Source organism: Pinus tabuliformis, chromosome 9 (genome assembly GCF_031772625.1).
Source record: "Pinus tabuliformis cultivar Carrire ecotype Pingquan chromosome 9, CPIR1, whole genome shotgun sequence".
Lineage (NCBI taxonomy): Eukaryota > Viridiplantae > Streptophyta > Pinopsida > Pinales > Pinaceae > Pinus > Pinus tabuliformis.
In genome coordinates this window covers 275,494,800-275,638,978 of record NC_142307.1, presented here as the reverse complement: position 1 = coordinate 275,638,978, position 144,179 = coordinate 275,494,800, and the positions used below count along the sequence as shown (strand labels likewise).

General features: G+C 38.3%; 1 protein-coding gene across 1 annotated transcript; it reads left to right on the top strand.

Annotated features, from left to right (window-relative positions):
* Positions 1-47,389: 47,389 nt before the first annotated feature.
* Positions 47,390-111,458, top strand: LOC149148242 (uncharacterized). Its single transcript, XM_089438859.1, has 3 exons — positions 47,390-47,581; positions 47,791-47,868; positions 111,097-111,458. Exons 1-3 carry the CDS (start codon positions 47,429-47,431, stop codon positions 111,265-111,267), a joined length of 402 nt encoding a protein of 133 aa, XP_089294985.1. The 5' UTR covers positions 47,390-47,428; the 3' UTR covers positions 111,268-111,458.
* Positions 111,459-144,179: the final 32,721 nt, after the last annotated feature.

Below are 144,179 nucleotides of genomic sequence, written 5' to 3'. Positions count from 1 at the left end.
CAGGGTTAGAAGGGGAGAAATCTCAAGAAATATGTGTGTAGCCTATGCTGAGAAGTTGGTGGAAGCCAGATTCAAAGTTTGTGCAGCATATACTACCTCGAGGGAGACACAAACCGAAAATTGGGAAGCTGTTACACCAGAACCTGTCGAGGACATTTCTGATACACAAGAACCAACAACTAAGACAACATAATCCATAGAGAGTAATCAAGCAATGGATACATAAGAACCCTTTGCTAATACTGTTGTTTCACCAGGAATAGCAGTGGAGGAGGAAAATAGCCAAGTGGAGGAAGAGAAAGATAATATCCATGAACTAATGGTCATTGCTGCTTTACACAAGAACCAACAGCAGAGATTGAAGCTGGTCTGAAGGAAAATGATGAGAAAAAACCTTTGGACATTACTATTGCCCCACAAGAGCCAACAATAAGAGTGGAGGCTAACCAAGAAAATAAAGAAACTGTGGTACAACCCACTGATGAAGCTGCTATTACACAAGAACCAGCAACTGAGGTGGGACAATTTCGCCCTCAAGAGGATGCTACACTTTTAGTTGATGATGCATGTGGGAGAATGCGAGGTCCTATTGAAGGATGGAATTCTGATAAATTGTTGTTATTCGCAGAGCTGCAAAAGTGGAAGCAGTTGGCACTCTCTCTACATGAGGGAGTGATTCTACTCAATGTGCATAAGTATTTGATGGATTCCTTGTGGGAGAAATGGTTGAAGGAAGAATGGGAAAGAAAAGAGGAGGCACAAAGGCATACAGAAATGACGAAGAAAAAGGATGAACAGTTGTATAAGCTACATCGGGAGGTCTCTGACCTAAGGTTTGATAAGACCAAACTCTGTGACCTCGCTCTGAACCTACTAGAATGAAAGCGGCCATCCTCATCATACCCAGAATTCCTATGGGAACATTACTATTTATTTCAGTTGAGGGCAGTGTATGAGAACAGGTCCTATTTGGGTTCTTTTACCCGCACTGTTTTGGAAATTTTTCAGTCCTATGATTTTGATGATTAGAACTTGTTGTGCAAGTTGTTCTTGCACAACATGATGTGTGAATACATGAGCACAAATATGGTGGTGACTATCCTTTCATTCATGGGAGATTTGCAATTGCGGACATTCCTATCATTTATGAGGAATCAGATTGAGTGGCAACTAGATAAGAAGACAATAGAGGCCAATGAGGAAAGGAGAGCACTATTGATCCAGGCTGAACCGGGAATGGCCTATGAACTCCGACAAGATTTTAGGTAGTTCCTGAGCACTCCAGAAAGGAGAGATCAATTGGCTATCTACAGAAGAAAGATCGTGAGGGTCTGCCTCAACGTTTTTTCAAACATGAGAAGCTAAGCGCTAGTTGGATGTATTAAGCGTGCTGAGGCTTGCAGTGCAGAATTGCAAGAAGGGGACCCGTTTGAGTATAAGAACTTTGTGGCTATTGTTTCACAGGTGCTGGAATACTGCCAGATTGTGCTGACAATGGGGGCATTCTAGATTGGCCTCAGGTTCAGATTCCCTTTGATCTGGTTGCCATTAGAGGAGTATCAACCTGATTATTAGTTATGTGATTATGAAGAGGAATCCTGGCCATGTGAGTTAATGACCGACCAAGGATTCAGACCTCCAGGCGATGATACTATTGTTTCATACAATTTTACAAATTTCCATCAGGGGCACAGTAGAAGGGTCTGAGATTCTACATGGGGACATGCAGTGGCTTCAGTCAGGGGGAGATGTTGAGTGTGGTTTCTCACCCATTTTCTGCACCTTCTTTCCCTTGTTTTGACCTTTCTGTCCTTCATACCTATGCCCTTATATGACCAAACTCCCTGTTTTCTTACATTTTTAATTTATTTTATTGTCATGTTACTTTGTTTTATTTTACCGAATAAATATGAGGCTTTATTTCTTTTTGTGCCTAACTGGACGAGCATTGAAGGAGCATGTTGGGAAGTTTATCTTCTTTAGGCATCGGCTAGTGGAAGCAGACAGACAGCAGGAGTTAACTGTAGGAAAGTGTAGAACAGTTCATTGTTACACCCTGAGTGTCATTACATATCGCTGCTACATACTAGGTGTTGTTACAGATCGTTTATGTTATAGGTGGCTGTTGTTACAGATTGCTGCTACACGTCAGTGCTATTATAGGTTGCTATTACACATCAGGTGCTGTTACACCTCACATGGATCCACTATTACACCAACAGTGCTGTCATCAATTATGTCACGTCATCCCAAACCATCATTTTCTCAATACCATTGCATCGAAGCTGGAAATGTGGGTACTGTTGTTGGGAAAAGTATCCAATACGGAATGACCCTATCCCACTCTAAGGGTGATAGTACCTCAGCAAAAACCGAATGCAAAGCTATTCAAGATTACTTCTTTATGAGATGTAAGAGAGAGGAGAAAGAGATCCACTAACCGTTATCTTCCGCTAATGATTGATCCAATCTTCCCTCTTTGCTACTTGCTCCCAGCTCCTTGCTCTTTCACTGGCCCAGCTACACAAAGATCCTGTAAAAGCACAAGAAAAGGAAACTACAAGAAGCATACATCCATAATTGATTCAAGGATTGGAATAAATCAAATATACAAGAATCAATACGCCACAGAGAAACATGCATATAGAAGAACCTCAAATGCTTTATTAATGGAAGAAGTAAAGTTATGAGAGTGTTACAACCATGAGAGGCCCAATCCAGCAATACCTCCCAACAGAAAGAAATCTCCTCTTCACCTCCTTCAAAGCAATCACCCAATAGTTCTATACTCAAACCAACAGCACTTCCTTACATTCCCAAGATTCCAGCCTCCTTAGACCTCATGAGAGAGCTCTATATATAGGAGTTTTAGAGAAAGGATGAGTCAGCTTGAGGCTGGAATGAAGCTGACTAGTGTCCTCTCCCACTTTAGTTATACTTCAGTTCTTGAGTCCACTTGGAGTTTCTTGCTTCCACTTGGAGATCTAGATCCTCTTACTCATCACAAGGCGAATTCCCTGATCCAAGTGTCATTTTGGAAGCTTCCTGGGCATTTGACACCTTGCAGAATGACTGTGCCACTTGGCCAATCTTGTCCAGCGCAGGTAGCCTTCATTAGCGTTGACATTCAGCACAGGTACAGAGTGGAGCAGTTGACATTCAGCGCAGATGCTCAGTGGAGCAATTGACATGATCCAGAAATAGCTTGTTTTTGAGTGTTTTCAGGTGGAGAACTGATTTTTAGTGCTGTGGTTTGCTAACCTTGTTCCTCTAGGGGTAGGAACAACATGTTTAGGTACTTTGGATCCCTTAGATTATTGACATTTCATGCTTCATGCTGTAAGGCACAAAAATGTCTATAACAGTTGCCCCCTAAAGTATGAGGTCGTTTACCGGGTGAAATGCTTTATCAGGAGGATCCGAAGTTCATTCAATCGCTGAGAGGTGCCCTGTAATAAAATACAATACAATACATTATTTTTCATTCTGCTTTCATGATCTAGCTGAGGCGGGCATTCCCATGCTCAGCTTTATAAATTCATTTTGGTACATAGAACAGATGATCGTCTGGTGGTAGACTGATAATTCTCTGCTGAAATTATCATCCTTTGAGTAGGATGATCATCTGCTGCAATGATGTACATATCAAATGCCTTTATATTTCCTGAATATATATCGCAGCCCGGATGGATGAAACTAGATCCGGGGTCTTCAAACTCGTTCGATCTTCACTCTAAGTACAAGTCGATCCATGTGAGAATTGCGCTGAAGTCGAACATGGAAAGACATCGCTTGATTACCGGTCAATAATGTAAACCGTTAACAAGCGCGAGAGGAATCACCAATAATGACAATGACCCTCAAGGTACTGCAGTACAATTCACGTGGTGTGAATAAAGGACTTGGCGTCGAACACCACGCAAAATCTTCTGGTCGAAGGTCATTGAGTATACCTGTCGCCGGAAGTGAGAAACTGGCCATTGAGGCATGCAAGCTTCAAAGTACTGAGGGGGTTGTTCCTAGATCAACTTCTTGGATAATGAGTTGAAGTCGACAAGAAGCGATCCGTCAAAGGAGGGCCTTAATGAATCCCACATCAGTGACACTGAACGGAGCTAATGATTTTAGTGGAGGTGAAAACAATCTGTGAAATATGATTCAGGGTGGCGATCATGGGTGGATGAAGGATAATGTATGGTAGTGGATGGGACATGGTTGACTCTTTCTGAACAACATCTCTTGAACATATAACGACACTGATGTGATGGATTGGTAGCATTACCCCAAATGTGGATGGTTTGGCGAGGATGGTGATGAGACCGGTGAATGAAAACAACCCAACCCAATGTGATACGGAGGACAAAGTGTCATTTTCAAGAGCGACTTGCTACCATTAAAGCTTTGAGGTTCTCCCAATTTTTCCCCAGTCATTTCTGACCAGTACCTCTTTATTTTTGTCAAGCTTGAGGAGGATAACATATGCTTGTTCTATAACATGCCCTTCGAGCAAGCCCATCGCTATGTTTTAACGAGCCTAGCGATAGGGAAACTCTTTCTCGTCTAAAGACAAGTTTGTCGCTATTTAATCATTTTAACGAGTCTAACGACAAGGAAAACTCGGTCCTTTTCATTTTTAGAGAGTCTGAAAAGGTACAGAAAGTCAACTCCAAAAATCCTTTTTCGTCATCTAATCCCTTAAGTCCGAAAAAGTTTAAAACAATACAGAAGGGATGAGTTTTCGATTACTTTAACGAGCCGAATAAAACAAGCGCTCGACCTTTTTGTGTAATAATCCCTCGGGTCCAAAAATATTAAAATCTAGAGGAGGGATAGCTCTTCCGGTCACTTTAACGAGCTGGAAGGCCAAAACTCGGCAAGCTTTTCATATTTTACGAGTCAGATGAAAAGAGCTCAAAGAAGACTCGTCTTTTGAGGAACGAGTGATAAACAGGGATAGCAGCAGATTCCAGGTACAGGTTGGAATTTTCCAATCACGGCAGTGTCACAAGGATGGCTAGGTGAAATCACTCTTCGCAGTTGTTCCTCAAAATAGGTAAACAATCATATGGAGGTGAACGATTGGCCAAATGGAATGGAGGTGGCAGGTGCAAACACGACCAAGGATTTTTATGGCTAATAAATTTACGATCACAATGGTTATTTACCAGAATAGGTTCATTTTTTAATGAGCTTAAACTCTGGGGGAAACTCTTGATCACGCTTTTCTATTTTTTAACGAGCATAAATTCCACGGTAAAACTGCTCGATCTTATGTTTATTTTTTAACGAGCATGAACTATGTGCTAAAACTGCTCGGATCTTCGCTTTTCTATTTTTTAACGAGCATAAATTCCGCGGTAAAACTGCTCGATATACCAGTCATAAGATAAGAATGTCTCCTGCAAGATTCCAATTTTTATAGAGCTTGCACCTCACATAAGCTATGCTCCCTCTCATCCTTTCTTTATGCAAGTTCGGAAATGGCTAATCCCAAAAACAGATAAATAACCGCTCTTAGCTTGCACTCCAAAAGGTTTGCATGCCCCCAGGTATAAAGTACAATTTCAAGGCTGCCCCTACTTATCCGATAAAACATTTGTTTTAAAGGGTGAGGCTTGCCTCTTTCTTCTTACCCAAAGACGGTTCTATTTGCTGCCGCAAATCAATCTTTTCTTCGGCGATGTCTACTAATCTTTTCAGATAGGACAAAGGTGAATGACTTTTGTCAAACACGTAACTTTTACAAAAGAATCTTGTTCTAGAACAACCCCTCTTCCAACCACGGACGGGGTACGGACTAGTCATATTCTCCAGCGGAAATTCTACCTTATACCCAAGGTTTCTTCTGCCCAAAGCAGACCAGGATGCATGCCCCCTGGGTTCCAGTCCCATCTTTCCGAATCACTCGCACTCATCAGGAAGGAGGACTGGGGGTGGAGACATTTCTTGATTGAATAGACCATTCAGGGTTGGTATTTGACTATTTGCGATGCGTGATCCCGGAAATGAAAGTTGGTCTACGAGCTTGACCACTCTTCCTTCGTGTGGAAAACACATTACTCTAACGAGTGAGGAGACTACAGCTCCCATGCAATATATATAGTCTCATCCAAGGAGTAGGTTATAATCCAAGGGTCCTTGAACGACCATCACGTTCATTTGAACGGTCTTCCCTTTCAATGTAACAGGCACATTGGGGAGGATCCCTAATGGTCGACTGGTTCCTTTATCAAAACCCGAGAGATTTCTTATCTCAGGCAAAAGCTCTGGGGAACCCAGTGCTTTCCAAGCAATAGAGGAAAGGATACTCACAGATGCCCCTTCATCAATGATAGTTCTAGCCATTACCATTCTGTAGATTTGGACTATGATTCTGAATGGTATACTGGCTGGTAACCGGGGTCTGCCTAGTTGGTTCCAATCAAAGGACACAACCAGGTTGCTTGGTGGTGGGACCGAATACACGGCCGGATATGACCCTGACGATGTTCCTTCTTGCGATAAAGGAATGGGCGCATTGCCCTGATGCTCATCAGAGTCTGTGTTGATGAAAAGAATCTGGATGGTGTCATCCTTATTCTCTTCAGTGAGGGTGTCATTTGAAGATGAATCTTTAGTGACGGTGTCATTTGAGGATGAAACTTCTGAAGGAAGAACCGGGTCAACTGACGTATCGACCTTTAGACTTTCGTCTGGTCTGGATTCAGTAGGTTCATTTTCAATGACTGACGCTTCAGCTGACCACTTGAGCGGGCCAGCTGTATTTTCAACCAACGAAGGACTTGGCACGAGTTTTTTGTATCCAGGAGGAAGCATTACCGGTGGAACCGGACGATCTTCCAAAACTCTCTTCGCTTCATCTAAGAAGGGACAACGGTGGATGGCGTGATCGCCTTTACACAGTTTGCAGGGGGATCTTGCTCCCCCTCTTTGTCTTGAACCTTCACTTTCGCTGGTTGACGGTAAGGATTCAACATGGCTATCAGAGGTTGATGCTCCCGAATTGTGCAAATGAGGGGACCAGTCCCTTAGTATCCGGGGAATACAGGGACAATCTCTATGGAAGTGGTCTCCTTTACATATGACACATGGCAATTTAGGCCCGGTCTGTGTTGTGTGTGGATTTTTGTCAGATGTCTTTTGCTTGCCCCCAGTCGCCTTAGGCTCCTTCTTCTTCTTCTCTCTCTCCTTCTTCTCCTTCTTCTTCATGGGAGCTTGGCTTTTGCCGGCTCTACCTTGTGAAGATGAAGGACTGGAGGAAGATTTATAGGCAGTAGAAGGCTGGTGGGCAGCTCTAGACTCATCTAACTGTTGACTCGACTGTTCAGGAACCATGTTGTTCTGAACTACATTGGTTGAGAATAGCCAAATTGGTAGGCCAATTGTCAGTCCTGGAAGAGACAATGTGGCCATGTGGGGCGCACCAACTTCTCCCCAAGAGGAGAAAGGACTAGGATTTCCATCATGTGGAATTCCTTGGTTGGGGCATTCCATGTTCTCAACCTAAAGATCAACGCAGAAATAGGAGGTGATTATGTTCCGTTTAAAATAAATTTTATAACGACGCTTTAGACACAACTTGCTTTTTCACTTTTTAAGAGTCGAGAAAAAGCTAAAGATGACTCTAGTCTCCTTCTATGTTTTAATGAGCCCGAAGTGACAAATGCTCGGATGGACTTTTTCAGTTATAGAGTTTGAAAAAGGCCAAAAGAAACTGCTCTGGAGTTCTAGGCAGAGGGTGTGCCAAACTTTTCGCAAAACCACAGAATACGTTTTACGGTACGAGTGGTCAATCTTCGTGAATGTTGTGTTCACTGCATTGCGATCAGTAGGGCGGTCGACACGGCTTCCTATGGATAAAGGCTTTGTTCCTATAGGGGTCTCCCAATATATACGCGACGGTACGTGGGAGCACAAGTCCGTATTGATACTTATCGCTTCACCGTGGAGGAATCACCCAACCAATCAACGCTAAGATATCACGTTTAACGACGCCGGAACACGTCTCTAGCTTAGACCTCTATGTGTTTGTGTTATGTTTCAATGCGTTGTTATGTAAATTCAATTTATTTTAAGGTTGATCTTGTTTAGCAGTTTTCCTTTATGGATCACCACGAGATGTATGATAACACTCCTAAATGCAGTCTAAGATGATAAGCAAGCTTTTCAATCTTTCAACTTTGAAAATCTTAACTACTGAGGGAAAAGAAAGATAACATCTTTTCACACAGATCATAGAGCACACACTAATGCACTTTTTCATAAATCAACATGCAAGCTGTCATAATGCACATGCACAATGCAAGTATTTCTTTTCTCTTTCTTAATGTTTGTGCGACACAAAAAGAAAGCTGTTGTATAACTTTGAATTCAATTTCAAGTGAAAGAAAACAAGCTTGTCCAAAATCAAAAGACACCTTAAGATTTACTTGTTTCGACACTAGAAATATATAAATTCAAACCATATGACGAAAGCAAAAGCTCAATCAGCTATGAATAGCAAACAAACTAACTCTTAAGATCAAAACGACGCTTAATCACAGGTCTAGATCTAAGAGGCCACAGCAAGACTAGTTCACTTTTGTTATGGGAAACTGTAAATGATACAAGAAATACACAAAGAACAAACACAGTTTCTTTATACAACCGAGGCGGAATAGTGGCAAGGAAAGTTGGTTTCAGATAGGTACATTTACTGGTAACAGACAACAAAAACAAGAGTGAAAACAGGGCAAGAAACAGCAGGAAACCCCAGTAGCACAAGGCAAGAATGGTCCAGCGCAGGTGGTACATAGGCAGTTTGACCTTCAGCGCAGGTGGGACACTGTCTGTTTGACCTTCAGTGCAGGTAGCCCCTTCGGGAACTGCGCTGAAATGCAGACAGCCTTCACAGTAGCTGCACTGAAGAACGAAACTTTCGTTTCTCTTGGTTTCCGGGTCACAGATTGCTCAAAAATTCACAGTTTTTGGTCAAATCAGAAGCTATCAGTCAAGGACACACTAAGGGATGACAAGGAGGATGAAAAGCTATCACTAAGAGCTTATTAGAGTCCTTGTGGATCAGCTCTTCAAATCATAAAACTTGCCCAGAAACTGAGCTAGAGTAGCTGCCCTCTACTTTGCATTTGAAATATCCAAATGTAGTTCGATTCGGTACTCCCTTTGTTTATGAAATGAATAGAAAAACACAAACAACCAACAAGATACATTCCCCAGCGGAGTCGCCAATTTGTTGTTGGAAAAGTATCCAATACGGAATGACCCTATCCCACTCTAAGGGTGATAGTACCTCAGCAACAACCGAATGCAAAGCTATTCGAGATTACTTCTTTATGAGATGTAAGAGAGAGGAGAAAGAGATCCACTAACCATTATCTTCCGCTAATGATTGATCCAATATTCCCTCTTTGCTACTTGCTCCCAGCTCCTTGCTCTTTCACTGGCCCAGCTACACAAAGATCCTGTAAAATCACAAGAAAAGGAAACTACAAGAAGCATACATCCATAATTGATTCAAGGATTAGAATAAATCAAATATACAAGCATCAATACGCCACAGAGAAACATGCATATAGAAGAACCTCAAATGCTTTATTAATGGAAGAAGTAAAGTTCTGAGAGTGTTACAACCATGAGAGGCCCAATCCAACAACACCTCCCAGCAGAAAGAAATCTCCTCTTCACCTCCTTCAAAGCAATCACCCAATAGTTCTATACTCAAACCAACAACACTTCCTTACATTCCCAAGATTCCAGCCTCCTTAGACCTCATGAGAGAGCTCTATATATAGGAGTTTTGGAGAAAGGATGAGTCAGCTTGAGGCTGGCATGAAGCTGACTAGTGTTCTCTCCCACTTTAGTTATACTTCAGTTCTTGAGTCCACTTGGAGTTTCTTGCTTCCACTTGGAGATCTAGATCCTCTTACTCATCACAAGGCGAATTCCCTGATCCAAGTGTCATTTTGGAAGCTTCGTGGGCATTTGACACCTTGCAGAATGACTGTGCCACTTGGCCAATCTCGCCCAGCGCAGGTAGCCTTCATTAGAGTTGACATTCAGCACAGGTACAGAGTGGAGCAGTTGACATTCAGCGCAGATGCTTAGTGGAGCAGTTGACATGATCCAGAATTAGCTTGTTTTTGAGTGTTTTCAGGTGGAGAACTGATTTTTAGTGCTGTGGTTTGCTGACCTTGTTCCTCTAGGGGTAGGAACAACATGTTTAGGGACTTTGGATCCCTTAGATTATTGACATTTCATGCTTCATGCTGTAAGGCACAAAAATGTCTATAACATATACTATTCCACATAACAACTGTCAATAATAGGATTGTTTATTTTTGAGGTAACAAGACTCAAGAAGTTGTAACTAATGTATATTTATTTAGCAGTAGGTTGTGTTAGTGTCAACGTTTTCACATTGCTATCAGTGATAAAAATCTGCTCTTTTTGCATTTTCATGTTAGGAGTTCCATACTGATGAGTTTTCATTCCATTAGGTCATGGATCCGCTGATGGTTGTAATCACTTCAGTTTTCCCTCATGATCTATACTTGCTAATCCTCTTCCATATAGTTTAATAATGGTTCATATTTACTCTACTCATTTCTAAATCTTAGGGTTTGGTCTCATCGGGTTTTAGGGTCCCACCATGGTCAAAACTTGATGATTATGTGCCAATAATGATCAACAAAGGCATTAGGATGCCAATAATGATCAGCAAAGTCATAAGTTATTATTTCGAAAGCCTAATGTAGTTCTCACCTCAAAACTTGTTTTCAGGTGAAAATACAATATTTTGTTTTTTTCTTCATTTCTTATGTAATTTTATGTTTCCGTATGTAATATTGGTTCCTAGCTGCTCCTAAGCATCTAGTGATGTTTCCGAGCACCTGCCACTGCAAAAATCAAGTCATCATGAGCACCAATTCACCTACAAAAGAAAAAGAGAAATAAGCACTAAAACCCTAAATTCCTCTACCACTGAGCTAGGGTTGCCTATGGGAGCAGAGGTATCTGATTAGAGGAGGCATGAGAGATATCAAAAGGTATGAGGCCATTTCATATCATCAAACATCAGGTCTCCATCATTTTTCAAGAAGTCATTCCAAGGAACAAGCCATTCACCTCACATAAGGGATGATTTTTATTCAAACTGTGTTTTTGAGAAAGAAAAGATGAATTTAACAACTTGAGAGAGGTTTTTTTCCATCATAGACCCAAGAAGAAAAACCTCCTTCAGTTTGTACACAGGTGTCATGGTTTTAGAGAAATGTCAAAAATACAGTTGCTACAAGAGAGTTAATGCACTTCTAGAGTGACCTTGGAAAAATCAATATTTCTCCTATCCAGGTTGACCAAATGACTTTCTTGATGAGTAAAATGATAAATAGACATAAATATATTTTCAATGAGCTATCATGAGCTCAATTTGGAGTTCAGTAAGACCTCCAAAACTTGACTGGAACAATACTCTGCATTTTGGAAGCCTCATTCTACACATTTTGATCGGTCTTGGGAGATTGGACTTTGGATAGGGAAAATGAACTCCAAATTGAAAAAGTAAAGATGTTATGGAAAGTAGACTTGACAATATTTCCAAAGAGCTATCCCAAACTAAATTTTGTTTAGGGTAAGGCCTTCAAAATCAGGTGGAAAGTGGCACTGCGCTTAGGGCCATTTTGCTCAAGAAGCCAAAATTCGCCTGTTTTGACTATGAATTTGATTTCTCTCTCCTCATTGATGATTTCACTAATGCAATTGATGACATGGCATGTAAATGTAATGGTAAAGTATTGTTAGAGGGTAGATTCATTAGTTAGAGGTGGTTTTGAGGCAAACAAATCAGTTTCCCCTCTTTTAGTGGCAAGTTGTTTGACTGCCTATATTCCAGTTCTTTGTTGGGAAATGGTCGAAACAACCCCTCTTCTCATGGATTCGACCCCTAAAGGTCAATATGAGTAATTTATATTTCTATAATATGTTTTTTCTTGGTTATTTGGTGAGATTGGACTCACTTGGATGCTCTAAGATTGATTGTACACCATTGTAAGCAGTTTGACAAGGAAATCAATAGGAATTGTAGTTATTTTTATGGGATCCCTGTGGTATGTTGTTTTAGCATAGTTCCTTCTTTTTATATCACTTGTTTACATATTTTAGGTATGCCATCATCTATTTCACTGCTTCTAATTGAATGATATCAAGATAGATAGGTAGAATCCATTGTTTGCAGTGCTCTACCTTGGGAAATCATTTAGTATTCTATGTTTTTTGTTGTTTGAGAAGGATCCATGATTTCCACATGCCCTCCTCAGATGGACCTCACTGGTCTTAGAAACCTCAATTCAGTTAATTTGAAGTGATAAAGCCTATACCTACCTTACCCCATAGAACACCCTGCGTTCTGACCTAATTTCCCAAACCTAAACTCCCCGGCTCCATTTGATCTAGCAAACACCAACAAATTCAATCAAAACCTTTTCGAGCTATTATACCTAGCCTAAAATCTCTATCTAATCCAATCACCTTGACTGAGATCCTAAAGGAGAGAGCCCTCTCCCAACCTTGTAGGGCTAGCTACGAGGTTAAGTGGTTTGTGGTTACCCTGGAAGCTTGCCTTCTTCAACCTGAGTGTTGTGGGGAAAAATGCCTATGCAGGACGATCCTATCCACCTAAGGTGTGACAGTACCTTAGCAACAAACAAATACAGCTACTTCGGTTTCTTCCTTTATGAAATGTGAAAGAGGGGAGATTGGTAGACTTACCGTTGTCTTCCGGTTGTCCCTCGATCTAGATCCTCTTCTCTTTGGGTGTCCACAACTACTTGCCTCCTCGCTTGCTCAAGAGAACAGCTACTTGATTCCCACGAGATCACAAGAGAACAGCTACCTGTGACAAGAGAATAGCTACTTGCGACAAGAGAAGAACACAACACAAAGGCAAATATACATATTCATAAATGATTCAGGATTAGAAGTAAATCAAATATACTAATGCAAATCATACAAAATACACCAGCATATAGGAAAGAACCAAGATAGCTTTATTGATTGATAACAAGGTTCAGGAAGAGATACAACCCATAGGCTTCCAATCCAGCATCTCCTTCCCAGCAGAATGGAATTCCTTCTTCAGCTCCCTTCAAAGCATTAAGCACCCAATGTTTCGAGTCCCAAACCAACAACAATTCTTTGCAATCACAAAATTCCAGCCTTTAGATCTCATGGAGGAGAGATCCATATATAGATGTTTTGGAGAGAGGATGAGTCAGCTTGAGATCTGACTAGTGTCCTCTCCCTCTCTCAGTTCTTGAGTCCACTTGGAGGTTCTTGCTTCCACTTGGAGATTTGGAACCTCTTACTCATCACCAGTCAAATTCCCTGATGCAAGTGTCACTTTGGAAGCTTCCTGGGCATTGACACATTGAGAAATGAGCCTGCCATTTGTCCCGTTACGCTCAGCGCAGGTAGCCTTTGTTACAGTTGACATTCAACGCAGGTAGACAGTGGAGCAGTTGACATTCAGCGCAGATGCTCAGTGGAGCAGTTGACATGATCCAGAATTGGCTTGTTTTTGAGTGTTTTCAGGTGGAGAACTTATGTGAATTGCTGTGGTTTGTTGGCCTTGTTCCTCTAGGGGTAGGAACAACATGTTTAGGGACTTTGGACCCCTTAGATTATTGACATTTCATGCTCAGTGATGCAAGGCACAAAAATGTCTATAACAGTTGCCCCCTAAAGTATGAGGCCGCCTATCGGGTGAAATGCTTTATCCAGGAGGGTCCGAAGTTCATCCATTTGCTGAGAGGAGACCTGTAATAAAATACAATATAATACATTATGATTCATACTGCTTTCATGATCTAGCTGAGGCGGGCATCTCCATGATCAGCTTTATAAATTCATTTTTGTACATAAAACAGACGATCGTCTGATGGTAGACTGATAATTTTGGCGAAATTATCATCATTTGAGTAGGATGATCATCTGCTGCAATGATGTACATGCCAAATGTCTTTATTTTTCCTGAATATATATCGCAGCCCGGATGGATGAAACTAGATCTGGGGTCTTGAAACTCGTTCGATCTTCACTCTAAGTACAAGTCGATCCATGTGAGAATTGCGCTGAAGTCGAACATGGAAAGACATCGCTTGATTACCGGTCAATGATGTAAACCGTTAACAAGCGCGAGAGGAATCACCGATAATGATAATGACCCTCAAGGTACTGCAGTACAATTCACATGGTGTGAATAAAGGACTTGGCGTCGAACACCACACAAAATCTTCTGGTCGAAGGTCATTGATGTATACCTGTCGCCGGAAGTGAGAAACTTGCCATTGAGGCATGCAAGCTTCAAAGTACTGAAGGGGTTGTTCCTAGATCAACTTCTTGGATAATGAGTTGATGTCGACAAGAAGTGATCCGTCAAAGGAGGGCCTTAATGAATCCCACATCAGTGACACGGAATGGAGCTAATGATTTTAATGGAGGTGAAAACAATCTGTGACATATGATTCAGGGTGGCAGTCATGAATGGATGAAGGATAATGTATGGCAGTGGATGGGACCCAGTTGAATCTTTCTGAACGACTTCTCTTGAACATATGGCGACACTGATGCAATGGATTGGTAGCATTACCCCAAGTATGGATGGTATGGTGATACCATGGTGATGTGACCGGTGAATGAAACAACCCAACCTGATTGGTTACGGAGGAAAAGTGTCATGTTCAAGAGCGACCTGCTACCATCAAAGTTTTCTTGATTTTTCCCAATTTTTCCCCAGTCATTGCTGACCAGTACCTCTTTATTTTTTTCAAGCTTGAGGAGGATAACATATGCTTGTTCTATAACCTGCCCTTCGAGAAAGCCCATCGCTATGTTTTAACGAGCCTAGCGATAGTGAAACTCATTCTCGTCTAAAGACAAGTTTGTCGCTATTCAGTGATTTTAACGAGTCTAACGACAAGGATAACTCGGTCCTTTTCATTTTTAGAGAGTCTGAAAAGGTACATAAAGTTAACTCCAAAATTCCGTTTTCGTCATCTAATCCCTTAAGTCCGAAAAAGTATAAAACAATACAGAAGGGATGAGTTTTCGATAGTTTTAACGAGCCGAACCAAACAAGCGCTCGATCTTTTTGTTGAATAATCCCTCAAGTCCAAAAAAGATTAAAATTTAGAGGAGGGATAGCACTTCCGGTCGTTTAACGAGCTGGAAGGCTAAAACTCGGCAATCTTTTCATGTTTTACGAGTCAATTGAAAAGAGCTTAAAGAAGACTCGTCTTTTGAGGAACGAGTGATGAACAGGGTTAGCAGCTGATTCCAGGTACAGGTTGGAATTTTCCAATCACGGCAGTGTCACAAGGATGGCTAGGTGAAATCACTCTTCGCAGCTGTTCCTCAAAATGGGTAAACAATCATATGGAGGTAAACGATCGGCCAAATAAAAAGTGGAGGTTACGGTGCAAACACGAACAAAGCTTTTATGGCAGATAAAGTTACATACTCAATGTTTATTTAACGGGATAGGTTCATTTTTTAACGAGCTTGAATGTGCCAAAACACTGCTCGGTATCGCTTTTCTATTTTTTAACGAGCATAAATTCCGTGTTAAAACTGCTCGATATCGCATTTCCATTTTTTAACGAGCATAAATTCCGCGTTAAAACTGCTCGATAATACCAGTCATATGGTAAGAGTGTCTCATTGGAGATCGCTATTTTTTATGGAGCTTCATCTCACCACGCTTTGCTCCACATCCTTTCGTTATGCAAGTTCGGAAATGGCTAATCCTACGAGCTTAAAGGGTTAGACCTACAGGTTTAAAGGGAGGACCTAAAAATTTAAAAATAAATAGCCGCCCCTTGCTTACACTCCAAAAGTTTTGCATGCCCCCAGGCATAAGACAGAGTTTCAAGGTTACCTCTACTTCTTTTCCACTAAAACTTTCGTTTTACCGAGAGAGGCTTACCTCTTTTAGGTTACCCAAAGATTGTCTCGTTAGTAGATTAAACAAAACACTTCCTTGGCAGTGCCTATCAAAATAGACAAAGGTGAGTGAAAAGCAGATTATTTCACTCACATAACTTTGACAAAAGAATCTTATTCCAGAACAACCCCTCTTCCTCTACGGACAGGGTACGGACTAGTCATATTCTCCCGCGGAAACCTACCCTATACCCAAAGTTCTCTGCCGAAGCAGACCAGGACGCATGCCCCCTGGGTTCCAGTCATATCCTCCTGGATTACTCGCGCTCATCAGGAGGACGGACCGTGGGTTGAGACACTTCTTGCATGAATTGACCATTTAGGGATGGTATATGACTATTTGCGATGCGTGATTCGGGGAATGAAAGTTGGTCCACGAGCTTGACCATTCTTCCTTCATGCAAAAAACACATTACTCTAAAGAGTGATGAGACGATGGCTCCCATGCAATATATATAGTCTCGTCTAAGGAGTAGGTTATAATCCAAGGGTCCTTGAACGACCATCACGTTCATTTGAACGGTCTTCCCTTTCAATGTTATTGGCACATTGGGGAGGATCCCTAAAGGGCGACTCGTTCCCTTATCAAAGCCTGATAGATTTCTCATTTCAGGCAGAAGCGCTGGCGAACCAAGCGCTTTCCAAGCAATAGAGGAAAGGATACTCACAGATGCCCCTTCATCAATAACTGTACCAGCCATTACCATTCTGTATATTTGGACAATAATTCTGAATGGTATGCTAGCTGGCAAGCGGGGTTTGCCTAGTGGGTTCCAGTCAAAGGACACAACCAGGTTGCTTGGTGGTGGGACCAAGTAAACGGCCAGATAGCGCTCTGATGAACTTCCTTCCTATGATAAAGGAATGGTGGCATTTCCCCCTTGATCATCAGAGTCAGTGCTGATGAAGAGAACTTGGACGGTGTCGTCTTTATTCTCCTCTGTGATGGTGTCATTCGAAGATAGAGCCTCTGAAGGCAAAATTGGGTCAACTGCCGTTTCAACCTTCTGACTTTCGTCAGGTATGGATTCAGACGGTTCATCTTCAATGACAGGTGCTTCGACTGACCACCTGGGCGGGTCAACCGGATTCTCAACTAGCGAGGGACTTGGCAGGAGTCTTTGATATCCAGGAGGAAGATGCGCTCGTAAAATCGGGCGATCTTCCAGAACTCTTTTTGCCTCGTCTAATAAGGGACAACGGTGGATGGCATGATCACCTTCACACAGTCTGCAGGGAAATTTAGCTTTCCCTCTCTGTCCTGGGGCTTCACTCCCACTAGTTGACGGTGAGCAGTCGACATGGCTATCAGAGGTCGATGCTACCGAATTGTGCAAACGGGGGGACCAGTCTCTTAGTATCCGGGGGATACAGGGACAATCTCTATGGAAGTGGTCTCCCTTGCATATGACGCATGGCGATTTAGGCCTTACGAGTGCTGTGTGTGGATTTTTGTTAGATGACACTTGTTTGCCCCCAGTCACCTTAGGCTCCTTCTGCTTCTTTTCTTTCTTCTTCTTCTCCTTCTTCTCCTTAGGAACCCGGTTCTTTGTTCGACCAGTTCCGTCAAGCGAAGAGGAAGGAGGAGAGGAAGATGAAGTGGAAGGCTGGTGGGCAACTCTTGTCTGATCTAACTGTTGACTCGACTGTTTAGGAATTGTGGTATTCTGAACGACATTGGTTGAAAAGAGCCAGACTGGTAGGCCAATTATCAGTCCTGGAAGCGACAATGTGGCCATGTGGGGCGCACCAACATCTCCCCAAGAGGAGAAGGGACTAGGATTTCCACCAAGGGGAACTCCTTGGTTGGTGTGCTCCATCTTTTCAACCTAAAGACCAACGTGGGAATAATGGGTGATTGTTCCGTTTAAAATAAATTGTTAACGACGCTTTAGAAACAACTTGCTTTTTCACTTTTAAAGAGTCGAGAAAAAGCTAAAGATGACTCTAGTCTCCTTCGATGTTTTAACGAGCCCGAAGTGACAAATGCTCGGATGGACTTTTTCTGTTATAGAGTCTGAAAAAGGCCAAAAGAAACTGCTCTGGAGATCTAGGCAGAGGGTGTGCCAAACGTTTCGCAAAACCGCAGAATACTTTTTACGGTACGGGCGGTCGATCTTCGTGAATGTTGTGTTCACTGCATTGCGATCAGTAGGGCGGCCGACACGGCTTCCTAAGGATAAAGGATATATGCCTATAGGGGTCTCCCAATATATACGCGATGGTACGTGGGAGCACAATCCGTACTAGCGCTATCGTCCCTCAGGAGGAATCACCCACCTTCTATGAGATCGACAGTCACTAGGCTTAACGACGCCGGAGCACGTCTCTAGCCTAGACCTCTATGTTGTGCGTTATGTTGCAAAGCGTTGTTAGGTTCATTATGTTTATTTTAAGTTGATCTTTTTAAAGTTTGTTTTTCAGGATCACCACGAGATGTATGGTACAATTCCTAAATGCAGTCTAAGATGATCAGAAAGCTTTATAATCTTTTCAACTTTTAAAATCCTAGCTACTAAGGGAAAAGAGAGCGACTATCTTTTCTCAAAGAGAAATCAGCACACTCTAATGCACTCTTCCTAAATCAAGCATGAAAACTTATCAAAATGAAAATGCACAATGCAGGTGTTTGTTTTCCGCTTTCTTAGTATAAATGCCTACAAAGAAAGCTTTTTGTACAATTTTGAATTTGCTTTTAAATGACTGAAATAAACAAGTTTACTTTTTCCAAAATCAACAAGGGTAGAAGAGATTACAATCACTTTGCGATTTTCGAAATGAATACTTGTTTCGACACTTAAAAGTGACAAATTCAAACCAATAATCAAAAGCAAATGTATAATCAAACTGCAAACAGCCAATGAACTCTCTCCTAAGATCACAATCAATCAATCAATCAGATCTGAATCGAGGGCTACAGGATGATTACTTAACTCATGCAAAGGAAAACTGTAAATGATGCCACAAACACATAAAAACACTTACAGCCTTTTTGTACAAAAATGAGGCGGAATTCAAGCAAAGAAAAGGGGTTATCAGACTGGTACCTATGCTGGTTAAAGGCTGCAAAAACAGAGATCAAAACAGGGCAAAAGACAGCAGAGAACCCCAGCTGCACAAGGCCAAACTGATTCAGCGCAAGTCTAACACTGTCAGTTTGACATTCAGCGCAGGTAGCCTTCACGGGACCTGCGTTGAAATGCAGACTGCCTTCACAATGTCTGCGCTGAAGGAGAAACTCTCGTTTCTCTTGGGTTCCAGGTCATAAAATGCTCAAAAATCAACTGTTTTAAGCCAAATCAGAAACACAAGCAAGGTATAAACAGAGGGATGCTTTGAGAGGGTACTAAAGACTATCACAAAGGATCTTCAAGTCATTTGTGAGTCCATTGTTCAGATCATAGACAAAAACCCAGTGAAGGATCAAAGCAACAACAGTCTACTTTGCGAAGTAGTTCGATTGTTGCTGTTGAGTCTATGAGGCAAACAATGATGTAAACACAAACAAAATGACTAAAATAAATGTCCCCAGTGGAGTCGCAAATTTGTTGTGGGGAAAAATGCCTATGCAGGACGATCCTATCCACCTAAGGTGTGACAGTACCTTAGCAACAAACAGATACAGCTACTTCGGTTTCTTCCTTTATGAAATGTGAAAGAGGGGAGATTGGTAGACTTACCATTGTCTTCCGGTTGTCCCTCGATCTAGATCCTCTTCTCTTTGGGTGTCCATAGCTACTTGCCTCCTCGCTTGCTCAAGAGAACAACTACTTGATTCCCACGAGATCACAAGAGAACAGCTACCTGTGACAAGAGAACAGCTACTTGCGACAAGAGAAGAACACAACACAAAGGCAAATATACATATTCATAAATGATTCAGGATTAGAAGTAAATCAAATATACTAATGCAAATCATACAAAATACACCAGCATATAGGAAAGAACCAAGATAGCTTTATTGATTGATAACAAGGTTCACGAAGAGATACAACCCATAGGGCTCCAATCCAGCATCTCCTTCCCAGCAGAATGGAATTCCTTCTTCAACTCCCTTCAAAGCATTAAGCACCCAATGTTTCGAGTCCCAAACCAACAACAATTCTTTGCAATCACAAAATTCCAGCCTTTAGATCTCATGGAGGAGAGATCCATATATAGATGTTTTGGAGAGACGATGAGTCAGCTTGAGATCTGACTAGTGTCCTCTCCCTCTCTCAGTTCTTGAGTCCACTTGGAGGTTCTTGCTTCCACTTGGAGATTTGGAACCTCTTACTCATCACCAGTCAAATTCCCTGATGCAAGTGTCACTTTGGAAGCTTCCTGGGCATTGACACATTGAGAAATGAGCCTGCCACTTGTCCAGTTACGCTCAACGCAGGTAGCCTTTGTTGCAGTTGACATTCAACGCAGGTAGACAGTGGAGCAGTTGACATTCAGCGCAGATGCTCAGTGGAGCAGTTGACATGATCCAGAATTGGCTTGTTTTTTAGTGTTTTCAGGTGGAGAACTTCTGTGAATTGTTGTGGTTTGTTGGCCTTGTTCCTCTAGGGGTAGGAACAACATGTTTAGGGACTTTGGACCCCTTAGATTATTGACATTTCATGCTCAATGATGCAAGGCACAAAAATGTCTATAACACTGAGGCAAAGCTAGGTGATAACAGGTTGCAACTTCTTTATTTTTGGATCAACATGAGAATCAAAGATTCTCATGGTTGATCTTTTTTCTAATTTTCAGGATGTAATAGTTATAAGAGACTAGGATTTTTATGTATCAAAGGTGACATATAGAGGAGTACCGTTACTCTGTTTCTGTAATTTCTAAACTTATTTTAATATCAATTGGCACGATGATGCCGTTATTTCTATCCAATTGATTCGTTAATCACTTTTTGTGTTCTTCCTGCGCCCTGATGAGGAGGTAGGGCCCTCCTCTTTGGCAGGGAGTGCAGCGATTTAGGTAGTGTACATTCCAACTTAATTCATTGATTTATGTTTTCTTGTTGTTTTTGTACAAATCGTGGATTGCATTCGCTTTTGTTTCTACTTATTTTATGTTGCTACATAGAGTTAATCAAAAGAGGAACAGTAGCCAGCTAGAATAGATGTGAGTTCTGGTGTGGTGCATGTTTACTTCAATAACTGTGAGTTGTGATTTAATTCTGTGAAGTGTTTTTATAACTGCATGCATGCTTGGTTCAACAATTTAGATCAGTGACATCTTTTATATATTTTCTACACTTTCTTATGCTTGGCTGGAGTGTATCAGCACAGATAGTGCGAACTCCATTGAAATAGCAAGACCTACCCTTGGTTGACAATTAATGTTGCAGTCTGAGTCAATTAAGGTTGATTAAAACAACACTACATTTGATACCAAAAATGTTCACAAAGAAATTATAAACATTTTTTCCTATCATTTAAATATTTTTGTTCAAATAAGTATTTAGACCATTATGCTTTATTCCTAACTCAAATTTTCTCTACATCAAATCACATTTTCACATCTTTAATACGTGCTCTATGGAAGCAAGCTCTAAATATTACATGGAATAATTCTTCTCATTGTGGATAGACCTTTTGGATTCATAACAAACCACATGCCCATTGTCAGTAATAATTCCATCAATTGTTTCCTTGCAATAATCTATACATGCCACAAAATATTCATTTGGATCAACAATCTTGAGAATGGGTGCACTAGTGATAAATTTCTTTAATTGTTGGATGCTTTCGTCAAACTCTAGTGTCCATTCAATTTTAATTCCTTTCTTCTATAAATATGTGATTAGATGAGCAATCTTGGAAAAGTATTCAATAAAATTTTGGTAATATCTAGGAAGCCCCATAAATGGCCTCAGATCTAAAATATGGTGTAGGCCAATCCATTATTGCTTCAACTTTCTTTGGCTCCATTATTGTTCCTTCCTTAGAAATAATATGTGCTAACCTCCTATAAAGGTAACAATTTCTTAATTTAGCACAGAGAAGTGTGCTCTTTGGACTTGTGCTAAATTCAAGTGCCGTGAATGCTTTTTCTTTGACCTCGAGTAAATAGGAATATCATCAATAAATATAATGACAAAAGTTTCAAAATACTATCTAAGAGTCCCATTTATTAGACACATAAAAGTAGTCGATGTATTTGTTAGACAAAATAACACCACTACAAACTCATAGTTCCCATTCCTAGTTTTGAAAGTTTCTTTTCTAACATATTCATCCTTTATCCTTGATGGTAGCACAAACTCAAGTCTATCTTTTAAAATATTTTTTCTTCTCTTCGTTAATAAAATAAGTCATCAATTCTAGGTAGAGGATATGTATTCTTCATAATGACTTTCAATCTAATGTTTAAGATCAATGTACAGCCTCAATGTTCTATCTTTCTTTTTAACAAAGAGATCTACTGCCACACAAGGATAGTCACTTGGGTGTATATATCCCTTCTTTAATACTTCTTCCAATTCAATTTGTATATCCAATTTTTTATATGCTCTTGACACGAAATATATGTCTTTTTTGGGTAGAAAACTATGTATCCATTCAAAAAAATATGCTAACCCCTCTAGTCATATCAATTCCTCAAGATTTGGTATTTTCCACTTTATTTTTTATTTCACATGAGATAGATATAGTTGACACCATTTCCTAAAGGATATCTTCAATGTAAAATTGTAGTCTTCCTTATAGAAATAGGCCTTTGAATGCCTTTCACTATCTTATGTTGCATTTCTTTATCAAGAGAAGTAAAAGTATTTTTATGGTAGTACAAAACATTATGAAGTGCATCCAACCAATCCATTCAAATAACAACATCATATGGAACAATTGGTAATATGTGAACAAATATGTAGAAGTAGGGACTCAAATCATGTCTAATGGATAACATTTTACTATTTCATTGATTTATTCTTTATCCATATAACTAATTAAACCAAACATGACTTACGTGTTCAATTTTATTTATATGAAATCTTTCAACCAAATTAAGAGGAATATAACTATCAGCTTCTCGTAAATTAATTAAAATTGCAATAGATTGCTTGGAAATATTACCTTCAAGATCAAGGATTTTTTATTAATGATTCATTTGATGATGATCCAAAAATACCTATATTTTACCAAGGTTATCAACCATTTTAGGATCTTCTTGAATGTCATGCATAATCCTAATTTTTTCTTCCCATTGTGGGAAGTATCTTATACATATGACATTCTCCACATCCTCACCCTTTAATTGGTTACATTTCCAATTTTCCTAAAAAAATTTCCATTTGGGATCCACTCAAAGCTTGTTGACATCACTGGTATGTGTTAGGACTATGCCAGGACTATTTCTAAAGAAATGAGGTTTAAATATCTTATTCATTTGATCCTACTTTTCTTTCTTATTATTTCTCCTTGAATTTTTAGAATTTTCTTTGCATTTGTTTTTTTTATACAAGTTTTTTCCTTCTTCATTGTTTTTATAACAGTTTTAGGATCATTAAATAAGATATTCCCTGCATAGAATGTAGAAAATACACTTAATAAATAATGTATCTTAACATTATCCTCGTGTATATAACCAACTTACCTTAGTGGCTGCAAAATATTTCCTCATATATTTCCAACGCCATATTTCCCAATTTAAGTTCAAAAAACTCTTGCATATTCTTTTCATAGTAGTGTTTTCAAATATATTTCGATTGGAAATACTTCATAAGGTATCTCCAAGAAATCCTCTTTTCATTGATACGTTTAACTTATTTTCATCCATCCCATGTAATGGAGGATTTTCCTTCCATATTGTGTAACAATTCTATCTTATGTAGCTAAAAATACTTCATTATGCCTAGTAACAAAGATCCAATCTCCACTCTCATTTGCTTTCACCATCAAAAGCTGGTGGCTTAATATTCCATACTCACCTTGTAAATAATTTATTCATGTATTCTTCTTTGATGTTTAACTGGGGATAGTTCAAGACTACTATTCTAATCCTCAATTGTATAAAACTACTCAAATGAATGATACTTTTAACGTTGAGTAGCCCTAATACATGTTTGTGAGGTTTTATCACTCCTAAAGTAACTAAACCACAATCATTAATTGTTGACCAAGGTAGGTTTTTTTATTTCAAAGGCATATACACTATTTGTGCCGATATACGTAACAACCAGGTAAAACAGGAAAGATGTCATTGAACACACTTGTAGAAATTAAATCACTCTTGTAGAATGGAAATACATGCTTGCAGGAATTAAAAGTCATAATGTAGGAATGAAACACACTTGACAAGGAAAGAATCTACATTTCATAAGTACTTTAGAATAAAGATAGGCATGCCATGTAATATCAGCTAAAGATGTAACAACAATTAAGTAGCATGGAATTGATTAACGTTTGTAACAACACACAATAAATATGAAAGAAAAGTGTATCTATGCCACAATGAAATGTGTGCAACAGTGATAAGAAATCCACACTAACACATAAAAAATTAATATCCCATCAACACTGCGATCCCTGCTAAAGAGGAGGGTCCTTCCTCCCTAGCAAGGTGTAGGAATAAAATGAAAAATGTTTAAGAATTCAACACGAAATTTGCAGTAACATCACCAGATATATGCTTGTATTAAAATAGTGGAATAGTACAAGATCATAATGTTGGTATTATCTATGTTTCATTTTCATCCCCTTTTCATGAGAATAAGATCTTTTATAAAGTCTTTACAACACCCAAAGTTAGGGAAACAAATCTTTCATGAGAATCTTTGTGATTCTCATGCTGATTAAGCTAAGATAAATAATAAAAAGATAGAAATTTTTACAAATTTATTTTAATAAGTATTTGGTATGGTTACACCACTCTTGTTTAGGCGTAATTTTAAATACTCATATCTTCTTAAATGTCTACATGGAATTACTTCATGCATCATTGAAAATATCAGCTACAATCTTGACAACTTGCAGTGTAACAACAACTTCATGGTGTAAAATTAGGGAATGGAAAACCAAGGGTGTAACAACAAGTAGCAGTGACTCACACTATGTAATAGCAAGTAACAACAACAGTTTTTCACCCATGGCTATCAGTAGTTATGACAACACTTGAAAGAAAAACATTCAAAAGAACTCTTCCACAGATACCCTGGTTAGCATCCCAAATAAAACATTGTTTAATTCAATACTTAGTAGAAAATAAAATAATAATACGTCAAAGAAAAAGGTTGCTTCTTAATAAGAGGGAGCGACATTGTACTGGGGAAATTTTAGGTTAAATGAGGGAAAATGGCCAAAAATGGGGAAATGGATGCTTGAAATATCCTCAAATATTACACCCAACATCTCCCCCCAAATGAAGCCACTGCATGTCCTCATGCAAATTCTTCAGAATGTTCAAGGTCCTCATCTATTATGACACTGGCATGTTGCTGATGTAGTTTTGTAAAAAATCATAGGTGCCATCAGTGTCTTCATCTTCTTTTCTATATCCCTAGGTAGACACGAGCTGCTATGTCGAGGAACATTCATCATGCTTTCTTAGGTGGAAGTGAGGATGGTATTTCTAAACTGGGATCCAAATCATAAGAAGCTTGAATTTGAGCCCTATCCAGAAAGCTCCCAAAATATTGACAATTCATGCATATTCAGGGACTCGAGTATCAACTATCATGAATTGGGGTACCCAAAGGGATCCCCTACTTTTAGTGCTTCACTACAAGCTTCCCATCATTGCAGACTTCCAACTAATTCTTTACTCTTCAATTGTTCATAAATATTAAGGAAAAACCCATCTCTCCTTCTCCTATAGAGGGATAGTTGTTCTTCCATGTCAAGTTTACTGGAAAAAAATAAATAAATAAATAAAAAATTAATTCACGCCTCATAGCAGCGACCATAGTATGTTCTCGTCTTATCTTCAGGGTTTCATTTTCTTCATTCATTGCATATGATTTTATGGCGAGTTTCCAATCAATTTGATTTCTCATGAAAGATATAAAAGCCCGTAGCTGCAAATCTCCAACATAGGGGGAAATGTCTCTAGCCATCTACAAACTAGAATGCTAAACATATATGTCATGCAGGAAGAGTTCGCATAATAAACTCTTCTCATTGAAATCACATGAGTGAAATACATCCAAAAACGTTTTAGTGGAAATTATCCTGTAGGGTCTATTCTCATGGATGTCTCTTAATTGGAAAAGATAAACAAATTCCCACAAGAAGATTTGGTAGGACAGAGATGGCACTTTCCAACCTAAAAGTTTTAGGGCTAACTCATACATTTTACCTATCTCTTAAGTCAGATTCTTGATCTCTTGTTGTAGCCATTGTCTTTGTTCTTCCTTTTCCATCTTAACTTTCCCCGTTTCCCACTTTATCATCTCTTTTATCACTCAGGTTGTTCCCTTTGACTCCTAAGGGAATACGACCGAGGTAACCACAAACCAATCTTTGGACTGCAGGTCCTAGCCTACTTGCAGTCACAGAGGGCTCTCTCTTTATGATTTAGCTTTGTTTAGGGGTGATTTTAGGCTAGATATGAGGGAATGAGTTTGATTTAAGTTTGGTGGGATGGTTGATGCTTCAGACAGAGTTGGCATGCAAAGGATGAGAAGTTCAGATGATTGGGCATGGAGTCAATGAATGTGAATTGAAGGGTGTGTTTTCTTTGGCAGAAGAGGGGAATACAGAGCAGGATAGCTACACATGGCACAATGTTTAAATGTTGGAACAAGGATGAAATGGAGGTTAGGGGATGATAGGCAATTAAGGATCTCTCATCCAGCCAAAGAGGGAAAGTGGATGAAGGCTAAATAGGAGCAATGAAGAATTCCTAGACAACATTCAAAAATGAGAGAAATAGCTTAAACATGATCAATTAAGTATGCATATTCATCACTAATTCAGAGGAAACATAAAGAGATGACAGGAATTGAGCAGAGTGCTGCTAAGCAAATTCTAAGCTATTCTTCTTTCCTGCTATTTAGATGGTGAAACAAGGGTGGCATAAACACATATAAACTGAAAACAGAGACAAGAAGGACTTATTGAGTCATGTAGAAACACCAAAATTCTGTAGCATACTCTTTAAGCCATCAAATCCACAACCAGCAGTTCGGAAACAAGCATTCCAGCATTCTTTGATTATAAAAGCTCTCAACATATACATCGCGAGTCTCAAAAGAGGAAATCAACCAACCAACCCTTATTACATAGCTGAGGGTGGTATATATAAGCAAAATATCTACAAACACAGATCTGATAGCAGATCTGAGAAATAACTACCTTTAACCTAACTTATCCTGAACTAAATGCAACAAATATCTATTTAGCTGTGCTAGAGGCAGCAACAATCAAAATGAGGCCTTGAGGTGTCCTTAGTGGCTCGGTGCAGTGTTTCTGCAATAACTGTGCCTTAAATCCTCTTATCTTCACCTCTCAAGCGGCTCTGCTGCCTTTAGGTGGCTTTAACGCATTTAACAATGATTTGGTGAGGCTTAATGGCTCAGAACTACTCCTCTGACTTTGTTGGGGGCCTTTAATGTTCATCTGTGCTGGAAATAAAGATTTCCATTGATACTTTCTAATCTGATACTCTTTGCCGCTACTCTGATACACTTTAACTTGAATCAGGGCCTTTTCTCTCCACTGATACTCTTTAACTATCAAATCGCCCCTTTTCTACCACTTTATGGCAAAAAATAGCTGTGGTGGCACCTCTGCGGACTTTGGATGAGTATCGGTGCTTGGCTAATCAAAATTTGATAAAAAAGGAAGAATTACTGCGAAAATGGTGGAGGATTTGTGGAATGATAGGTTGCTGAGGCTGTGCTCGTTGTCCAAAAAAAATCTGGGCTGGAGCAATCCAAAATTGATGCAGAATGTTTAAGCTTCCCTTGGATTTGCAGCGCGCGCGGGCGCCGAACAAAACCATGAAGAAATAGCCTTTTTCCTTTATAAGGCGAAAAACACTTTAAACGTGAAATTTGGTGAAAAACAAGGCAGGAGCGACCACTGTAGCAGAGAATTAATCTGGGTCGTTGGATTGCACGAAGGCAGATCCAACAGTTGGCGCATAATCGGCGATCGACGATTGGTGGATCTCCAAACCATAAGGCCTCCGAAATGCGATGAACCCTGCGGACCCGAAATGCATTATAGGCTCACTTTTTATTGATATCGGGTCCGGCCCATCGGTGGTCCCTAATCGGTGGATTTACAATGAAATGGGTCCGCGGACCCGAAATTCCCTTCAAACCGTTCTTTATAAATTTTCAGACGCGGAATATGGAGCGTACAGTACTAACCCTTGTGGACCCGATATACATTAAGCTCCACCTTATAATACTTCGGCTCCGGAATATCGGAGCTCTCCCACTTTGTTGTACAAAGGCTTCTTTCGGACCCGAAATTTTTATATGCTGCACTTTATGGTATTTCAGCTCCGGCCAGTCAGAGCTATATATGGGAGCGATGCGACACCATGTGGACCGTTGATCTGAGGGCCTGAAATGGGCGGCTGCGATTAAATCGGCATTTCTCTATCAGCGAGGACATGGGGTGGGACTTTATATATATGTGATCGCCGAAATGGGGTGATCACCGAAATGATCTGAGCCGTTGGATGGGCGGGGTGATCGGACGGTGGTTGCGCGATCGCAATATCACGTTGGCGGGGAGCATGGGTGCGGGCCTTTTATATATTATTGTGATACGATATGTGATATATGCATGTTTTGCGGCAAAACGGGGAATTGCAACAAAACTTAAGCTTACGTTAAAACTTAAGTTATAACGATAAAAGGGGAAAAACGATAAAAGCGGAGATATGTTGGTAAAAAGGGAAAATTCTATATGGAGGGCTCCTGATAGCGATATTGCTTCGGATGCGATAGCGATATCGCATTGGAGGATGAGGAATGGGGGCATATATATGTGGAGCCAATGCTTGCTGCGACATCCGACAGCGATATCGCATCGGAGGGGGGAGGAATGAGTTGGAGGTATACATTATAAATCGGCCAAGGGATAATGCAATCGACCAAGGCTTTATGCAATCGTAGATGGGTTTTAGTGCGTCGAAGGAAGGATTTTATGCTTTAGGAAGGGTCCTTAATGCATCGGAAGGGGTCCGATAACATTTGAAGGGGATTTTATGCCTTGAAAAGGTGAAAACAAGGTTAAATGGAGGGTTTTTATACATCAGAGGAGGGATTTTATGCAATGGAAGAAGTCCAAATGCATTTAGAAGATGGTTAAGGAGGAAAAGAGGGTTCTTACTAAGTTTCAAGTAAACTTAGTAATTCCCAAGCGATACTTATGGTTATTTTTCAACCAGGGGAGGGGATATGTATATAAAAGGGATTTATAACATATTTTAGTAGGGGAAGGGAAATAATAAGGGATTTATAAAATAAGTTAGAAATTAATATGAAATTGGTGAAGAAAGCGCTAAGTATAGAAATCTTAGGCTACAAAGGGGAAATAGGACTTATAGAAGGAATATGAACACTCCTAAGTAAAGTAGATCTTTACTTAGGAAAATGAAATGAAAGATGACGAAACTAAGAAAAGTCAAGCAGATCTTGACCTATTTAGTGGAATTTAGTGAATGATTTTAGGGAAAAGGAAGAAGGGGAAGTTAGTCATGCCTCGCTTGAGCCGCTCCAAAGGAAAACTGCCTTGCAATTGTGATTTGAGTAGATATAACACTTGAAAACATAAAATGGATCACAATTCATCATTTTGCAACCTCAAAACTACCTACCTAGCCTACTTACCTAACATTTTCACTTCTTTTTGTTTGGGTGCACTTGAACTAGCAAACCCAGCTTTTCAACTTTTCTTTTGACTATCCTCCTATCTAAATCTACACTTATACCTTCCAAGGGCTCAGATTAAGCTGTTGGGCACCCTTGTTTCTCTACCTATCTAACAATCTACCAAGATTAAACAGTTTGGTCATATCTTTATTCTCTATCTTCTAAAAACAAGAAATTTAAACCTAGGGAAGCCAATATTAAGTTGTTTGGCCTTCCCTTAACTGAGAAATCTTTCAAAAATGGAACTTTTGCAGCATGGAAAAGATGAACATTTTTGGCACTTCCACTGTCAATCATGAAATATGAAACCTATTGCAATAGGAGGCTAACAATCTCTTCCATCAAAAATTCTTTGGCCCACTGATCATTAAGGGTATGAATAACCTTTTGATATTCTTCCAAAGGAATTAGTCCCTTTCTCAGGGAAAGTGCCATTTTCTTCCAATTCTCCAATTCCAATATCAACATAAGTCTTTCTGAATGCCACCCTACTTCAAGTTCTTGTGTTTTTTTATGTGCAACAACAATAGAGGGTGTAAAAACATCTCTTTTTTTGAGTTGATATGCCTCAGTTGCTAGTTCTTATGTATCAGAAACTTCATTGGTAGGTTCTTGTGGAATAGCTCTCAATTTTTCTTCCTTAAAACACTTTGTCTCAACCACTGGTTCTTTTGTATTAGCAACATCATTAACAGGTTCTTGTGTATCAATTTCTAGGTTAAAATCCATGGGGTACTTCGTTTCAACTGTTGGTTCTTGTGTGTTAGTAGCATCATATACGGGTTCTTGTGTGTCACCCTTCCATGGTTTTGTTTGGGTTTCTTCTGAGATGGTGTATGCAATGAAAATATTGTATCATGTCATTGCCAAACCCTCAACACAAGCTATACATAAAGGCCCATGTGGAGTTTTTGATCCCAACTTATCAATAGCCTCAGCAAATGTATCAAGACCCAGAACCTTTGTTTTCATTTTTCTATCTCCTAACTGCTGCTTTAATTCCTTATTTTCTACTTCTAGGTTCTCAATTTTAAGCAGCAAAGTTTGGGTTTCATTCTTACGTGATGAAGAAGTGTCTTCCTTCTTGGTTTGTTTCTTCTTCTTCTGCTTCTTTGTCTCTTCTTGCTTCCCCTTTTGTTCTTTTTGCTTGCCTGGTTTCTTCTTGGGTGATGGTGAGGGTTCTCCTTGAGTACCAAACATAACCCTTTTCTTATGTATTCTGCCACCCATGGGATTCTCAAGTGACCTCTTCTTAAATCTAATTCGAGAATACTGCCCCTACTCCTTAGCTGTATCAACTTCCCCCAGAGCATCTATAGGAGTTTCATCTTGTCTTTGTAATGGGGTTTTTGTTCTTTCACTGATAAAATCTTCCCAATTTATTCCTTGTGGCTCAAGAGCTTCCATCGCAATTAGTTTTATGCGGCCACGATTGGTAATGCAACCCTTTGGATGCAAAGCTACCTTTACCGAGGCAACCATCTGTTTAAAATTTTCCAACAGAAAATGGGGAAGATTAACCTGTTGCCCATGTCAAAGATGGCTTAGCAACAGGAAGCGATAGTTTAAAGCTATTGTCGAGCACCCCTCACATGTAATGTACTTGATAATTAACAAGGGAACATCATTCTAGGGCTGAAGAAGGGAAATGTGGTCAATTCCTCTTCCCTTCTTGACTAATTGTTCTTCTCCCTGCAAGAATTCAGCTTTAAGAGTTGGGTTATTAATTTTTTGATTGAACCACCTCTTTCCTTCAGGTCAAAGTGTTGTCACTTTGGAAATCACTTCCTCTGTAATCTCCAGTCTTATGCCTTTGACCTCTGTTCGATTCATGTTCAGATTTTGAGCAAATTCTAAATCAACACTCTCATCTGACCCCCCTGAGTTGCTCAAAAAACTCGATCCATCATGCTTCTCTAAAAATTTGATATGCTTCAAAGAAATTTTCCAAAGCCTTGATGGAACCTGGTTCATGCCTTACTACTGCTCCTACCATCCTTCTTTGTTACAGACCCTTCACTAATTGTTGCAATAATCACTATGAACTTTCGCAAGTTTTTCATCATAATTCTTGAAAAAATTGTGTAATAAGGGTGCAAAGCTACGTCGGGATGGATATCAAGGTGATAAGAAAGGATATTAGGTCGAAAAATTGTGCAATACAGGTTATCGTTTCATCATTAATTCAAATTAGGTGTGAAAATCTGACTTGGATACATTTTGAATTAATGAGATGATCAGTTATGAAAGATGGTAATGATTAATAGGTATTGTCAATTCAAATTGGGTTATGTCACGGATCATAAAGTGATTTGTTCCTCCCTCCCTTCCCAAATGAATTGAAAATTTCATCCTCAGTCATCAAAATGAAATGACGTATTAACTTCCATAATTTTTAAATATAGAAAAAAACAATATTCTTTTTTTGAATGACTTACCAAAGGGTGATTTGATTGATATCGACGGTGGAATGTTAGTGATGGTGATTATTGAAGCAAAAATCTATAACTAGTTTCATGTTATAGTCATCTCCATCAGATCGACGGCTACAAATGTAGCAACAAAAGAATTTCTCCATGATGGTTGAATGAATTTGCAACAATACTTTATTACAACAATGCATTCCTTTGAGGGCATTATAATTTCTGCCTACAAAAGAATTCTCAAAATAATACAATGAAATGAATAAAAATGGGTTTGTAACAACGTGACATCTATGACATATGTGTAACAACATTCTGTTACATAATTTATTAAAAGGAAAATGTGTATCATCTTCCACAAAATGGTTTTCAGCTGGTACAACTATCTACCCATGCCCCACAAGAGGTTTTCATAGGAAGATTTTATTATTATTATTATACTATTATATATATATATATATATATATATATATATATATATATATATATATATATATATATATATATATATATATATATATATATATATATATATATATATATATATATATATATTATATTATTATTATTATTATTGCTTTGGTGTATCAATTTCCAACAAAAGTTGGTTTTCAGTTTCTACACTTATTGGCATTTAATAATTTGATAGCATAGGAGAATTTTCCTGATAAAATCCTGAGAGAAGTTTGATAAATGAATCTTTTGAGGTTGGTTTATCATGTAATTGAAGACGATGCCCATTGGAAAGCAATGGAACTTTGGCACTATCTATGGTAATTAATCTCACGGTCCCATTGTTAAAGAATGTATCTACCTCATAAGGATCTAGCCATTTGGTGTAGAGCTTCTCCTTGAAGTATTTGAATCATGAATCATATAGTAGATCCCAATCACCTTTATGAAACACCTTCTTTTATAAACATGTCATGCCACTTAGCCCTCTACCGTTGGATTATGTTTGTTTGCTGGATGGCAACTAATATCTTCTCATCTAGTTCATTTAACTGGTTCAACCAATGTTTCTGGCCTGTAGTCAAATCTAGGTTCACTTACAATGTTGTTCTGAGCGTTTTTATTTTGAATTCAATGGGAAATAATGGGATTTTACCATACACCAATTCGTATGGTGAAAATCCAATAGTATTTCTCCATGTAGTTTTGTATGCCCTTATTTATTCTAGAAGTTTATCAACCCAGTTCCTCTGGTGGCTTGCCACAATTTAAGTGATAATTCCTTCAATAACATTATTAGTTCTATCCACTTAACCATTTTCCTATGGATGATATGGTGAGGTAATTTTGTGACAAATCTTGAATTTTTCAACTAACCTCTAGATCAAATGATCTATAAACTATGGTCCTCCACCTGTCACTATTTCTCGAGGTACTCCAAAGTGAACAAAAATGTCTTCAAATAAAAAATCTAAAACAACCTATTCAGTTGCCCTAGTTAGTGCCTTTGCTTCAACCCATTTTGTGACATAATTTGTACATACTAGAATGTAGGAATTCTGCTGAGATGAAGGATTAATTGGTCCTACAAAGTCTAAGGCCCACTTCTCAAATGGTTCCAAGACTATTTGAGGTTGTAACGAAATTTCATCTGACTCGAGTTGTTGACCCATTCTCTAACAACTGTCACATCCCTTCAAAAATTTATTTTCATCTTGGAATATGGCAGGCCAATAATATCTTACTGAATGCACTTTATTCCCTATCATCTTTTCAACAAAGTGTCCTCTGTAAGGCTCTTCATGACAGGCTCTGAGGATGTTAAAAATATTATCCTCTCTCACACTATGCATGATCTGATGATCTGGCCCTATGTAGTAGAGGTATCCTTCTACCCAAGAGTATCTTGCACGCTGTTGAACAATATTCCCCTTTCCTTTTGAGGACATATACTGTGGCAATCTTTGTGCAGCAAGGTAGTTAGTTATGGCTGCATACCACGGTGAGTGAGTTGAAATGGAAAAAATATATTCATTTGGAAAATAATCATCAACTAGAATGCAATCACTATTAATAATTAGCCTAGAAAGAAAATAAAACACTACATTATCTTTTCTAGGTCTATCTAAGATTGTTATATCAAATTTATTGTAACAACAACAGCCAACATGTAACCCTACCATTAGTAACACATTTATTCATTAAGAACTGAATAGAAGAGTGGTCAATGTGAAAAAATATTTTATTTAACATGTAATTTAGTGCCTAAATTTATTAATGGCATGCATTACAGTCAAGAAACTCATTTTCTATAGATATGTAATTTAACTCTGTTGGAGTTAGATTCTTGCTGATGTAGTAGATGGCATATGGCTTCTTGTCTTCTAGTTGACCTAACACAACTCCTATAGTAGTATCATATGCATCTATTGCTATATGAAAAGAAAGATCCTAGTTCATTCCTCGCAAAATAGGGGCTACTGATACACACTGCTTTAACTCTGTAAAGGCATGTTATTTGTCCAAACAAATTCCACATCTTTAGTAAGCAGAGGAAATAATTGGGATGCAATTTTTGAAATTTTTTCTATAAAACTCCTGTAATACCCTAGATGTCCCAAAAAAATACGTACCTTCTTCTGTGTTTTGGGAGCTGGAATATTCAGAATTACTTCTATATTAATAGGATCTACTTTTATTCGTGTGGTAGAAATATAATTCCCAAGAACAATTCCTTCATTCATCATCACGTGACATTTTTCAGTGCTTAAAGCAAGATTAGTTTGCTCACATCACTCTAGCACTTTTTTGAGATTGGCTAATGTTGTTTCAAAACCATCACCATAAGGTGTAAATTCATCCATGAATATTTCTAAACAGTCATTTAGAAAATCTACAAATATTCCCAATATTTCCTCTAGAAGTTTTTTGGTGCATTACAGAGTCCAAAAGGGAGAACTATATATGCAAGAGTCCCCCATGTGCAAGTAAAAGGGGTTTTATCTTGATCCTCTAGGGAAATCTATATCTAATTATAACCACTAAAACCATCTAGAAATGAAAAAGATTTTTTTCCAGATAAGGTGTCAAGGACCTGATCTATAAATGGCAAATGAAAATGGTCCTTTTGAGTGGCTTTTTAAAGTTCTTTGTAATCTACACAGACCCTCCACTTTCCATTCTTTTTACGAACAATAACAAGTGGAGATAACCATTGGTTGTCAGAGACGGGATAAATGAATTTTCCCTTTAGAAGCTTTTGCAATTCTTCTTTTACTATGTCTTTAAGTGTTGGGTTCATCCGTCACTGTGGTTCCCTAACTGGATTGCAATCTTCTTTCAAGTAGATGTGGTGGGTACACAAGCCGGGGTGAATGCCTTTCATGTCCAAGTAATCCCATGCAAATGCCTTTTTATGTCTTTGTAATAGCTAGAACAACGTCCTATTTTATTCGAGAGTCAGATTAGGATTAATATTTATATTTTTTCTTGGCTCTATTTCAACTGGGTTGCTCTTAAGATTAGGGGAGGTTTTCATATGATCTAGACTCAAGTCTTCCATGGTATCTTCTACCCATAAATCATTAATAGAAGTAACAACAAAGGAATTACTGATAAAGCCATTGATAATGTCATCCTCTGTTTCATTCTTAAAATATTGGGCTTTGCCAAGAGTGAGGAGTGGTTGGGAATGATCTAATTTAGGTTCAAATTCATCGCATAAGGGATTTTACAAATCCTTAATTGGCTTTACAAGAGGATATAGGCTGAGGTTCTTTGTGTCTTATCCATCTAAAATCTTCATGAAGCCCGAACTACAACCTATGAATGCATCCACATTGGCCAACCAAGGCCTTCATAATATCAAGGGATGTCTCCCTAGATTTGGTTTTGTTTGCAAAATAATAAAGTTTGTTAGGTGCCTCCAGGAATCTACTATGATGAGTACGTCCTCTACCACTCCTTCAAGTTTAACACGTGACCTAACTGTTAGTTCTACCACTGTTGGTGTTTGTATCATCCCATGAAGTCCTAAAGTGGTAAATATCTCCTTAGTCATTACATTGATTGTTGCCGCTAAATAAATTAATGTGTTCGTAATGGGCTTCTCATCAATATAAACATTGGATGTAGGATTCCTTGGGTCATTTTGTTTAGCCAAAAGAGGTTTAGTAATCATTAGTTCTGACAATTTTTCCATCACATGGATCGTAACAGGATCCTTGGGCTTCCTTCTAGGTTTCTTAAGACATAGGTCTCTTACTATTTTTTCATAGATGGCGACATCATTAATGGCTTGCATCAAGGGAATCCTTATGTGTATATTCTCTAACTCCTTGAGAAAATCATATTCAGGTTCTAGAATCATCCTACTTTCAACTAATCTTTGCGGATATGGAGGGTTATTTTTCACTATAGCAGTTGGATTGGTTGTTACAGATGTATCATCATTATTTGAATCAACTATTACATGTGTATCAGTTTCGTTAAAGTCCAAAGGATTATCCCTAAGTGATTCACATTCCTCTTTAGTAATGACAGGGGAGGTTTTTGAGATTACTACTTTTCCTAATCGAAGGTGGATCTCATTTCATTCAATAGGGGTAATGTATTAAGTCTGAAAAGAAGTGGGGGCTTCTATATTTTGAGTTACCTTATTATTTGGGTTAGGATTAGACTCTGCATGTAATTGGGGACGTATGGGAGGAGTGGTAGTAGATGATGGGACAGGTGGAAGTTGCAATTGATTTTGCATTGGTAACGACAGATGGATTGGGTCGAAAGAGTTTCTCGTCCAATTTTGAGGCCAAGAGTACAATTGATATGGAGGATGTTGAAAAGGTGGAGAAGGATACCATTGGTTCTATGGTGAAGGAAATTGAGTTGGAGGTGGAGTGGGATACTGCCATGGAAATTGTTGAGTATTATATACACTATTCCACGAATTGAAAGAAAAATATTGAGAAATACCTAGTGGTCATGGTTGCCAAGGCTTCCTAGACCTAATAAAGTAAGAAGGTTGGGCATCCTTGCCTCATTCCTTGAGTAATGCCTTTAGCCTTTAGAGCTCTGGACAATAGCCTATAGAATGCTCCAGGTCATAAATATTTCACAAGTTAATGATGTTGACTCTACATTCCTTCAAGGAATGTTTCTCTTTAAATTTTGGGTAGAACATGACCAAAGCATTATCATCTTCATCCTGTGTATTTTTCACTTGTGTTGTCGTCAATTGGGTAGATAAGGTATTGAGAAGATCGTGCTTGAGGTTCTCAAACACGTTTCCAATATTAGCTCTAGTCATACCTCCATTTGCGGATTTATGTATTTTAATAGAGGAATCTCGTGCCATGCTTATCACTCGTGGAAATCCTCATGAACACTTTAAGAAAAGTTGTATTATATCATCTTATGGATCTTGAGATATATCCCCTTTTCCTAACACGTTCAACATGGCAAGGCAATCATCTCTCATCCCTCAAATAAATATTATTTTCAAAATATTTGGATCTAGATCGCTATGTTTAGACCTTTGTAGATTATAATGGAATCGTTCCACATAATCTTCCATGTTCTCTTCTTCCTTATTTTTCATTCTGAATATATCCTCTCTTAAATATCTGGTTCGGTAATAGTCTTGGTATTTTTCCAGAAACATAGTATTCATATGTCCCCGTGCTCAGATAGTGGTAGAACCTAGTCCAATAAACCATCTTAATGATGCTCCTTTCAGACTAGTAGTAAATAGTTTTAGCTTATGAGCATCTGAAGTGTAATCATAACTCATGCATAGAACATCAAACTCAAATAGAAAAGTATCTAAATATTCTACAGACAATCCTTGGAAAGATAGAAGGGATGATAGAGGGATATTTTTCATGGGGGATTCTCCCCTTATATCACTTATTGGAAATTCAAAAGTGGTAATAGTGGCATCTATCCCATTATTGTTGTTGTTATTCCCCATTGGAAATTCTCCTGATTCTTGTTCTTATAAGTATCCTTCTAAAGATTGCTTGGATAAATGTTCTGTAGATAAGGATTCTTGTGATAATTTCTCGAATTGTTCTGGGGTTGGTTGTTTTATTGCACTGCCTGAGTCTGGATATTGGAAAGTGAAAGAATGTTCTTCTGATTTTGGTCCTTGATATTTCCCACTGGTTCTCCCTTGTCCTTCTAATCCAAAATCCTAGAAACTAGTGTCTCCTTGTTTTTCATGAGTTGATTTTACAAATGGGAGTTTGTAGGCTAGTTTGAGGAAAATGGGCTCCTAAAATAGAGGAACCGAATACTCTTGATTTTAATGTAGAAGCAACAAATTTATGTGGGCCTATTTCTCTCACATCCCTATGTGGTGTTGACTTCTCCCTTTCTTCTTTTGAGATCAATTCTTGGATAAATGTTACTCTCCCTTGATCAGTATTTTTCTTGTTTTTTCTCAACCCCTTTTGCCCCTAGGTTTATTAAGGTTCCTACTTTTTTCTTTTTCTTCACTCATACATTCTACACATGGACCAATTGTGTAATAATTTTCACACCCTAAGTGTCCTAATTATTACAGTGGTGATCCCACTCAGGTATGTTAGAGAGATGTGCAGGTTCTTACCTCTCATCTTACCACCCAACATTTGTAAAATTAGAGACACTCTATAAAAAGGAAATTCAAAAGAAAGTGTTGGTTGACTATATCATTGATAGCCTTCCCTTGCAAGGGTGCCAAAATGTTTGTGAGGTTTTATCACTCCTAAAGTAACTAAACCACAATCAATAATTGTCAACCAGAGTAGGTATTTTTATTTCAAAGGTGTTTTCACTATTTTTTCTGATACATGTAACAACCAGGTAAAACAGAAAGGATGTCATTGAACACACTTGCAGAAAAAATAACTCTTGCACTTACATGAATTAAAAGGCACACTGCAAGAATGAAACACACTCAACAAGGAAAGAATCCACACTTCATAAAAAAATCAGGATAAAGATAGGCGTGCCATACACCATTAGCTAAAGATGTAACAACAATTAAAAAACATGGAATTGATTAACTTGTGTAACAAGACACAATAAATCTAAAATAAGAAGTGTATCTATCCCACAATGAAACATGTGCAACAATGATAAGAAATCCACACTAACACATAAAAATTGAATATCCTATCAACCCTGTGGTCCCAGATAAAGAGGAGGGCCCTTCCAACCGAATAGGGTGCAATATTAAAAAGAAAACTATTTAAGAATTCAACACGGAATTTGTAGTAACATCACGAGATATATGCTTGTATTAAAATAGTGGAAAAGTACAAGATAAGAATGTCGGTATTATTTATGTTTCCTTGTCATCCCATTCTCATGAGACTAAGCTCTTTTATAAAGTATTTATAGAGCCCCAAAATTAGGGAAACGAATTAGTCATGAGAATCTTTGTGATTCTCATGTTGATTAAGCTAAGAGAAATAATGAAAAGATATAAATTGTTACAAACTGATTTTAATAAATATTTTTTATGGTTACACCACTCTTGTTTGGACACAATTTTAGCTGCTCGGATCTTCTTTCCTTTCCACATGGAATTACTTCATGCAACCCTTAACAACTATCTTTGAAAATGGCGGCTATAGTCTTGACAATTTCACAATGTGATAATAACTTCATGGTGTAATAGTAGGGAATTGAAAACCTGGGGTGTAACAACAAGTAGCAGCAACTCACACCATGTAACAGCAAGTGACAACAACATCTGTTCACCCATGGCTATAATAGTTATGGAAACACCTGAAAGAAAAACATTCAAAAGAACTCTTACACATATACCCTCGTTAGTCATCCCAAATAAAGCATTGTTCATTCAATACTTAGCAGAAAATAACATAATAATACTTCAAAGAAAAAGGTTTCTTCTTAATGAGAGGGAGTGACATTGTACTTGGGAAATTGTAGGTTCAATGATGGAAAATGGACAAAAATGGGGAAAAGGATGCCCGAAATATCCTCAAATATTGCACTGAACAATACCCAATGTTATAAACCAAATAATCAAAAAAATATTATGAAACACCAAATTCAATAATGCCACACTCAAATGAGAGAAGTCTATGGATGAATAAAGGTACATTTCAAGGGGAAACCTCTTATTACCTTATATACAAATACAAAATGCACAAGATGATTATTCCAATAAGCCTCCTTGATGTGATATATAATAGTTCAAGAGGGTTAGTACTTAACCATAATTTAAGAGGTAGGACTATAATAAAAGATGAAAAGATGATGCTAAATCATGAGTGAGGTAATAATGTTGAAGAGTTTCAAATATGATAAGAGATATTACATGTAAATGAAGAAGGAAATGAGATAAAATATATTTAGGAATTCTCCAAGGGCATAAAGAGCTAGTATTTCGTTTCAAAAATCCAACTTAAGAATTTTTAACAAACATACTAAAAGGATCAAACTATTATTGGAGTTAACATTTTGGGAAACATGTACTATAAGTACAACAAGAAAATGTTAACACCATCCCCCCTTCCCCTGCCTCCCAGACACCCTTCCCCTACACATAAAACAAGAAAATGTTAGACCTCCCACACACATAATGTTACCACGAAATCTGGGAGGCCCTAAGGAGGGAAAGTCTATAAGAAAAAGAGCTAAACTAAGTGATAGTAATAAGACCATGTCCTCCTATCACCAAAGCAAGTGTCCCCTACTCTTTGTCAACCTTAATTGATCGAAAGAGTCCTCGCAAGATGGATAATCACCTTTGATAGATATTCTAGGGTTTAAGGTACTAGGTGATGAGGTAGAACCTCTCAATAGAAGTTGTTGCAAGCTCTATTTCATTTGGAAAGTTCATAAAAACCCGCCTGTTGGTAGGCCTATCTATGCCTACAATGGTTTTATGCTTGAACCTCTTTCCAAATTCTTGAATTATAGACTTATCAGCACCTTGCTTGCTCAACCAAACCATCTTCCACATTCTCTTACTTTATTGCAGGATATTGAATCCAAGCATTTTGTTGCAGATTCATTTCTTGTAACCTTCGATGTTGAGTCATGATATGTCACTTCTAAGGGTTCTTTTCTCCCTCTAAGAAACCTATAAAATACTTGCACAAGGCCGAGGGTTTCGTTAATTATCATGGAAAAAGGTACTCCTGAGATCAAGGAAAGGATGAGAAAGGGATTCTTATGATTTAGTTCACTAAGTACTAGGCACATACAACCCTCAAAGAAGTCCCCAAGTTGAGGAACTACAAGCTAGGGTTTCCCTCTTAGGGCATACCTTTATTGATGAAGACCCATGGGATGCTTACCAAAATTTGAGGACTAGGAGATAAAATCTTAGATTTGGTGTCTATGCTCCTAGAATTCACCAAATCCTTCTCCAATGCAATTTAATTTATGCCATAGCCTAGTCATCATACTTTAGGGGACCAAATTTTAGGAGAAGAAAAAAAAATTGAGATTGATCACCAAAGGCTTGCACCAATGCCTTTTCGTTTGTGCATATGGAGTCCTAGAAGCTTTAGATTAGCCAAGTTTGTCCTTAAGGAGGTCAAGAATTGATTCCCTGGGTACCAACCCTGAACAATTACCCACTCAATAATTATGGAGTTTTATGGAGAAAAAAAATAATTCACCACTAGGAACATTAACCACATATCATACCACGAATAACATATGAAATTTCCAACCAAATAGGTTTCAAAATTTATCTTCACAAAATTAGGGCACAATGTAGCATTAATCTAGTTACAACAATTTCATATATTAAACATTATTTCAAGAGAAAAAATTCAATAAACGATGCTTACAAGATGATGTGTAACATTACCATCCACAAATCAAGAGATAGCTCTAAATTAAGGTAAAAAATAAGCTCCAAATATTGAAATGCATCTAAGATACTCCAATAGTCAATCCAAGAATAAGTGTGAATTTTCCAAAGAGGCCAAAATTACCAATTAACGATGATGAGATATTAGAAATCATATATCTCTTATTTGTGTCTAACTAGGTCAAATTATACCTATTATCCCCTTAACATTATAAAAATGGGCAAGATACATCCCTTGGTCACAGGTTGACCAAGCAACTTCACAAAATTATGAATTATCCATCCAAATTCAAGCCAAAATGATTATGTCATGCTCATGTAGGGATGTTGGAAGGAAATATTGAGTCCTCTTGGTGCCAAAATGTGTGATAGGGCTCCATAAATCTTGAACTAATAGATGGCTCCTAACTCTCCATTTAAATCATCATGTGGGGCCACAATTTTTGTTTGTCACACAAAGAACTGGTATCCAGTCCCTTTTGTTGATAGAGTAGCCTCTAATGCTCCAATAATGAGGGCTTTTATGATGGTCATTAGAGAAATCTTGAGGTCTAAAATGGTCTTCCTAAGGAATATTATAAAATAATGGTGGAAATAATAAAATAAGATTAGATTACCTCATCAAGTTTTGGAGGGATAAAAATAAAAACTATTTTTTCAACTTGTATTTTCAACTTATCTCCTCGTAAGTTTACTCAAATTTCAAGTGGGAGCACTCATTGGATGTGAAATTCAATTTTTCATCCAAGGAGCTCCTATGTTGCCTACTTTATTTCGACCCTACTACACGAAAAATGTGAAATACATGAAAATATGTGATTGCAAATACAAGTTGAAAAAGTAGTTTTTATTTTTTATTTTTTATCCTTTAACTTTTTTACTCCAAAAAAGGTGAATAATCCCCCATGGTTGACATCAGCATATTGAGTCCTATTGGTTCTTAGAAAGTTGATATTTGTTGTACATTTTTGTTTCGGGCCCATTTTTTACCTCACAATTTCTTTAATGGCTTGCCCTCCCATGTCTAAAGGGGTGAGACAATCCTCCTCTGAGCCTTACATCAGGTACCACACCACGTGGTAAAATATCATCCAAAAAAGGCACACTAATCTAAGTGCACCATTTCATGAATAATGTGGGGTGATGAGCAGATTGTTAAGGGTGTTGAAGGTGCCCATGGCGTGAAATGATGATATACACAAGATAGTAGTCCCATGACTCTCAACGCTTCACCTGGGGGTGTCAATATGATCCTCTACTGGACTTGGGCCCCAATACATTTCCCAGCCCATGATGAAACCACCTGCTAATCACATATACTTCTAGTGTTGCATGCTCACCATTGGGTACAATAATTCATTATTGCATCTAAGTAAACCAAGCTTGTTAATCAAGGACTCATTGAGACTTCATATTGGGTTTCCATTCCAAATTTGGGGCTTTAATCTTGTAATTGTGTTACCTCCCTAGGTAGGAGTGGTTAATAGACAACCTTATTAAGTGTTACCAATCCCTAAGGGGAATGACACGTCCTTGGTACATCCTTCAATTGATAGGTGTCATATTAATGCTTATGAAATATATGGGGTCACACAGGTCTCAATGCCAAATGCCATGGGTACAAAGATTACAATAATGAGGGATGTCCACATATTGGGCATGTGTATGTAGGAAGGAGAAATAATGAATACATGAATTAACTTGACCTTTTTTTCCACCCCTTTATTTTCCTTTTTTCTTTTGTTGATTTTTGTTTGTATTACTCCTCGGGTTCTCAAAAATTAGAGCATGCTATATCTGATGTAAAGTAGTTACTACCCCCTTAAGGTGGGGTAGTTCATTGCCAACCATGTGTTGGGATGTGCATGGGTTCCTTAAAGATGTGGGGGCACTCATGGGCCCTAGGAACTAGGGTGATGACCATGATAAAGGGTAGATCTCATGTTTGGCCTTTTCCCACATGCCAATTAATGTCATGGCCATCTTTTTCCTTTTATAATATTCTTTTTCTTTTGTTTCTTTCTTGTGGCCATGATATTCTTTTAACTTTAGTTTAGATGCATCCACCATTATGACAACATTTCCAGGCCCAACCCAGAAATGTGGACAAGGGAAGGGGGAGTGTTAGTTCTTTATGGACTTAGTGGTTAGGTGGACTCAAAGAAGGAGAATGATGAAATGAGACTTGTAATGTGTAGAGGGGAGTGAAAAGTGCGGAATGGAAAAACAAGACCATGCTACCAAAATTGGGGTTTCCCAAGTATTTCTCTTCCTTAAACCATTGTTCAATAGGGGAGATCCCACATGACTAATATTGAGGATTAACCCCCCATTTAATGTGAGGGAAAAAACCATGGTCAAAGCCCTCCCTTCTTCCAAGTCACCCAAAAATCCATGCCTAGAATGCCCAAGAAAAATAAGCATAAGCACTCGATTGCACAGTGAAAAACATAACTTTTGGGATGGATTTCCCACCTTCTAACCTGTCCTCCTGACATATGAGTGAGGGGACATTGGAATGATGCAAGGATCAAAGATCAAATGACATGATATATCGGCTACATCAGTCGTTGTTAGGGGCTACTCATTATCAACTGAAGATATCATAACTAGGAGAAAAATTATCCTACAAGTCACACATTTTTGGTGGGTAACACATAAACAAGAAAATGTTAAACTCCCACACACACAAAAAATAGGAAATTGAATGTTTGACAGAGTATATACCATCAAGAATATCATGTGAATCCATGAGATGAATAATAATTTTATGGTATAGGATGTGTGTGAATCTTCGCAAAAAATATCTTATACCAAGCTATGAGTCATAGCAAATTTTCAATTGAAAATAAATGACTTAACCTTAGAGAAAAATCTTTTCTATCATAAGTTTAAAGGTTTAGCTCAGGAATTTTTAACTTAAAAATTTAGATTTTCTAAAATTTTCAAATAAACAATATTTTGTGTTGAAAACGAAAAGAATTTGTATAAATGTTTTCTTACAAATATTAAATTTAATATCAAATTTATTTTATTCCTATATAATTCTTATTAATTTCATTATTATTTATAATTGTTAATTATTATTTTTAAAAATAAAAAATCAATACCTTAATAAATACAAAATAAAAAAGATGAAAAACTAATTTACACAACATATTTTATCCTCCAAGTTTAATATTTTAAAATTAGAATTGGTAAAATTTATTGATTTTTTTTTTTTTTTGAATTTTTAAGGATATAATGTCAAAAAACAAACCTAACAAGGATGAGTTTTGAATATGAAACTAACAAAACATCTATAATTAAAATTATATATATATATATGAATTTACTCCTTTCTTCAATGGATTAGGGGTATTCTAGAGAAGCTCCTTAAGTAACGAGGACCAAATTTCAAATATATATATTTTTATGAATATACTCCTTACCTTAATGCATTATGGGTATTCTAGATATGAGAGAGGCTCCTTAACTAACCATGACCAAAACTTGTGCATAGGACTTAAGAGATATCCAATTAATAAGGGAGTGTCTCAAATTGATTACTTAACTAACCAAGGCACTTGTGCATGGGGTCTAAGAGATATCTAATAAACAAAGGAGTCTCTCAAATTGATTGGTCAACAACTCTATTACAACCAAACATGTAACCAAAAAAGAAAATGACTAAAATGTAAGTAAAAGAGGACCTACTATGTTACTAAATATGAATTATATATAACTAATAATGCACTATGAAAAATTGCACACATATTACATATATTTATGTATATTAATTCATTATATTACATAGTACTAATATTTTATTATACATTTATTATACATTCTAGTTGATATTAATTATTTCATTACAATCTTTATTAATTATATAAAGAAAAGAAAGTCATAAATCGATTAAGACCCATGAACTTTGAAAGTAATATCAAACTAGAACTATATTATGATATATAGGATTAGACTTGAATAGATTGAGGGTCAAATTAGACTTGGATTAGAAAAGGTTAACAACTTGGTAAACTGAATTGACATAATATCAAATATGAAAAATAAAATTATATATATATAGAATTGATTGAATTAATAAGTTTGATTAATTAAATATTAACTCATTAAAAAAATTAAAAAACATAATTAAATATAAAATATTGGTCAAAACAGTTTAAAAAATAATAATCAACTTTTTAAAATCCATTTTCATTTCAATTAACCATTTTAAAAAATATATTTTAAATTAAAATGTTACTCTTTAAAATTTGTTTGTTCAAATAATGAACAATATACTATCAAACAAATTGACTATTAAAAATTATTAAAAAGATAATAACTAAAAAATTTATAATCACATTTTAAAAAACATAATATATCATTCTCACAGGATCTAAATTAAAGAAAATTATAATCACATTTTAAAATATGATACATGCTTCTCATCATATCTAAAAGTTGTTAAACTTGCCCGACCAATAAAAGTCATCAAAATTCAGTTGATGAATTCTAGAGTTGAGATTGGCTTACGCATCTCAATTGCAAGTGAAGAAAATTCGTTTATGAAAAACTAGTCAGTGATGGCCTCATAAAGATTTCAAATGATAGTGAAGAAAGGCCTATTATTATGAAAGATTGTTCATTGAATAAATTAGTTGAGATCAATTCAGGTTTGAGGGACAATACAAATGATTGGGATGATTGGGTTAGAGACCTTGTGGTAAGGATGGAATAGATTAAGCTTCATTAAACCGCCAAGCATACAAGGAGGAGATTTCATATATAATTTTATAAAAATAAAATCCAAATCAAAGAGTTTATCTAATATACCAGTTACAACTCAACTCGATGATTTGTTATAATGTTTACTCCCATAAATCATATTGAAAATTGAAATGTTCTCACCATGAAGCTACGATCATATTTTGAAAAATATATACTTGATTACTGAAGCGTATTCATCATGTATAATTCTGGTCTAATCATTTAAAATTATGTCTCAGTTTGTTTGGAGCAAGTCATGCCCACAGATCATTGAATGGCAGCAAAGGATGTCTAACATCACATTGCTTTTCACCTCCATTATTGAGAATATTGAGAATAGCTTGAAATGTAAGCAGTGTAACCGTGCATTAACCAGCTAAGGATATGTGAGTGTGTGATGAATAGAGAAAGAATACAGTTGGTGGCATGAGTAAGTAGGCCAATCAGGCTTTCTGCTTTTAGGAGAAATTAGTTGGAGATTGAGACAATCTAACTGCCACCTTCCCTCTCTTTAAAGTAATACAGTAGTGTATCGAATCCTGAAAAGCAATCAAGCTGACAGGACTAGGACTTAGCACGTAAATTGCAGTGCAAATCTGAGGAAAGCAATTATTAGGAAGTCAAGATGCCTAAGACCCATTCAGGAAATCAATGTGCTTTTGTCTTCTTCAATTCTGCTGTACAATCTCAGTAAATACATTCAAAGATGCTAAAGCAAAAGCCTGCAACAATTTAGAAGCTTTCTTCAAGTTGTCAACATTACGCCGCCCCAATCTAATTTTCATTAACTCTGCAAATACAACGGTCAGGAGCCTTTGTTCATCCTTCAATGGGAGTCCCTGATCTGTGGTGAATGTAGCCTGGTTCGAGGGCGTTATAAAAATTATTTTACAACTAGTCTCGGACCAGGCTTCATTCCCCTCAATCAGAGTCTAATCCTGCAGGGACTATCTATTGCCTTTGGCTTTTCCAAAACAATTATTAGGATTCTAAGCTTTGATTTTATTTTGCAGGACCCAGGAGAAGCACTGCCTGTGTTGGATTCACAATCTACCCAGATAAAAGAAACAACAGCCAACCCAATTGCCTTGGTAAGATCTTAAATCCAGGATTGTCCATCTGATTTAGTTGATTTTTTTAGTTGTCCATCTGATTTAGTTGACTTTTTTTAGTTTTCTTATATATAATACATTATAACACAGCCCTCCTATAGCCCAACCCAGTTTTCTTGCTAAGATTTTAAACTCCATGACAATTATGTGATTTAGTTCAAATTTTTTTTTTCCAATTTACTTACAAACATTTGAACCTCAAATCTCATAGCTAATTTGCATAATACATTATAACACAGCCATTGCCAATTGAGTCACTCATCTCTGCTTTATCTTTCAAAATAATATAGGGTTTTCAGGTATCTGAATTCTACCTGACATATAATCCATCAAATTTTTGAAGTAAGTACAGCTATGTTATCCAAAATTTGCAGTATTATTTGTGTTACCTCCAATTGAATCCTTAATTTTCCGAAGTGTTGTTTACGCTTTACGCGATTTTGCGGATACGGATTATACTAAACGATTAATGCAGATGCAAAATGAAATTCTGATGTATTGTGCTGGATCAAGTGATACTGTATTCGGTAGAAAACGATGTTTCAGTCATAGTTTATCACAGATGGTGACGGCTTAATTTTTTTTTGTTTCCAACCCTTCAAATTTTTTTTCAGCTCTCTTCATTAGCCCTTAATTACAGAACGTCAATATTGCTGCTTTATGTGGCAATAATAGTTCCTAGGGCTCTCAGTTGCTGGCTAGTTGTGCTATTTTAATTTTGAGTTGTATGTCTATACGTAATCCATTTAAAGGTATACCTAATGTAAACCAAACAAAGATTCAGTCAAGGTGCATGTCCAATTCCTGATGCTTGCTGAATCTGTTAACCTAGAAAACACACGACCATTTCAGGATTGGAAAGTATTGAGACCATTTCAGGATTGGAAAATATTGATTTCAATAGATTCAATGCACGAATATATCGATTCAATACCCAGTTGAAAAACAGAATGTTGGCAATGGAATGAAATATGCTGATTTAATAAAAAATTAAATTGGTGCACAAAATATTTTGTTTCTGAGAGGAGAAGTTCTAACAAATATATCTATTAAAATTTAAGGTGTAACTGCAGATCTTTCTATCCTTAAGGACTTGCTTATAGTATCCTCTTAAATTCAACATATTTTCAAACCATCCCAATAATCACTGAGTATTTCATGGTAGAGTTCTTATGCATTCAAAACTGAAAAATGATAATATGCTCTCTCCCACAGAACTATTCCTGCTAGTTACTAACAAGAGAGAGAAAAAAATAATAAAATGACAGAACATGGGAGTCACACAAATTCGCAATTGTACAGTCAAAAATGTTTTGTGCCTCTTTCCCTTATTTTACTTTCATTCTAAAATTTATGTAGGAGTTACATGAAAGAAGAACATTTTTTGTTGTGGTGTGCCAAAAGTATTCCTTGACATGTATGCAAATTCTTTTGTTTATCCAAATTTTCCTGAGGCAATGCCTGGTTCAATATCTTCCACCATTTTTATTAAGGCAGATATCTTGCAGCTGTTTAATCACATGCAGTATCATCGATCATGATGTCTTCCACCATTTTTTTTATTTAATAAGGCAGATATATTGCAGTTGTCTTTACCCAGTCGCAATATAAGATATATATATATATATTTATTTATTTTTGTGTTTCTACACTAACTCTATTAACAATTACATAATAGCAATTTGTCAAATTAAGGTGTGGTCACTCTAATATTAATATTTTGTGCATCTCTTTTCAATTATTCAAAATTTTAACTTTTACTAAAACGAAACTTTTACTGCTTTATGGAACAAAACTCTCTAAATCCAACTACACGCAGGGTGATTAAACAACCCAATATATTTATCTTATTTAAAATGTCAATGATAAGCAAAATTTAATATAAAAAATCATATTAAAACAATTTAAAAAGAAATTTATATATATGCACATGATAAGCAAAAATAAATATAAAACTTCAAAATATATATATATATATATATAAAACACCATTAAATCTATTAAAAAAAATTACTGCATAAATTGCACTGTCGAATTTAGACCCTACAAATTACCTTCCTTTTTTTCATCCTTAGAAACATCAGTTCGTAGAAAATTATTTGACTATATATCTGTACTTAAATCCGCACATTTCCATATAACAACTGTAGATCATCATCGATGTCAGAATCCTAATTTTTCTGTACTCAAGTCCTAACTTTTCCAAATGGACACTATCGATCATCATCGATGTCAGAGTCCTAGTTTTCCTGTACTCAAGTTCTCACTTTTCCAAATGAAAACTATAGATCATCATTGATATCACAGTACCTAAATTTCTAACCTACATACAGAACTTACTTTTGCAAGCTGTAAAGGGATGTCCCATTTACACTCAACAACTAGGTATTGTATTTTTCCAATTTGTATTTTCCAATTGAACCAATTACATATTGTATTTTCCTTATGGATTGTACAATAATCCCACGGTATAAGCTTCACTTGTCACCTGTCAGCCTTACTTTACGTTTAAACTGTGCTCATCCCCGGCTTACCTTGAAAGACAAATTTCCAACTCGAATCATCACCACAATACCAATAGACATACCCTGTTTTCTTTCGGTATTATTCGTGGAAGATCACCATCTTCCATGTTGTCATCGATCACCATGATTGTCAAGTTTGTTACCCTTTACTTACCTTTAATGGGTTTAACAATGAAATTTCTATCAACATTTCCACTAAAAAATTGTCTATTAACATTTCCACTAATGCTAACTTGAGAAGAACTCAACGGTTTTCTGAAGAGGTTGTATAATATGGACCTTTTTTACAAAACCGCTACCAAATATTGTTTGAGTTATTCCGTTGAAGTTATTTCAAATTAGTTGGGTGGAAATGGTCGTTATTTTCTTTAGTAAAGTTTAGTTTCTATCAACATAGATTTATAGTCATAGATTTTCACTTTAATTGTTATTTGTTTGCTTCAGAGTGGCACATATTATTGTTCAATATTTATTTATTAATATAACAAAACATTTATTTTTAATTTATTAGTGGATAATAAGTATATTGGAGGGAACATTGTGTTTGAGCCCTAGAAAATGGAGTTGGAAAATATATTTGATAGAGCTGAACCAAAATGAGGACAGTTTGCATGTGCCAAGATTTGTGTCGAAGTCAATCTGGAAAAGGGGTTGCCTCCAGAAATCTTATGGGAGGGTGGAAGCATTTTTAGATTCTAGATTATGAACAACTTCCCTTCAAATGCAGGGTCTGTCATGAGTAGAGTATTTGAACACAGTGGACTAAATTTCGTGAAGGAAATCAATCTATGCAAACATAACAGAACCCTAGTGTTCCATCCTCTTCTATGAAGCCATTTGGGGCTCTTCAGCCCCCAAAAGCCTCTCAGTTGGAAGTCTGTGATAACTTGGCAGAGAATTCAAAGGAGATCATTGCAGATGACCCTCTCGAAGAAGGAGAAATAAATGTGGTGAACAAGGAGATAAACCCACAAGTGAACCAACCCCAACAACTTCAAAGTATTCCAAATGTGGATGGGGACCATCTTTTCCAGTTGGCTCAACCTTCATCCCTGACAAAAGAACTGCGAGAGCCCAGGAAGGTCCAAGGAATATAATAACTAGGAACATGTCACAGGCACAAGGAGGCAGTGAGGAAATCAAAAGTCAAGAAATTGGGAACAATGTTAAGAAGAAAGAGGCCAGTGAGATCGAAGTTGAACAAAACAAGAATTTGGGGAACCAATTGTAGATCCCATATCTGTTAAAATACTTCTGGCTCAAAGATGTAGTAGGAACATCCGAGGGCGGTCCGAAATCCGTTTCCATCCCCACTCGATGAAGTTAACCTCATGGAACATAAGGGGTTTGGGAGGACCCTCTAAATCCCTCTTAGTAAAAGATCTGATCAAGCAGGAACAACCAACAATTATTCTTCTGCACGAAATAAAAATGGAATAAGATGAACTAATGAAGGCATCTAAATCTTTTTGGAAGGACAATGAAGGTGTAGGACAACTTTCAAGGGGAGCCTCAGTTGGATTGGGTATTTTTTGGTGCAATGGACAATTCGTCTTGCTCCATAGTTCGAAAACCCCAAATTGGATAGCAGTGGAAATAGAAACAAAAGTTTCAAAGGAGAGGTTCAAAGTAATAAATTTCTACATGCCCTTTGCATATGTGGAAAAGGTAGACTTATGGGACAAACTCATGTCTCTCAAAAATAATAACTGGAACCAAAAGGGTGTTCTTTGTGGAGACTTCATTACCACATAGTTTTCCTCTAAGCACAACAGTGAGAACATCATTCACATCCTGTTTAGGGAGAACATGGAGGATATTATTACAAAGTGGGATATGTTGGATGTTAAGCCTCAAAAAGGAAAGCTCACCTTGTCAAATAGAAGAGTTGGATATGGACATATTGATGTAAGGATATATTAGTTCCTCATACATAAATCATGGATACTTCAAGGGTTGGATCCCTACTCTTCCATTTTGGCCCTGGGAGAGTCGGATCATCGACCAATTTTGTTGGTTCTCGAGGAAAAGGAGGATTTAGGGCCAATTCCCTTTCTTTATAACCTTGGTTGGTTGTCAGAGGCAAGGGTCAGTGAGCTGATGACTTAAGCAAGGCAAGCATAATATTTCAAATTTCGGGCCTTCATATGCAATCTAAAATAAATTTGATTAAGAAATCATTAAGGAAATGGGCAAAAGAGGAGTATGTCCCACCCATGAAGAGAATAGAGGAATTGATCAAAGATTTGGAGCACCATAGTGGTATAATGGAGAATGACACAATGGAGGATTGGCACATCTAAAGGCAAAGTGTCTCAACACACAAATATTTTAGGAAAATAGGAAGGAGGAGGAGTTATGGAGGCTCAAATCCAGAAACATATGTTTAAAAGTAGGGCAGGAAGAATACCTCGTTCTTCCATAAACATACCAAAGCAAGAGAGCTTCGAAACATGGTGTGGGAAATCACTCCAAAAGGTAAGCCTCCAATCACCAAATTTTTTGAAATAAAAGAGGAAGTTTTATCCACTTTCGATCCTTGTACACAGTGGAAGGGAATTTGAACAATAAGAAGACTGAGGAATTATTGGACCCCTTTCCCTCAAAGATCTCAAAAGACAAGAATCAGTTTCTAATGTAAGAGATCAAGGAAGATGGTGTAATAGAAGTAATTTGGCCCTTGGATCCTGGCAAGGCCCTAGGATTAGATGGATTTCCCATTAGCTTCTATCATTCATTTTGGTCCCTGATCAAGAAAGATATGGTTAGAATTGTCAGCTGGACTAGAGTGAAAGGAAAAGTTGGAAGAGGGACAATTCATCCTTTTTAGCATTGATATTGAAGGAGTCTAATGCAACATTCTTTAATAGGTTTCACCCTATTTCATTGTGTAACGCCTCCAATAAAATCTTGACCAAAATTATCATGGGAAGGTTAAATCGAATCTTGTAGAGGCGGATGTCAAAAAACCAAGGTGGGTTTCTCAAGAACAGGTACATTCTAGACAACGTCATCCTAGTTCAGGAGGCAACCCACTTTTAGCCAATAAAGTGAGGAGCTGAGATTTGTTATAAAGTTGAATATGGTGAATGTGTTTGATCACGTAAGAAGTTCCTTTCTTTTATGTATTATGGAAATCTTGATTTCAATAAGGATTTTTTCAATTGGGTAAATGATTGTATTGACCTTCCCTAGATCACTCCTTTGATCAATGACATACCAACCCCTTTTTTAAGCATCTAGGGGCCTTCAGTAGGGTTTTCCACTCTCACTATTTCTTTACATTCTAGTCATTGAAACTCTGTGTAGAAATCTCAAAAAATCTTGGGGATCCGATGCCTTACTAGGTATTTCCATTGCCCGAAATGTCAAAGTTGTTAACCACTTGAAATTCATCGATGATACCATTCTTGATCGGGATTGGGTCATTATATTATTTTTCATCCTTCTTGATGCATTTGGAGTGGAAAAGTGGAGGAATCAGCTCACAGGACTATTTTTACCAACGGAAACCAATTTCACAAAATGGGGTCTAAAACCTTTCGGGAGCATTTTGAGGCATCAAATGATGTTTTTTGGGGGTAAAACTTTGCCGCTATAGCAAAGAATTATTTCATGATATTCTACACATAGAGATATTTCCAACAGTGTAAGAAGCACGTCAATCAAAGTTTGTATGCAAAAGTTATGCCACTAAGGATTTGACATTCCTGTTTTCACACCTATAGTTCGGGAGGATGTCGTGTTAGCCCCCATTATTCATGGAAAATGGGCTATCCATGTGATTCTGATGTAAAATACTTTAGAAGAGTATATTGTAACTCTAGTTAAGACTTAATGTAGTCAACTTTAACCACTAGTAGGTTATTGAGTTGTGTTATAACTAGACCACGAGGAGGAAGAGACATTCCATTCTTTCAAGAGATTTTTTTTCCATAGTTGAGAAAAGATAGCCAAAAGATGTAGGAGGTAGAGCACACACAGAGGATTTGTGCACTATAGCATCCCATGGGCCACACACATTGCTTCTTTGTAGTTGCAGCCATATTTCCAGACAGAGAAAGAGAGCAAAACGACCTCACCTTCTAGTTGGGTTTTCTCCCGAAAGGGTTTCCGAGAGAGAATATCTTGTGTCATGTGTGTCTGTGTGTGTTCTTATTTTAATGTTCTCTATTTCTTTTCATAATTTCCATTCACATTCATGCACGAATTACAATTAAAACTGCATATCTTAAAGTTCAATAAAATTGTAATAGTGTAGAATCACATATTTTTAATATAATATTATCAGATCTGTTGTGACAAACTATTCATTGGAATATCCATGGCAGTTTACAAATCATTTAGTATACGATCAGTTTCTTTGGGTATTTTTGGATATTTTCAGGGGATCTAGGTCGGCGGGGTTGAAAATCGTAAAGCCCTAATCAGCTAACAAATCAGTAAATGAACCTTGTGATCCTACATAGGTGAGGTTTTCATGGCTCAAACAATAAGTCACAGATATAAACCGCAATGTAAACCTCATCATGGTGGCCCTAAGAAATAATATGGGGATATTTGGAGAAGATTGGGTTTCGAATGCAGAGGACAAATCAGAAGGGGGTTCGGGAGATCAGGAAGACATAGAGAACCAGCTGAAGGAAGAACCCAAAAAATATCAACCCTGTTCGAGTGTTGTGAATAAATCCCTCTTCAAAATGGAAGCAAAATTCGATATCAAGTTGTACCACAACAAGATCGATGCTTTGAAGTTGAACCATTGGTTGCAATGACTCGAAGTTTATTTCAACATCCATCAGATCGAGGAAGAGTAAAATATCTCATTCACGCAAATGAAATTAGAGGGTCATGCACTGACTTAGTGGGAGAGCCACACGAAAACCATGAGATTGGAGGGAGAACCTCAAGTGACTAAGTGGGAGGATTTCAAAACCGTCATTAAGTTACAATTTTATCCCATTGGGTATATGGATGACCAATGGATCTAGTGGCATTACTTCAGGCAAAAGTCAAGCCAAAGCATGCAAGAGTACGCTACGAAATTCAGGAAGATGGCTACAATGTTGGGTATCTCTCTGAAGAAGTCAGATGTACTCCTCAAATATTTGGGGGTCCGAACTACCATCTACATGAGCAAGTGATGTTTTTCAAGCCCAAATCAGTGGAGGAGGCTTCAGTACAGGCACAATACATGGAAAACTTAGCCCTGAAAGAGTGCAATCAAGTGGATCAAAGCAAAAGGAGGAACATCAAGCTTCTAAAGAAGGGAAGAAGAAGAAAAAGGGGGGAATGCTAAAAAACAACAGCTATAATAAACCAGTGCAAAGATCCTAGCAACCACTGCAACATTGATTTCCATAAAAACGAGAAGTGTTGGAAGTTGCATCTAGAGCTAAACCTAAAGAACAAGAAGAAATATAATTCATGGCTACAGATTCAAGTAACCAAGTTGAGAGCAGCTCGGACATGGATGAGAAGATCATTTTCACATAGTGTAGAATGAGGTGAATCTGAATAGCCTTTAGCAAAAGGAAGAAAAAGAATTGACCAAACTCTTCCATATAAAGATACAAGTCAAGAAGATAAAGATTGATGCTATATTTGACTCAGGATCATAGGAGAATATCATTGCAACAAAGTTGGTCAAGAAGTTGGGGATGGAAGTTCATGATCATCCAAACCCATATCCACTAGGATCAGTGAATCAAGATGCAGAGCTTATGGTAAAAAAACAATGTAAAATTAGATTTGATATCAATATTGATTTGATTGATGAAGTAGATTTGGATGTAGTTCCACTTGATGTATGTGGGGTCATTTTTTGGATTCCATACATGTAAATGCGAGATGCAATATTCATGAGGAGAGCTAATAAGTATTGGCTCATCAAGGATGAAAAATCATTCATCACCAATGCACACAAAGGCAAGTCGAAAATTTCATTGGTAAGTGCCAACCAAGCTAAGAAATTGATCAACTCCAGTAGGAAGTATGTTTTATTGTTTTTAAGAGCAAGTCAATCTAAAGAGAAGTCAATAAGAGGAAAGGCATCACTAGAGGGGTCTACAAAGAAACATAAACAACAATGTGAGGAGTTGTTACAAGCATACAAGTATATATTCCGAGAGCCTAAAGGGTTACCACCTAAGAGAGAAGTGGAGCATGAGATCCAGGTATTTCCAGACTCCCCTTTGCCAAATATTGGGCTATATAAGTAGTCTTTTATAGAAGCAAGTTAGGTGAAGAAACTGTTGCAATAGATGCTATAACAAGGTGTCATTTGATCGAGTACATCACCATGTGGGTAACCCATCATTGTATCGAAGAAGGATGGGACTTGGCCGATGTGTGTAGATTACAAGGTGTTGAACAAAATCACACTCAAGAATAGATACCCCCTGCCCAGGATAGAAAATCTACTAGATCAGTTGCAGCAAGAAAAGTACTTCACCAAGTGGGACTTGAAGTCTGGTTATCACCAGGTTCGAGTCAAAGAAGAAGATACGTGGAAGATCACCTTCAAAACCATGAACGGTTTGTATGAGTGGTTAGTTATGCCATTTGGCCTATGTAATGCACCAACTACATTTATGAGATTAATGAATGATGTACTGCGCCCTTTTATAGATTCATTTTTATTGTCTGTTTGAATGATATATTGGTATATAGTGCTACCTGGGAGGAGGATATGTCATATTTGATAGAGGTGCTGGAAACAATGAAGATGCACCAGCTACTAGAAAATATCAAGAAGTGCAACTTTGCACAACAATCTTTGGGGTATCTGGGGTATGTGATCGGTGGAGAAGAAATGAAGAGGTGCCTACTAAGGTTTCTCACGTCAGGAGTTTCGTTGGGGCAGCACAGTACCTCATGAATTTCATAGCCTCATTTTCAGCTGTAGCAGCACCACTCCACGCAACAACAACAAGTGGCCAGAGTTTCCAGCGGAGAAAAGGTCAGCAAAGGGCTTTAGAAGAGCTAAATAAGAATATAATCCAAGCACCAATTCTAACATTACCAAACTTGCAACGACCTTTTGAAGTGGAGACGGATGTGAGTGAGTATGTTATGGGAGTTTTCTTGATGCATGGAGGAAGGCCTACAAGATACCATTCTAAAGTATTCATGGCGCAATCCTTACCAACCCCACCTATTATAAGGAGCTTTATGCCATGGTGCAAGTTGTGAAGAAGTGGAAGCACTATTTGATGGGAAAGGAGACAATAATCCACATAGATCACCAGTTGTTACAGTAGTTGCAGGCCCAAAGTAAGCTACAACAGAACACACATTACAAGTGGATGGGGTTTTTACAACAGTTTCATTTGGAGATCAAGTAAAAGAATGGAAGCACATACAAGTTGAATGGAATGCTTTAAAGGCCACCCAAATCAAAGATCACATTTTTGGGAACTATTATGCACATGGAGCCATTCACCCATGATACATACAGAGAGACATATTCAAAAGATGAGGACTTCAAAGAGGTGTATCAATAGTTGCAGAGTCAGAGTCATGTGCACGATGGCAATAACACAGTTGATTACCATCTCTATGAAGGGTTACTCTATATTCTGGATAGGCTATGTGTTCCTAAAGGTGAGTTATTGCAGTTTGTCAAAGAGGCTCACATTTCCAAGGTTGCAAGGCACTTTGGTGTAGGGAAGACCATGGCTAACTTGTAGAGGTGTGTGTATTGGTCCAAGATGCAAGAGCAGGTAGCTATGTTCATAAGAGGATGCATGATTTGTTGTACTAGAAAGCCTAGCAATAGGAAACTAGGTCTATATCATCCCTTACTTGTACCTACTCATGCTTGGGAAAGAATTTCCATGGACTTTATGGGAGGTTATTGATAACGAGGAAGGGACATGACTATATGTTTGTGGTAGTTGACAGATTCAACAATATGCGTGTTATGTTGCCGTGTAAAAAGACCATAAGTAGGAAAGAAGCATCAAACTTGTTCTTTGGACAAGGAGCATAATTTTAGACAGGGATACAAGGTTTCTTAGTGCATTATGGACTACATTGTGGGGGAATATGGACACAAAGTTGAAGAGATCTATATCATTCCATCCATAGACAGATAGATAGAAAGAAGTGGTCAATAGGAATTTGGTGCATCTTATCAGGGGATACAACCAGAAGCATATGAAGACCTAGGATGAAAACCTGGTATATATACAACATTCTTACAATAGAGAAGTCCACACTTCTATAGGAAAGTCCCCATTTGAGACTTGTTTTGGATATTTTCAACCTTCACCTTTGGATATTGCATATGGAAAACAAGGAGGAGTGAGGGAATATCTTACAGGAAATGCTTTAAGGGATGAAAAAATTATAGAGAAGATCATACATATCCATCTATAGGTACAAGAAACACTTCAGAAGTCACAAGAGAAATATAACACCAAGCATGATCAACATAGAACAAAGAATTCATTGAAGGTGAGAGACAGAGTATGGTTACAACTGAACAAGGAGAGGCTACAGGGACTTGGTAAGAAAATCAAGGCTATGAGGTATGGTCCATTTGAGATACTGGAAAAGGTGGGTGATAGTGCCTATCGACTCATTTTACCACCATATATGCACATTTACTCAATTGTGAATGTAGATAATCTAAAACTCTATGAGCCTTCCATGGTAGATCAGGAAGAGGAACATGTACTACATTCTATGGAAGATTTGGCACAAAATGCTCAGGCAGAGTTGAAAGAAGATACATTTTTTCAAAAGAGGTCCATAACTACAAGATATGGGTAGCATGACCTTTGGAATATTGGATTGAAGGGAAAACTTCCAGGCAAAGCTAAATGGTACACCAAAGAGAAGGTGGAGAAAACAATTCCCTCACCTCATTCAGTAGAATATTTTGGGGACCAAAATCCTCCAAAAATGTGAAGGTTTGATCTGTATTGGATTATTGTATTTTCTTTCATCCATCTCGATGCATTTCGAGTGGAAAAAGTGGAGGAATCAACTCATGGGACCATTTTTACCAGTGGGACCCAGTTTGGAAAAATGAGGTCTAAAACCTTTTGGGAGTGTTTTGAGGCATCAAACGATGTTTTTGGGGGGTAAAACTTTTCCTCTTTAGCATAAAAAAATTGCACGTTATTTCTACACACCAATATTCTTCCAAAAGCACAAAAATCATGTCAATTAGAGTATGTATCCAAAAGTTATGCCACTTAGAAGTTTACCTTCTTGCTTTCACACCTATAGTTCGGGACAATGTTACCTCCCCCCCTATTATTCATGGAAAATGGGCTAACCGCGTGATTATGATGTAAAAGACTCTAGAAGAGATTGTATTGTAACTCTACTTAAGAGGTGATGTAATCAACATAAACCACTAGTAGGCTATTCAACTATGTCATAATCGTGCCACTAGGAAGAAGAGGCATTCCATTATTTCCAGAGCCTTTTGTTCCATAATTGAGAAGAGATAGTCAGTAGAAATAGGAGGTAGAGAACATAGAGAGGATCTATGCACTATAGTAGCCCACGGGGCACATACATTATTTCTTTGTACCTACATCCATATCTCTAGACAGAGAAAGAGAGCAAAGCGACCTCACCTTCCAATTGGGTCTTCTCCCGAAAGGGTTTCCCATAGAGCATATATTATGTCTTGTGTGTGTGTGTGCTTACTTTGTCATTATCTAATTTTTTACATAATTTCCATTTGTATGCATACAATAATTATAGTTAAAACTACATATGTTAAAGTTTAATAAAAATGTAATTGTGTAGAATCTCAATTTTTTAATATAATGTTATCATATCTAATGTGACAAATTGTTAAGTGGAATATCCACAAAAATCTACAGATCAATTATCATGGGTGGAACCTCTAAAATTATCACATCTAGGTTTAAAATAATTCCAGAAACTTATATGGAACTCTTAGGTTGTTTGGTTAACAAGAGAAATAGCCACCTCTATAGTTGGAACTACTTAGATTTAGTGCTTCAAGAAATAGAACAACCTTGGGGTTTTCTATACACCTAGGATGTAGATACTTTAAATATTTGGGAGTTCCCATGTCCTTAGGGAACTCACATAATGAATAATAAGAATAATTTTTTCAAATATTCGAAAAAAAGGTCAAGGGATGGGGAGCCCATTGGCTAAATTTGGCTAGCAAGGTAGTTCTAGTAACATATGTGCTCTCGAACCTCCCAATCTATCTTTGTTCTAGGCTTTTAGATCCAATGGGAATCCAAAACCAAATCAGTATCATGTTCAGGAAATTTCTTTGATATGGGGAAATAATGATAAGAAGTTCCATTTGGTCAATTGGAACACAGTTCGTCTTCCGAAAAAAGTTGGAGGTCTAGAGATAAGGGACCATGTAATGGTTAATATAGTCTTGGGAGCTAAAGTGGTTTAGAAGATGATCATTGATTCTATGGAGTGGTGGAAAGAGGAATTATTAAGAAAATACTTCCACAAGTCTCAATTATTAAGGTCTAAACATGTGCAGTGGACATGTAGCAGTTCATAGATATGGAGACTTTAGAAAAGGAAACCCCCATTATTATTGAAAATTTCGAATGACATGCTAGGAATAGGGCCTATGTTAACCTGTGGAAGGACACGTATCTTCCTGGTATTCTTCTTTCTTCTTTTGGTGAATTTAGGCCTCTCTTTGATTAGACGTAGGTCAATGGGGTCGTAAGGTTGAAGGATATTTCAATTTGGGATGATTCGGGCACCTGGAATGGATGGCCATGTCATGGTCTCCCCCAATGCTTACAACAAAAATGGGAAGAAATTATCTCCCTTTTGAAAGACCTTGCTACCACTCACGTAGGAGAGAAAGATTTCAGAATTTGTATACTTGGCAAGCCTTCTCAATACACAATAAAGGAAGGATAAAACTTGCTATTGAGGAGGCTTCCCTTTCCTACCCAATCAAAACCATGGAAGGAAATTTGGAATAAGGATGCAATTCCAAAATTAAATTCTTTCTATTGGACCTTATTTCATGAAAGGATTCTCATTGTCGAAAATTTAAAGTGTAGAAGTATTTAGGGTCACTCTTAGTGTGTCCTTTGTAAGGGAGAAGAAGAGTCAATTCCCCATGTATTTCATGAATTCCCTTTCTCTCTTGCATTATGGATACAGGCGTATGATAAGATCCACCACATACACATAATTCATCCAAATTGGCATGACATGTTCATCAATTGGATGCAACAAAGTATACCCCAGTCTCCTATAATAAAGAGGGTGTGGAAAGCATTGCCAAAAGCTTTATGCTAGGTCATCTAGATCACAAGGATCCAAGTAATATTCGAAGGTGACTCCCCCTTTTTCATTCGAGAAGCCAAGAAGGCCATATCTATTCTCTTCAATTCACTCTCCTCGAGGAACCTCAAGAACTATGATATGGAAGGATTATCAGAGTTGGAGAGGATTTGGTTAAACATAACAACCTCCTCAGATCATGTTGTAAGCTTCATAGTACGTCTTATGAGAACACAATTTCATTGTATAATATAGAATCAAGAAGAATTTAGGTCCTAGAAAGACTAGAATTCCTCTGCAATGCTCTTCCTTTATGTTGTTTCAAAAGGGAACCTAGGGGTAGCGGGAGTGGGAGGGGTAATATTTTTCCCTACCAAAAAGGTTGTACACAGATTTGTGTGGTGTTTAGGTACAACAACCAACAATAAGGAAAAAAATTAGCACTTTGGAAAGGCTTCAACATCACTTAGACTCAAGGAATCAAGGAATTAATTATCATTGGGGATTCTCTGCTTCTAATCAGAATGTTTTCAAACTCAAACCATGCTAAAATCTCTTGAGATTAGCTGTAGTGAAGAGGATCAACCTAAATATCAATAAATTTGAAAAAGTGAACCCTATTCCATATACTCTACCACCTTAATTATGAATTCGATGAAATGGCGAATAAAGGAGTGCAATTAGGGGAGGGAAATATAGAATTAAACGGAATTGAAATGGGGTTTGTCCCCTTATTGGGTCCTTCATTTTTGAAGGAATTAATATGTTTTGGAGAGAATTCAGAAGGTTGGTGACAAGTGGCAGAAATTGTTGTTGGAGAGCTGCGGGAATAACAACGGGGAAAAAGGAAGGAACTCGTGGAGGACTAGGAGTTGCGGAGGGATGACGGGAAGGAGAAGATACAACTGAGTGGAAAAATAGAAAGGAAAACTGACGAATGGAGACAAACAAGCAAGGGAGAAGGAGGAGATCCTGCGAAGAAAATATCAGTTCAGGTTGGCGCACAAAGAGAACGAAGAACACGACAAAAGGCATAAAGGAGAACCAAAAATAGTTGTTGTTATTGATGTTGTAACTCTTGTGTTGTAGAGTTGTGAGAACTGATCTGTATCTATCATTCCCTAAGCTTGTATTATTTCTTGTTCGAGTCCTATATGTTGAGGAAGAGGCCGTGGGCCTGATGTAATGCATTCCCCTCTCAGATTAATGATGAAGACTACTATTGGGATCATCGTGTGTTATTTGTATGTCATTCTGTTACTTAAAATTTTTATGTATACAAATATTTAAGTAGTCTCTCTATTACAACATGTATGGTGTGTTGCAATCCAACTTCCTTGTAGGATGATTCAATTTTCTCTAATCTTGATATGTGATTCTCCCTGATACTTGATTTCAACCCTCATCTAACTAAGGTCGTGACACGCCTCAGGTGAGACCCCTTACGCATTTTGGGTAAGGTGTAAATATTGGTGTTGTGTTAGACTATAGCCCCTACGCCCAAACCCAGGGTCTCGACCCTGATGCTATTCTAGCACCAAAAAATGTTTTTTCGCCAAGACACGAAATTGAAAAAGGAGTTTGGAATATGGTATCAAGGATCTTTAAGAAAGAACTGCAAAAATGGTGGAATGAGCAAGTGTACTAGTTTGTGTTAGAAAATTATATATTACACAGCAATGGAACACATAAAATATTGCGGAAACAAAAACACAGAAAATGCATGAAAGAAGAGAGAGACACAAATATATGTGGTTCACCCAATTTTGGCTATGTCCATGGAGAAACATCTAATCCTTCCTTTTATATTATCCAACAAAATGAAGAGATACAACCTACATTCGATCCACAGTAATTTCCTCTTCTATCTCACACAGTATCCTCTCTTTCTTGCTCAGAATACCCATATACATAGCTGCAATACAATTCCCTCATATATAGCGTGGTGTTTCCTTCTAGGGAAAAAAACCCTAAATTAAACATAATTTCTACCGTCATATCATCCACCTAATGAATGGCTCAGATTGACTACAAAATTATAATATTTTACAAGGTAATTTTACATCTATTTTTAGCTTCGGGGCGCTGCCCCCGAGCCCCTGCCGATGGGGTAGGGCTCTAAAAATCATCGTCATGCCCCGTTGAACCCCCCTGGCAGTGAAGAAACATGTGGCATTTCTTCCCCATTATGAACTGTTGTCCAATATGATTATATTGTTGTATCAAGAATATAATTAGGCTCCACACCAACAATCTCCCACTTGGAGACTGATTCTAGCAACTCCATCGCTACTTCATTTGCTGGACAATGACTCCACTTTGGACCTAGTTGTTTCTCATCTTCATCATCATACTTGAAGACCAATTAAAACTGAGAAGAATCTCATTTTCTCCTTGGTTACAATTTTTTTTAACATATTTGTAGGATTCTGGATAGTGTGTATCTTTTCTAGCTTCAATTGTCCATCTTCAAACACTAACCCTATGAAATGGCACTTGAGTTGTATATGTTTAGTCTTGGAATGAAATGTAGACTTCTTTGCAAGATGAATGGAACTCTGGTTGTCACTGTATAACCTTCCCAACTCCCACTTATTACCCAATTCATCCAAAAACCTTTGTAACCAAATCATTTATTTACTAGCCTCTATAGCAGCAACATACTCTACTTCCATTGTTGAGAGTGCAACAACACTTTGCAATTTTGAAACCCAACTGACATTTGTTCCACCTAGAATAAACACATACCCTATGGTGCTCCTCATGTTATCTCTATCACCTGCCATATCTGCATCAACATATCCCTGTAGGTCAATGTTTGAACCACCAAATCATAATTCTTGATATGTGGTACCTCTCAAATACCTGAGAATCCACTTCTGCCATCCAATGTTCACTTCCTAGATTGTCCATGTACCTTCTTACAACCCCCACTGCATGTGCAATATCAGGCCTTATGCAGACCATTGCACACATTAAACTTCCAACTACCAATGCATATGGAACTTTAGACATATAATCCATCTCTTCCTAAGTCTTGGGACACATATCCTTTGTTTGAAAAGGCTATCCAAATGTGTAGTAACTAGTTTTTCATTTTGCATATTAAATATTTTCAACACCTTTTGTATGTACTCACTCTAAGACAATTTTAATTTGTGATTTTTCCTGTCTCTAGTTATTCTCATACCAAGGATTTTCTTTGCAACACCCAAATCCTTCATTGCAAATGATTTTTCTAATTTTCCTTTGAGCACATTTATTTCCTGCATATCAGACCCTACAACAGCCATGTCATCTACATACAATAACAATATAATATAACTTCCATCATTTTACCTTTTGAGAATAACACAATTATTAGAGTGACATCTAGTATAACCTTGTTCAGACATAAACATGTCAAATTTTAGATACCACTGCCTTGGAGCATGTTTTAAGCCATACAAGCTCAACTTCAACCTGAACACTAGTTTCTCCTTCCCTTTGACCTCATATCCTTGTGCCTGCTGCATATAGATCTCTTCCTCCAAATCCCCATCGAAAAAGGTCGTCTTTAGATCTAACTGCTCAAGATGCAAATATTCTTCTACTACTAGACTTAAAATAGTTATGATTGAAGTCATTTTAACAACAATAGAAAATATCTCATAAAATTCTATACCATTTTTTTGTGCAAACCCCTTCACCACAATCTAGCTTTATACCCTTTTTCTACCTCGATATTCTTCCTTCAACCTGTAAACCCATTTATTCTACAATGTTTTTTTACCTGCAGGAAACCTAACTAAGTCCCAAGTCTAGTTATGTACCAAGGACTATGTCTCTTCTTTCATGGCTAGCTCCCACTTCTTCCTGGTCTCTACCTGCACTTCATCTTCATAACATTCTGGTTCACCATAATCAGTGAACAATACATAATATAATGAAGGAGAGTATCATTAGGTGGCTCTACATATCCTGGTAGATATTCTAACACCACTTTTAGGTGTTTGAGGTGCCTATTGTTGTTGTGGTTGTTGTTGTTGTTCTGGCTATTGATCATTATGATTTTCAAGCACCTTTACGTTTTCTGTGATATCATCAAGCACCGTGTATTATCTGTTTTCTTTGTCTTGTTTCTTTTCCTACATCTGATCCTTACACAAAACCCCTCCATCGAATATGACATCTCTGCTCCTAATGATTTTGTAATATTCATAATCATATAAGCGATAACCAAATACATTAACACCACATCCAATAAAGGTACATTTCTTTGATTTTGCCTCAAGATTTTTTCTATTTTCTTTATTAATGTGGACAAAGGCTTCATAACCAAAAGTATTTAAAAATGAGTAGTTTACCTTTTTACCTATCCATGCCTCCTCTGGAATACCGCCATCGAAGTAAATTGAAGGCCCTTTGTTTATTAGATAAAGATCAATATCTACAACATCTACCCAAAATTGTAAAGACAATCCTGCATGCAATCTCATGCACCTTGCACACTCCATAATTTTCCTATTCATCCTTTCTGACACACCATTTTCTTGTGGCATTCCTAGAACTGTATTCTCTCTATGAATTCCATGCTTTGATCAATACTTATCAAACTCTTTAATGCAATATTCACCTCCATTGTCTGATATGAGACACTTCAACCTTTTTCCTGTCCCATTTTCAACCAAAGCTTTCCATTTCTTGAAAGTATCAAATACAACAGATTTATTTCGAATACAATAAATCCAAGTTCTTATGGTTGCATTATCAATAAAAGTAACATAATTACAAGATCCACCCAGAGATGATACATGAGCAGGTCCCCATACATCTGTATGCACAAACTCTATTTTTTCGCTCTTCTTTTCTTTCCCAACTCTGAGGAATTTGACTCTCTTCTATTTTCCATAAGCATAATTCTCACAAAATTCTAAATCAACATGCTTCAAACCTGGAAACAAATTTCTTGAGTGAAGAATCTACATCCCCTTCTCACTCATGTGCCCAAGCCTATGATGCCACAATGTTTTATATGCTCCTATAGAGATGAAAAAATTAATAGAATTAGAAATACCATTTCATAAATACAATGTACCAACCTTTTCTCATTTTTCTATTACCAAGGCTCCTTTAGTGACTGTCTAGGTTTTATCTGTAAAAGTAGTTACACAACCTTCACTTCCTAGCTGCCTTGCTGAAATTAGATTTTTCTTCAGATCTAGAACATTTCTTACCTCCTTCAATATCCAATGGTTTCCATTCTATTGTTTTATGAAAACTTTACCCATTCCAATGATTTTGCAAGGTTTATCATCACCCAAATGAACATGTCGAAAATATCCTTGAACATAATCATGAAAATGTTTCCTATTAGGTGTAGCATGGAATGAGGCCCCTAAATCTACCACACATACATCATTAATATTTTCTAAAGAAAGAATCAAAGCATCTTGCAACACATCACCTGTCACATTTGCTTCATGATTGTTTTCTTGCTACGTGTATCCTTCTTTTCCCTTCCGAGACTTGCAATCTTTCTTCAGGTGTCCTTTATTCTTACATTTCTAACACACTATCCCCGATCTAGACTTGGATATGCCTTTCCTTAACTTACTGCAATATCTTGGCTCTTTCCTCTTTCCATTTTTCTTCCCCTATTCTCTGCAGTGAAATCATTACCTGATATCTCACCAAAGATTTTCCGTCACATTTCCTCACTAAGGATTGCACTGACAACATCATCAAACTTTAAAGTATTAGATCCAAAGACATAGTTACTAATGGCCATAACTAAACCATTCCAACTTTATGGCAATGAGCATAGAAATAACAGAACCCTAAATTCATCATCAAAAGTTACCCCTACAAAACTTAACTCACTGGTAACCATATTAAATTCATTTAAATTATTAGCAACAAATCTGCCTTTTGACATCTTCAGATTAAATAGACACTTCATAATAAATACCTTATTTGAGGATGAGGGTTTTTCATATAATTTGGCTAATGCTGACATTAAACCCTCTATTTTCGTTTCCTTTGAAGTATTAAAGGCTACTAACGCTGCTAGGCACAATCATATTGTTCCAAGTTCCTTTCTATCGATAATATCCCATTCTGTGTCTATCATACTCGTCAACCTCTTTTTCTTGCTGCTCAATGGTAGTTACATATATTTTTGATACAAATAATCTTCCATCTGCATCTTCAATAGCTAGTAGTTTCGGCCATTAAATTTTTCAACCCTAAACCTACCATCTTCCACCATTTCTCCCACTCAAACTAGGAACCCTTCTCTCCTATGATTTTATCATCCAAATAGACCTTTGGCTTCGATATTAGTTGTTAGAAAATTATCTATTACAAAGGAATGGAACACATAAAATATTGCAGAAACGTAAACAGAAAATGCATGAAAAAAGAGAGAGACACAGATATACACGGTTCACCCAATTTAGGCTATGTCCACGGAGAAACAACTAGTCCTTCCTTTCATATTATCCAGCAAAATGAAGAGATACAACCTACAACCAATCCAATGTAATTTCCTCTTCGCTCTCACGCAATATCCTCTCTCTTTCTCACTCAAAATACCTATATACATAGACGCAATACAATTCACTCATATATAGCAAGGGGTTTCCTTTTAAACCAAAAAACCCTAAATTAAACATAACTTCTCTCGTTAGATCATCTGCCTAATGAACGACTTGGATTGACTACGAAATTATAATATTTTACAAAGATAATTTACATCTATTTTTAGCTTCGTGGGCACTACCCTTACTGGGGGGGGACCTCTAAAAATCGTCGTCTCTTGACCCCTGGCAGAAAATATATGGGTGGAATTTCCACCCCATTATGAACTAAGGTTCAATGCGCCGATACCTCTGAATCAAGAACATAATTAGACTCAATACCCAACAGTTTGTTTCTCAGTAAACTCAACTTCGCTAACGAAATATTGGGAAGATGAAGGAATAAATCTTGTATTCGAAGCTAGCTAGTGATCACTACGAGATCTTCTGGTGCAAGTTCCTAGAATAAATTTACAACTGGTAGCAGAGATTGAAAATGAAAGGAAATTTCAGTGGACAAAACCCATATCGTCACACTTAGACTCAATCGGATCTTATTGCACTACAACGTCTTGATATATATCTAACGAGAGTGATAGATTTATGGGTATAGACCATGCTAGAAGAGTATCAGAAAGTCATCAGTCTTTTTTGAAAGCTAAAGTCGTGTTCTTATCAGGGTTGTGAGGGAAGCTACTAAAAGAGGTTACCTTGTGGATTAAGGTTTTAATGGTGGAAGAGGGCTTGTTGGTGTTCCAAAACCCAAGCATGGCAACATAAAAATGCTATCGAGTGGGAAACTATGAAACTGTCACGAGGATGGACACAGATGACTTCCAAAAGGCTAGGGATTTAAGAGTGCAAAAGAGAGATAGAATAAAATAGAAATGGAAGGAAAGGGCCATGAAAATGATTAAAAGGTGACTAAAGGAATTTCACCAAGCGTAAGCGATGTTAAGAGATTTAGAAGAGGGAGAAATTATGGAAGGAAGCTCAGTGGGAAGGGAAAAGATAATCACAACCGCAGTGGGTCCAGAAGGTGGTAGGGACCCACCCTTGCTAGTGGAGATGGAGATGTTGGATGGAAAGAGCCACCTACGCTTATAAGGAATCCTAGAAGATGGAATGAATTTTGCTATAAGGAGGATGTTTGCTAAATATGATGTGTCCAAGGGAATCAATGACTTACCTCCTCGAAGCTCAGGCAGTGTCTCCCCCAACCTTCCCCTGGTACTCTATCAAACTCCTAGCAAATTCCTATCTAATTTGATCAACACCATAAGGGTTCATAGTGTGCATGCTAATTATAAAGCTAGTGCTAGTAGGAGTGGAATTAGTAGTAGTGGTACGAGTTTGCAAGGATCACTACAACCTCGGTCACAAGGATTTTTTCTCTTGGCATAGACTCAAGCAAAAATTGTAGGATCATTCACAAGGTATACCGAGTTCTTTGGTAAAGGAAAAGACAACATAGAACAACACTGGTATCTGTGTGAAGCCATCTAGAAGGCTCGCCAGATGCCAGATGACGTGAAGTTAATCAAATTTTAGAGAACTCTCAAGGAGAGGGCCTTGAGATGGTTCATAAAGTAGTAAGAGTTACAACATAATATAACTATGGATGATTTTAAAAGAAAATTTCTACAAGAATTTAAACTTCCACAAACCAATTAATAAGGGTTGTCGGAGATGTGGGAGATAAAAAAGTGGGAGGGAGAGACTGCATGGGAGATGATGCAAAGATTTAAGGACACAATTTTATAGACATATTTGGGCACTACAACCCCAATCAAATATGTCAATAAAATAAGGGCTATCAAACCCTTAAAAGTGTTGTTTCATACCCTAAAGGATCAAGGTCAACTGATTACATCATTTCCCAGAAGTTCTCCCTGAAAAACTGCCTAGAACTAGTCAAAACTGGACCATACGGACTGCTCCATGTTGAGGGTGTGATGCATCTCACCCGCTACACACAAAGGGTGCGATGCATACTGAAAAGCCCTTCTATAGGGTGCGATGAGCGAGAGTTGACAAATGGCAAAGGCAGTTTACTAGGTGGAAACTCAAAGGATCTTCTAGAAACTACTCATATGACACTTGCCTCTCTGAATTCGCCCAGGGATGACTACGAGATCATGAAATATCCAAGTGGAACCAAGAACTATTAGTGAAATGACATTAATCAAAATTCCAGAAGTTGATTCACTCCCCTACAAACATCTATATATGGATCCCTCATCTTAGAGATCCAGGAGGCTAGAATTTTGTAATTTGTAAGGAAGTGTTGTTGGTTTCTCTTTGAGATATTGTATTGTTGGGTGATCTTGCTTTTTATGAGGTGAAGAGGGCTTTCATGCTGGGAGGATGATGTTGGATTAGACAACTGTTTTGTAATCCTCTCTTTTACTACTTCTATCAATAAAGCTATCTGAGTTTTCCTTCATATACTTGTATATTTCTGAATCTTGTATTTGTGTATGCATTTGTATGGTTAATGTACATCTGATTCTGTATTGTTTACGGTTATAGATCTCTATTCTTTGATGGTATTTGCTACTTTGATTCTACAAGTGTTATTTGAAGCGGGACAAGTGAGAAAGGAGTGGAAAAGCTCTATCAAAGGAGAGAGGAAACAAGTAAGGAGCCAAGCAAAAGACTAAGGTTGGTACTCTCTACTTCTCTCTCATCTATCTCTCATAAAGGAAAACACAAGTTACTTTGAATTGTTTGTTTCTAAGATAGCTACCCATCTTAGTGGGACTAGCAACTCTAAATAGACACTAGTTTTCCCGATAACAAAATAGCGACTCCATTGGGGAGCGAATAGTTTGTTTGTTTTGTTATCGTTGTTTGCTTTATAAACTATAGACAGAGCCTGAAGTTAAGCCAGCTAGCCTTCGAATTGCTTTTGCTATGCAACTGCAAAGTAGATCAATGCTACTTCAGTCAATCTCTGGGTTGGTTTATGAAATGAACATCTAACTTGAAAACATCATAAGTGCCCTGGTGGTAGCTCAAATAACCTCATTAGATCAGTCCCTATACTTTGCATTTACTGCCTATCAAAAGCTTAGCCTAAACCCCTGAACTTAGCTGCAAAATGTGAGTGAAAACCAAGCTCAGTCTTGTCCTTGGACCATCACACTATCTCTCATTGGAAACCTGGATGCATCGCACCTCTTGTATGTTGCAAGTGAGATGCATCCCTGTTTCCCTGTGTTATAGGTGCGATGATTGAGTGAGACTATTTCAGCCTCCAGATTTTGGTTTTTTCCTCATTGTCTTTAGCTTTATTTAGTAGTTTTTCTGTCTATGATCAGTATATCACTATTGAAACCTTCCTCCTTTTCATTATTCAGCCTCCACTGATAAAGAATTGTGAATTTTTTTTTATGTATTTTTCATCATTTACAGTTCTCCTTTGCAAAAAAGTAGCTTAATCAAAATGTCATCTTTTGATTTGAAAGTGTTGAAACTGTTGTTTTCAGTCAAGAAAAATAGTGTCGTAAAGTCTTCCTCTTTTAGATAGTTGATTAGACTTTTGCTATTGTATTTGATTTGAATAATCAATTCTTTGAAGTGTCAAAAGCGGCTTTCAAGTCGAAATTGAAAGTGTCGTCTTAGTCTTTCTTTCGTATTCGTTTTGAGGAAAGATAGTTCAGATCTGTACTTAATTTTCTTTTTGTCATTCTCACCATTAAGGAACCTGAAAAAAAATACATTCATGTGCATTTGCATTTAGACTACATGTGGAAATTGATTTAGGAAAATTGCAACTAGTGTGTGCTCTCTGCTCTATGTTGAAAGAATTTTATTTCTCTTTCCTTAGTAGCTAGGATTTTCATTGCTAAAAGAAAGTAAACAACTATTTATCATCTTAGATTGCATGTTTAGGAATTGTATATCCACATCACACAGTGAACCTTAAAGGTAAACTTCTTAAGAAAGATCAACTATAAAATAAACCTCAATGAACATAAAAACGCTTTGGAACCCAACGGACAACATATAGAAGTCTAGGCTAGAGACGTATTCCGGCATCGTAAAGCCTAGTAACTATCATTTTCATTGTAGGTTGTGTGATTCCTCCTCTTTGACACAACAAATGCCAATATAGACTTGTGCTCCCACATACCATCGAGTATATATTGGGAGACCACAATGGGCTATATTATTTATCCTTAGGAAGCCGTGTCTGCCACCCTATCGATCGCAATGCACTAAACACAGCATTCGGGAAGATTGACTACCATACATAAAAAGTATTCTATAGTTTTGCGATTGGTTTGGTAATCCCTCTGTCTAGATTTCTAGAGTCACCACTTTCATTCCTTTTTAGACTCCTTAAAAGAAAAGGTCCATCTGAGCACTTGTCACTTCAGGCTCATTAAAAATCGAAGGCGACTACAATCATCTTAGCTTTTTCTCGACTCTTAAAAATTGAAAAAGCAAGTTTTGTCAAAGCGTCATAAAATTTATTTTAATTGGAATAACATCATTGTTCCCTCGTTGGTCTTAGGTTGAGAAAATGGAGTCCACCAACCAATGATTTCCCCTTGGGGGAAATCCTAGCCCTTTCTCCTCTTGGGGAGATGTTGGTGCTCCACACATGGCTACATTGTCCCTTCCAAGACTCATAATTGGCCTTCCAGTATGACTTTTCTCGACCTCTGTCATTCAAAACACTGTAAATCCTCAGCAATCAAATCAGTAACCAGATGATAATGAAGTTTCTCCCCCACCTTCTACATCGTTCGTTTCTCCCTCTTCTTCTTCCTCTTCGCTTGGTGAAACTAGTAACACTAAAAACCATGTAACTGAGAAGAAGAAGAAAGGGAAGGAGAAGAAGAAGAAGAAGCCAATGGCGAAAGGGGGAAACCATGCATTGTCTGGTGAAAATACACACACTGCACCTTCCAAAACTAAATCTCCATGTCTCATTTGCAAGGGAGACCACTATCATCGATATTGTCCCTGCATCCCACGGATCCTGAGGAACTGGTCTCCCCGCTTGCACAATCTGGTGTCTTCAACCTCTGTCGATCATGTTGAGAGTATGCCATCAACTAGTGAAAATGAAGTCAATGGAAAGAAAGGAAGATCTAAATTTCCTTGTAGGTTGTGTGAGGGCGATCATGCCCTCCACCATTTTCCTTTTCTAGACAAAGCTAAAAGAGTCTTGGATAACTGTCCTGCTTCATCGCAGCGACCTCCTCCTGGATACAAGAAACTCTTTCCAAGTCCATCGCTAGTTGAAAATTTGATTGACACACCTCTATTGTCGGTCAAAGCATCTATCATTGAAGATAAACCTCTGAGTCCACACCGGACCAAAGTCAATAGGTTGAGACGACAGTCGACCTAGTCTTGTCTTCAGAAGATCCATATTTGGATGATACAGTCTCCAAAGAGAATGAGAATGACACCATTCAAATTCTTTTTGTTAACATAGAGTCAGATGAACATGGGGTAAATCTACCTGTTCCTTTACCACAGGAAGGAAGTTCATTAGAGATTCATCCAGTCATTTATTCGGTCCCTCCTCCAAGCAATCTAGTCGTTTCCTTTGATTGGAATCTACTAGCGAGACCCCGCCTACCATCTAATGTACCATTCTGAATCATAGTACAAGCTTACAGAATGATCATGGCTGGTACTATCGTAGATGAAGGGGCTTCTATGAGTATCCTTTCCTCAACTTCTTGGAAAGCGCTTTGTTCGCCATCACTTCTGCCTGAGATTCGAAATTTGTCAAGCTTCAATAAAGGAACTAGTTGACCGTTAAGGATCCTTCCAAATTTGCCTATAACTTTGAGAAGGAAAATCGTTCATATGAACGTGATGGTAGTCCAAGGGCCGCTAGATTACAATCTACTCCTTGGGCGTGACTACATTTATAGCATGGGAGCTATTGTTTCCTCACTCTTTCGAGTGATGTGTTTCCCGAATGAAAGCAGAATGGTCTAGCTCATAGACTAGCTTTCATTCCCCGGTTCAAACATGAATACTAGTCAAATGCCATCCCTAAATGGTCTTTTTGCACAAGGAATGTCTCATCAACCTCTAGTCCATCCACCTGATGAGCGCGAGTGATTGGGTCAATGCAACTAAACCCAGGGGGCATGCGCCCTGGTCTGCTTTGGTACGAAAAGCCCCAGATATAAGGTAGGTTTTCTCATAGGATATATGACTATTCTGACACACCCATCCGTTTAGGAAAATGGGATCAGTCTAGGAGAATATTCCCTCATCGAAGGTTATGTGATTGGAAGCTCACACCTTTCACCTTTGTCTATTTCTATGGACAGAGCCAAGGGAGTGTTTTTGTCTGCTACGCGGATGGAAAAATCTTGCTTTAATGCAAGAACTTCCATATGGTAACCTGGAAACTCTACGTCTCTTTATATCTAGGGGCATGCAAACCTTTCTTACGCAAGTGAAAAGTGACCAACGTAACTATAACCTTGTAGTTTTACTAACTTCAACTGCTTAAGTTAGGTGATTGGTCTGATCCACCATTCACCTTTGCCAGGACCAACGGAAACGACAAAGCAAAGGAAATGTTTCCCATCAGGAAAACTATCCTACCTAACCTCAGTAATTCTTTAACCCTTAGGACAGTCGTTGGTCATTCCTAGCTTGCATAAAAAAGGCTCGGAGAAAAGTTTCGCATGGGGAAAGCTCCCTAAAAAATGAACCTACCAATGAGAGACACCCTTATTATACGACTGCCACAAGCAGGTTTACACGAAGTTCAAGCTCGTTAAAAAATAAACCTAGCAATGAGCATATGTTCCCCTAGAGTTTAAGTCCATTAAAAATGAACCCACCTTCAGTAAATAACCTTTGTGATTGCATAGCTATCATCTTTTGAACCTTGGTCGTGTTCTTACCATCACTTCCACTCTTTTTTAGCCGATCATACGCCTCCACTTGATTGTTTACCCTTTTGAGGAACAGCTGCAACGAGTGATTATATTAGCCACCTTCTTTACACTTCCATGATTGAAACGTTCCAAACTTACCTGGAACCAGTTTCTATCCAAAAGCATCACTCATTCCTCAAAAAACGAGTCTCCTTTAAGCCCTTTTTAGACTTGTAAAATATGAAAAGATTGCTGAGCAATTGGCCTCTCCAGCTCGTTAAAGTGATTGGAAGTGCCATCCCTCCTCTATATTTTAATCTTTTTTGGACCTAAGGGATCAATACACAAAAAGATCAATCACTTGTCTTTTTCGGCTCACTAAAGTGATCTGAAAAGTCATCGTTTTTGTATTATTTTATACTTTTTTCGGACTTAAGGGATTATACTACAAAAAAGGACTACTGGAGTTTCATTTCCGTCTCTTTTCAAACTCTCTAAAATTGAAAAGGACCAAGGTATATTTGTCGTTAAACTCGTTAAAACAATAGTGACAAACTTGTCCGTGCAGACAAGAGTGAGTTTCACTGTCGCTAGGCTCGCTAAAACATAGTGACGGGTTTTCTCGAAGGGAAAATTATAGAAAAAGCATATGTTATCCTCCTCAAGCTTGAAAAAAATAAAGAGGTACTAGTCAACAATGACTGGGGAAAAAGGGAAGAAAACTTGAAGAACTTCATTGGTAGCAGGTCTCTCTTAAACATGACACTTTCACTCCATCACCATGATTGAGTTGGGTTGGGTTATTTCGTTCACTGGTCATATCACCATTGGTCCTCTGTACCATCCATTTTGGGGTTAATAATACCGATCCATTCCAGTGTTGCTGATATGTTCAAGAGAAGTCGCTCAGAGAATTCACCAACCTAGCTAACACCTCATCTGCTGCAATACTTTCACTCTCCATTTTTCATGACCGCCACCTTGAACCTTGTATCGTCAGATCATTTTCACCTCCACAAAATCATTTGCTCCTTTCTGTGTCGTACATGTGGGATTCATTAAGGCCCTCTTATGATGGGTCACTTCTTGTCGACATCAGCTCATTATCCAAGAAATCGACTTAGGAACAACCCTTTCAGTACTTTGAAGCTTGCATGCCTCAATGGCAAGTTTCTCACTACCGGCGACGGGTTTACATCAATGGCCTTCGACCGAAAGATTTTGCGTGGTCTTTGAAATCGACTCATGTATTCACACCATGTAAATTATAGTGTAGTACCTTGAGTGTCATTATCATTATCAATGATTCCTCTCGCGCTTGTTAACATCTTACATCATTGGCTGGTAATCAAGTGATGTCTTTCCATGTTCGACCTCAGAACATCTTTTCACATGGATCGACTTGTACTTCGAGCGAAGATTGAACAAGTTTGAAGACCTTGGATAAAGTTTCATCCATCCGAGCTGCGATATATTCAGGAAAATAAAGAAATCAAATGTACATCATACCTGCATAGATAATCATCCAAGCTAAGGGATGATGGCTCTACCAGAATCATCAATCTTCCACACAGATGATTGTTTGTCCTATGTACATGAAAATGAATTTATAAAGCTGAGCATGTGAATTCCTGCCTTAGCTAGATCATGAAAATATTATGACGATAATTTATTGTATTGTATCTTATTACATGTCACCTTCCAGTTCGAAAAACCTTGGATCCTCATGATAAAGCATTTCACCCGACATCAAAAGATTTACAACCTCATGCTTTAGGGGGCAATTTTTATAGACATATTTGGCCACTACAGTCCCAATCACATATGTCAATAAACCAAGGGCTCTAAAACCCCTAAAAGTGTTGTTTCATACACTAAAGGATCAAGGTCAACTGATTACATCATTTCCCAGAAGTTCTCCTTGAAAAACTGCTCAAAATTGGTCAAAACCGGACCATACATATTGCACCATGCTGAGGGTGCAATGCATCTCACCTGCTACACACAAAGGGTGTGATGCATATTGAAAAGACCTTTTGTAGGGTGCGATGAGCGAGAGTAGACAAATGGCAGAGGCAGTTTGCTAGGTGGAAACTCAAAGGATCTTCTATAAAATGCTCATATGACACTTGCCTCTCTGAATTCATCCAAGGATGAGTAAGATATCATGAAATATCCAAGTGGAACCAAGAACTATCAATGAAATGACACTAATCAAAATCCTAGAAGCTGACTCACTCCCCTGCAAACATCTATATATGGATCCCTCATCTTAGAGATCCAGGAGGCTAGAATTTTGTAATTTGTAAGGAAGTGTTGTTGGTTTCTCTTTGAGACATTGTATTGTTGGGTGATCTTGCTTTTTATGAGGTGAAGAGGGCTTTCATGCTGGGGGGATGATGCTGGATCAAACAGCTGGGTTGTAATCCTCTCTTCTACTACTTCTATCAATAAAGCTATTTGAGTTTTCCTCCATATAATTGTATATTTCTGAATCTTGTATTTGTGTATGCATTTGTATGGTTAATGTACATCTGATTCTGCATTGTTTATGGTTATAGATCTCTATGCTTTGATGGTATTTTGCTGCTTTGGTTCTACAAGTGTTCTTTGAAGTGGGACAAGTGATAAATGAGTGGTGAAGCTCTATCAAAGGAGAGAGGAAACAAGTAAGGAGCCAAGCGAAAGACTGAGGTTGGTACATTCTACTTCTCTCTCATCTATCTCTCATAAAGGAAGACACAAGTTACTTTGAATTATTTGTTTCTAAGATATCTACCCGTCTTAGTGGGACTAGCACCTCTGAATAGACACTAGTTTTCCCGATAACACACAATTGGTAAACTAAGTTACCCGATAGATCCAAATCATCAAAGGGACTTGTATATCAAAGCACTATTTCCTCTCACATGTACCCACATGAGTACCAGGAGGGAGCGACACTGCATGATTCATCCATTTTTGGTCTCCAACATCAATTTGTGAATTTTACAAAGAATTTGAAGGATATACAACTAGCCCACCCAGCGCAACCAAATGTATGGTGTACACCTTACTTAGTGGAAGGTTACGTTTCTACAGAATGTTCGAGGTTGCAAGGCGCAAATACCACGTCTACACTAGTAGGACCACCTGGGCCTACATCCGCAGCACAAATCATACAAATTGCATCACAAGATTTATATCCTAGGCACAAACAACTAGGTATTGTGAGGTATGTAGGGGTTATGTGTTCCCACCTCATCTGTGCTTGATACTGCAAAAATACTCCAATGTTCCAAATAAAAATTACTGTGATTTTTGTGCTTCAACAACTCACCATACCAAACAATGTAGGGCACTAGATGCTCTAGCTGATAGGTTAGACTGCTTAACCTTCTGAGTCAATGAGACTCCTTGAGGGAGAGGAGGAGGAGGAAAAAGGGGTGAAAGGGAAGGGGTTAGAGGTACAGTTTGCTATTACAATTGTGGTCAATAAGGGCATGTTGTGCGATATTTCCCACTACCAATAATACCATGGTTCTCTTAGTAGATGTTCAAAGCACATGCAATAGAGCACTGTCTAAAATTGTTTGCAATATGGGAGAGCAAATTGGATAGAGGGGAGTGAATTTAATTAATGCAAAGCCAAGGTTATGAGTGGCACCCCCTTCTCAAATATCAATATCTCGAGACAACGATGAAATAGGATTGGATATTATTTAGGGGCCATGGAACAACCCACGATTACAATACGGGCCTCCCCAAAGCACTCATATGACCTTGTGTAGCAGAAGCAGTATGACAAGGAAGAAACACAAGTTTTCAACAATTTGACAGAAGGTGGAGGATCATAGAAGGAGAAACCAAAATATCTTAAAGCTAAGAGCCCAGACCTACGACAATCCACAGTCCGACCCATCAAATACTGGTTCATGTTATTTCTGCATATTGTGAATGACAAACATATATTGGGGCAGTTGTGGAAGAGTCTGAAAGTGTCCATCCTAGAAAAGGAAGTTGAGGGATGAGTAATCTCCATTAACCTACCTAAAAGACACTCTAGGAGGCTATGGAGGAAAAAGAAGAGAATAGGAAAAGAGTTATGGATTGATGCTCAGATTATAAGGTTCCATATTAAGGACACTATGTTGGATCTAGGCTCAGAAATCAACATTTTTCCAAGGAAAATATGGGAAGCTGATGAGCCTCATCATTGGGTAACTATATGGACCTTAATTCACCTCCTATATTAGTCAAATCAACTCTTCTTACAATTTATTACATATTTTGATTATATTTTGTTTAATGAGATGAGTTAAAGTGAGATATTATGCCTAGTGGACCAATGTGCATTGAATGCAGGTTTGTGAGAGAAAATCGGGGAATCTGGCTATATTAAGGGCTGAAACTCGAATGAGACAAAGAAGAGAGATTTTAGGAGGCAAATCCTCCTCATTTGAATATTCCTCCATCAATCACACTAGCTCGGAGTACAAGCAACCAAGCCATGGAGATCAAAAGGCAACCAAGCAAATGACAGTTAAAGAGTTAGTTTATCTTGTGTTTGGGAGCTAAGCCTCCATATATTTAAGGAAGTCATTGGAGACCTCAGTTTTATAATTAAAGAGGCCTAGAGTCTCATTAGGATTCAAATTTTTTCCTATAAAAACACTAGTGATTTTCGAGTTCAAGACTTGTGGAATACATTGCTATGTAATTTTTTATTTTGATAATGAGATTGAGCATTTCCTTGATCCATCACTGAGTTAAATCAGAGGGCTGAAGCTCTTGGGTTAAGGCCCAACCCTAGCAGTAAAGGCTCCTCTTCTTGTATTTGTATGCTTATATTGATTTCATAGCTAAATGTTTGAATTGTCTTTAGGATTATTTCATTGCAAGTAGTGTAAATTTTATTAGTTGATTATTAGTTTTCTTCTATTTGTGATTTACTTCAGTAGTAGTTTAGAAGAGATAAAATAACATCAAAAAGCTTTCAATAGCTGGTTTTTGCCTCACTCCTTCCTTCAGGGATCATGGTTTGAGGAAAGAACTCCTGTGCAGCACCAAAAAGACAGAATTCTAGTTTCTCATCGAATTTAGGGTTTTCTGTACTTAGGCCAGCATTTGATCAATTTGCAAGAGTAGGATTTAGTTATCATTTATTCCATATTCAGTCTTAAATTAGATCTCATCAATGATTCCATGTTATTCTGCAAGTTTTCTTCATGCATGTATTAGACAACTAGCTCATTAAACTCTATTTTCCTAGATCATTGAAATTCTTATTGTTTACATGATTTTTCAGTAATGTCAATGTTTGATGTAGTGCAGGTGTTTCATAAGTACAAATATATCTCATAGAAAACAACCTCCTTCCAACTTCATCCATCCATGATCATTCCTTGCTTTCACTAAAACCATTGTCAATTTCATCATTTCACAAGGAAACTTCTCCAAACGTGTTGAGCAAATCCAACCATCTTCCAACTTTAGTTTTGAGTTCTGGAGTGATCCTAGGTATTTCATTGCCTCATTCCATCCATGAACCACCTTCCCTAAGCCTTCCATCACCTTCAACACCCATCTTTCTTCTCTTGGTTGTATCCTGTCATGCAGAAAGAGTCGATAGTGCGGACACAACCAACATCCCTAGAAGCCTAAGACTTTCTAGTGACAAACAAGACAAATAAGAGCAATCCTTCTCTAAATATGCATTTACCATATAAGAGACCAAGTGTTTAGATCCTACCTGTGGTCCAACGCTGTTGTAGTAGTCCAACCTCGTCGATCCGGATGAGCTCCTCCTTCTCTTCGAAACCTGCATTCACTAACAATCAAACGATTAAATAGCACCTGAATATCTCATAAAACAAAGCATATTTAACATACAGACCAAGGAGTATATGAAACAACTCATAAATAACAAATTGTTGAGAAGAATGGACTTATTTGTATTAATAGGAAACAAAAGAAACCATTACAACCTGAGCCTTGGTGTTGTGCAAGTTCCTCCCAGGGTCCAGCAAGAGTTTTCCTTTACTTTGATCAGCTCACCCACTTCCAAATGAAACAAGAAAGGATGACAATCTCTCCTCACAAGCTTCTACAAGGAAGTCCTAATCTCAGCAGCATCTACCCTTAGGAATTTTCAGCTTTCAACCTCCCCTCCCTCTGGTCCAATGCATGTATTTATAGTGCTGTAGAGGAAGTTAATCAGGTCCACCATCAATGGGATAAGCCCCTCTTTGGGTGGGTTAGCTCCCCTCTTGATGGGATAAGCTCCTCTTCCATAGGGATACATGAACCATCTGGAGGCGCTCCATACACGTCAAACAAGCTTCTAGAATGCTCTATAAATAACCACAAGTAACTTTTTTGGAGTGAAACTTGCGCTTATTGACCTTTACAGGAGTACGCACCCATTGCTTTACAGACAGAGCGTACAAGTACGCAGGTATTGTGAACTTGGATTGCGTACCCACAGGTAAGGCTGAGAGAAACTGCGTACCATAGATAACTTGACTTTAAATGACTTTTCTCTCTTTCTTTGAGTTTGAAATGGAAAGCAGAGGCATGAGACTTGCCAAGGAGGATAGTATGACAGGTGATGGAGCCATACAAACTGCAAATAGTCATGGTGACATTTTTTAGTGTAACAGATTGCCCCCTAAAGTGCGAAGCCTGAAGTAGATTTAGGGTTTCAAAACATCTAGGAAGGGTGAAGTACTTTATCATTTCAAGGATTATCTTGTGGAGAGCCTGGTCAGAACCTGCAAATATTCAACACAAAATACATATATAAGATGATATCATCGCTGAGGTAGGCATTCCCATACTCAGATTGAAAACTTTAACTAACAATCTAACTACTGCTCTGATACAGGAATGATTTTGCAGTACATCATAATCATAGACTCGTGTAGACACAGTATGGACGCAGCCATCTGTTTATAGTTAGTCTACTTTATACAATGAATACAAAACTCCTCGCAGCCTGGATGGTGGAAACTAGATCCAGGGTCTTCATTTCTACTTCCCGAATTGGTACGATTCTATCCATGCGAATAAATGAGTTGATGTCGAACATGGTAGAAACCACTTGATTACCAGTCAATGGTGTAAACTGTTAACAAGTGTGAGAGAGACTACCAGTGATGTAAATGGTTCTCAAAGTACCCAGTACAATCCATGAGATGTGAATGAATGAGTCAAGGTCGAACAGGTCATGGAATCCTTCGATCGAAAGTCAATGATGTAAACTGTCGTCAAAGGCGAGAAACCTGCCATTGATGCATGCATACTTCAAGGTACTGACGATTTCTAAGTCATCTCTCTAGATAATGTGCTGATGTCGATAGAAAGCGACCCGTTGCAGGCAAGCCCACAACACGAAATCATAGTTCAAGTTGAAGAAATATTGTTGTAAGGACTGACTCAGTGATGGTCAAAATGGATGACAAGTATTTTGCATATGAATGGTTTATTTGCAGAGACCTCTTGAACACATAACGACACGACAGATGGCTTGGGGACGATTGATCCAAAGTTAATACCCAGAAACGGTTGAAGACTTTCAAAGTGGTTTAATCAACTTTAAGACAAAGGATTTCCCAACCCAGGCAAATGAAAAGTGTCATGCTCAAGAGTGGTAATAAGGTTTTTCTGTGACAAAAGATAGCAAATAGGTTCATTCTTCTCTTTTTTCCCCCACCATTTCTGGCAAGTACCTCTTTATTTTTTACAAGCTTGAGGAGAGATTGTCATCCTTTCTTGTTTCATTTGGAAGTGGGTGAGCTGATCAAAGTAAAGGAAAACTCTTGCTGGACCCTGGGAGGAACTTGCACAACACCAAGGCTCAGGTTGTAATGGTTTTTTTTGTTTCCTATTAATACAAATAAGTCCATTCTTCTCAACAATTTGTTATTTATGAGTTGTTTCATATACTCCTTGGTCTGTATGTTAAATATGCTTTGTTTTATGAGATATTCAGGTGCTATTTAATCGTTTGATTGTTAGTGAATGCAGGTTTCGAAGAGAAGGAGGAGCTCATCTGGATCGACGAGGCTGGACTACTACAACAGCGTTGGACCACAGGTAGGATCTAAACACTTGGTATCTTATATGGTAAATGCATATTCAGAATCGAACGCCGTCTCTTTCAGGTATTCCACAACATCCTCCTCTTCAATTTCATCCATTTAGAATTTCATTTCAAGGTTTAGTTTGATTTTTTAGAGGGTTTGGGGTTTTAGGATACGCCTTTCGGGGTACGCAGGTGCCCCATGGGCGACCTGCGTACCCCGACTTTTTCGTATATGGGAAAAAGTTCAGAGTATGCAGGCCGCCTTCAGAACAGCTGCGTACCGTCGCTCTGTTTCTGAACGCGGGGTGCATACTCCGCGCAAAGCGGATTTCCAAACCCCAAACTCAAAAACCAACCATCCAAATTTGATTTAATGAATTCTAATCAATGTTTTTTGGTGTGCAGGTTGCCCACCATGCTAGATTGGCGCGAAAGAGAACACGAAGATGTCGATTTGGCCACAATAGATCATCAACCCTCCATTGATGCTTTGAAGGCATGCGGTCTCTACAAGTACTGGGCCATACCTGACATGAGGGCCCAGGTGCCATTCTTAGAGTGGCTGGTTGAAAGGTGGAACATCCAGGAACAATGCTTTTACATCGGAGGGCACCAGATCAAGATAGAGCCCTCTGACATATATTTTCTCACTGGTTTGCCTAATAGGGGTGAGCAACTGTCTCTGTTCGGGACTAGGCCGGGTGGCTAATCCCTTGCTAGTCTCCGACTAGAGTGGTGCAACAATCAGAACCAGGAGAAAGGGATAGAAATCAAATACATATCCCTGCCTGAACTTATGGTAATTTCCTTTACAGTTACCAGATTCTGCGGCGCAGCCGCCTTGCACATTGCCACTGGGTCCCAAATGCGGATGGCGATAGATTGCTATCGAGGCACCATTTTCAACTGGTGCGATGCTGTGTTGGCCAACATGAAGGGCCAACTGACTAGGGTAAAGAACGGGCAACTAAAGACCTTTGGGTATGGGCCTTTAGTTGTGAGCTTTGCCCTAGAGAGAGTTTCGATGCTTATCCCTCAGCATCTCACTGTTCCGGTTGGGCCACCTCGGGAGCCAAAGTTGATACGATGGGTTACGGTGATGGCCCGGCATCCTAATGAGGGAGCGAGAGTTGTTAGATTTCCTGCTGGTTACTTTCACTAGTTGGAGAACCAGGTCTTTGCGATTCAGGACTTTCCTTATGCCGGAGTAGATTTTCGCGGTGATCCGGACATGGTTCTTCCACAGGGAGAATAATGGGACGACAAAGGTATTTCATTTTTCACAAGTTTTTAAATTATTTACTTTTTATTTGTTTTTATATCATCTCAAAACTGACAGTGACAATTTTCAAAATGCAGATGTAGGCACACAGCGTCCGGCCAATCTCCGGCCATTTGAGAGGAGAGTACCAGTTGCACCAGCACCGGCCCCACAGGATGCGGCCGCAGAGGCCTTAACCGAGCTAGAACAGGACCTAGAGCGTCTCACTGCGGACATACCAGAGACGACTATAGATGATATTCCTATCTGACTTCAGCGCTATGTGGTCGCAGTCCCAGGACCTATCAGGGGGTTCCTGTGTAGGGTAGTGCGGGCAGTGGTCTCGTATAGAGAGCACCACCAGTGATTGGCTAGTCACTTTTTGTAGACGCATATGACATTTTTGGTTTTTTGTACTTATCATTTTTGCCGATCATAAGGTGTTTTTCAACCTATGATCGAAGACGATGTATATTTTTTGACACACTCCTATCTATATATATATCATTATTACCGGCTTATCTTGTTAAACATGTGTGATTAAATGTTAATGTTTTTAAATTTACATGTATGATTATCGCAAATGTCTGTCTAACATTCGAGAAGCGATTGCATCTGCTAATGTATTAAAAGACCTTGGAATATGTTGATATTCAATGTAATCAAATTCACGTTCCAAAAGACGCACTCTCAAAAATAACCTTAATAACACTGGATTTCTAATGGCATAAACTCTATTAAGCTGTAATACAACGAGTTCAGAATCTAACCTCACTATCAAACTCCGAATCCCAAATGAAATGGATTCAGATAATAATTCAATCACTGCACTGTATTCTGCAATGTTGTTTGTTGTTTGACTGAGGCTCACCCCATGCATAGAAACTAACTCGTCAGAGGGCGAATAGATAACCCAAGCTGCGGAAGAGATATTTCGTGTACTACGACAAGCCCCATCAGCAAATCCAATGTACGTTTGGAAAGGCATCGACATCTGCAATATCAAGAGTAAAACCAAGATAAGCCAGAATAACGATGAAAAACACACTCTCTAAACTAAGCACACTTGTCTAAACTAAGCACACATACCAGCTAGAAAGAGAAAATTAACCTAACTATCCTAACAAAAAATCTTCACACCCACCATTTAAGCATAATACCTCTTTAGGTAAAGTCCATTTCTGGGTTTACCCAAAGAGTCCCCATCAAAGTCAACCAGCTCATAGGCCCCTTTTGCTAGCTTTCGCTTAACAATGTAGGGTCCATGCCACATAGGAACGAATTTTCCAGCACCTAATTTATCGTTAGCTTGATCATACAATAGCACTAGGTCTCCTTCCGAAAAATTTCGAGGGGTCACATTTCGATCATACTGAGCTTTCATTCGTTTTGCATGAGTCTCGATTGCCAGTGCAGCATCGCGTCGAGTCTCATCTAATTGAGCTAAATACAATAAACGCTTCTCCTTTTCGGAAGTAGCTGGAAGTAATTCGACAGCCATTTGAAGTGATGGGATTTCGTATTCAATGGGCAGCACGGCTTCCAAACCATAAACTAGTTGGAAAGGAGTGAACCCTTTTGATGTTTTTACTGAAGTTCGATATGCCCAAAGCGCGGAAAATAACATGTTGTGCCAATTCGACCGATGAATGCCAATGATTCGTCGGATCATGATGACCAAAACTTTGTTGATGGACTCAACCAGATCGTTGGCTTGTGGATAATAAGGAGTTGAGCTATCGTGGCGCAAACCAAGCTGGCCTGTAAGTTTTGTCATCATAATGTTTCGAAAATGGCGCCCATGGTCAGTGATTATCGCTTGGGGGACACCAAACCTAGCAATAATGTGATTCAATACGAAAACTGCAGCAGTCTTGCCGTCTGCCTCGAATGTAGGCATCGCCTCAGCCCATTTAGTAAAATAATCAACCGCAAGGATGATATACGCATGCCCCCCGGCCGAGTGAGGGTTACAAGTAATAAAGTCGATACCCCATTTAGCAAAAGGACCAATGGCAATTATAGGGTGGAGAGGAGCTGGTGGTGCACGCATCTTGCGATCAAACACTTGACAGTTGTGGCATTTTCGGACCGCAATGATACAATCTTTAAACATGGACGGCCAGAAATAGCCAGCACGCAACACCGTCTGAGCTGTGGCATACCCAGACATATGACCGCCACATGCTCCAGAGTGATAGTCATTCAAAACCCTTTCTACCTCTTCGTGAGTTAAGCAACGTCGGAAAACCAAGTCCGCCCCACGGCGATAAAGAGTAATTTTTGTATTGTTGGGACTAGAATCGAATTTTCCGACGTTCCGTCTTAGAAGCTTCGGGCCAAAAGGATTGGGTTTGGAGATAGACAATTATATCCCCATACCACGGATCTAAAGTGCTGATGAGAAACAAAGATTCGTCTGCAATGGGTTCCTCTGCCACAGTTTCTGTGTCAGCACGCGGGAAGTCACACATCAACTCTGCAAAGACTAAAGATTTCTTAGACTTAGATTTTTCAAACTCTAAGTCGAACTCTTGCAGGATAATGATCCATTTAGAGTACTTGCCCCCTAGCAATTGTTTAGTCAAAATGTAGATCATAGGGTTGCAATCCGAAATAACTGTAGTTTTACGGAGAAGAATGTAATGACGAAAACGTTGGACAGCCTGAACGGCTGCCAGGGCCAATTTCTCAACATGCGAATATTTTAGCTCAGTGGGATTTAACGTTCTACTAAGATAATATATCACATGTTCTGTTGCAAATTCGTCTTCCTGAACTAATACCATCCCAATTGTGGAATGAGAGGCGGCGAGGTACAAAAAGTAGTCTTGGTTGAAGTTGGGAGGATGCAACAACGGTGCATGAGTCAACGCGTGTTTAAGTGCATCAAAAGATTGTTGAGCTATCTCATCCCAAGCGAATTGAGCGTTCTGTTTCAACAACCGCGTAAAACCTTTTGTAACCTCGGCGTAGTTAGGAATGAATCGGCGTAGAAAGTTTGCTTTCCCTTGCAAACTTTGGAGTTGGCGAAGACTCGAAGGGGGAGGCAATTTGATGATAGCTTCGACCTTCGAGGGATCGACGCGAATGCCGGCTTTTGAAACTACAAATCCCAGCAATCGTCCCACTTCTATATAGAAGACACATTTGTGTGGGTTCAAACGTATACGATAATGTCTACACCTCATGAAATTGCTCGTAAATGGACAAGGTGATCAGCTCGATGTAAAGAATGAGCAGGAAAATCATCGAGATACGGTTGCACAATGTGTTGGATGTCGTGAAACGCATAAGACATTGCCCGTTGGAAAGTGGCTCCGGCATTCTTAAGTCCAAAAGATAATTTTCAATAAGCAAATGTCCCCCAAGGACAAATGAAAGCCGTTTTTGGTTGATCGGCAGGTAGAATATTGATTTGGTTGTAACTGGAAAAACCGTCCATAAAGGAAAATATTTCACTATCGGCACAATCATCAATTATTTGATCGATATAGGGCGTGGGATAGTTGTCTTTTGGACAAGCACGATTAATATCCCTATAGTCGATACATATTCTTATTGTTCCCTATTTCTTGTTAACCGGAACAATATTCGATACCCAATCCGTTAACGGGATCGGATAAATGAAACCTGCTTGCAACAGCTTCTCAACTTCTGCTTTAATTGCAGCCGCTTTCCTAGGGTGTATTTGACGCAGACGTTGCCGAACGGATTTAGCATCCGGGTAAGTCTTGATCTCATGAACAACAATGGAGGGATCAATTCCTGGCATTTCCTCATAGGACCAGGCAAACACGTCGCGAAATTCTTGAAATAGGGCCTTGTATGTTTGAATTTCGTCATTTGTACACGAGGCACCTATATGAATGTTCTCAATAATTCCAGTTTTGACCGAAATGTCAATGGCAATAGTTTGGGAAATGTTTCCCAAATTCAACTCTGAATCAGGATGTTTCGTGGGATTCTGAGCGTCCTTAACATATTCAGCCGTAAAAATTGATGAAAAATCATTTTCAAAGCCATCACCCTCAGGTAAAAATGAAGATCTATGATGGAGATCTTCCCATGGTAGATCGTCTACACTTAGGATTTCGCGAAGTTGCTTGTCAGATGACACAACTTCGAGAAATGCTATCCGTTCTGAGGTTGATGTGAAAAGTGATTCCTCACAGACCACATTCATTTGGTCGACTTGGGTTGAACGCGAGTTGGTAAAAGACTGCACAGCTTCATAAGCAATTTCATATGGACTCAAAGGCATAGCATTACCGAATGAGTCTATCTCAGATTCAGATGGGACAATCCATGGATCATCGTAAATAATAGTATCTGACGTAATCATATGAATGGAAGCGAATGAAGGGTCTGCGTTCATTGGAGGAAAAGGAAAAGTTACCTGTAAACCGGAATCTTTAACTAATCCTACGCCAACATCCCTATAAGGGATAGTCGTTTTACCGACATGCTGGATACTCTCTGAAGAGGCTGGGTAGGATGAAAAGAAAGCCAGTTGGTCTATTGTCACGATCTTGCCATTATGTGGAAACTTTATAACTCTGAAGATCGATGAGACGACCGCTGTCATAGCGTAAGACCAACTTCGACCCAAAAGAAGGTTGTAGTCTAGAGGGGCATCAACCACCTCCACATCCAGACTAACGGTTTTTCCTTCAACCCCTATAGGCAAATCCTGTAGAATGCCAAACGGATGGAACCCACGGCCATCAAAGGCCTTAAGGATTGTCGGGGATTGGTTTAGTGAGGGAGAACCAAGGGATCTCCAACACTGAATCGACATAATACACGTGGAAGCTCCTTCATCAATTATAGTCCAATGAATAGGCCTGTTTTTGACTATCACTGGAATCTGGAAAGCCATCTGATGATGGAGACGCGGTGTACTATTTTCTAGATCAAAGATTATCAGGTTCGGGTCCTGAACGTCAACAGCTCCTATAGCCGACAAAATTAATTTTCGTTGTGTCAGGCATGATTGCAGCACTTCTAAAGCCGACATCGCTGAGGGTGAAATAGCTAAATCCTCAACAATGTTGTAATTCTGGGCCGCTCTCGCATGTGGATTGAAATCAGACCTTCGAAGTACACCCTTAGTGGGCGGTTTGATTACTAAGTCAGGGTTAGGTTTCTCGATCTGTAGTGGATCAGAACCGGGAGCTGAGGTTGATGGATTTGACTGAGAAGATTCTGCTTCTTTCGATCCATCAAAAGGACTTTTACTACCATAATCGTGTGATCGAGTCGCAATCCGTACATGAGACATCATCAATATGGGTTCTTCACTGGCACTCGAGGAAGAACCTATCATCTTACTCTCCTGCTTTGGAAATGGATCTTTCAAAATAGCAGGAGTTGGGGAACCCTTGACGATTTTCACAACCTCGGCCCGATGAGGGCAATCTCTTGTAAAATGATCCTCTTCACAAATAAGACAAGGATATCGAGGTTTGCGCTTTTCATCATTGGTTTCCGACTTTTCTTTTTTCTCCTTTGGAGCCTTGTCTGCTTTATCCTTCTTCTTACCTTTCTTTTTCCCACCGTTTTTTGATTTGGCCGTAGATGACTCTACAGCGTGAATATTGGCGGAAATTTCGGGAGAAGATTCTCCTGTCGGGGAATCGGGTAAGGTGATAATGGGCGAAGAATTCTTTGAAGACTTCTTCTTACTTTTAGTATTCACCGTACCAATCATGCCATCAGCAGCATGAGATCCCGAAGGAGCAGCGGCGATTTGATTCGACTTTGGAAGATCTGGGATCTTTTCGTGTAACGTACCCGACTGAGTATAAACTAAGTCAAGGTACTGCGCTTGAGCAATGACTTGCTCTTCAGTAACTACTCCGGCCTTAGCTACGTCTTTAGTAATCTTCGGTAATAATGATTTAACAAACCATTCAGCTAAGATTTGGTCCGGGATAAAAACTTTCACTAAATGCCTTCAACGTCGCCATTCATGAATATGGTCGGAAATATAAGTGGACGTCGATTGTTTTAATGAAGTTAATAACTCGGTGCCATTATCATATCTGACCGGCAACTGAAAATGTGTTAAGGACGAGGTAGCTAATTGACTAAAGTTATAAAAAGAGGCCCGTGGTAACTCAATGTACCACTTGGCCGCGAGACCAATGAGCGTACGCTGAAAAAGACGTAAACGGATCGAATCATCCGAGATAGAATTTGAAGCACACCAGAGGTGGTAAGTCATCACGTGATTTGATGGATCCTCTCCAGACTTACCTTCGAACTTGGGTATGTCACTGGGCAACTTATTTGGCATTGGCGGCCAGAACGGAAGATAATTTATTGGATCGTTCGTTAGGCGCGTCAAGTCGGGTAAATCCAAAGTTGCGATAAACGACAATTGCCGGTTAGGATCCCTAAAACTCTGGGTCACAAGACCAGTCCCAGGAGGAGGATACCCAGGATAACTTGGAACAGGAATCGCATTCGGGATATTGTATCCTCCTGGAAAACCAGGATTAACCAGACCGTACTGGGGTTGCTGAGGTTGTTGATAAGTGTACCCAGGATACGGTTGATACTGGTAAACCGGTTGTTGGACAGCAGGCCCGTATTGGTACTGTCCCTGGTACTGTTGATAAGTGAATTGTGGTTGACTTGTTACAACAGTACTTAAACCAGGCTGCCCTACAGGCATCTGGACCGTGGTTTGAATCGTAGATCCAGACAACGGTAAAGATGTCTGAGGAGTGGTCGCAGAGACAGTAGAAACCGGAGCTGTCGATACTCCAGAAGTAAGTGCGGTAGATGTTGCGGTAGTTGCAGCAGCCGTTTGAGATGGAGTACTAGGTGCGATTGGCGGCTGAGTAACTACCGAAGTTACAGAAGTTTGAACGTTTGACTGGATAGGTTGTGGTTGCTGGGGTGGACCAGAAACTACAGGTTGTCCAGTTTGAGGTAACAACTGTACACTTGGCTGCAACACCTGTTGACCTTGTGATGGATCCCACACTATCATTCCGGGGTATTGACCCGTAACAGGTTGAGGATACTGAGATCCGTAACCAGGTTGAGGGTAGGATTGATAATTGATAGGTACATTTCCCGTACCTTGAACGTAAGATTGACCTTGAAGTGGTTGATAACCTTGACTCGAGTACTGACCTTGGGGTAGGTACCCTTGAGGTAAGTACTGATACTGGGGTTGACCTTGATGCATAAATTGATATTGAGGTTGACCTTGGGGTACATATTGAGGTTGGGGTTGACCTTGAGGAATGTATTGCACCATAGGTACATACTGTCCTTGAGGCTACCCCCCAGCCGCAACTTGTGTACCTTGAGGTTGCCCCCCAGGCGTTAATTGAGGCTGCCCCCCAGGTGGTAATTGACCACTTTGAGGTTGAGAACCGGGAATTGAACCTGACATCATATAAATGTCTCCTACACCCAACGGTTTATTACCATTGTTTCCAGCTAATGACCCATGTCCAATGGGTTGAGGAGATGCTCCTGCAAAGGTACCAGAAAGTGATTGATACCCAGTAGGAACAGAAGGACCACCATACAAGAAAGATTCAGGAGATTGAGTAAACACAGACGACTGACTAGACATATTTAGAGGAGTATAAATACCTCCGAATGGATAAGGAGTACGAGGTGGAGAAAAACCTATCCCTGAGTTGTCTAAATAATTAGTTAACGAAAGGTACCAAGTAGTACTTCTAGGTGGACTATAAAAGATAGATTCACGCTCTCTTAGATCAAGAGTAGGTTGATCTTCAAGAATAAGGCCTACTTCTTCTTCTGGAGTAAGTTCTTCAATAGCTATCAAACCAGAAGGAAGATTTTCGGTTATGACTCTTTCTACCCTAGGTGAATCAAGAACACTAGATGTTGGAGTAACAGGTTCAGATATTTCAGGTTCTTCGCCTATATCACTAGTAGATGAAAAACTACCAGCAAGCTCAGAAACTGCAACAGCTTCAGGATTATAACCTGTTTCCAGGCTTTGGTAATCTGGATGGACTACCAACGAAGATTCTCCTTCTTCAGGTGAACCTAGTTTACTGCCACTAGGAGGAGTTACAAGGACTTTCAAACCTTCGTAATGACTCGGGTCGTCTCGAGGAGGTTCACCCCGAAGTCTACGGGATCTCCTCAACAATTCGGCCACGGAAACAACCTCAGGAGATTGGCCCCGAAGTCTACGGGACTGTCTCGGTAATTCCGCCACAGTTAAAAACTTTTAACTACTGCACACGCAAACAAAGTAAAATCTCAAAACAAACCACCTAAAGTCTCTAAAGAACCAAACAAATTTGAATCACACGCCTAAAGAATCTAGGGCGTCAAACCATGCACAAACAGTAGCCTTCCGGACCGAAAACACTAGTTGGTGATGAAACCCAACATCGCCGAATTCAGTACAAAAGTGGTGGGTGGAACAGTTACCCTGGCAACCTGCTTAATGAATAGACCGGCACAAGTTCCTCCACTTTAACCGTCTCGAGTGAAGTGAACCCCCCGGAAAATCCAAGTGAGTCTAGCCGACGTCTACTCCAGGTACAGTGGGATCTTCCCTCCACCGTCACCTCAGGTAGAATCCTAAAGATAATGGTCACTAAGGTTACCAACAGCAACAAATACACCTGGGGGAACAGTCTACACTCCGACAGCACGCAAGGGCAGAGTATCAAGCTCAATCCCCTTGCCGGCTCCTTGACAATAATCCAAGGTTTACCGACAAGTGACCCCTGGCTCCTCAACAATGGTTAATCCAAGGTTTACCGTTTGTAATACGTGCGTGTCTGGCGTCGTTCCCAACGAGGGAGGATTGATCCCCTCACTGGTTCGGACACGAGCTCGTGCTTCTCCTTTAAGAGGAGCTTTCCCAGAGTATAAATGAAATAGTTGGATTTATCCTACCACAAGATCAGCTACTTGTTTGGTTTTGCTGTCTTGGAGAGTTAATTACTCTCCTACTCCAAGACACTAGCCTGATCTATATTGGTGTTTCAGAGCCCTAGTAAATAAAAAGTTACTAAGTTGATTTTACTTTAAGCGTTAATTTTTATGGCTTTTCTTTAAGACAAAAGGTAGCGGAGATGAAACTGATCATGTGTAGACTCGACTCAAACCACTACAAAGATGCACTTAGGATGATTTATGCTACTTTTCTTTTTCAATGAATTCCCTAGCTAAGAGAGTTGGAAAATGAAAAATTGATAAAAGCAACTTTCTTAACAGACAATCAAAGAAACAATCTTTTTATCTTTTCCAAGCATGCAACTCATGACCACTAATTATTTTGCGAAAATGCCCTTTTCATTCAAAGACTCAAATGCCACTAAGCAAACTTTTCTTTCAAAGGAGAGTTTGGATTTTTTCCTACTTAACAAAGCATTTAAAAATCAAAAGCAAACCTTTTGCAAATCTATCAAACCAAAGCTACTGAAAAGCAAATCAAACGAAAATTCACCTAATAAGAAAATCTAGAGAAATGCACCTAAAAACTAAATCAAACAAGGCAAAAGTCTACTAAAGATGATTCCTGGATGTTTTACTTAGTCAAAATGCAACTAAGGACTAGTTAATGCAGAACCAAAAACTAGTCAAAAACAAAAATCAAAATCTTTTGTTCTTTTTTGTAAAATGAAATTCACCGTTCAATCAACAACTTTTCAAGATTTGCAAAGAGAAGACACAAAGGTAGGTCTCTCACAAGGGTGAATTCTATGACAGGCCTGACTCCTAAGAGGGTTGAACAAAACCAGGGAGATCCAAAGTTTGACAACCTCTAACGTCAAAGTCACTACAGGACCAGTTAAAAATCAAACCCTAAGGCAAAATCTCTATGAATTCCACTAAAACACTTGACGCTGACGAAACAAGTTCAGATGAAGATCTCTGGTAGGTAACCAGTGGATCTGGGTGGAAAAAACAAATTAAAAGCAAAATCTAATAGGCAAAAAGGAGAAAATTGAAATTTTCTCAATTTTGACAGGGTACGCAGGCAACCTGTTTACACAGGTGCGGGTACGCTCTGTGCACACAGTCGCAGTGCGTACAAGTACGCACTGTGCTGAACTCAGAGGCTGCGTACTTCTAGCAAAATTAAGAAAAACTAAAAACTAATTTAACCCTAAGCTAGCCCACCCAAACACACAGTCAGACAACCAAAAACCAGAAAGAAAAAGACTTTTCTCAGATCAAAGTTTCAGACAAAGGAAAACACATTCACATCAATGGAGTTCCCCAGCGGAGTCGCCATTTTGTCATGCGGAAAGAGTCGATAGTGCGGACACAACCAACCTCCCTAGAAGCCTAAGACTTTCTAGTGACAAACAAGACAAATAAGAGCAATCCTTCTCTAAATATGCATTTACCATATAAGAAACCAAGTGTTTAGATCCTACCTGTAGTCCAACGTTGTTGTAGTAGTCCAGCCTCGTCGATCCGGATGAGCTCCTCCTTCTCTTCGAAACCTGCATTCACTAACAATCAAACGATTAAATAGCACCTGAATATCTCATAAAACAAAGCATATTTAACATATAGACCAAGGAGTATATGAAACAACTCATAAATAACAAATTGTTGAGAAGAATGGACTTATTTGTATTAATAGGAAACAAAAGAAACAATTACAACCTGAGCCTTGGTGTTGTGCAAGTTCCTCCCAGGGTCCAGCAAGAGTTTTCCTTTACTTTTATCAGCTCACCCACTTCCAAATGAAACAAGAAAGGATGACAATCTCTCCTCACAAGCTTCTACAAGGAAGTCCTAATCTCAGCAGCATCTACCCTTAGGAATTTTTAGCTTTCAACCTCCCCTCCCTCTGGTCCAATGCATGTATTTATAGTGCTGTAGAGGAAGTTAATCAGGTCCACCATCAATGGGATAAGCCCCTCTTTGGGTGGGTTAGCTCCCCTCTTGATGGGATAAGCTCCTCTTCCATAGGGATACATGAACCATCTGGAGGCGCTCCATACACGTCAAACAAGCTTCTAGAATGCTCTAGAAATAACCACAAGTAACTTTTTTGGAGTGAAACTTGCGCTTATTGACCTTTACAGGAGTACGCACCCATTGCTTTACAGACAGAGCGTACAAGTACGCAGGTATTGTGAACTTGGATTGCGTACCCGCAGGTAAGGCTGAGAGAAACTGTATACCAGAGATAACTTAACTTTAAATGACTTTTCTCTCTTTCTTTGAGTTTGACATGGAAATCAGAGGCATGAGACTTGCCAAGGAGGATAGTATGACAGGTGATGGAGCCATACAAACTGCAAATAGTCATGGTGACATTTTTTAGTGTAACATATCCTATAGAAATACAGGGAATCTTGTAGGTTTTTAGGACATCATGTAGGTTTTCCTGTAGTGGCATGTTTTGAGGTTGAATTGAAGGAGAAGCCTCTAGCAAGCTAGAAAATTTCACCTTCTAGCCTCCCAAACTTTCTAACCATTCAACAACATCCCTAAGCCACCTACCAAATCACCAAAAGAGATTAGATTTCACACTTTTCCATAAAAAAGACAAAAGGGAAAAACACATTTAGTTCAGCCATTTACATGCACAGTAGTAGAATGTCTGATGTTTCGAATTTACATGCTTAGGAAAGTAGGATTACAAACATGTCAATTTAGCATTCTTTTTTTAGCATAGTCTCTTAGCAGTTAGTTATAAAATGGTGTGTTTTTAACATTTGATTTCAGTCTTTTTCCTTATTGCCATAGACAAGATTTCTCTTAGAGTAGATTTCTCTTTCCCTCTTCAGTAATCAAGATTCTTTTGAATCCATAAAAGTCTTTCTTGAAAAACCCTAGTTGTCTATTGCCAGCTGAGCAGTGACAAAGCGAAGACCCATCACTTTTACTTGTGTATACAACACTGTCACCTCCAATTTTATATGAACCGCAGGTTGATAAAGTAAACTTGGTAGCCCGAAGAGTTGTAGCATTCTTTCTGCAATACTAGTGCTCATCAGAAGCCCTTGGAAAAATTCAATTGACATTCTCACCAATCTAGTTGCGGATGGCGAATCAGTATTGTATCCTTTCGATTGGGTAACTGGAAGACATGGAAGTGGATGTAGTGGGGGTGAAGACCCATGCAAATTTCAAAGTAATAGACATCATGGGGGACAAGGACCCCTACCCCGCGCTACTTGGGATAGACTAGGCCTTTGAGAACTATTCCATAATCGACTTGAACAAGGAAATGGTAACATTTGAGGTAGGAGGGGTTAGGGTGATCCAACCTATAGACCCTATCAAGGATCGAGATTCACATAACCAATAGTGATCTGGATTTAAACAGGAACGCAATAAATTACAGAGATAACCATATACACAAAGATGCAGCAGAAATAATACTTCATTTCATTAATGGAAAATACTGAAATATGCTTACAACTAGAAATGGAAATAAACCAGCTAGGGCGATAGTAGCTTATCTCTGAGAAGAGATGTGATGGCTACATGCCTCTGAACTGTGTTACAATAAGGCTCGAAGGCCTATTTATTGTTGAGAAACAATGGAAAACCCTTAACATTCCAAAACCTAACCTAACCCTAGGAGATGAAACGCCAAACTGTGGGCCCCGTTTGGGGTAAATTGGTACATCAACTTCCCGGGGTCGTAACTTTGGCATATGATCTCCGTTTGACGCATACAATAACTCGTTAGAAAGATCTATCTGAGCACTACCATTGTTGGAATGGGCAACATCGGTCCATTCCATCAACCCATGTTGCCCCCGGATTCCCCAAAAAACATCGTTTAGGGTCTCAAAACGGCTCCGGAAGTTTAGGACCCGAAAAACTACTAAAAATAGTAAGTTGTGCTACAATTAAGGAAACTGAAAATGCTGAGAAAAAAAATGGTGGGGGTCCAGGTGGACTTGGCAGGTGGCCACCAATATCCACTTAGATCATTCCTCCCCCCTTAGGAAGCAATGGTCCCCATTGCGTTGAGCTCCTCCATGAGATGAGGAAACTTTTGCTGAACTTGTTCCCTGGTGAGCCACTTGCCCTGTTGAAGGAGTTGGCCTGCTTTGACAACTCGATACAGTTGGATATTCTGTTGGCGAGTGTTCTTGATCTGTGTGTCCATGATCCGATCAGTTGCAGCTTGTTCCATGCAATCTGGATTTAATTCTGTGGGTTTGAGTTGTTCTGCAATGTCGGATGTGTCTAGCAATGGTGGAAAGTATGGCCGAAGGCGGTCCACATTGAACACTGGGTGCAAGCCAAGGAATGGGGGAATGCTGAGCTCAAATGCATTGTCTCCCATAGCCTTAGTAATGGTGTAAGGACCATATCGAAGTGGTCTCAATTTCCGATAGGCTCCAGTAAGGCATTCCTTTTGCAAATGCAACCAGACTTTGTCGCCCACCTAAAACTTGTGTGGCACCCGATGTTGATCATGTCGCTGCTTGTACTTGGAATTTGATTTCTCAAGAATGTCATGGACCTGCTGGCGAATATGTTGGATGCGCTCAATGAAGCTGGTGGCCTTATCTGTTTCGGACTGGACATGAGCTGAATTTATGTGAGTAGCTGCAAGTGGCATGGCCACATCAATGGGGCATAGTGGCTGGAATCCCAAACCCACCTGAAAAGGGCTATGGCCAGTGGAGCTGTGAAGAGCTCGGTTGTAGCTGTGCTGAACATAGGGGAGGCTCTCGTCCCATGTGCGTGGATGCTTTGAGTTATACATGCACAGAATGTGCACAATCATCCTATTGACAACCTCTGTCTGGCCATCAGTTTGAGGATGGAAGGCTGTGGACTTCGTGAGTTTGGTGTCCAGCATTGACCAGAGACTGGACCAAAATGTGCTAAGAAACCGACTGTCCCGATCTGAGATGATAGACTGTGGGATCCCAAAGTGCACCCACACTCGTTCAAAGAAGAGTTTAGCAGTGGCTTCTGCTGTGATATTCTTCTTGCAGGCCACCATAATGGCCATCTTCGAGAACCTGTCGACGACCACAAAAACACAGTCATTTCCATGCTTAGTGGAAGGAAGGCCTGACATGTAATCCATGGAGATGGATTCCCAAGGTCGACTAGGGGTAGGAAACGGGGTATAGAGGTCGTACTTCTTAATGGTCGATTTGGCAATGGCACAGGCAGTACATGATTTGATGTACTTCCCAACATCCTGTCGAAGATTCGGCCAATAGAAATAATTTTGCAGTACTGTCACTATTTTCTCGACCCCGAAATTCCCAGCAGCCTGACTGTAGTGTGCTTCCCAAATCATCTTGGCACGCTCGCTTGAAGGAACACAAAGGTGACCGAGGTGGCATAATAGAGCATCCTGGAGGTGAAAATCTGGAACATGCCGACCCTCCAAGGGTGTCTGGTATGTGTGGCCGAATTCTGGGTCGCTTTTGTAGAGAAGTGGCCAATCAGAAGTCTCGTGCCCACAAGAGTTGAGCACGGTGGTTAACGCCATGATCGGTGGTCGACTGAGGCAATCTGCAACATTATTGGTGCTACCCTTCTTATACTTGATATTCAAGTGGAACTGTTGCAAGTATGTAGACCACTTCTGATGGCGATCATTCTGCAATTTCCCTTGGGTCTGTATGGACTGCAGGGGTCGGTGGTCTGTGTGGATGACCGTTTCCTTCCCCAAAATGTAATGCTTCCATTGTCGACAGGTCTGTACAATGGAATACATCTCTTTATCATAAGTGGGGTACTTCCGGACTGTGTCTGAAAGTGTTTCACTGTGATATGCCACTGGATGTCCATGTTGAGTAAGGACTGCCCCAATAGCATAGTCAGAGGCATCTGTCTCGACCTCAAATGGTTGTTGTAAATCTGGTAACGCGAGCACTGGTGTCGTGCAGAGGCGATCCTTCAACTCCATGAATGCCTTCTGTTGAGATTCAGAACAAAAGAATTTTTCTTTCACCCCTCCCTTGGTGACTCGACTCAAGGGCCAAGAAATATGAGAAAACCCCAACACAAACCTGCGGTAGAAGTTGGCAAGACCTAGAAAGCTGCGGAGCTCTGTTAGAGTGGTTGGAGAGGGCCAATCTCGAATGACTTGGATCTTGGCTGGATTGACATGCACCCCCTGTTCATCAATGATGTATCCCAGATACTGAACCTAGGTCATGCCAAAAGTGAATTTCTCCAAATTGGCACATAGCTTGTGTTGCCGCAGTGTTTGGAGAACCTGTCGGATGTGGTGGAGGTGCTCTTCCCAACTCTGGCTGAAGATCAGAATGTCATCCAAGTATACTACTACAAAGGAGTTGGTGAATGGCCGCAAGATGTCATCCATTAGCCTCATGAAGGTTGCAGGAGCATTCGTCAATCCGAAAGGCATAACCAACCATTCGAAGAGGCCCTCCTTGGATTTGAAGGCAGTCTTCCACACATCAGAGGGTTCGATTGGTACCTGGTGATATCCTGATTTCAGATCGATATTGCTGAAATATTTCACCCCCTTTAGTTGGTCTAGGAGGTCATCAATCCGCGGGATCGGGTACCTATTACAGACAGTGATCTTGTTCAGCGCCCGATAGTCAATACGGAGTCTCCACGTCCCATCCTTCTTCTGTACCAACACGATCGGGCTCCCACAAGGCGATGAACTCGGACGGATGTGACCTTTCTGCAGGAGCTCCTGAATCTCCCTCTTGATTTCATTGTTCTCCAGAACAGAGCACCGATAAATTGGTCCATTGGGTAGCAGCGCACCTGGGGTCAGATCGATGGAGTGCTTGACTTGACAGTGCAGAGGAACCCCTGCAGGGGAGGTGAAGATGTCCTCGTACTCCTCCACAACCTTGTCCATCTGTAGTTGTTGTGCAGAGGGACCCCGTCTAAAGGCCGCGGCCACTGTCTTCTTCTTTCCTTGAGGGCGTATCATCAGGAAAACAAATTTCCTGGTTTTGGAAATGATCTTACTGCATTGTTTTGCAGTAATCAAAGAGATGGCGGTAGGTGGTGCTACCTCTGGTATCCTGTACAACTTATTTCTCAATGTAATAATAACAGCACGGGGCCTTGATTCATACACAGCGTGTTGCTTCCACAAGTATGGTTGTCCTAGTAATACATCACAAACTTCAAGGGGAGCAATGTCACACAATACCTCATCCGTGAAGGGCTTGATGTTGTATGGAAGGCGACACTGCTGGCTCACGCGAAGATCTCATCCTTGGTGAAGCCACCCAATGGTGTATGGTTGTGGATGTGCTGTGGTCGGTAAGCCCAACCGCTTCACGACCTCTATCGAAATGAGGTTCTTTTGACTCCCGCTATCAACAATGAACTGTATCGCGAGCCCTTTACCCACATCTGGGAGTGGAAGAGACGCTCCTCCTCCTATGGATCTTCGGGTTCATTTTTCTGGATCTTTGCGGTAGCAACAGTGGTGTTGGGATCCGCATCAATGATCTGCTTCCATTTTTCATTTCCCTTATCGGGTTCTGACTCAGAGTCGGAACATGCATCTGATTCTGAAACCTTTAGCTCAGCCACCAATGACTGCTTGGCCCGACACTCACTTGTGTTGTGAGTGGAGCTCTTATGGAACTCACACCATTTTCCAGTGTCCTTTCTCGGCTTCGCGGCGCTGTTCTTTGCTTGTAGCTTCGGCTGGTTGTCTTGGGTTGTCCTGCCTTGGCTTTTTCCTTTGTTCTATGGTTTAGGGGCACCTTTCCCCTTCTTTGGAATCGCAGATCCAAAGTCTCGCTTCTTTTGTTTAAACTTCTGCTCGACCTTGACGGCATATCGGTATGCTGCGCCGAGCGAGGAGATGTTTAGGAATTGTATTTCTTCCTGGATGTACTTGTGCATGCAGCCACGGTATTTGAGTATCAAATGTTGCTCTGAATCCTTGATACCCAACTTTGTGCGAAGGGTATGGAAAATATTGGTGAACTCCGGCACGTCTTGGTCCCTTCCCTGCCGCAGCGTGGTCCACTTTATGTATTCATCCTCATAGCTTCCAATAGGGTAGTACTGCTCCTTGATGGCATCCCGGAATGAATTCCAGGTGGGTGCGGCTGAAAATAGTGAGCCAGTACTTTCATCCTTCTGCTCGCAGTAGGTTTCCCACCAGTCCTTGACATGGGGGGCTGCTTTGAGAAGAGCAAAAACAATCTTTTCCCGACTCGAAAATCCATGAACAGAAAAATAACCCTCTAGCAGATTTAACCATTTATCTACGACATCTGTGTCTATCTGACCCTCGAATATGGGGATTTCAAAATTAACTTGTACCTTAAAGGGTGTGGCGTTTCCAGAGTAGCTGCTGGAAGCCGATGCGTCGCTTCTGGGTAGCCGCTGAAGGATCTGGGCAAAGCTGTCCATCATCGCATTCCATTGTCGCTCGAGGGCTTCTTCGAGTAAGATTTTGATGGGATATCCTGCCCCCTCGTCTTTCTTCTCATCCGCCATGGGAGGCCGTTGGGATTTGCGAGGCTGGTCTTGCAAAGGTTCAACCAGTTCAAGCGCTAACTCCTTATATCCCGACCTTGTTGGGGACATGCAAAGAAAAACAAAGAAAAAGCAGACCGCTCTGATACCACTGATCCGGATTTAAACAGGAACGCAACAAATTATAGAGATAACCATATACACAAAGATGCAGCGGAAATAATACTTCATTTCATTAATGGAAAATACTGAAATATGCTTACAACCAGAAATGGAAATAAACCAGCTAGGGCGATGGTAGCTTATCTCCGAGAAGAGATGTGATGGCTACAGGCCTCTAAACTGCGTTACAATGAGGCTCGAAGGCCTATTTATTGTTGAGAAACAATGGAAAACCCTTAACATTACAAAACCTAACCCTAGGAGATGAAACGCCAAACTGTGGGCCCCGTTTGGGGTAAATTGGTACATCAACTTCCCGGGGTCGTAACTTTGGCATATGATCTCCGTTTGATGCATACAATATCTTGTTAGAAAGATCTATCTGAGCACTACCATTGTTGGAACGGGCAACATTGGTCCATTCCATCGACCCATGTTTCCCCCGGATTCCCCAAAAAACGTCGTTTAGGGTCTCAAAACAGCTCCGGAAGTTTAGGACCCGAAAAACTGCTAAAAATAGTAAGTTGTGCTACAATTAAGGAAACTGAAAATGCTGAGAAAAACAATGGTGGGGGTCCAGGTGGACTTGGCAGGTGGCCACCAATATCCACCTGGATCAAATAGATGACAAATAAGAGCCAATATTGTTGGATCAACTGTATATATTACCAACAGGAAGAAGGGAGGACTACATCAACCCAACAGTTGAAGGGTCTATCAGCTGAGGAAGCATTCAGAGTTCGAAGGTTGGCTCAGAAGTCGCTTAGGATGATTGACAGCAGGGTGGATATGAAATCAACATTAGAATTTGAGCCACAGTCTGTTAGGTCAATTGGATTGGCATTGAGGTACAAGGCTTCCCTATCTTTAATGGTATAGATTCAATAAATTCATTTATCAACTGGATTGATGCAACTTTTATTGAAAAAAACAAAGTACTTTTACTAAATTTTGCATCACAAGCGACACATACAAGGTGGTGGGGATTTCACCATAACTACCTTCGAGAATGGGATAAAATCAAAATAGCCATGGAATCAAGATCTAGACAAGTGGGGAGCACCCTTAAGATTTTTCCAAATACAGGGGGGACTCTAACCCTCGACAACATTTGCAAAATTGTGAGGACATATGGAATCGAGAAGAATTTCTAAATGAACTATGGGTGCATGGCTTTATACACACCCTGGGAACCTTTCCAAAATCTTGATATGTACAATAAGAAATAAGGAGACAGACTGGAGACTAGGATAATTTGCTTGATTAGTTTGTCAACAACTTTTCTTTCTCAAACAATGACAAGAGGCTAACAAAGGCACTGCAGAATTTCAATTGGATTTTTCTGATAATGGGTCAGCGAATGGATGGTTTCATAGATCAAAGGAAATTAGAGGATATCTACAAGTCTAGATATCATGGAGTAGTAACCTGTGGGAAGGTGGATAGAGAGCTGGATGAGGATGATCTAGAGGAATTATGACACGTCTCATTCCATGAAACTGAAAGGGAAAGGGCATGAAGGATGGACCTGTAATCAATGCTCCACACTTACTCCTATTGAAGTTGCGGAAACATAACATCAGGACTGATGACAAACCAAGTTTAGCCTCAATTTGAGATTATTGGGATGAGAAAACTATTAAGGAGAATTTTGACCTCCTAAGAGAATATGAAGACTTGTTCCCTTTATCAGTTGCAGAACTGAAAGGGATCAAGGGACATCTAGGGGAGATGAAAATCGAGTTAAAACCAAATGTAAAGCCATTAAAGCATTGACCATACAGACTGAACCCGAGGGTTAAGGAGAAAGTGAAGAAAGAGATAGACAAGATGTTAGCAACAAGGCTTATATTTCTAGTGGATGAGGTAGAATGGGTAAGTCTGATTGTGATACAAAACAAGAAAGATGCTATAGAGGTACGGGTCTATGTGGACTATGCAGTTTGAACAATGCTTGTGTGCATAATCTATTTCCTACACCATTTAATCATGAAGCTATAGATAATGTAGTGGGGAATGAAGCCTACTCATTTATAGATGGATTCTTTGGTTATTTCCAAGTCAAGATCGCAAAGGAGGATATGAAGAAAACTACATTTACCATGGAATGGGGATCCTATGCCTATCACATTATGCCATTCGGTCTCAAGAATGCACCTGCAGTGTTCTCAATTATTGGGATTTCCACCTTTAGGGATTACATCCATAAGTTCCTAGAAGTCTATATGGATGACTAGATGGTCTATAGTATACTGAAGAAACACTCCCGTCTACTCAGGATCATGTTCGATCAATGTACATAGTTACATATCTCACTAAATTTGAATAAGTGCATACTTGTAGTCCCTTTTGGCATGCTTTTGGGCCACATAGTATGTAAAGGAGTATGTGTATATTCTACTAAGGTTGCAGTGATAGTGAATATGGACCCACCCACAAGTGTAAAACAACTTAGATCCACCTTGGGACATACCGAGTACTACAAGAGGTCTATCCACAACTATGCCTCAATTACTACACCTATGGAGAAATTGTTGAGGAATGATGAATGATTCATATGGTCAGAACAATTTTAGGTTTCACTCAGCATACTAAAATAAAAATTAGTAAGTACGTCAATCCTAGTCTACCTCAAATGGAACAAACAGTTCCATGTCCACATTGATGCATTAGGTGCTTCTTTGGTTGTTGTTCTGGCTCAACTAGGGGAAGGGAGCCTCGACCACCAAATTAATTTTTCTAGCAGAAAATTGTCCACGCCAGAAAATAAATATACCACAAATGAGCAAGAGGCACTGGTGACAATATATTTGCTTCAAAAATTTAGACACTATTTGTTGGGAGGCTCGTTTAAGTTTTTCACTAACCATTCCTCTTTGAAATATTTAGTGAACAAGCCTATACTTGAAGGAATAATTTGCAAGTGGCTATTTTTATTCTAGGAATTTACATTTGAAGTAATTTTTAAGTCTAGTCGATTGAATGTGGGACCTGATCACCTCTCACGACTAGAATCAAAAGAAAGTGGAGGATCTAGGAATGAGAATCTACCAGATGTTGATCTATTTCGGATTGACGTAGTACCATATTACTTGGAAGACATTGCCACATTTTTAGCTACAAGTAAATGTTCAAAAGAATACACAACCACATGAAGGAGACATATGGTTGTTTGAGATGTTGATTATCAATTGATTGTGAGGAAACTGTATAAATTTTGCCTTGATCAGGTGATGCACAGATGTGTCCTTCACCATGAGAGACATAATGTACTATGGGAATGTCATTCAGGAGCTGCGGGTGGCCATGTTGGAGGAAAGGGTACCACAAGGAAAGTGTTTCAGGAAATTCTATGGTGGCTGATGATTTTCAAAGATGAAAAAGAATATTCCATAGGATGTGATTTTTTCCAAAGGGTTGGAAGGCCACCACACCACGATGAACCTCCATTACAACTAGTACATGCACTGTAGATATTTGAGAAATGGGTCATAAACATTATAGGACCTATCAATCCATCGAAATGTCACTCTCATGCCATGTATATAATCACCACAATAGAGTAACTCACCAAATGGGTAGAAGCAACAATGGTTAAGGACTGTACTGCAGGTATTGCCGCTAGATTCATATTTCAGAACATCATATCCAGATTTGGGTACCCCAGGAGTCTCACAAATGATTAGGGAACCCACTTCATAAATGAAACAGTTACCTCCTTACTTTAAAACTTCATGATACAACACCACAAGAGAAACACGTATCAACCTCGGGCTAATGGTATCGTGGAGGCCTTCAATAATATATTAGAGAAGGGTTTGACCAAGATATGCTTAGCCAACCGGGATGATTGGGATGAGAGAGTGCCACCGACTCTATGGGAATACTGCATAACTATTAAGAAGTTACACAAACATACACCATTCCATCTTGTGTATGGACAAGAAGCTATGGTGCCAACTGAATTTTCTATTCCCAACCTTTTCATACCTCAGGCCACTCATATGGCAGAGTTGGAGTCAATTCAAAAGAGGCTAGATGAACTATTAGAGATCGATGAGGCTAGGTTTATGGAAGATTTTCATCAAATGATTGAAAATAATAGGCAAAAGGGATGGCATGACATGCATATTAAGAGAAAATAATTCACAATCGGAGGGAATGTTCTGCTATATGATAGCAAATTCTTGAAGTTTCCCATAAATCCGTAGATGTATTGGTTAGGGTTGTTTGTTGTTGCGGAAGTGAAAGAGTCATGAGTTTTTAAGCTTGTGCAATTGGACTAGGAATTACTACCAGGTTGGGTGAATGGTGCACGCCTGAAATCCTCACAAATCAAACAAGGTTACTCATAATTCATTGGATATCTGAAAGGAGACCATAGGTAGGAGTAGGTAAGAGTAGGTAGGAGTCATTTAGTTGCGTCGGTTTTTTTTTTTTTTTCCTGGTCATTATATTCTTTACATGTCCAAAAAAAAATCCTATCAGATATCTCCCAGTTGTGTATGTTCTTCCAACACACCACAACTAATTGTGGTCATGGGGAGTCACATGTGTTAAGAGCCATTTCTGTAATAATTAGACAATAATTCAAGTGTCAGCCCAGATTTCCGTTAAATATTTCCCATTATAGAAATAATAAATTCCTAAGCTTCTTCCATCATGATAACATAATTACCCATCAACTCCACCTTTCCTTTTTTAGTATTGCATCATTCGAGTCAGGACCAGCTCAGTCGATGATAATATTAACATGATTGAGTATGCATAGTGAAAGTTTTCATAGTAATTAGTTAGGAGGTCTCATTAGAAATATCATGTCGATCTAGTCTACTTAATTTTCATGGAAATGTCGAATTACTCAAAGTCCAAAGCTAAGGTGGTAGAGTCGCTTAGTTTCCAGTCTGGTTCTAAGTTCTATCGTCGTAAAGTCATATACTAGCCCTCATATTTTGTGTTTATGAGCGCCGCTTTGAGATGATGAAAACTATTTTCGTTGTTCAAGAGCTTGGATTGGATGAGATAATTGTGTTGAGGGAGCTATTTTACATCAAATATGATAAGGATGTGTTGGTAAACAACGATCTCTCAAACTCCTTCTAGTTTCCGGCCATGAAATGTGAAGTTTACACAAATTAAGTCACGCAGAAAGATGGGAGTGTAACAATCAAAGTCAAATTTGTCTTCAGAGGAATCCAGTAGTCCACCTTACTAAATTTGAGAAGTCTACCTGTGTTTGGGATGAAAATGGCAACAATTAAATGCACAAATTTATTGGTTAGAAAAATTCCTGGAGGATCGCTCTGAATTAACAAAGAATACCCAATTCATGCAATGGACATTCAAAGGCTCATGGGTTTATTGGAGGGAAGAGACACGATTTCAATTTCATTCCAGACAACTTCTAAGCAAACAAAGAAGGCAGGGAATAATGACTACTACAACAAGTATGATATAAAGAGAGGAGGAAACGGAATACGCATAGACCTGATCTACAAATCAAAAATCAAGTTTGCATGCTACATTATTGTGGGGAATCTGATGCATCATTCTTCAAAGAATGAGTGCATTTTGGATACAATTTTGGTTGTGGAGCACTACATAAAAGGCACCCAGCTGAATTGGTGTGATTTCCTTCTCCAAAAAATGTTTGAAGCCTGTGAAGATGTCTACAAGCAGTCAACCCATTTCATTTATGGATTTCTCATTGTTGCTCTGACAATGTGGAAATGGTGCCCACTAGAGGGACGAGAGCTAGTTCCCATCACAGAGGACCAACCATTTTCCCTCATGTATTCATCTTGGAGAACTTTGGGGGAGCCAACCGGTAAGAAAATAAACGAGGCTTCCTTCAATAGCTAGTGCAAGAAAATGTTGGAAGTCATCAAGACTACGAAAAGGGTTTCAATGTCCTTAATTGATGAATATTCATCAAAGATTTGGTTGGTATTATTCATGGGAGCACTTGGGTGAGGCAGCACCATGTTCACCCCCATACCTCCCAGATGTGGCCCTAAACTTTTATGTTGATAGCCAAATAATTCCACACAGAGGTCGGTTCGTGGCCAGGAATTGTAGGGGAGATTCGGGAAGGAAAACACATTTATTTCTTCAATAGGATGGTACCCCAGATAATACTAGGAGAAAAAATTGCGGATTCTAGAAAATGCTTAGTCGAGGAGCAGTTGCAACTGGTCAACAAACAACTGAAGAAACGTATGACCTCCTTGAAGGAAACCATTTCCAACATCAGGATCTCAATAGGTTCAGTTTCCACCTTTGTTGTGTTTTAAGGTTTAATACATCAAGATCCTTTGATTACTACCCCTCTAGTTACTATAATAATGGTAGTAGGACCCCATTCATAGTCCAACCCTACCATCCCAATACTTTGTGGCTCAAAAGCCACCAAACCTCCAGTCGAGGCCAAAGAGAAGGAATTGACCCCTATTAGTCACATTGTCGCCCTCACTATTAAATAACCCCAATCCCATACTGCCTCACCCATCATTGAAGAAATTCCACCCTACACTTTAGTTGCATCACCTAGCTTGCGCAACCCATCATGACATACAACATCCATGTCTGCCACCATCTCATAAACTATACCCTCTAGAACACTGTTGGGAACAAAGATGGACATGTAGGTTGAATCTGTTTTCTTGTTCATCACAAAAGTATCCAACAATGAAGTCATCATTGCTTCCATGATGTCTTTATTACTAGAGTTGGGTCCACTATAGAGCATGATACCCATCATTAACCAACCACTCACCAACACTATCAACCCAATGTCACTACAACTTCATCTATTTCCTTCAATTACACCACTCCCCGCCTCCATCGCTAGTGGGACCCCCTTGCAAAGTTGGTTCCTAGATCCTTCCACTATGCACTAAGATGATTTCCAGGGTTGCTCCTCATCCCAATTGTTTAATTTTATTCAACTAGTCGTAAAAAATGCCGCAACATTGCACAACAATTTAACTATAGAGCATGAAAAACAAAAGAATCAAATTGCTACACTCACATTAGAATGTGACAAGCTTCGCCAAGATTAGAAACAATTCCAAGGGAAGCTAGAGGAGATCACTGCAAAATTCTAGGTATTGCGGCCTTCATTTTCTAATGTTGTTACCAATGCCCCAAAAGGTGTTTCACCTTGCACATTGATTGAATGTTGCGACCATATCCATGCTACATGCCCTGATTTATTCTCTGCTAACTGAGAACTCAATCAAAACCTCGCTACAACAAGAAATGCATTGTAAGACCCTTCCATGGCATAATCAAATGAAATAGAACATAAGTTAACCGATGCAGCCACCTTAAAATACTCCATTGTCAAAGTTGTGAATGAGGCCTACACTCTCCTACAACAAGTTCATGACTCATCGTGCTGCCTTGTGAAGAAGAACCAATCGATCTACCCCCTCAACGAATAGGTCAATTAGCTCCTCGTCGATGCTAGGAACATGTTGTAGGGAAAACCCAACACCCCCCATTACTTCAAATAATGGGGACCCTTTCCTTAAATATTTGGCTAAAACACCTTTTATGATTTTCATTTAGTTTTGTGTCCTGCAATTTTACCATTTTTTATTTTCATTGGATTTCTATTTCGATTGTTTCATTGAGTTCAAATTTTAGCAAGCTTTCCATCAGTACTTATTTTGTCTCATTTGGTTGCTCAGTTTGCAAATGGCACCTAATTGAAGATTGGATATTTTTCACTACCTTGGCCTTATAATATGTATAAAATATACAATATCATTGTGTTTCATTAATTTATCATTTTTATTTGTTTTTGTAAATTATTTATTTTGTAAATACTTCATTGTTTTCATAGCCCCCAAGACCAAGAACCACACTAAGGCCTTAAGCCTTAATCATATCACAACTGAGTCATATATCGCAAGTTCCCCTATCACAATTTTCTGATGAGAGCCTCCCAACCTCTGGACCCAATATGACATTTAAATATAGTTTTAAAAGATATCACATCTGCTCATAAATCGTAATTTTAGTTGGGGCATACGTTTAAAAAATCCGGTGTCTTGGATCCAATATGTGATTAAATCTTCATTATAAAATTATCGGGTCCGCTCACCTCGGGACTTTTGTAACGACTATTGTTTGAAACTTCTGATACCCCAGATCCGATAGAAAATATAACTACAATATATTACAACATCAGGTCTGCCCACCTCAGAACTTTTGTGATGGATCTTATCCATAAACCTCCGATCGTCGATATTCTCTCATCCCCGATCCTCCGATCTCCGATGTCCCTCATAGCTTAGATGATCTTGGTCTAACCTTTGTTTAAAAATGTTCATATAAGTTTTGTTTATTAACATTTGTAATTTATTTTAATATTTTGTATATAATATTTGATATTATTTAATTTATTGTTTATTAAATTAATTAATTTAATTTTAATTAATATGTAAATTTGTTAATTTGTAATTAATTTAATTAATTTTATATTTTGAGAATTATATTAGAAATTGTAATTAATTCAACCTTATTTTTAGTTTGTAATTTAATTTAATTGTTTTTAAATAGAATGTATATAATTAATGTAGCAAATTATAATTAATTAGCAATTAATTATTTTCAGTTATACATTTAATTAGAATTAGTTTTTATTATTAAATTTTCAAGATTTTAACAAGGCATGACATTTTCTAGAATTCGAATTATTTTAGTACTTCATCTTTGAAGAGGCATAACTTGAGATCTACTCAACCAAATTAAGCCCATAATAGCTCATTTGAAATCTATAATAGAGGAGAAAAATCTGGGATGGTCTATTTTAGAAAATATCATCATTAATTAACCCATAAATCCAGTGGAAAGAAGAGTGATGAATTTGACACAAAATTATTTTTTATATTAATTTGGACAAAATTTATTAACTTTAGAATTCCTCCTCCAACAACAAATTAGACTCAGAAAGAACAAGTTTGAATTTTAATATATTTTATTTATTTTCAATTTTTTTTTATAATTTAGTGAGAATGGATTTTTGTTTTCCAAATTGATTTTATTTTTGCATTTTAAATTTAATTTTGATTTGTTTTTGTAGGAAAACAATGGAAGAGATGAGGAGAAGAAGATCTCAATCAATAAGAATGCTCCAGCAATAGAAGAATGGAATTTTGGCCCAATGAAAATTGATGGAGAAGATTTATTCTTCAACAAACTTTCCTATTCTGAATTCTTTTGTAAATATTATAAATACCAAATTGTAGAATAGAGAAAGGGGGCTTCTCTCCTCTGCAATTCTGGAATTCTAAAAACATTTATGTAATAGGGATTTAGAGTTGTAGGTGAGAGGAGAGAAAATCTCAGATCTTGAGATTATTGAGGAATTTTTTTTTTGCATTCTGAATTATGTATGATAAGCAACGCTTGCACTACTGCAACTCTTGTTGTGACAACATTAGTTCAAAGATTGTAGAGGATTGTTGGATACGAGAGCCATATAAATGGATTCAATAAATTGGTATTTCTAATATTATTGTTTTAAATACTAGTTTCATTTTATGATAGTAGGAATGTGTCATTTTTTTCATATTTGCGCACTTTTGTCGGTATGAGTAATTTTTCTCATTCATATGTTATTATCTATCTCTTCTCTTATGGGTTGAATTCTGATTTTTGACTAACTATGTACTCAAAAATCTGTATTTTAGTATTCGTTTAACAAATAATGATATATTGTGAACTATTTCTTCATAGTATCGTTTAATCATTCGAATTACTAATTTCAAAATAAATATCATTTTGTGAACTACTTCATAAACATTGTTGATTGATTATTTCAGTTAAGAGGTGTATGAATAGAATGTGTTTTGGTATTCATAGTGTCAGTTAATTGAACTACTTTGTTAGCTTGATATTCATCATAAGCTAGACGTATTTAAATCCCAATCATTTAAATATCTTTCTCTCAGTTGGGTTAGATCTATATATGCATAATTGATATAGGATTAGATTTAGGTCCTTTTGCTTGCATTTTAGAATAATTTTGCATTTAGACTAATTCTACATTTCTAAAATTCCTCTTCATAAAGACGCAAGCTTTAGTTGTGGCATGGCTGAGCCCCAGATCATCTTAAGGATCACTTTCTTGCCTGATCAACAAGAGGGTTGATCTGATGTCTCTTCTCCATTGGTGGATGAAAGTTATATTTTAAGTGTTATGAAACTAGCTCACCAAAAGATAGAAAAGAAAGATCAACGCCTCAGAATTCAGCCTCTTCGAGGGGGCAACCTCCTTTACATTACACAAATGAACAATTCTTGGATGATACAAATGACAAAACCTCCTTTCTATGTATAGGAGTCTAAGGAGTCACAATATAACCCAACCAACCAAACAATAATAATATAAAGCCACAAAAATAACAAAAGAGGGATTCTATGGGACACAGTAATAAAAATATGGGGACAATAGGGGCACAACAATATTAATAATGGATACAACTACAATAGTAATGGGGTAAGTATTATAGGTACCTAACATGCCCCTCTCCTTCAAAAAAAGTGTTGTCCTCAACGCTTGAGTAGTTTGGGATTCTTATGTATAACATTTTCATCCTCCCATGTGGAATCTTCAACAGATACATTCTTCCACTTGATAAGATACTCTGAAATTGATCGATTTTGTAGCTGTCAAGTTCTTGTTTCTGTGACTGCTTCTGATTCCAATATAATTTTTCCTTCCTCGTCAAGTTCTGGAAATATTGTTTGAACTGGGAGCTTGTCGACTATAACCTTCTTTAAACATGACACATTGAAAACTAGGTGCACTCGAGATGCTACAGGAAGCTCCAATTTGTATTCCATAGTACCAATCTTTTGCAACACCTTGTACGAACCATAATACTTTGGTGATAATTTATTATCCTTCTTAGCTTGATTGAGGGACATTTCTCTATGATGTTGATCTGCCTATTGTTTCATTCTATTTTGTGCCAATACGAGGTTATCCTTTAAAAGTTGGAGGACTTGTTGTTGATGTTTGATGTGATGTTCCACTTTCTTGAACCTTAGAATTGTCTCTTAAATATGATGTGATGGATGGTGGCTGATAACCATAAAGTGCCATAAATGGGGTCATTTTCGTTGCTGTATGGTAGGAAGTGCCTATTCAGCCAGAGGCAACCATTTGACCCATTGTGTTTGTTTATCAGATACAAAGCAATGAAGATATCCTTCCAAACATTTGTTTACTTTCTCAGTTTGCCCATCAGATTGAGGATGATTAGATGAGCTATGAGCTAACTGAGTACCAAGACAAGAAAATAATTTTGTCCAAAAATTTCTAGTGAAAATGGGATCTCTATCACTTACAATAATCTTTGGGTTTCCATGTAGCTTTTGAATTATTTCCATAAATGCAGTAGAAACTGTATTGGCTTTAAATGGATGTGATAATGCACAAAAGTGTGCATACTTGGTAAGTCTCTCAACTACCACCATGATGACACTCTTTCCCTCAAACTTGGGTAAACCTATGATAAAATCCATTGAAACCTCCTCCCAACATTGGCTTGGAATGGACAAAGGTTGTAATAGACCCGAGGTCTTAATTGTTTCAACTTTATTTTGTTGGCAAACCAAACATTCCGCCACGAAATTTTGAATATCCGATTTAAGTCCATCCCAAAAAAATTCCTTCTTAACCCTGTGGTAAGTTTTTAAAAATCCCAAGTGCCCTCCTAAGGTAGAAGTGTGTAATTCCATAAGAATCTTTTGTTTGAGTTGTGAATTCTTACAAAGGTATAAGCGATCTTTGTACCATAAGGAATCATTTTTCCAACTAAATGTATCAGATGTACTGGAATCTTGTTGTAACTTTTGAATAAGTTCCCACACTTCTTCATCATGCTTCCATTCCTCCCTTGCTTCGTTTATCCAATCTGGTTGGATATTAGAAATGGCGCACAACAATGCTTCCACATCCTCATCCTTTCTTGAGAGTGCATCTGCCACCACATTTTGCTTCCCTTTTTTGTAGATGATTTCAAAGTCATAACCCAACATCTTTGTGACCCACTTTTGTTGCTCTTCAGAGGATAATCTTTTTTATAAAAGGTATTTAAGGCTATCATGATCCGTTTTTACCTTGAAGTGTCTTCCCATTAGGTAGGGTCGCCATTTCTTAAGTGCATGTAGTATTGCCAACATTTCCTTCTCATAAATAGCTTTGTGTAAAAACTTTCCCTTGATTGGATGACTTTCAAAAGCAATGGGTCTTTCATCTTGCATTAAAACAACACCAATTCCATTTCCTGAAGCATCACATTCCACAATAAAGGTTTTTGTGAAGTCTAGTGTAGCTAAGACCGGTGCTTGGCACATTGCCTCTTTAAGATGTTCGAAGGCCTTTGTTACTTCTGGAGTCCATGAAAATGCATATTTCTTCAATAATGTTGTTATAGGTGCTGCTATTCTCCCACAATTCTTAACAAACTTGCGATAATACCCTGTCAACCCGAGAAATCCTCGCAGATGCTTTATAGATGTGGGGATTTTCCATTCCTTAATGGCTTTAATTTTGCTAGGGTCTACCTTAACTCCTTCATGAGATACAATATGACCCAGATATTCCACCTCTTTTACTCCAAAGAAACATTTGGATCCTTTTACATATAATTATTTCTCCTCTAATAGTTGTAGCACCCTGTCAACATGTTCAATATGATCCTTCCAAAACTTTCTGTAGATTAGTATATCATCAAAAAATAATAACACAAATTTTCTAAGGAAGGGTTTGAAAATGGAATTCATCAAACCTTGAAATGTAGAAGGTGCATTGGTAAGTCCAAAAGGCATGACCAAAAATTCATAATGACCCTCATGAGTTCTAAAAGTTGTTTTTAGAATGTCTTCAGTCTTCATTATGATTTGATGAGATCCTGAACGAAGATCCAACTTGGTGAAGTAAATTGATCCATGCAATTCATCCAGTAATTCATCAATGACAGGAATGGGAAACTTATCTTTAATAGTGAGATTGTTGAGCTCCCTATAATCCAGACACATGCGCCATGATCCATTCTTCTTGTGCACCAATACTACTGGAGCAGAGAAAGAACTTTGACAAGGTTGAATTATATCAGCCTCTAACATTTCTACAACCATACGTTTAATTTCACTCTTTTGGGCATAGGGATATCTGTACGACCTGACATTTGGAAGAAAAATTCCTAGAATTAGATGAATAGCATGACTCATGAAGAAGAGGAAGAAATGCAACATGATATATCAAAATTACGAGACCAAGTGCAACCAGTCATGAGAGAAGGTAATTGGACCTAGTTAAACCAGTCAGATCCACCATTCCAAATGGAAAAGGAGTTACTTTAAGGTGCGAACCAGGTGTTTATCCTCCATGTTCTTGTAGAGAATTTCAAGGTTTCAACATTTTGGCACTAGAAGGAGGGCCTGAAACTTGTTTTCTATTGGAGTCTTTGTATCCTAACATTTTATTTAATCAAAATGTCTCCACTTAAATTTCCAATTTGGAGTTGTATTTCTGGACGTGCATCTTCCAATACTTCACTAGAAGTGGTAAGGCTCTTGTCTTAGGTCAAGTTTAATGGTAAGAATAATACTTCTACATTTAATCATGCTTTACAATTCATTCAAAAAATTTCAAATTCTACTTTTCAAGGAATTGATGAAGGCATTTTATATAGAATTTTTAGTCTTATATTCTTGGAAAAAGCTAGAAGCTGGTGTCAATCTCTTCCAGTTGCCTCAATTCACAGTTGGGATCAATTTTTTACAATGTTCCTTTGCAAATTTGACTGCTATAACTACGAATAGATATGTGACGAAATCAAATATTTACGAAGGTTTGAAAATGAGTCTTAGATTGATTTTATCATTCAATTTCTTTTGAACTGCTTGAGATTTAAAATTAAAGAAAAACCTTCAAAATATGAATTACTAGATTGGTTTGAATATATTTTCTCTCTTCCTCCCATTCATAATCCATGTGAAATTATTTCAAGCTTTGCTCAATCTCCTTCCAAATTCATTAACATAATTGAGAATTCCAATATAGAGGTGCAAACAAATGATGATGAAGTGGCCTCTATAATGTACGATTAATTTATTCATTTAGTGCACACTTCCTATAGTATTCATAATGATCACGATAGTGAATCTCAATCACAAATCTTGGATAATTTTACTATTCAAATGCAAAAATATATTAGCAAAAATATTGGAGAATATACTGCTTTGGAATCTGAAAATTACTATGCATTAAATTAAAAAAATCAGAACATAAATCAATAAGTACAAGCAACAATCAAAGTTTGAAATAATGTGCAACCTGTTGTACAAATTTCTAAATTCTTTTACGGTGAGTAGATGTCAAATTCAGAACAACAAAGCAACATTCTTCAAGAAAGCACAAGTACACAAATGAATGATCTCAAATCTGAAATTTACAATGCATAGAATGTACAAGAGTTCTCAAATAGAGACACTTTTAAATCCATTGCTTCTAATTCTCAGTTTTCCCTTTCTCCTGATATTTTTACTGATATCAATTTATTTCCTCTTAACATTAATGATATTTTAGAAAACAGAGAGGTTGATCTTAATGAATTGCCAATTAGTTTTTATCAAGATAGAAAATTAATTATTGATCATTCTTCTGGCATTAATGAACATGTGCTTTATATTCCTTCTTATTTTGATACATTAGATGAGATCAAAGGGAATTCTAATGAATATCGTGAAGTCATTTATGATAGTTAGTTTCACATTGAGGATATTGATTTGTTATCTTCACAATTGAATCCTCATAATCAAAGTCGAATCACATTTGAAAATGAAGAACACTCTAATTCAAAAATTGTTTCAAATAGTTATCATTTTTAGATAATTAATCATACTCATGATTTCAACATTCAAAAAAACATCCCAATCTATGATTTATATGACGATCAAGCTCTCATTCCTATTCGTAGTCATGATTCTCTTTCTAATTCACAAGTTGGTATTGACAATCATTCTAATTGTATTTTAAATCAGATCAATTCTTGTGGGAAGGAAATTATTTTAAATCAATCCCCATTGTGCTATAACAATAATTATAACACTAGTGTAAACTATGATTCTATTTTGTTATATGTTCTTCACTTATTTTGTTTAAATTCATATTTGTTTTCCATTTTTAATTTTTGAATTTTAGATACTTTGTGTTGCCATATTGAGCATATCAGTATTGAACACTCAATTGATGTGTTGCATGAATGGGAAAATGAAGTTTCACATTCTAATCGTGAACATCAAGAGCTCTTTCTCTTCCATTTCCATCTAATGTTCATTTCTTATGAATTACTTGTTTCTTCTTGAAAGAAGTGTCAACAAGAGAGTGTATTTTCACGATATGACCAACAATCTAATTTTATTAATAATATTTTATTTAATCTAACATATTTCCATCCATATTTCATTGACCCATTTGAAAAATATTTGGAAAGCTTTCCTTCACGGAGGTTTATTAATAGTTTAACACTTGCACAAAACACTAACATATTTATGTAGACCATTGAATCTAAAAGCTCATTTTCACAATTTGGAATGTTATCCTCTCTTTTGAATCCCTTCCATTGAATACTGGAAATTTATCCAATTTTTTATGATCTAATTGAAATTCAGTTGGAAAGGGCATTTCAGGTGAAGATAATTGTAACTAAACTGCTAACAATAACTATATATTCTAATTTCAGATTTATTTTTCTTAACTTAATTTTATTTGTATTTTTGTTACTAACGTTTGACATGTACATAAATGCAAGAATTAAAATTCTTACATGGTTACATTGGAAGTATGACTGTACCTAGTCATGTTTCTTTCATCAAGTTAGAAATATGAATAGATTGAATTAGGTTATGTTTATTTGTGTTTGCACTTATTTCATTATTGCAGATTTTTAATAAGCAAGTAATGAATCCAACTTTTTTTTATCATTCCCTTTCATTTTTGGAAATTAGCCTAGAACATTTTAGAAGTTATTGAATAGCAATATCATACATACTTGTGAAGCACTTGATTGTCTTATTTTTGCAAAAAAAATCACCACATTGATCATACATATGAAGAAATTTCAAGAATTTTCCACAGCTTGACAATTTTTTATTCACAAGTAATTCTAAAGAGATCATCTTCACCACTCTTGTCTTTCAATATAAATTTGAGGTGGATGCAATTTGAAAATTAATCATTTATGATTTTTAGATTAAAAAAGTAGGTGATGTTGAACTTATGTGAATTTTGAGAAAAATTGTGAGAACTTGAACATCCATGAGGTAAAGTCACAATCAAAATTCTCCCAGGCATGTGTTTACAGGTTCATCACTATGTATTGTTAGTTTTACTTTTTCAAAGGTTATTCCTTATTTCTATTATGTTTCTTTTACAAGTCTTCCTCAACTTGATTATGGAGACTTAAGATAAGCAAGGAGCGATACATTTTATAAATTTGTAACATTTTCAGGGAAGTATTATTTGTTGTTCATCATAATTTGAGTATCACTCAATTTTGTTGTAATTCAAATCCAAAAAATCCTTTAAAATAGTATCATAATATTCACATCAGAGCATTCTATTATTGTAATTGTTATCATTTGAATCGCTCTAATAAACATATTCCCCGATCCAATATATGTAATATCTATTAGAAGGAGCTTTTTATTTAAGAATTGAAATTAAAATAAGCGTCCTTGAATTAAATACTTTAAGAGTCCTTGGCCCCACAAAATTCCACTTCTCATATCACATTCCCACATATTGCAAGAATAATATCAACATTTCCTTTTCCTAACTACTCCGATCTTCGATATTTATTCTCTGATATCGCAATCACTCCATCACAATTTCCCATCGCTCATATCAAAACCCTTCCATCATAAAACTTATATTGCATCGCAAGACTCAAATGATGCCTTGTCTTAAGATCCTCTTATGAAATAAACTCTTATATATGCTTCTCTGCCAATGTCTTTTAACTATTATATAACATTCAATCGTATATCGGAAAAGGTGGATCTCGTAGTTTGAATCTATGCATGGCAAAGAAAAGCTTGTGATGTGAAACATCTAATGAGGCATTGTCTTGTATAAAATAATTGAAGGCACTTTTGGGCGGCCATTGTGGTAATGAAGCAATTGATAAGAAATTTGTAACATGGCTAAACCATTTTCAATTTCTCTTATATTTGGGTTTTAATATATCACTCTATATTTAATATACAAAATTCAAGACCTCTCCATATATACTTATGTTTTACATTGTCTTGGATTTGGTATTGAAAATCATGGAGTTGATATGAAACTGGTAATATTAAGAGAACATTCATCACAACGATTCTTTAAGAACCATATCTTCATTCTTATTACTTATGGATTTGTTTTTTATTTTTTCAAATTCCTTAGATATAAAGCATTGCATGATTCTAGGTTACTGCTCACTTTAGATTTGTTGGGTCATGTTATATTCTTTCCATGACTAGCCTCCCTAGTTAAGTGGGGGTTAGGGGGCGGGGGGGCGGAGCCCCCCCTTCGTTGCACTGACTATGCAGTGGGGGATGGTTAGTCCCCCTTCACGAGGTTTGGGGCACCACCTTAGGGAAAACGTTTTGTGGACCCTATATTAGGTTGGGCGGACCTACCTATGGTTTTGCGCATGGTTTTTGCACATGGTTTTGGACGCGATGGTTTTCAGTCCATGGTATTAAATGCTTCATCATGTATAAATATGTATTGTAACACTGAAAGGAACATAATGAAATTCAAGCTGGTAGTCCTAGTTTTGGGATCCAGGGGAAAATCTCTGTGTATATGTGTTTTATGTGTTATTCTCTCGCATTGTTTATTTTATGTGTTTTAGAATTTGTATGTAGATAATTTCTGTATGGGGTTGAAACCTACATTTCGTATCAAAGTTGTTTTGGCTTCAAGGGGATGCCTTTGTTGCTAAGGGATTTCTCTCGGGCCTGTGGTAGACATGGACATATTTCCTTAAGGAGAAATATGAAGTCTTTGACAGGTTTAAAGAATTTAAGGGTCTGGTGGAAAACCAGACAGAGAAGAAGATAAAAGTTTTGAGGATAGATAACGGTGGAGAGTTTTGCAGTAAGGAATTTGAAGAATTCTGTTAGAAGCATGGTATAGCATGGAAAAAGACTACTCCATACTCACTTGTGAAAAATGGAGTTGCAGAAATAATGAAAAAGACATTGATGGAAAGGGAAAGAAGCATGCTCAATGGTGTCGGGTTAGGATAGGAATTCTGGGCAGAGGCAGTGGAGACAGCATGTTACCTAGTCAATAAATCACCTTCATCAGCGTTGGAGGATAATACTCCACAAAAGGTATGGACTGGTAAGAAACCCTCTCTTTCATATTGAGGGTATTTGGATGTGATGCATATATACATGTTCCAAAGGAGAAAAGATCCAAGTTGGATAGTAAATCTGAAAAGTGTATCTTTATTGGGTATAAGGATGGTTTAAAGTGTTATAACCTTTGGAACCCAGTAACAAGGAAGGTTGTGTACAACCGAGATGTGGTGTTCAGAGAGGTGAAAGATGTTATTAAACATGAATTCCAACCATAGGAACATGAGAAGATAGAGTTTGAGCTTAAGGAGGAAGAATCAGACTCTACATCAGAGGAGGAATTAAACGATGAAGAGCCACAGACTCCAGGTGTGAGAAGATCAGTTCAAGAAAGAAGGCAGCTGGAAAGGTAAGGTCCATCTGCTTTCTATTCAAATTTTACTTTATTTGTTACGGATGATGATCCTAGAACTGTGAAAAAAGCAGTAGATTCAGAGGATGGCAAACTCTGGAAAGAGGCCATGGTTGATGAAATGGTATCTTTGCACAAAAATGAGGCTTGGTATCTGGTGGAGTTGCCGGCTGGAAGGAAACCCATTAGCAGCAAATGGGTGTTCAAGAAGAAGACAAATACAGAAGGGAAGGTGGAGAAATACAAAGCTCAGTTGGTAGCAAAAGGTTATTCCTAGGTGTCGGGAATTGATTTTGGTGATATTTTTTCTTGTGTTGCCAAGGTAGCTTCTATTAGATTCCTTTTATCTGTTGTTGCTTCTTTTGATTTTGAGGTAGAACAGATGGATGTGAAGACAACATTTCTTCATGGGGATCTAGAAGAGGAGATCTACATGAAGCAACTTGAAGGTTTTTCAGTGAAGGGTAAGAAAGAATTGGTATGCAAGTTATAGAAGTCTTGGTATGGGTTAAAATAGTCACCAAGGATGTGGTATAAAAAATTTGATACATTTATATGGGGACTTGGCTTCACCAAAAGCAAAGCAAATCATTGTGTGCATTTTAAATTAATTGGTGATCATGTTATTTTTCTAGTCTTGTATGTCGATGATATGTTGTTGGTTGGAAATGACAAAGAAATTATCTAAGATTTGAAGACTCAATTGTCCTCCAAATTCAACATGAAAGATCTTGGTGCTATAAGCTACATTTTGGGCATGGAAAATGAAAGATATTGGGCAGAGAGGAAGCTCTAGTTAAACTAGAAGAAGTATGTCGAGACAATACTACAGAGGTTTAATATGAAGGAGAGTAAACCCGTGAAGTTTCCTATTCCTATAGGTGTAAAGTTATAGTGTCCCAAGACATAAGAAGAGGAAGAGGACATGTCCCGTGTTCCATATGCAAGTGTAGTCGGTAGCTTGATGTATGCATGGACTATACTAGACCAGACATTGCACACACAGTTGGATTATTGGGGAGGTTTATCTCAAAACAGGGAAGGAGCACTGGATGACAGTGAAGCGGGTTTTCATGTATATGTATGGCACTAGTGATTATGGTGTGTGCTACCAAGGAAGACCAGGATTGGATAGAGTGTTGGATATTCATGGCTTTTTTGATGCAGACTAGGCTGGAGATTTGGATCAGAGAAGATCTACAAGTGTATGTGTTTAGCCTATTTGGAGGTGTAGTCAGCTGGAGGAGTAAGCAACAATCTGTAGTGGCACTATCAACTACAGAGACAAAATACATGGTAGCCACTCATGCAAGCAAGGAAGCATTTTGGTTGCAGAGATTGTGTTCAAGTATGGGGTTAATGCAGGTAGCTATAAGGATAGACTGTGACAGCAAAAGTGCAATCTTCTTGGAAAAAATACCTTTCTTATCATTCAAACACAAAGCACATTGATGTTTAGTATCACTTTGTGAGGGATATGATAGAAGACAAAAGGTGTTGTTGGTAAAGGTGGACACTTTGAAGAATACTATAGATGCATTGACAAAATCTGTGAGCTCTGAGAAGTTCTCTTGGTTTAGAGAAATAATGGGCATTTCAGGGCTAGATAAATAAAAAATATCTCCTGTGGCGCCCTATGGAAAGAAAACAACGAGTGGAAGAATGTTGGGTTGTGTTATATTCTTTCCATGACTAGCCTCTCTAGTTAACTGGCAGGTTAGAGGGGGGCCGGAGCCCCCCCTTTGTTGTGCCGACTGCGCAGCAAGGGGTCACAGGGGATTTGAGAGGAGCAGTTTGCCCCCTATACGAGGTCCGGGGCAGTGCCATAGGAAAAAAAAAAATTGGACCCTATATTAGGTTGGGCAGACCTACGTATGGTTTTGTGAATAGTTTTCGCACATGGTTTTGGATGTGATGGTTTTTGTTCCATGGTTTTCGACGTGATGGTTTTTGACCCATGGTTTTCGATGCGATGGTTTTTCGTCCATGGTATTGGATGCTTCATATGTATTATAACATTGAAAGGAACATAATGAAAAAATATATGCTTCTAGAGTCAAGGTAGTAACCCCTTTCAGAGTTGGAAAAACCCTACGGTTAGTGGGATAGGAGCTGGGAATCAATTTTTCGGCCAACAAGGGAATGTGCCATATTCCTCGGTTAATTCATTGCAAATTTTTTCACCCTTTTCTAATGCTTGGAACACTTATCATGGACTGTCAGCTCAATACTTCGTTAGGGGGTAACTTCACCGGTTACAGAGGATTTTCGGTAGGAGTTGGCCAAACTTTGAATTTTGCTGGACCACAAAGATCACCCTTTGGTTCAGTAGGTTCTACGAGTTACTTTGGGCAACCTGGTGCCTTTCAAAATCTCGGTCATTCTTTTGAGACCTATGGGAACCCTGCCTAGTCCAAATGGAATTCCTAAGGTCCTCCACAACTTCCTTTTCTGGCCATGCTTAATCTGCTAGACTTGACTAAACTTACGAATGATCCAATTAGGTACAATTTGGCTTGGCCTTCGGTCCCAACTAAACTTCCATCAGATATTCCAAAATTTGAAGGGAAGAATGGTGAAGACCCGGGAGACCATGTGACCATGTTCCACTTATGGTGCTCATCCAACTCCCTGATCGATGATTCGATCAGGTTGAGATTATTTCAGCACACCCTAATTGGGAATGTGGCTAAATGGTATATAGAGTTTCCAGGGGGAACCTTTACTTCTTTTGCTAATTTGGATAATATTTTCTTGAATCATTTTCAATTGCCTGTCCGCTATGAAGCCAGAACTGAGCTTCTGGCCAATTTTCATCAAGACACGACAACTCACATTTCGGATCATATCTAGGAATGGAGATGAAGATAGAGGCTTATCAAAGCCAAAATTCCACCAGATTTTCGTCTTGAATGGTTTCTCAAATCTCTACAACCTGAGATCTCAAAGGATGTTTCTCTTACGAGTGTTTATTTGGAAGAGCAGGCTATTTTTCAAGCCCAATAATTAGAACTGATATATTCTCGATTTGGGACCCTTCAGAAAATCCTACCTAACACTCCTAGATCTATGGTTGATTTATCTAAACCGAAGCCAAGCCGTCACGCTGATGGTATAGTTGGATCAATTGATGCAAATACGGTGAACCTTTTGAACCAATTGAAGCAGTTGTCTCTGCAAACTGCTTCTTCTAACCAGGTAGCACCGTCTAAACCTTCACCTTCCTAACCTACTTCCATAAATGTCATCTAGACTTGTAACCCCAAAGGAAATCAACAATCTGATGGAAAGAAGAAGGGCCGAGGTAAGAAGAAGAACTAGGAAGGGAAGGGTAATGCGAACAAGCCCGGTAATGCTGCTGGTGAGGGTAGAAAAGATTCCAAAAATAAGGTTAAATTTCCATGCAAGTTATGCAATGGAGATCATTTGACTCACCTCTGCCCCAAGATTCAAGATGCTTAGCGCTTGTTAGTGCAGCAAAGGTCCTCTAGCTCCTAATCTTTCCTAACCAACCCTTTTCCCCAAGGGAGGCAATTACTTGTTGGCGTGAACTCGAACGCTGATACCTTTTCTGGGGGCAACCAAGAAGGGGAATATTCCTCAAATGTTTATATGATGAAATCTCATGTCGACGTTGCCACACAAGCACGTGATTATGGTGAAATGGAAACATCTAAGGGTAAATCTGTTCCCGAAACCATAGACCCACTTGATATTGAGTGACCCTTCACCGAGTCTATACCTCGAGTACCAAAAGGTTCCACAAAGCACTCAACTATTAATCCTAATGCTAGGGCAACCCAAAACTACTCAATTTTATAAGATCTAGCTCAAAGTCCTTGTGCTATGTCTACATTGGAGGTACTCCAGTCATGTCCTGCTCAGAGAAGTGCTTTTCTTTCGGAAATCGGGGTAGTGGATCCAAAAAATTCTTTAGTGCTCACTTTTGATATGTTGAATGTCAAAAAGAGACTTCCTCACCATATGGCTTTCCAGATAAAGTCTACTTATCGAAAAACCAATATTTTTTGGATAGTTATAGATGAGGGAGCTTCCACACACGTAATGTCTATATCTGCTATGGACTACTTAGATACAGTTTTACCATCTGAGAAAGTAGTTTTAGAAGTAATGACAGTTGTAGATCGACCTTGGGTAGATTTACATCATTGTTCATATGTTCTTCCTTCATTGGAATAAGTCGAATCTAGGTTCTCCAATCTACTTACTAGCGATGTTTGTACAATTTCAAGCCCTTTGGCTCCATCACAGTTATCTATCGAAGGTAATATGTTGATTGGTTCATAGACTGTGCCTATAAACATCTCTAGGAACAAGTTGGCAGAGCCCCCAGATGGGCTCTATGTTGGGTCCCTATAATACTAGTAATTACCCCATTACTATTGTAGTTATACCCCTTATTTATATTGTTGTGCCCCTATTTCCCCCATATTGTTATTTCTGTGCCCCATAGAATCCCTCTATTGTTATTTTTGTGGCTTTATATTATTATTGTTAGGTCAGCTGGATTATATTGTGACTCCTTAGACTCCTATATATAGAAAGGAGGTTTTGTCATTTGTATCATCCAAGAATTGTTCATTTATGTAATGTAAAGGAGGTTGCCCCCTCGAAGAGGCTGAATTCTAAGGCGTTGATCTCTCTTTTCTATCTTTTCTTGAGCTGGTTTCATAACATTTGGTATCAGAGCTTTGGATTCTAGGGTTTCGCTGCTCCAAACAGGTCATCGTGGCATTTTCGCTATAACTTTGTTTCTGTGACGTTTCAGAAGTCACAAAAAAAACCCATTTGAGAAGAAATCGTGCTGAACCTTGGGTCCGAATTTCAGAGCTTTTCATGCGATATTGTCGGAGATATGATCTGAGGAAGTTGGTCTTTTTGCAGACTCCTGAATTACACTCAAAACAGGTGACCTGGGGAAAATCGTCATAACTTTCTTTCTGAGCATCGGATTGAAATTTCGTAAGAAGGTACAGAAAGAGGATGGACTGTAGTTTTCGTTTATATATGTTTTAGAGTCAAAGGTTGAAACAGTGACACGTGGCACTTCATACAAGTTCGCTCTACTGAACTAGTCTATAATCAGGTCACTGCGGGAGATTGTGCATAACTCTTTCTTGGAGAATCCAATTTGGATCAGACTAGTGGCATTGGAAAGAGGACATAGAAGGCTACTACAGATCACAATTTCAGAACTAGATGATTCGAAATTACAGAGATACATCAGATTCAATATCAGGCTTCTACAAAGTAAAAAAAAGGTGTGTAGTTTTTTTTTAATTTTTGCATAAGCTTGGTTTGAAGGAATTCAAAGGGCATAGTAAAGCATTATTATCGGTAACTGATGCCCCGAGGAAAGAAAATGCAAACACCTAGTAAGGAACCTGAAAGCTCTAGCATGACTCATGAAGAAGAGGAAGAAATGCTACATGATATATCAAAATTACAAGAACAAGTGCAACAAATGTCACGCTCACAAAAGCTAACAGATGCTAAGATAAATGGCGTGGAATCTAAGATAAAGGGCATGGAAGCTAAGGTGAATGGCATGGACACTAAAATTGATGGCATGGATGATAAGATGGAAGAATTGAAGATAAATATGAATAAGTTGCTACAAGAAATGGTCACTAAGGGTGAAAGAGTACTAAAGGAAACTCATGATGAGAACAAAAGAAATGTTAATCATGATTCCATAGACTCTAATGTTGGATCGAAGACTCACCATGTTCCAAAAATCGATATGAGGAAGTTTGATGGCAAGGATCCCGCCACATGGATATTACAGATGGAGCAATTCTTCGATCTCAATAATGTGCAAAACACACAAAAGGTACGTATGGCAACTTTATATTTGGAACCAAATCAGTTTGTATGGTATCAATGGCTTTGTTCTCGTAAACAATTTATCACTTGGGCAATTTTTACGGAAGAATTGATAGCACATTATGAGGATACAAAAAGCAACACTTTTTTTAGCCAATTGATAAGTCTCAAACAAAAGGGTTCAATAATGGAGCACATTGAGGAGTTCCAAAAATTGAACATAAGGGTAAAAGATATTCCAGAGGAGCATAGGATTGATGTGTTCATAGGGTCTTTAAAGGATAATATCCAACATGATGTGCGCCTTTGGGAACCTGATTCATTAGAGAAGGCATTCAGGTTAGCAAGAAAAATGGAAAGCAAAATTATGGCAACTAGGAAGCATACCATTCACAACTATAAAGACGGAAGTGTTGTTGCCCATAGTCTTCCACAACCTACAAGGTTGACACCACAACAATTGGAAGAAAAAAGAGCAAAAGGGCTTTGTTACAATTGTGATAGCAAATACACAAAGGGTCATAAGTGTGCTGAGAAGAAATTATTCTACATAGATTGTGAAGAGGAAGAAGAAAAGGAGCAAGAAAGGTCAAAAGAAGAGGATATATTCCAGGAACAAAGCCTAGATGAAGAACAAATAAATCCGACCATATCTTGTAATGCATTGGCGGGAATTACCACTCCTCAAACCATCAAGATAGAAGGACAAATCAAGAAGAAAAAGGTAATAGTGTTGATTGATTCAGGAAGCACCCACAATTTTATTCATTGTAGGGTAGCAAAAGAATTGAATTGCTTCCTATATCCAGCACCAGAGTGTCAAGTGATGATTGCAAATGGAGGAACAATAAATTGTTCTGGAAAGTGCCATAATATCAAGCTATCCATGGGAGAATATGTATTGACTAGCCCAATGCTTTCCATTCCAATGGGAGGTGCTGATGTTGTACTAGGAGTCCAATGGCTACAATCCTTGGGTACAATAGCTTTTAATTTTCAAGAACTTTTCATGAAATTTTCTGTGGAAGGAAAGGAAGTTGAATTAAGGGGTATTGCAGGGAAACCAGGAAAGATAATCAGCTCTAATGGCATGACAAAGCTTCTAAAAAAGGAGCAAAGAGGTGTAATTGCACAATTATGTTCGCTAGATGTTTCCACATTGGAATCATCTATTTCTCCAGATCTCCAAAAAGTCCTGGACAATCATTCCAAGGTATTTGAGACTCCCAAAGGTCTCCCACCTATGCGTGATCATGATCATGCTATTCATCTGATTCCAGGAAGTGTTCCTCCAAACATCAGGCCGTACAGATATCCCTATGTCCAAAAAAGTGAAATTGAACGTATGGTTGCAGAAATGCTAGAGGCTGGTATAATTCAACCGAGTCAAAGTTCTTTCTCAGCTCCAGTAGTATTGGTGCACAAGAAGGATGGATCATGGCGCATGTGTCCAGATTATAGGGAGCTCAACAAGCTCACTATTAAAGATAAGTTCCCCATTCCTGTCATTGATGAATTACTGGATGAATTGCATGGATCAATTTACTTCACCAAGTTGGATCTTCGTTCGGGATATCATCAAATCAGAATGAAGATTGAAGACATTCCGAAAACGGCATTTAGAACTCATGAGGGTCATTATGAATTTTTGGTCATGCCTTTTGGCCTTACCAATGCACCTTCAACATTTCAAGGTTTGATGAATTCAATTTTCAAACCATTCCTTAGAAAATTTGTGTTAGTATTTTTTGATGATATACTAATCTACAGCAAGTCTTGGAAGGATCATGTTGAACATGTTGACAAGGTGCTACAACTATTGGAGGAGAAACAATTATATGCAAAAAGATCCAAATGTTTCTTTGGAGTCCAGGAGGTGGAATATTTGGGTCATATTGTATCTCATGAAGGAGTTAAGGTAGACCCTAGCAAAATTAAAGCCATTAAGGAATGGAAAATCCCCACATCCATAAAGCATCTGCGAGGATTTCTTGGGTTGACAGGGTATTATCGCAAGTTTGTTAAGAATTATGGGAGAATAGCAGCACCTCTAACAACATTATTGAAGAAAGATTCATTTTCATGGACTCCGGAAGCAACAAAGGCCTTTGAACATCTTAAAGAGGCAATGTGCCAAGCACCGGTCTTAGCTACACCGGACTTCACAAAAACCTTTATTGTGGAATGTGATGCTTCAGGAAATGGAATTGGTGCTGTTCTAATGCAAGATGAAAGACCCATTGCTTTTGAAAGTCGTCCAATCAAGGGAAAGTTTTTAAGCAAAGCTATTTATGAGAAGGAAATGTTGGCAATACTCCATGCACTTAAGAAATGGCGACCCTACCTAATGGGAAGACACTTCAAGGTAAAAACGGATCATGATAGCCTTAAATACTTTTTAGAACAAAGATTATCCTCTGAAGAGCAACAAAAGTGGGTCACAAAGATGTTGGGTTATGACTTTGAAATCATCTACAAAAAAGGGAAGCAAAATGTGGTGGCAGATGCACTCTCAAGAAAGGATGAGGATGTGGAAGCATTGTTGTGTGCCATTTCTATTATCCAACCAGATTGGATAAACGAAGCAAGGGAGGAATGGAAGAATGACGAAGAAGTGTGGGCACTTATTCGAAAGCTACAACAAGATTCCAGTACTTCTGATACATTTAGCTGGAAAAATGATTCGTTATGGTACAAAGATCGCTTATACCTCTGTAAGAATTCCCAGCTAAAACAAAAGATTCTTATGGAATTGCACACTTCTCCCTTAGGAGGGCACTCAGGATTTTTAAAAACTTACCACAGGGTTAAGAAGGAATTTTTTTGGGATGGCCTTAAATCAGATATTCAAAAGTTTGTGGCGGAATGTTTGGTTTGCCAACAAAATAAAGTTGAAACAATTAAGACACCGGGTCTATTACAACCTTTATCCATTCCAAGCCAACGTTGGGAGGAGGTTTCAATGGATTTTATCACAGGTTTACCCAAGTCTGAGGGAAAGAGTGTCATCATGGTGGTAGTTGACAGACTTACCAAGTATGCACACTTTTGTGCATTATCACATCCATTTAAAGCCAGTACAGTTTCTACTGCATTTATGGAAACAGTTCAAAAGCTACATGGAAACCCAAAGATTATTGTAAGTGACAGAGATCCCATTTTCACTGGAAATTTTTGGACAGAATTATTTTCTTGTCTTGGTACTCAGTTAGCTCATAGCTCATCTTATCATCCTCAATCTGATGGGCAAACTGAGATAGTAAACAAATGTTTGGAAGGATATCTTCGTTGCTTTGTATCTGATAAACAGACACAATGGGTCAAATGGTTGCCTCTGGCTGAATGGTGGTATAACACTTCCTTCCATACAGCAACAAAAATGACCCCATTTATGGCACTTTATGGGTATCAACCACCATCCATCACATCATATTTAAGAGAAAATTCTAAGGTTCAGGCAGTGGAACATCACATCGAACATCAACAACAAGTCCTCCAACTCTTAAAGGATAACCTCGTGTTGGCACAAAATAGAATGAAACAACAGGCAGATCAACATCGCAGTGAAAGAAGTTTTGATGTAGGTGATTGGGTATTCCTACGGCTACAACCATATAAGCAAATGTCCCTAAAGCAAGCTAAGAAGGATAATAAATTATCACCAAAGTATTATGGTCCGTACAAGGTGTTGCAAAAGATTGGTACTATGGCATACAAATTGGAGCTTCCTGCAGCTTCTCGATTGCACCCAGTTTTCCATGTTTCATGTTTAAAGAAGGTTATAGGTGACAAGCTCCCAGTTCAAACAATATTGCCAGAACTTGACGAGGAAGGAAAAATTATATTGGAACCGGAAGCAGTCACAGAAACAAGAACTCGACAGCTACGAAATCGATCAATTTCAGAGTATCTTATCAAGTGGAAGAACTTATCCGCTGAAGATTCCACATGGGAGGATGAGAATTTTATGCAGAAGTATCCAGAACTACTCAAGCGTTGAGGACAACACTTTTTTGAAGGAGAGGGGCATGTTGGGTCCCTATAATACTAGTGATTACCCCATTACTATTGTAGTTATACCCCTTATTTATATTGTTGTGCCCCTATTACCCCCATATTGTTATTTCTGTGCCCCATAGAATCCCTCTATTGCTATTTTTGTGGCTTTATATTATTATTGTTAGGTCGGCTGGATTATATTGTGACTCCTTAGACTCCTATATATAGAAAGGAGGTTTTGTCATTTGTATCATCCAAGAATTGTTCATTTATGTAATGTAAAGGAGGTTGCCCCCTCGAAGAGGCTGAATTCTAAGGCGTTGATCTCTCTTTTCTATCTTTTCTTGAGCTGGTTTCATAACACTCTACCTTAAGAAGTATTTTTCTTAGGTTTTGGTTGAGCAATTTCTTGTTTGTATATATTATATTTTTGTACATATTTGTCAGGCATTTTGTGATATCGACATTTTTTTTATCTTCTTTGGTAGGTGTTGATGGATGACTAGATATATTTTGGATTTGCCAATGGTGCTAGTTGGCACACTCGAAATATCGCTTCCGCAACTTGGGTGATTTATTATCCATCTGGCCAGTTGATGGTGTCAAGGGGAGTATGTGTTGGTCTTGCTTCAAATAACATTGTTGAACATATTGTCATTATTAATTTACTATCTGAAGCAATTTATTATGGAATTGATTTGTTGGTAGTGTATCTTGACTCACAGCTGGTAGTGTCACAATTAAATAACATTTATAAGATTTGTGATCCTTATTTATATCGCCAGTATTTGAGAGTGAGGGTGTTGCAACGATCATTTGTTTATATTACATATGTGCACATTCCACGATATGAAAATTCATTAGCAGATTCTATCGCTAATCAAGCATTAGATTGGCATATCAATCATTCATCAAATTAAGCAAACATAAAAAAAATTGGATCTGTATATATATCATAAAATTCCCTGTGTATAGATAAAGTTTTCAAAATAATATACAAAATTGGGATGAAATGCCCATAATCATGTCCATTCCATCTATTGACTCGACTCAGGATGAGCAGCTAAAAAGTTAACTACTGCATTGGCCACACGCCGAAGTATGTGGACCCAGTCCTATGGTACTCCTACCACGCAGCGGTGCATATCCTTAGGTAGATCCTCTATGGCTATCATTGGTACCTGGTGAGTCAATCTCACCAAGTTTCTTTGGACTGTATATAGGACCCTCTCTATCTCAGTTGCTACCTCTTCCGTGACGCCTGTACCTCGGGAATCCATCTAGTCTCACTGGACCCACATCTAGAGCATGATCATTTTATCAGTATTTTGTCCCATCAAAAATATTTCTCAGTTCATTTCATATTTTAAAAAGGAAAAAATCTTTAAAATTTACAAAAACTTAAAAAATTGTCACCTATGTCTCCCCATGTTGCTTTTGGTGGCAACACCAAGTCTGGATCTCCTCAAAATCCATGCCAGCATACAAGTAGTCATTGACTGCGATGATTTATTAGTCCCACCAAGTGAAAAACTCATCATCGAAAGTCATCCTTGGCAAGTCCCTGCCTCCAAGGCATTTCATCAAGTCAGCCCATCTACCCATCTAAGGATCTCGCAAGCTGCTGATAAAGATAGATACCTTGGGACATAGCCCAGGTACCATCTTGAAGAATAAGGAGCATAAAATAGTCCCATATCCAAATTTCTTTGTTTGACCCTTCTGAATGGAGGTTAGCTTGCTCTTCATGTTGGTTAGAAGAGGTGTGCACCAGTCGAAAACCATGGTTAGGCATTCTATTTCCAGGCTCATGGACACCCGTGAAGCCTGATGTAGTGAAACTGATCTATTTACCCTCGCAATGGTGAACAATAGAATCCTCAGAGATAAACTATCCACGTGTCTGATTGGAATCTGACTTCCAATCTTTTCTGGATGCCCATGACAGTATATATGTACATAATCTTCTACTAAAAGACTACTCCTTGTCCTGCTGGTCGAATGCACAACCTACCCTCTTCAGGAGAGACCTGTAATAAAGTAGATGTCTTCCACCTCAATCCTGAGAGGCATTTGATCTATCATGAAGGCCTCATCCTCTACACTCCAGTAGCGGATCAGTAATTTGAGTTGGCCTGTGTTAGCTTTCATATTCGGCATTTTGAAGAATTTCAACAAGCCACACCCTATCAATGCATCTAGTGCATTTTGGTCATTCATTACCTCATTATCAATTGTAGTATGCTCTCTCTCTCTCTCTCTCTCTCTCTCTCTCTCTCTCTCTCTCTCTCTCTCTCTCTCTCTCTCTCTCTCTCTCTCTCTATGTGATGGTCATCCTGAAAAAAATGAGTTTCAACCGTTAGATTTTATGTTTGAACTTCAACTCGCGTACACGCAGGTTCCCTTTACGCACAATCATGTGTAGCGTCGTCGTATATGCGGGCTGATCATAGCCAAACCACATTTACGTAGAGTTGGATTTTTTGACATGAATTCCCACAGTCAAATCTTAATAAAAACTTCTAAAAAATATCACAAAACATTGCAAGCATGATTTGAGGGTTACCTGGTAACTTTGGTGCGATTTGAATGGTCGAATTCTTCAGAGGCAAGTTTGCTCCTTTTTTGATCCACAACCTTTTTCCAGATAGAAATGAAAAATTTGTGAGTCTAAAAGTCAATATATAGCTTTGAAATTTCAAAAAAAAATTCTCAAAAGTTGATTTTTCGTCTCATGAATTTTTTGATTTGTGGGCTTGGATTGTCAAGAATGGGTTATTGTTTCAGGGTATTTTGGACACTTCTTCAAGATCCTATATCGGTCCCATGACCACTGACCCGTAATGGTAGGTATTGTTTACTCACTGGCATATAGGTTAGGGAAAACTATTTTTTCCATCGCATCTTGCATACTAGCCTCCGTTCAGCGATACATTAGCCATAGGGTTGACCCCATCGTGTCTTGGTTAGCAAACCATGTTCACTTGCTGATTTTTTAAATCATGATGTGATGGTAGAGCCATCCTTTACATGGGCATCGTAGTTAGAACCTCATTGACATTGGTTGCCCATGCTATTATATTGAGTAGGCTCGGGAGTCCTTTTTAGTCCCACCATGACTTGTGAGTTGAAGAAACATTCTCCTTGCTTCTACACTTATTTCTGGCCTTATATCCAAGAGGTTCCTTGGTGTTGATTTGTACTGCTACATTGCATTTTGACTATTTTCACCTTTTGGCCTTGAGCTAGCTTCACTTGGACTCATGTTTAAGCCACTTATTTGACCATGTCTTCTGCAAAATCAACCATGCAATCACTTAGCTTCTACAACTTGATACATCCTTTGACCCATGGAAGGAACATCCCTTTGAGTGTCGTTGACCAGTTTCACCTCCTTGCATTCGGCATAGGATTGTTCCCATACCAAGAACTAGATCATATGTTTCTCTGACACTCTTTCTTTCCACTATACTATATCATTCTTTTATTCTTTTTCCATCTTAAAGAAAAATACAAAAAAAAGTATATATTCAAAAAGAGTGGCAACGAGACAACATTTCCATATATTTTTGGCATCTAGAGTCAGTTGTATCACCCTTGAACAAAGCACTTAAAAGAAAGTCTCTCCTCCACTTTGGGCGGGATTTAGTTTGATTTAGGTATGCCTTAACCTTATTGTTGAGTCAGTTCTCCTCTGATTGGTTACCTCTTCCAATCAAATGGAGAGTTCTCTTATGCCTCCTGCATGACAAACTTATACAGAGTTATCATATGCTGCCATAGAGTTATGATTGAATCATGCTTTTGTTAAAGCGAAGTAAGCCTGAGTCAGCCTCTCTGTTCTGTCTCTTGACCTATTTTTCAATTGCCATCCCTGGATCTCAGTGTCATGTTTGTCATCACATTAGTTATATTGGTCCTTTGCTCGTGCCGGTTTGAGAAGATCTCCATTGACTTCTTTCTCGCGGGTCTTGTCCTTATCGACGACGACATATTGCTCTGATGGTAGGCCTTGAGCCACACCCTAGCCCTATTTTTATTATTGATAGGTCACCTTGTGATTAGCATCGATCAGTATCATGGGTCTTTGACTGAGTGGTTTCCCTTGTGTTCGACATCAGCTTTCATTATCACACATTGGGATTTGTGTCATGCCTTGGTTTCCATTTGACCCTATTTGTGGATTCCTTGCCTCTGTGTCAAATTTCATTATTGGTTGGTTCAGAGGGTTTCTATCATGCACTAGCTACATCTTGTGTAGACCAGAAATGTGCTTTGATCGGGTTACTACATCCTTTTTGTCTGATTCCTTCCACATTATTGGCCTACGGGTTACACTCATGCTAGATTGATGAAGGATGCCTTAATTCCTTCCTTCTAGCGGATCTTTTCCTATCGATTACGGCTCATTGCTCTGGGAAAAGGATCTAGAGTCCATTTGGCAGTACCTTGGGGTTTGTAGTCATCGGTGGTAGATTCCTTCGCTATTGACAGTGGGAAACCATCATTGTCCCCTGATTGATAGATTCTTCTAGGTGTTCGACTCCAGTTCATTCATTCACACCTGTTAGATTGTACTGAGTACCTTGGATCTCATTATCATTATCGGTGACTAGTCTTGCATTTGTTAACAGTATACATAAATGACTAGTAATCAAATGATTTCTCACATGTTCGACCTTAGATCATTTATTCCCATTGTGTAGAAATGTACCACGACATTCGGTGAATACCTCGGCTTGCATCAGCATGTTTTGGTTCACTTGTCAGTTGCTCCTGTTCCTGCTAGTCGACACCATCCACATTATATGTCGCAGTCCTTCACAAGGACATCTTATATGCTAGCATCCAAGTTGCGATGTAGTATCATTTTATTCCATCATGTTCATTTGGTACTATTGCAATCATTTTTTCACATCAGTGATCAACTTCATCTTTCAACTTCATTGATCATCTTCTTATATGTGATATTTTAGACATGTACTTTTTCAATCACGATCAAATGATCCATTATGTACTTTCAATTCTTTATACTTGTATACATAGTAGATCAGCTTGTACTTGATATGCAAACATGCTTTACTTTCTCTGAGCATGGGTATGCCCGCCTCAGACAGCAGTTCCATTCTGATCTCTTTTTGATGGCTTGGCAAGCTGAGTTCTGGTGAAGTCCTTCTTAGTCTCGACAGGATTCCTTTCCATATACTTAATATAGCTCGGACATCATGTACCCCTTCTAACCTCATATTTTAGGGGGCATCTATTATAGCTCCATTTACCACCCTTGGTACTTATGATGCTTGGTTTATGGCCTAGGGCAACCCCTCCTTCTAGACTTGGTCCAAATATTTTTAAAACAATGTTTTATTCCCTATACACTACTTTGCCCTGAGATAAAAGTGTGTACACATGGGTTAGTCAATACCCAATGCACATATATGTGTTAAAACACTTTAAAAACATAAATTTCCTTAATTATGGGTGGATTTCACAGGTTTTACGTGTTGTTTACCTCCTAGTGCCCGTGGCCCAACTATTTCCCAACTAAAAAACTAATTGGGAGCAGTATAAATAGACTTCTATGGGAAGGCCTTAAGGAGGAGAAGAGATATAATTATTATACTGAGATTATCCGTGACTGAGTCTGAAATATCCCTGTGCTTCAAGCACTTCCCCAAGTTTCAGGAAACCCTTGTTTCCTTGAGTGTTGATATTCTCCCACTTGCTTGAGATATCATGGTATTGCTTATTGAAGGAGGTTATTGAAGACAGGGACTGGACGGATCTGGAGGATAGTTCCACTTGGAGTCGGAAGAAGAAGACTCAGGTGAATTCTCTCCGTGTTAGTTATAGCTTTCTACAATAAAAAGAAGAGTTGTGTTGTTCCTGAGATTGACTTTGTTTATGCATCAGTTACTGTTGTAATTCATGTATGAATGTTATTTTGATGTATAACTAATCATTTTATTATATGATATAAAGTTGAGTTCATCAAAATGCTTTATCTATATGCTGCTATGTATGTTCAAATTAGTTGATTTGCAGATTCAAAGATCATCAGCAGTTGTAGAGGGTCTGAACCCTGCTAGAACTACCCAAACAAAGGACATCCGGGTATGGTTGCTATCACATAGTTTGTTTATATAATCATGTTACTAAGTTGTATGAGTGTTTATTACTGTAGCTTTCTCTTGCTCTATTGGGGTTCCAACCCAAAGCCCTAGGGTACTTATTCCTGTAACACCAGGATAAGCCCCTTGTGAGGCTTAGGCCAAGGACTCCTTTCGTAGTCAAAAATCATGGCTTCAAAAACTTCCTTCTATGAAGAAAAATCAAACTCCAAGAAATCATGAGAACTACAACGATTAAAAAAGGGAATTAAGGGGTCCCAAGTCCCCATAGGAGAAATCACTTAGTTACTTGTTGGTACAAAGTCCCAAGAAGCAAAATAATAGTTCAAAGGGTCCTTCTCAGAAGAAATTGAACATTAAGGATTTAATGCCACATAGTTCGCCCGTGGCAGGGTATAGTCTACTTGAACACTTGGAACAAACCAAGGGGTATTCTATAGTAAATTTGAATTCGGGTGGTGATTATCGGATGCAAGATGATCAATAGTGACAATATTTCCATTATGATGAAAACACATCCCTCAAAAGAGTGAAGACACCAAAACATTCATAGCGTAGAAAAATTCACGTCCAAGTAGCATATTAAAGTCTAAAGGGCAATCAACCACCATCATATCAATAAGAATAGTTTTCCCACCTACATTAATAGGCAATTCAGGAAGAATACACATTGATTCACCAAGTCTTCTATCATAGGCTAACAACTGATTATCAGCTGTCAACAACTTTGGAGAACCCAAAGCTTTCCAAGTCAAGGAAGATATAATACTTGTAGAGGATCCTTCATCCACCATACATCAATAGACGTTTGTGGAATTAACTCTGACTATTATTTGGAAAGGTGTATCAGAAGGAAAACGAGGCTCAATAAGGCTATCCCAATCAAAGGAGACACTCTTAGAACTTGGAGGGGGAACATTATAAGAAACCAGAATGCCCCATATACCAGAAGACTCTATACTATAAATCAAACAGACTCTATTTTTAAGCACTTCACCCCCCAAAAGAGGAGTGTAATCAGCCAGAGATTGCACTGGCTCGACTACTTCATCAACCAATGGTTGATGAGACTGTCAAGAAACCATAACAGATTCAGGAGTATAAGAACTTTCAGACTTGGACCATATCCTTTGTACCTTTGGAATACCAGGACACAAATGAGTAACATGGTCTCCCTTACATATCTTACAAGGGAACTTAGGTTTAAAACTTCTACGCTTAGGTTTCTGATCAACATCCATTCCACCAACATGACTAGCAGTGGTTGATGGAAAGTCCCTAACATGACTCATAGAGGTTAGTGACTCTTTCCCAAGAGAGATAGGACTTATGCCCCTAGCCCTACTCACAGAAGTAGGTGAGTCAACAGAAGTATGACTCACAAAGGTAGGTGACCCATTGCTAGTATGACTTGTAGTGACTAGACTTATGCCCCCAGCATGACTTGCAGTGGCTGAAAGCTCATCTCCAACATGACTAGCAGAGGTTGATGATGATTCATTGCTAGTATGACTTGTAGTGACTAGACTTATGCCCCCAACGTGACTTGCAGTAGCTGAAAGCTCATCTCCAACATGACTAGCAGAGGTTGATGATGAATGGATAGAACTATTCTTCTTCTTCATCTTTCTCTTTATCTTCCTTTTAGATCTATTATTACAAGAGGGAGGAGAAAGAGGAAACCCATATTTCTCTTTGAAAGAAGATGAACAATTAACATTGATTTGATGCCCTTGAAATAAAGAATTCATCTGAGAAGCAACCAATCAAGAAACTTCCAAGTATTTCCACTCCGAGTGATGAGGATCGGATACCAAAATACAAGAAAGTGAAGTAAGGGACATTTCGAAGATAGTTTTGGATAATAATGGCCCAAGCCTACCAGCAAAGGTAGCAAAAACTGTTATGCTGACCTCTAGGCAAAAGTCTTTACTGGTGCAAGCACCCAAGCTTCGCAAGGGTACCCTTCAGAAGTACTAATGAACGAGATGCAACAGATTCCTTAGGTGGCATGGGATTCCCTACCGCAACCACCTATGTGATCGCTAGGAATGGCAACTATGGGCACCAGTTTGTATCAAAAGCTTGGCGGAACAGTCTCGGGGTGGGATCCAACAAGTAGGAGAGGGGGTGTCTCTCTCCCTTGCCTTCGCTCTCCCTCGTGCTTGACTCCCAGTCACGAAGTTTTCCCAGTCTTTCTAATGACACTAAATTTCATTCCTGATTCAACTTCTATGTTTGATAGTTTGACAGGGCTTGGAGAGTTAACTCTCCACTCACCTATTTCAAGGCCCTAAAGAACTTAAACTTGTTGTTTTTATTAATGACAAAATTAAAAAGTTCTAGTTCTTTTTATTAAATCGCTTGATTTTAGAGGGTTGTTCTCTAATTCAAAGGTATAACAAGAGTGAAACTTATGATGTTTTCAATGCAAAAGAAACTAATAAAAACTTAACTATATGCATGCAGCTATTTTCTTTCGATGAAAATGGATTTCTATAAAGTTCTACGAATAAAATTGTACAAGCAAATTTTTATTTTTCTACAAAATACACTCCACACAATCAAAAGCTAACAAAAAGACTAAAATGTTTGCAATACAACCTATCTTAATGCAAACTATAATGATGTTGCATAGATGCTAATACAAGAAGAAAAAGTGTTTCTTTATAAGATCAATAAGCCAACATGACAATAAAGAGGGCAAAAATTTAATAACAAATCTCCCTCAAAACCAAGAAAAACAAATTGAAAAAGATCACAATTCCTCATAAACAAAACAAAAGAAACCAAAAAACGAAAATCTTGGAAAGAAAAAGAAAGGCTAAAACTATGTTTTTGTCTTTTCTTTAAAAAAAAAAAAAAAAAACCAAAGAAATTTTTGAGGTCATAAAAATACTACTAAATTTCAAAGATCAAGAAACAAGCACAAAGAGTCCTTATACCTTGCAAGTTATAAAACTCATTAATAAATTAAACTTGAAACAAGAAGGATTGCCAACTTACACAAACTAATCTGAATAGTGGTACCAGACTTCAGCAAACCAACAAAATGCCAAGAAATACTCTCAAGGTTTCCAAAGAGATGGACAAAAATCATGAAAAACAACAAGGTCAACCAAAAATGGAAAGCAAAGCAAAGAAATTCGAAAGCTAGGTTATAAATGAAACTGAAACCAATTTCTTGTTCTAGAATGCCAGAACATCCCAGAAATTCAGACATAAGCCTTGAACCGAAGACACAAACCAAAACCTTACTCAAAAAGCAATCCTAGGCCAACTAGGCTTTTCATTGAGAAGGAGATTCGAAATTGAAAACTTGCAAGAGAACAGAGTTCTACAGACATTGGATGACCAGAAAATAGTAGAATTCACCAAGCAATAGACCCAACTGAGAAAAATATTTTGAAAAAACAATTCAAAATTATGTATATGTGTCTATGTAAAGACATAGACGCATGCACATGCATTTCAAACATAGGAAACTCACATATACACGAGTCTATCTGAGGAAACTTATGTGTATACATGATTGTACTCCAAGAAAATTGCGTATGAAAGACTCAATCAAGAAAAAAAAAAACAAGGCCTGATCCAGAAGATCAAACTTGATGCCTGGGAAGCTAATAAGTCAAATAACACTGTAAAAGCAAGCAATCAAGAAAAAGAACCCTGATTGAGAACAAAAAACCCAAAATAGGAAAAACAAGAATATTTTTCCCAATGGAGTCACCAATTCTATTGCGGGTGAGAACACTCTAGGGTCTTGGGTTGAAAACCCCAACAAAGCAGAGGGAAAATAGCAGCAAGAAATGCTCATATTAACAATGTGAATGTTTATTCTACTGAACTAGGAAGAAGTGTCCTTACCCAGGGGTCTTATGTTTGGGTAGATCCTACAGGGTGCAAACCCTCCACTTCCCCTGATCCCTTTGAAACATGTAAATTATTCAAACAAATCATATACAATAGTATAAACGTAAAGCATATTCACCTTAGATCATATAAATGAATGAATAATTATGCATTAATATAAGATTTATAAACAAATCACAATATAGATCAATGCATAAACATGTTTTAATATCAAGAACATAAAAATATTTCTTTATTGATGTAAGCTACAAGAAATGTGGAAAACTACAACCTGAGTCTTCCTCCATCTCCAAGCGGAACCATCCTTCGGATTAGTCCTTTCCCAGCCTCAGCAATCTTCCTCCATCATCATACACAAGGATATCTCAATAAGGATGAAGGATATGTCAAAAGAGGAAACAAGGGTTTCCTAAAGATTTGGGGAGTTCAAAAGGCACAAGGATTTCCTCAGACTCGATCAAGGATAAATAAATTATAATATCAATATCTCATTTCTTCTTCCTTAAGGCCTTCCCAAGGAGGTTTATTTATACTTCTCCAAATTAGTTTTTTCAGTTGGGAAATAGTTGGGCCATGAGCTATAGGAGGTGAGTAACAAGTAGAACCCATGAACTCCACCTAAAATTAAGGAAATTTCTTATTTTTAAGTGTTTTAACACATGTACGTGGGTTGGGCATATACTGACCCATGTGTACATCCTTTTATCACAGGGAAAAGTAGTGTATAGGAAATAAAACATTGTTTTTTAGATTTTGTACCAAGTCTGGAAGGAAGGGTTGCCCTAGGCCATAACTAGTGCATCAGATCTACCAAGAGTGGTAAATGGTGCTATAACAAATTCTCTACATAGTCACAGTCATCTTCCTCACATGACGAGTGCAACAAACCACTTTCTTGCGACTAGTTACACATTGTACTAGCATCATAATCATCAATAGAAGTAAATAGGAATACTAGTATAACAAACACATGAAACCAGTAAGGGTAAAAAAAGTGGATAATAATTTGATTCATCAAATAATCCATGCATTCGCTGATGCTTAAGAGGATTTCAAGTGTGATGAAGAAAATAATTAGCATCAGAATATCTACAAGAAGGATGAGGAGATGATTGTTTTCAAAATAGTGTGACAGGTATGACTCATTTGGCCAAAGATAGTCTTTAGAATAATAAACTTTGCAATTTGATGATTCTATGATAGATTTCCAAACCCAAGTTTGATACAAGAGACTTGCATGAAAATAAAACCTCTTGAATCTGATCATAAATCGGGTCTTGAAAATTCGAGAGATTATACCTACAATGCCAAATATATTTCAAGAAAGAATTTACATCGAGTGAAACCATGCAGAAAGAAGATTTTTGAGAAAACTAGATTGACTGAAGTCAGGGGTCTTATGAGAGCTCCAAGATCCTGACATAACCATCAATGGAATTTGAAGTTCCCTGACTCCCTGGAAAGTTCTAGAACTTTCCAAAATTGTAAAATCACATCCTGAAGATTGAACCAGATCATGCACGGTGTAAGGATATTTTCTTTCACTAATCTCAATTAGATCACTGTTAACTGGGTGGAAATCATCTTTGTCACTGATTTGATCATATTTTTCAACTTCAATAACCATATTACTCAAGTTAAAAGATTCATATGATCGAAAATCTGAAGATGTATGAAATGGGAAAATGTCATGAGCAATCTAGTTTGGAGAGTTGTCCTCATGCAAAAGAAAATATGATGAGGGATGGAAAGAGTACTCAGTGATTTGATTGTGTTCGTTTTCATCATGGATAATCTCACCACCTTGTGTCAATCAAGAAGTTAAATTGCCAGATGAAGAATTGATGAGCATTGAGTATATTTTTCGGAAGTAGGTGCATCACAAACGGTAGAGCATAAGGGATTGTGAGATGAAGAGGAAGTTTCTATACAAACATGTTCTTTGGCCGGATCTGATTCTAGATCTAATTTGGTCAAATCAACATGTTTTGGAGGATCCAAAAAATCAAATAATGTACATGGGAATTCGTGATGACATACATGAATAGAGTTGTCATCATGGGAATGATTTTTTCCCAAGGCTACAGATTGATCGAAAGAGTTTATTGCACTTGATTCACTACCAAGATTACCAGATTGAAAATCATCCAAGGATAGAAGTACATCATCTTAACATGGAGGATCTTGAAAAATATAAGAAATATTGAAATCATCTTTGCCTTCCTACTCCTCTACCTATGTAAAGTGATTGCCTTGTACTTGATCACAATTTGAACCATCAACGTAATAATCAAGAGAGTGTGAAAGACTAGATGGTGTAGCAGATTGAACGGTTGGGTCACAGTACAAAGAGTCATGGAATGTAGATGATAGAGGATCATAGAAATCTAGATAATATTGGAGGCTAGAGGTTTTAATGATAACATCATGTTACGGAATGGGGAAGTTAGTCTTCCCCATGGGATTCATGATCCATTCTGGGATTTCCTACATTGAATCTGAGTCATGAGAAGTTGAAGAAGAATGAGAGTATGGATTAGGAATTTTGGTTTGCATATTTCCAATTTTATTACTATCGCACGAAGGTACCCTCTTCGAAACTAGACAATGAAGAGGACAAAGAACAAAATGAGTAGTAAATTCCTCCTCTAAAATTAGAGGTGTCTCATGATCCACAGGTGTTAGGAAAGTATGAAACTTAGGGGGTTCAATTTCATCACGTAAAGAGATAGGAACCAAGTGCTCAAACTCTTATTTCAAGAAATCTTGATTCATGTCTTCTTCAGAAATTTCACATCAAAGGTGAAGGAGTCGATTAGAAAAATCCCCAACTAATTCATTAGGCTTCATTCTTAAGATATTTAATTTTTTTTACAAACAATTTGGTAATTATACCTATTGAAGGCTTTATGAATATCCCCAACAAAATAATGAATGGAATGGATGAAATCAGGTGGTAAGGTATGGAACCATCGATTAACACAACCTTCAAGGGTGAGGAAGAAAAACACACAAGAAAACTCTTCACCATTTATTTCGTAAGATTACAAAAATTTAAGAAAATCATAAATGTGCTCAGTTATGGATTTTCCATCCTCATCATTAAAATTTAACTAATACAAGTGATAGATATGCTCATCAAATATTGAAAATTGATGAAGGGAGAAATAAGAGAAACACCTTGGGAGTAAGATTTGAGGATGAGCCATTTTAGATAAGAGGTTCAAACCATATTCAATGGGATTAGCTTGTCATATGGGCCCCCTTCTAGTGCCACTCTTGACGGTGCTGGAAATCCATCAACCAAGGGGTCTCCCCGATGTGAAGTCCCAGTTAGGCTTCACACTGTTTGGAGTTGGAGCCCCATCTGTAATATCAACCCAATTGCCATTTATTCTTTAGATTTTCCTTGACTCTAGCTGTCAACAAGGGAGTGAATGTCATGTGCCTTCAAAAAGAAAGAAGATGTGCCTAGTGAATGTTCAATTATAGATGTGTCTAAGTCCTTATACTATAGGCGGATTGAAAAGG

Coding starts and splice junctions, on each gene's coding strand:
- LOC149148242 (XM_089438859.1), top strand. CDS start 47,429: ATGTGCTTTTGTCTTCTTCAATTCTGCTGTACAATCTCAGTAAATACA. Junction 47,582..47,790: donor TTAACTCTGCAAATACAACG/GTCAGGAGCCTT, acceptor TTTATTTTGCAG/GACCCAGGAGAAGCACTGCC. Junction 47,869..111,096: donor CAGCCAACCCAATTGCCTTG/GTAAGATCTTAA, acceptor TTGTTTTTGTAG/GAAAACAATGGAAGAGATGA.